Source organism: Pyrgilauda ruficollis, unplaced genomic scaffold (genome assembly GCF_017590135.1).
Source record: "Pyrgilauda ruficollis isolate IOZ18807 unplaced genomic scaffold, ASM1759013v1 scaffold47, whole genome shotgun sequence".
Classification (NCBI taxonomy): domain Eukaryota; kingdom Metazoa; phylum Chordata; class Aves; order Passeriformes; family Passeridae; genus Pyrgilauda; species Pyrgilauda ruficollis.
Genome location: NW_024526266.1, coordinates 5,028,586 through 5,150,481, shown reverse-complemented (window position 1 = coordinate 5,150,481; position 121,896 = coordinate 5,028,586). Strand labels below are relative to the sequence as shown.

General features: G+C 49.3%; 5 protein-coding genes across 14 annotated transcripts in view; 4 read left to right on the top strand and 1 right to left on the bottom strand.

The window, feature by feature from the left end:
• The first annotated feature begins 1,087 nt into the window (after positions 1-1,087).
• On the top strand, positions 1,088-82,793 carry NOTCH2 (notch receptor 2). 3 transcript variants are annotated; one of them, XM_041478871.1, is made up of 33 exons: positions 1,098-1,156; positions 9,675-9,756; positions 19,475-19,734; positions 20,406-20,741; positions 26,521-26,643; positions 39,711-39,944; positions 40,753-40,908; positions 41,969-42,157; positions 43,303-43,416; positions 44,522-44,635; positions 47,889-48,122; positions 48,598-48,708; positions 50,349-50,541; positions 52,023-52,168; positions 52,676-52,795; positions 52,906-53,058; positions 55,821-56,049; positions 58,380-58,581; positions 61,026-61,179; positions 62,089-62,273; positions 63,091-63,223; positions 65,694-65,939; positions 67,861-67,973; positions 68,506-69,035; positions 69,774-70,121; positions 70,351-70,493; positions 71,274-71,484; positions 72,110-72,206; positions 72,708-72,876; positions 77,104-77,405; positions 77,743-77,890; positions 78,141-78,238; positions 79,118-82,793. In XM_041478871.1, exons 2-33 carry the CDS (start codon positions 9,686-9,688, stop codon positions 80,456-80,458), a joined length of 7,203 nt encoding a protein of 2,400 aa, XP_041334805.1. In that variant the 5' UTR covers positions 1,098-1,156; positions 9,675-9,685; the 3' UTR covers positions 80,459-82,793. The 3 variants fall into 3 exon arrangements, 1 of the variants encoding a protein (XP_041334805.1); XR_005956075.1 differs by lacking the exons at positions 52,023-52,168; positions 52,676-52,795; positions 52,906-53,058; ... (15 more) ...; positions 78,141-78,238; positions 79,118-82,793 and adding an exon at positions 49,824-49,987 and having other exon boundaries at positions 1,088-1,156; positions 50,349-50,489; XR_005956076.1 differs by lacking the exons at positions 48,598-48,708; positions 50,349-50,541; positions 52,023-52,168; ... (17 more) ...; positions 78,141-78,238; positions 79,118-82,793 and adding an exon at positions 46,817-46,974 and having other exon boundaries at positions 1,088-1,156; positions 47,889-48,022.
• A 3,715-nt stretch (positions 82,794-86,508) lies between these two features.
• On the top strand, positions 86,509-87,432 carry REG4 (regenerating family member 4). The gene is made up of 5 exons (XM_041479122.1): positions 86,509-86,572; positions 86,695-86,792; positions 86,873-87,010; positions 87,090-87,195; positions 87,359-87,432. The coding sequence occupies exons 1-5, from the start codon at positions 86,509-86,511 to the stop codon at positions 87,430-87,432; spliced, it is 480 nt and encodes a 159-aa protein (XP_041335056.1).
• A 1,072-nt stretch (positions 87,433-88,504) lies between these two features.
• On the top strand, positions 88,505-91,873 carry HMGCS2 (3-hydroxy-3-methylglutaryl-CoA synthase 2). Its single transcript, XM_041479023.1, has 9 exons — positions 88,505-88,644; positions 88,889-89,328; positions 89,588-89,713; positions 89,985-90,149; positions 90,220-90,388; positions 90,473-90,643; positions 91,163-91,269; positions 91,359-91,484; positions 91,565-91,873. The coding sequence occupies exons 1-9, from the start codon at positions 88,532-88,534 to the stop codon at positions 91,669-91,671; spliced, it is 1,524 nt and encodes a 507-aa protein (XP_041334957.1). The 5' UTR covers positions 88,505-88,531; the 3' UTR covers positions 91,672-91,873.
• A 504-nt stretch (positions 91,874-92,377) lies between these two features.
• PHGDH (phosphoglycerate dehydrogenase) lies at positions 92,378-95,864 on the bottom strand. The gene is made up of 12 exons (XM_041479002.1): positions 95,674-95,864; positions 95,295-95,446; positions 95,049-95,114; positions 94,919-94,973; positions 94,744-94,842; positions 94,518-94,650; positions 94,292-94,440; positions 93,936-94,088; positions 93,682-93,814; positions 93,353-93,480; positions 92,934-93,162; positions 92,378-92,680 (listed from the first exon to the last, which is right to left on the bottom strand). The coding sequence occupies exons 1-12, from the start codon at positions 95,809-95,811 to the stop codon at positions 92,523-92,525; spliced, it is 1,593 nt and encodes a 530-aa protein (XP_041334936.1). The 5' UTR covers positions 95,812-95,864; the 3' UTR covers positions 92,378-92,522.
• Positions 95,865-107,024: 11,160 nt separating this feature from the next.
• The window catches only part of LOC121359824 (myomegalin-like), a 28,573-nt gene continuing 13,701 nt past the window's right edge, over positions 107,025-121,896 (top strand). For 2 of the 8 annotated variants that reach the window (XM_041479063.1, XM_041479060.1), the window contains exons 1-12: positions 110,531-111,851; positions 115,377-115,496; positions 117,005-117,124; positions 117,351-117,443; positions 117,557-117,772; positions 118,287-118,445; positions 118,819-118,932; positions 119,146-119,283; positions 119,552-119,731; positions 119,964-120,158; positions 120,481-120,624; positions 121,608-121,686. In XM_041479063.1, the coding sequence (XP_041334997.1) occupies positions 110,703-111,851; positions 115,377-115,496; positions 117,005-117,124; positions 117,351-117,443; positions 117,557-117,772; positions 118,287-118,445; positions 118,819-118,932; positions 119,146-119,283; positions 119,552-119,731; positions 119,964-120,158; positions 120,481-120,624; positions 121,608-121,686 (2,707 nt within the window). In that variant the 5' untranslated portion in view covers positions 110,531-110,702. Of the gene's footprint in view, positions 107,290-107,721; positions 107,799-108,574; positions 108,699-108,774; positions 108,930-109,191; positions 109,310-110,529; positions 111,852-115,376; positions 115,497-117,004; positions 117,125-117,350; positions 117,444-117,556; positions 117,773-118,286; positions 118,446-118,818; positions 118,933-119,145; positions 119,284-119,551; positions 119,732-119,963; positions 120,159-120,480; positions 120,625-121,607; positions 121,687-121,896 lie in introns of those variants that run through there. The other 6 variants (XM_041479062.1, XM_041479057.1, XM_041479065.1 and 3 more) reach the window with 5 other exon arrangements.

The window sequence follows — 121,896 nt, the reverse complement described above, 5'->3', positions numbered from 1 at the left end:
CACTGCCCCCATCACCTGAGTCCCCGGGTCCAGCCCCGCTCCCCCATTTCCCCATCCCCGGGTCCATCGCCGGGTCCATGACCGGATCCATCCCCAGGTGCATCCCCGGGTCCATTGCCGGGTTCATGCCCGGATCCATCCCCGCGCGCTCGCCGCGCTCCTCGCCCTGGTGCTGGCCGTGCTCCGCCGCGCCGAGCCCGCCGCCGGTGAGTGCCGGGGGGCGCGGGGGGGAGGCTGCGGCGGGGCGCCGAGCGAGGGGCGGCGCGGGGGGGACCGACCGCTCTCTGCCGGTCGCCTCCCCCGCGCTCCCGCCGGGGAAGGGCACCCGCGGCCGGGTGACATCGCGCGGGGGGCCCGGGGCCGCCGGCGCTTTGTGCGAGCGGCCCCCGAGGCGGGCGGGGGCGGCGGCGGCTGAGCCCCGTGGGAACGGCGCTCCCGGAGCCGCTGCCCCGCGGGAGCCGCCCCGGGCTGCCCGTGCGAGGGATGCGCTGGTCCCGGGGAGCTGCGGGAAGGGGCATCCGGGAGGGAGGAGAGGGTTTGCGGCGCCCGTCGCTTCGCATACCTGCGCCGCGAACCTTTGTTGGGGACATTCCTGCACACACGGAGGGAATCTCTGCGTCTCCTCCTCCTCCTGCTGCTAATCAGTCCAGGCGCGATAAAGCCATGTGTGCACATCTGAGGGAAGTGCCGCTTTTTGTCACTGTTCCCCCTTGCGCGCTGGCGCTCGCGTTATGTGTGGAGCTTGTCCGGAGCGCTGGTTCACAGCCGTAACCGGGGCGTTCTGGTGCAGATCTCATGGCATTTCCAGCAGCTCCTGCTCCCGGAGGAAAGCTTGTGCAGTCTTGCACCGCGTTAAAGCTATGGAGGACCAGCAGTCATTGATTAGTTGCGTGCCTTCTCATTCCTTCTTTTTACTCTTGGGAGGTTAGATTGGTCTTCAGATGACTTGTGTAGCGATGGGAGAAACTATTAATGCAAGTCGTTTAGGGATGAGCAAGCAAGACACTGGTGTTTCCAGTACTTTTGTTGTTCAGTATGGTTTTGCAGTGGAAATTGTTGAATGCGGAGTTTTGACCCCTTCTTGCTGGTTTGGATGCGGAGTAGTTGGGCCGGCCAGTCGATCTGTTTTGACTTTGAAATGGTCAAATTAAAAATGGTAAGTATTTGTCGCCTGGGAGAAATGTTGTTGGAGTTTTTTCCCCGTAATCCCCTCTGAAAGCCGATTTCATTTTGCTAATATGTTGCAAGAAGGTGGTTGGAGTTTAAAAAAAAAGCTGTTTCACAAATGTGATTTGGCCGGGTTTGTTCAAAAGGAGAATTAAAGGGTCTTTCAGGGGTAGGTGTCTTAGAAATATGCTTTTGTGTTAGCATGGACTTGTGGTGCATAGTAGCACTGTCATTTCTGGAAATGGCTTACACAGTAAAGTAAGATGGCAAAATACTAATTTTGCAGAGACTAAATGTCGCGTCCACTTAGTGAAACTGTACTTTCATACAAACAATTTAGCAGCTTATGGCTGGCCCTTCCCCTGAGGGGCTGAGGCATCACCTGTTGTCACTTGCCTGGGTACGCACACCTGAGGTGGCTGAGGTCCTCCCATGCTGCCGAAATTTTTTGCCTTTGTGGGTGAAATCTCTTCCTGGTGCTGAATGAACAAAGGCTGCTCGGCAGAGGTGACAAATCCAGGCTGAAAGTGACTCCTGTTGTTGTGAGATACTGACCTGCATCTGGTCAGTATCACTCCCTGGGAGTGGGAGCTGTGCCTTGAATTAATGGGAAAGGGAAAGATGAAGTCACCGAAAGGGTATTTTCGGGTGCATATTCAACTGGCTTGATGCTCTTGTGCAAGAGAGGGCAGGTACCTGATGTCAGCCCTCTTGGTCAATAGAAAGGAGGCTCCTGGATGCACGGAGCGCTATGGTTTGGACTACTCAGCCTTGTCTCATCATGCAAGCCCCATGGTGCAGCAACTGGCTTTTCCAGTTTAGTTTTGCAAAGGGCTGCAGTTGGAGGTGCAGTAAGCTGGGGTGGGGCAGCAACACCTGCGCTTTTGGTGAGGATACTTACCTGATAATTGCTGTGAACCATTCCCTTCTCTCCTGGGAGGCAGAGGGATCCCGGCTGTCAAGCCCACCCTAATTACCCGCTGTAGTTAACTCTGGTGCTCTGTTTCACCAGGCGGCTGCTGCTGCCTGCCAGCCCGTGTTTCTAACAGGTTACAATTCACTTTTAATCGGTGCTGTGCTGGCCTGGACTGCAGTTTGAGATCTTCAGTATTCACCCAGTGGAATTTGGAGGACTTCAGATAACGCTGACAGTGCTGCTCTGCTTGATATGGATTTGCTTATGGGAGAGCAAGTTCGACTTGATTTTTTGAAGGTGTTGCCATCTGTCAAATTTGTTCTTATCAAAGATGCTGATTTAGATTTTCAAAAGGGAGCGTTATGAAAATCTGGCTAACTCGCATCACTTCCTGCAGGGCATCACTTAGTCAGATTATAAATATGTGAAGATCCTCCTGCTCCTGTTCTCAGGACTTGAATCCTTGGGAAAGGAGGACTCACGTCTCTGGTGGCATTTGGCATTTGAATCTCTTTTCAGTGGATGGGTTGGGTTTTGTCAACTTCTACAGCTACTTCCCTCTCTATTTTTTTTTTTTAATGATTTGCTGCTGTTGCAATGAGTGTGTGATTGCCTTCAGCAGATCCTGTTTGGGTTCTCCCATTTCCAAAACTGGTGTCTGTGCCATGAGAGAGTATGGGTGGCTGGCCTTTGAAGCCAGGATGAGGAGTAGGTGGAAAAGCAGTAGCAGGACTCTGGCAGCCTGTTTCTTCTGGAAATCTGCCTTAGCATCAAAACCAAGCAGTTATTATAACTGTACAGGTAGTACAGTAACTGTACAGTAGCTCCAGGTGTAACATCATTTCCTTTGAGTTTGTGCTCTTGGCTAATGACTCTTCAGTGGAGCATCGACACAGTGATTATTGTCACCCCTCCTTTGGGACACCTTAGGGAAACATCATCCATGTTGTGGGAAAAAGAGCTTTCTGAAGCACATGTTAAAAAGTAATTTTATGGATTTTTTTTATGTCTTCAGTTTCTCTGAATTCACTTTGAAATCGTCACTCCAACAGAAGTCGAGGGATTGTCTAGGAGAAATAGTGCTTATATCATTCTAAGCAGGGTCATCTGAGAGCTGCAGAAATAATCATTCGTTCTGTTTAGAAAATAGTCTGTTCCTAGGGCACATGTCCTTTTTTTAGACTGCCATGGGGATGAAAAAGGAGCTTTGTATCTCAGAATGGCACGGGCGCCTGCTGTTTGTTCCGTGCAGCAAGCCTTGCCCTCGCTCCCTGCCATCGGCCGCCGCGGCTGCGGAAGCGCTGCCCGGGATAACATTTCTGCACGGGCAGACATGCTCAGCGTTCACATTAATAAAGATTTAGTGCTGCAGAATGACGGAACACTTGGGAGAAGAGGCGAGCATGGCTCCCGCCTGCCAGATTGCCATGGAAACACCAATACCTCTTCAGCTCTTTAATTGCCTTCCCTACATTTTTTTTTTTGTTGAAAACTTTTTTTTTTTCCCCCCTCCTAACTAAGTGCTTTACGTTGCAGTTCTGGATTTTAGGCATTTTGGCTTTGTTTGGAAAGCTGCCAGTGGGGGAAGGCAGAGAACAGTAGCTGAGGAGATGGAGAACATGGCGACTGATAGTCTTTCGAACTGTTACAAGTTTATCCTACATTCAGTATCTATTACAATGTGAGTTTTTATAGATAGTTTTTCAGCAGCAGCAGTGTCACATGAACTGTAGCTGCATCTGATATACATATCAGTGTTCCTGCAGCGTCCTGGGCCTAGACCCCAACGATGAAAGACTTTGACTGTACCTGTGAATCTACAGAATGGTTCCCAGCTCTGTTCTTAGGAGGGTTAATTAGTCGTTTTTGCTGGTCTAGGTGTTTGGAAGAGAGATTTGAACCAGATGATGACACGGCATGGGGTTCTGCATGTCTGAGAGCTTCGTGTAGTCAGATTGGCTGTTGGCATCCTCAAATTAAAAAAAAAAAAAAAAAAACAAAAAAACCCAAAACTGATTAATTTTTTCAGGTTTACAAGCTTGTTCTTCTTAAACAAGTGGATTTCACTTCTTAAACAAGTGGATTTCTCTTTTTCTGAAATCCACTTAAATATTTTGTTTTCAAATTTTTTTGCGCTTGTCTGGAGTGTTAGTGCAGGAAACCAGTTTAGATGTTAAAGTTTTCTCTCCCAAAAGGTGTCGGGTGTTGGTTGCCTGCCTTCACACTTCTCTGAGCTCTGCTTTGCTTCTCAGTTGATGAGTCTTGCATTATCCAATTGATTTCAGGCTTTTGTGTGTAAAAACAGTGGAGATGTCTTAATCTGATTAAAGCAATTCAGTTTACAGACTGTTTCCATGCCCTGTAGACAAGCTTTGTCTTTAACTACTACCCTCAGTGTGTGAAGTGCTAACTGGTCAGCTTGTTTAAATTCCCCAAATGTTAATGGTTTCTAAATCTGAGCTGGGTATAAGGCTTCACTGCTTTTTCACAGTAAGGATTTTTACCAGTTTGCTTCCTTCCCCCTCCTTGTGCCTGCCATAGGATGATCTGTTCTTCAGGAAAAAAAAAAAAAAAAAGAAAAAAAAAGGAAAAAAAAAGCCATTTTCCTATTTTCAGCTAGCTGGTATTTACTGGTGGTTTCTTCCCTGCTATATAATCTCACTGGAGCTGTAATCTCTTGAGGTTAGTGAACAGCATAATTAGTCCTTTGTGGTTTTCCTTCAAAATTTGGTTATCTTTGGGTATTTTCCCCATACGTACAGTGCTGCTTACTCCTTACCAGCTCTTCCAGCAGTTGTGTGTTGTGCTGCTGTGGAAGCATTTTGTCCCTTTCTGCACATGGAGGACCTTCCTGCAGAATGTCCCTCATGTTTCAGCATTAACTGCTTTTTTCACGCTCTGTTTTTCCTGAAGGGAATCAGCAGCTGTCTTTCTCTCCCTTGGAATTTGAGACCCCCTTGATTTGTTGTGTAACTGGTGTTTCTGGCCATGCTGATGGTCGTCCTCTTCAGAGCTGATCCACCTCTGACAAGCAGCCCTGAGCATGGGATTTTCCATGCCTCGTCTTGTGTTGCTGTTGTTTAAGGGCTCCAAATCCTTTTTTCTCCTCTCCCTTCACACATAATGGGTAGCACAGTTGAACTGACAGGCTGATTCTCATGAATCTCAATCGAGACAGAAAATTCACTGGCTGCATAAGGGTTACAGAAACCTATTTTGTGCTCTACTTTCTGTCTAGTCTTAAACGCATTTTTAGCTTGACTTTTTTTCCTGTGTTCAAGTAGGTTGTTTTCCACCCGCTCCCACAAGAAAGCTTTTGAACCTATGGGCAAGCTTTAACCGTGTAGGACAAAGGTCTTGGTTCTGATTCTGAGTTTCTATGAATATAGTGAAACATTTATGGACAGAAAGAGGAGAGAGGCACATGCGGTGTCCTCCCGGGAGAAAGCTGTAGCAGCAGCTCAGCTGTGTTCTCTGCCAGGACATCGCTCTTCCCTTACTTAAAATAAAACCTCTGGTCAGAGCCTGCACCTTCTGAAATGCAGGATAATCAACCACAAAGCTACAGGAAGTCAGCTTTATATTGTCTCTTTCTCACAGCATTAATTGTTTTGGTATTTTTAATATCTGTTTCTGCCTGACTTTCTCTGAACTTGTGGGCAAGGAGTTTATTGGCATTACTTTCCTTTGGGTAGTTAGAACAAAGCCCTTTCAGACTTGCTCTGGTTATGGCTTGAGTTCCCTATAGCAAAGTTCTCTCAAAAGCTGAACTCTGACACAGCTTCTGATCTTAATCCTACACTATTTCTTTTAAATTTATAGCCCAGAAAATATTTGAATTTATAGTAGGCAGATGACGTGTGGAAACCAAATCACAACATCCAGATCATCTTGGCATCGTAAAGAACACTAAGGCAGAAACAAAACTTTTCCCCCTAGATTTTAACTGACTCTTTAGCCAAGAAGAAAAATTAAATCTAGGCATAATTGTGCCCCAGTTGTGAGCTTCAGATTTGGATGTCGAAAATTGCAGCATTCCCTACAGTGTATCTTGTGCTCGTTTTACAGCAGTGGTTATCTGGTTTGCCCCCTGGCCTTGGAAAATAGTCTTGGTAGGATGTGAAATGTCAGGTTTTGAGTTTGCATCTCAGCGCAGGCGAGGATTGGTGTGGACTCCAGGCTGGGTGCTATTGCTCCCAGCGTTGGTCATGCCTGCACTCAGGAGCCCTTTCCTGAGAAGTCCTTCAGCCTTGGCTGCAATGCCTGCTAGAAATTGGGTGCTCCTTCCTGGGATGGCCTCCAGGAGAAACCAGCCTTCTGAAGACAGGGGGTGTCTTACCAATTTCCCTGTAATATGCCTAAAATTCATGAGGCTAACCTACCTTCCGGCAGGCTATGTCAAGCCAGAAAACCACCCAACAATTCACCATTACTGTTTGTGTTAAACACAGAAGAAAACTGTCAAAAGCAGCTGTCAGAGCCTTGACAGTGTGCTGATGCTGTCTATATACGGCCTCTAGAAAAGTGGCTTTATCTCTTCAAGGCAAGGCTGCCTTCTCTCATGCTGTACACGCCAGAGTATTTCCAGTTCACACAATGCATGTAGCAAAACAAACTTTTTGTGCTGGCTGAGGTGGAAGGTAGTTTCTGGCACTTTTGACTCTTGATCTCAACGTGGTAGAGTAGCAGAGAAGTAGCTTTTGAAGTGATTCGTGTTGAAATGCCTTGGTTTTGCATGTATTGTGAAATTTTTATGAAAGATATAGTGAAATACAGGAAGACAGTGCTTTGTGCAAGAAATGCTAATTTTACTGTGAGAACTGTAGTCTTCTATTTCCCTTGTGATTTCTTTTTTTTTCCAAGAGAAGTCACATGACTCTAATACTTATTTTAATATAGAATATGGCTACATTTACATTCACTTCAGCTGTAGTTGCATTTCAAGGTATTTCTATTCATCTAAAGCTGAAAAAGTAGGAACTATTTTTGTGTTTGTTTTCTTAGCTTTTTTCACTTTAGAATTACTATAGACCAAATGTATCCCATTGTTTCTGTGAAAGAGCTCTAAAGGCTGGTAGTAGCTTAATGACCTGCTAAACAGCAGTTCAAGGTGGGAATAATTTGTCAAAAACCCCAGGAAAATTAATCATTACTTTGCTGAAGCCTCTCTGCTGTGTCTGTATTTGCCCTAGCAAACCAAGTTGGAATCCTTGGTTGGGATCCTTGCTGTGACCCCATCAGCCTCTTGTTCCCCTCTGCGTGGCTGTGCTGGAAGGTGTTTTTGGCCAAGTGCTGGTTAAGCTTTTACTACGTGGGTTACAAAATCAACTGGCTGCTCAGTTCTCACTGGGGATGCGGGTACTCGACACGATTACAAAATTGTGTTTGAAAGCACGAGCACAAAGGAAATAATCCTCTGAGTATTTGCTTCACTGGCTCGATTGGTGTGAAAAGAACGGAAATTCAAGGTGGTGAGATGAGAATACCAAGGCTGGTTCCCCTCCTGGCTCTCTGAAACGTGGCAGGGCTCGCTTTAACCCTCCTCCGTCTCCCTGGAGTGGCCTGGGTGGTGGGAGCCCTGGAATCCCGACACTTTCCCTTGGACACAGAGCAGTCTCTCTTGGACACGGTGTAACCGAGCCCTGCTAACTAGAGCTAATCTTTGCTGTGAAAACAAGCTGCTGCAGTGTTAGACAGCAGCAGATGAAGTTTGGAGTCAAAGCCGTGTGGATGTTGCGGTTAAATGAGATAGAAATGGTCGGACAGGTGCAAGTCAGCCCGAGTGTTTCTGCCCGCTGTGGGGGGAAAGCCGTGCACAATCCCTGTTCATATTTCTGTCGCTTGGTAACCCTGACCTCGGGGGTTATCTGAGAGGGGCTCAGAGTGGAATTTTGTTCATTTCCTGAGAGCTCTGCAGAAGCTGCACCATCCAAGTGCCCCTTTTTCAGAAATCAAGTTAACAGCAACAAGCATACTTGTATTGTGGGAAACGCTGATAATTTTCCCAGGGATCTGGGTTGAATTTAACTGTATTCTCTGTAGGGATTGCAAGCGTGAAGCGTTCCTATAGTGCCTCTAAGCGTGTGTGACCTGTTTATGTGCTCCAGGGTTATTGAGAAATAACACTTCAAGCCCTGGACAGCAGAACCAGAGTCTGTTCCAAGCTGCCCAGTTGCTGGACTGAATTTGGTCGGGTTGCAGGGAGAGCTTAGTGGGACTGCTGTGTTAACTCTTCCCAGTCCCATTCCTTATTCACCAGCACATTGACCTCAGTGGTGGTTTGCACCAGTTTTCTCTGATGCCCCTTGCTGAGTTTGTATTGAAAATTTAGTACCACTTGAGGAAAGGAAAACCATCTTTATTAAAAAAAAAAAAAAAAAAGGAGGGGGGGGCCAGTCAACCCTCCAACAGCTGGCTGACAAGTGGGCAGTTTAGGTGGCTGGATATTATTGGTGCCTTTGGGTGCCTTTATTTAAGGTTGGTTAAAGGCTTTCCCAAATGCAAAAAGGTTATGGAAAAAGGGGGTCTGTAAAGGCATGGAAGGGTATGAGTTTGGGGCCAGGAGACGGAACTGGAGGCTGGGAAGAGCTTGTGACTTCTTGGTCTGTGGATAAGCTCAGGACAGGACCCGGCTGATCTGGTTCTGAGAGCTGTATCTGGTGGTTTGGTGCTATTCAAATGGCAGGCAGTGGTCTAGGTGGAATGGCTCAATTTTTGTGGTTCCAAAGTGCCCTTTGCTCCTGCAGAGTTTCCATAGTTCCCACCCTTCTGGTCGCTTTGGAGTGCTGCTTCAGGTCCCTGTGAAGGGAAAAGCACTTGCCAGAGCTGGAGGTTCCATCAGGACAGACCTCACTAGAGCTTCCTGTAGACTTGGATAAAAACTGGCTGGCCCTGAGCTGTGTCATACTTAAAGCCTTTTTAAAAACACAGTAGCAAAAATGTCAAGTGTGAGTTACAGAGGATCTCCTTCGAAATATCAAATTCTTTGCTGAAAGTTGTCAACTGCTCTGGTGTTTTCCACTTATGTGCAAACACGATCCTGTCTGAAGTCAGAGGGCCACAACAGTACATGTTGCAGCAAATTCTGGATTGCTGGTGACACTCACAGGTCAGCTCATGAGGGACAGATGCCCCCGTTTCAGTGCCAGGATCCCCTAGAGACAGTAAAGAAAAGGAAAGGGTTTGAGATGAAATATTCTGGAAGAAGGCTTAGGAGTAGCTGCTTTGTATTGCAGAGAATTTCAGTCCAGAATTTTGATCAGAAAGTAGTAACTGAGGACACTTGACCCCAAGTACGCAGGTGCCGACATGAATGTCTTTGGAGCTTGCTGAAATTACTGCACACTTTGCTTTGAAAACCTACCTTCAAGAAATTCTGGAAAGATTTGGTTGCCTGATGAACAAATCTGTATTTGATTCTTCTTTCAGTCTGGCTCTTTTGATGCTGCCAGAGATGAAATTAAACTATGTGATAGTGTCTTTGTTTTTGTTCCAGTCCTATGAAATTTTCATTCCCCTAAATACGCTAATGAAGCTTTGACCTGACATGTATTGTAGCTATGGGTTTGATGGTTGTTTTCTTTTCTTTCAGCTCTGCAGTGTATGGATGACTCCAAGCCGTGTGTTAATGAGGGAAAGTGCATTCCGTATCAAAATGGTACAGGATATTGCAAGTAAGTTGGTTTCCTTTCTAATCAATTTAATTACCCATTTTCTTTCCTTCAGGACCTTAGCCAGAAAGGAAATGTGAATTTTTAAGCTTTTCTTACAGGGTTCTTTCAGCATAACAGTTTTAGCACAGTTGGTGTTTCTTTATACTGCATTAATTCTTGTGTGCTAGCTTTTTGTAATGCAAGAGATCTGGGATTCTTGTTCAGTATTTGGGTTTGGATCTCATCAGTTGGATTTCTTTGCACTAGGTTGGGAACTGAGGCCAAACCCATCGCAGAGGTAAACTGTACCTTGTTTCCAGACCCACAAGCTAAGTTGAAACTTGCTCTCCATCTTAATAGCTCACCTTACTTTATAGAACTCCAGCCTCAATTTAAATATTTTTGAGGTTTTTCAGAACTATTCTGTACTCTGAAGTGTGCCAATTCCCTTCTACTGCTTGAGAGCAAGTAATTAATGTGAGTTGCTAAAGCACTCTAACAATTCCCCCAACCAAGCATCCACATTTGTTTGCCTCTTGTAAATTGATTTTGGTAAATGCTGACACCCATCTGATGAGCATGGGAAGCTCATCAGCAGGAGCTTTGGCAGGGTGTGTGTTATCTGGAGAACATCATGTCTATTTAAATGCAGTTCACCTTTCAAACTGCAGTACTTAGATTTTTTTTTCTTCTTTTTAAATAAAGTGCTATTTTGCCAAAAGATGAATTCTCTTTGATTGGGTTAATTTATTACATCTGCAGTAACCAGTTTATTTTTCTAGAGGTTTTTTACTTCATCAGTTCAAGTTGTGTCATTTTCTAGCATGCTAAGACATTATCTTAGTGCCACATTCTTTAAATATTAGTGAATTTTCTCCTGTTGATTTGGCTTGGCTATGCTCCTCACACTTCTTTACACTTCCATTTTCCCTAACCACAACTTGAAGTTCTCAATTAATGTGGTACGTAGAGCTCAATGTACTGAAATTGCACCTGTGGCACACAAAGGTGAAATCATAATCTAGCTGGAGGTTCTCCTCAGGTTCAAATCAATACCTGATGTGCCGAAAGGCCACAGAAAAGCAAATATGTAACTTGTTATTCCCTGTAAATTTCTTCTAAAATTTCTAACTCTTGCTGGTTCATAATTTTTCCTTTCCAGGCTTTTATATTGATGTCAGCTTAAAGAAGCTGCCCTTCTGAAAAGAGAGCAGGAACTTTTCCTGGTTCTCACTTGTATTTTAAGACTGAAACAAGAAATAGGTATCTTCTGTAGGTCTTTCTGGTGTGTACTTAGGCATGTCAGTCTGGAGCCAAAGTATGTAGGTCACAATAAAGGTAATAAACAAGACTGGCATTGTTGTTGGTGCTGCTTTTACCTTCCTCAGGACATTTTCTCCAACTTGCATGCTCCTCTTAGCCGTGTCTTAACAATTGTTTTTTACAGCCTCTGTTGGTTCATCTGATTAACTTCTGCACTATTTGTAGTGCAGTGCAGTCCAGATCTTGACGCATTTCCCTAATTACAATGGCAGCTTTGACCAGTGTTACATTTTTTTAGCACACATTTACAATAATAATATTGCCTTCCTCCTTGTTGTGCAAAGTGTTCTTGCTGGTTTTAAACTTACCCCTCATTCAAGAAACAGCTCAGCTCCTTTGCAGGTGCTGTATTAACTGGAAAGGCTAACAAAGAGCTGTATACAGAGATTAGTAAGTGTCTTTTAGTTCTGGCTCGAGAACACATTCTTGCAGAAAGGAAGGAACAAAGTAGCAAAACCCACCTCAGTTGTGGAGTCTCTACCTTTAGCAAGCTAACTCTTAGCATCCTGTTTTGGTTTTAACTTTTTTTTTTTTCTTTCCTGCACTATGAGGAACTTCGAATAGGGGAACTTTCTCTCTGGTTTAGTAAGCTAAATGACTTTCCGAGTTTTTGATGGTTGTGAGAGTAGAAATGTTTTGCTCAGGAAACTGAATTTATTACTAAAGCAAGTGGCTTGGCTTCTAAGTCTGCAGGATCTCTCAATGATTAGCCGCATCTCCACCCCTTCCACTTTCTTAAAGTTATCTGCAGTACTTCCTTTGCTGGGCAATAAGTTATTATAACTGGCTCTCTTCCTCTCTCTGTATCTCCTCTTGGCTGAGCTGTTTGTTGTGTGTGGTCAGGCCATCCCGTCGGTCTTGCCGTCTCCTAGGTGAACTGCTGAGGGATAACCTGCATCAGCAATAACCAAATGTGATAAGATATGAGTAAGCACTGATAACAAAACACCTAGTCTAGATATTTGGCCCAGCAGTGGATGGCAGCATATTGCTGAAGCAGCTTCCTTTGAATATCCTGTAGCATCTACTCCATTAAAAGAGAAAGCTGCTTTTCTGCTGAGAAACCTTCACGGTGGTGTGTCTGGCATCTGTTATGGGAACAGTGATTGTGACCCCTGTAAGGAAGCTGGGGTTGGAGCTTTATCAGATTGCTCCTGTGAGTGCCCTTTAAGCAGCTCTGTTCCCCTGGTGACTTTGCTGGCCCATGGCTGTCCTTCTGTGGCACTGCTCGATAAAGTTACTGACCTCCTCTGACCTTGATTTTATATTTAGAAAATTACACATTCCTATGTTTGCATCTTCCAAAGACAGATTTTTTTTTGTGTGTGGGAGCTCTTTTCTACACGCATTCAGTGACTCTCATGGTGAGGCTGCAGGCCTTGTTCCACAGAATGTGCCTTTATCTGCAGCAGCACTGAAGGGGCCCATCCTTCCAAGCTTTCTTGGTCCTGCTTTGACAAAAGGCAGGTTCAGTTTGGAGCTTGGCTTTGCTTTGCACTGTGATGGGTGTTTTGTTGTTGTGATGGGTGGGTTTTTTTTTCCCTCAAAGCATCTCTAGGCAGCCTTTTGCACACTGCAGTGTCAAACATGAAGGAACCTTCTAGTATCCTCTCATCCAAGGAGAAACAGGGTAACAGGTCCTCGTTGCTTAATGCCAATTGTGACCATCACAGCAGAGTAATTTCTTGTCTCCCTGCTGCTGGATGACTGGGAAGCAGTAGTGGGAAGAGTCCATGGGACAGTGCTGTGAGATTGCAGCATTTCTGCATTGCAGCAGGCTGGGGAGGAAGGTGTGGGCACAGGGAGCTGTTTCAAGGACACGCAGAGCAGAGATTTTGGCATGGCTGCCTGCTGTTTTCTGAGCACAGGGATCTGCTCCGCTGCAGGATGGGGCAGTGCCTCTGCTTGGAGTGGGGCAGGGCCCAAGAGCAGAGAGTCTCTTGACTGATTTCCCCATGTTCCACAGCTATGGCCTCTCCCAGCTTCCCACCCCGGTGGCAGGGAGCAGAAGCAAGGCTGTGCCAGGGAGAGAAGCAGAAGTGGGAAGGGAGTTGACATAGGGGTGCTGCAAGGTTTAGGGAGGAAACTGGGCCTTGCTACTTCTTGTGCTTGGCAGGCTTTGAGGACTGAATCTTTGACCTTAGGACTGTTGCAATTTGTGTATCCAGAAGGGATAGCTGTGTCTCTGTGAAGCCAAGTGCTGCTTTAACACCGAGGTCCTCTGTTACTCCTGATGGTGTGAATAACCTCAGAGCTGTGCCCAGTCAAATGGGGATGCTGGAGTGCCAAAAGGACAGTCTCCTGCAGCATATCCTTTCCTGCCCCAAGCTGCCAGGGTTTGTACGGGTTTGTGTGCCTCTGTGTCTTCAGTGAGCAGTGTTTCTCTCGCTGTGTGCTGAAGTTTGTGCACCTTTTCCGTAGCATAATACAGTTTATGTGTAGACTGGCAACAGGCAGACCTCCAAAAAATGCTGAACTCAAAGCAGCAATGGCATGGCAGCAACCCCTCTTATCTTAATTCTAGCTGCCAGTAGCTTCAACTCCCTTGTAAGGTTTTTGACCTACCTTTTCTTCAAGATGGACCTTCATAAATGAATTTTAACTTGGATTTAAGAGGACTTCTGGGGCTGAAGGCAAGATCCAAGACCGCGGAACTGCTTCTGAGACTGCATCTGATATCTGCTTAGGATCTGTCTCGAGAGACTAATCACTCCTAGGCTAGTGAATGGGGAATACCCATAGGAGACCTTGTAGCAGGATGAGGTCTGAGAGTTTTCCAGAAGAGGCTAAATGCAGAAGTTGAGAAGTTGTCCCTTTCTGAGAATGGTCTGCCCTTTTCTGTTTCCTTCTGTCTCCTCTCAGAAGTTAAAGGAGACCCTTGAGACCAAGGCAAAGGAAAAAGGGCAGAGTACATGCACTGCTAGCTTAGATTCTGGGAACCAAGTAGTGATTTTCAGTCACAATTTTTTATTACCTGTGCACACCAAAAGCTCTTCAGCACTCTGATGGGCCAAAATAGCTGAATTAAACAGTGTCTGTTCAGACTGTGGCTGCTGTTGCTGCACTGTGGAGTGGCTCTCTGCAGAGGCACTTTCTGTGGGCTGGGAACAATAGCTGTGTGCTGCTCTAAAGGCAGGGCAGGGAGGCCGTCCCATCCCATCGCTCGCATTCAAAGTATGACGCATAAATGGGCGCCTTGAGACATGGGAAGGAGCGTTAGTAAAGCTAACCAGAGAATCCTGTTCTCCCTCCTCAGAGGAGGTGTAGGTGTGGGAGTCAGAACCCGGGAGCCAGAGAGAAGTCTGGTTAAAATCTGTAACAGAATAGCTGGGACCCTTCTCGCCTCAGTCATCAGAGGGAATTTTTTACCCTCTTCAATGAAACCTCTTCCAATCAAAGTGGAGGGAGAGTTGGGTTGGCGGGGGGAGAGGCAGGACTACGAGGAAATGCTTCCCTTTGCTTTTTAAATTAAAGCCATCTGCTTTCTTCTGTGCATCTCCAGATGATATCATGGGCCTGAGTAGAAAACTCCCATGAAAATCAAACATCTGGAAGTCTGGTTAAAATTGTCTATAAGGTGCATTTGAAGAGACTGTCTCATGAATATGCCCAGGCAGACGTAGCACAGAGATGAGGAAGTTTTTCCAACAGACCAGACATATTTTCCAGAAGTCTATTGAGAGCAGGAGAGAACTAAGTTTTGGAAGGTAACTTTGGTGTAGCTCTGTCACAGAAGAACCAAAAGCACAGCTTTTGTGAGTCTCCTGCTTTGATCTGCAGCATTAGGTTGTTAGAGTGAATGCAACTCTCTGGATTTGTGGATACTTCAAATTTGGATAAATACCTTTGTTTTGTTTCTACGTCTCTTGTTTAGCTCCATGAGAGCCTGAGCTAAGGCAAATGCAGGCTGGAGCTGAAAAGGAGGAGGGGAAAAGAAAAAAAAAAAGGCTGAGCTCTAAAGTATTTGTGCTGGAAAGTAGCCCAGAGAGAGTAAAGGAGAAGCTTTAATTAGAAGCAGCTGCATAGCTGATGCAGCCCACAGGACATTTTCCCATTTCAAACTCTCTAGCTTTCAGAAATCATGATTTGAATTAAGTTGTATGTGAAATTTGTTCTTAAAAGATTAAATTCCTGTTGAAGTAGGGTAAGAGACCTCATGTGCTTCCAGAAAGTGCCAGAACAAACTTCATCTTCCTGTTTCTTTTTCTGAGTGTTAAATGGAAAACTGAGGAGAAACAGTGGCTTTTATTTGGAAAAGATTTGGTTTCCTGTTCTGATCATGTCATTTGGAGCTGACACAAGTTGCTACAATTTTAAGCTGCTCTGTAGACAAGTGGGGTTTTTTTCCTCTCCTAAAGAGAACTTAAAAGAGTAGGTTGGGATGAGAGCAAAGCAGGGGTGCTGGGAAGCTGGAGCTGCTGTTGAGTTTAATCATATCCTATAAAAAAGTCTGGACTTAGACTGCACGCTTTCAGTGTTTGCCTCTGTTCTTAGAGAAACGCTGTGGTGCCCAGCATGAATCAGGAGCAAATACTTGCAGTTTAGTCTACACCCACATTTAGAACTAAATTACTAGTATTTGTGCCTAGAAGTGTTTTTGACAGGAGACATGGTTGAAAATCTGGACTGTAGGTTTTTTCTTCTTTAGCGTTCAGAAAGGATTGCACTGAATTGCTGGAGGGCAAAATTGCATCACTCTGTGACCGAGCACTTCTCCAGGAGGAGAACAAAATGGTCGGTACAAGGGCCATGGATACCTGACCTGCCACCTTTCCACAGGCAGGCATGTTCCTCCTTCCAAATAAAAAGAGCTGACGTTAAAAGAGCTTTTGCTGTTCCCTGTCGGGAGCACTCCCCCATGTTTTTCTGATTAACTTCAGAAGATACCAGAACAAGCCTGGTCTTGGAGTGCTCTTCAACTTTGTACCAGAACATTTGTGTACAAAATGCTGGGCTGTTTGTGGGTGATGGTTGTCTCAGAGCACATATCTCAGCTTTCCTTTTAATTCATACCAGCAATACTCTTAATCAGTATTTAGGCTCCCTTCTCCCTCTTGTCTGGGGGCAGCAGCCAAATGCACCTTCCAGTGTCCCTGAGTGTTAGGAGTTGGGGAGAAGACATATTTTGGGGGTTTATTTACTTGTGGACAAAACATGAGCTTCCTCTAGACTTTCTGGTTTTCTTTACAGCCTTTCAATGAAAAAGCACTTCAGCACTTAAATTCTAGGTGTGTTTTGGTTTATTTTGTGCTTGCTGGTGGAGTTGGAGGAGCTGTGATGAGATGGCCTAGGTGGGTTCTGTGAAGCTCTGGTTTGTTGCTCTTTCCTTTGTGGCAAAGAGAGGTACAGGTGCCTGTGCTGTGCTGTCTGAGGAGCTCAGTGCGGTGATGCCACTGGGAGAAATCCCTGTAACCAAGGCTCGTGAGGCTCTGAGGCTGGAGTTCAGCTTGTCTTGACACAACCATGGGCTGCACAGCGATGTCCAGAGACGTGGCTTGGCTGTGGCTGCCCAGCCAGCCCCTGAGCAGCGGCAGAGCTGTGTGTGCAGGCTCTGGTGCCGTGGGAGCTGAGCCGTGCTCCAGCTCCTGGCACAGCTGTCCCTGCTGGCTGCCAGGTCTTGGTGGGATCCAGCTCCTACAAAGCTGTGCTGTAGCCCGCTGGCGTTTGGACTGCTTTCCAGCCTAAGCAAGGAGAGGTTTTGGATGTTAAAGGAAGCCTACAGCCTGCGTGGTTTAGGCCCAGAATAGCCTCTCGTGTGATGTGGCTGCGGCTCACGCTGACCCACAGCCTTGGGCTGCTGCACCGAGCGTGGCACAGGAGGCAGAGGATATTCTGTATTGCCACTGTCTCAGGATTTGCTTTCTGTGACTTTATTAATCCTGCCATGCCCTGCAAAATCTCTCCTTTCATGTCTGCTCTTGGGTATGAAGTTGAAAGTATTAAGGTATGGTGAAAGGAGCCTAATTTGGGTGTGGGCAATGGTAAATTACAATTGTGCACATATGACTTTCCTGCTTTAGACAGATGGCTAAAGCTAGTTAATAAATTTTAACATGAGAAAAAACAGTTGTGGTCATCTAGTAATGACCCCTTGCATAACTTGGATAATAACCTCTCTGAATAGCTTTGTTTGAACTAGCGTGCATACTCTCCCTGAAACAGCCAATCCTGGTGTTCTTTTAAACAAGCATGAGTGATGGAGAAATTCCACTACAACCTTAAATGCGTTGTTCCAGTTGTTTCTCTCCACTGCTGAGAGACTGTGTACAAGTCTGTCTCTGAAAATAAAGACACTACCCTATTTCTAATTTCAATTCATCTAGCTTCAAGTTTTAGATGCTCAGTTCTGTTATCCCAGATCTTGTAGATTGGGAATTATTGTTAAATCCATGGATTTCGTAGTGGACACTTTTGATCAACTGTCTTGTTCCCTTTTCCCATTGCTGAATAGGCTGAGCCACCTGAGCTTTTTATTGTGGCCAGAGTTTTCTATTAATCATTACTGTTGGCTTCTTTGAATTTATTTGAGCTCTTCCCTCTTAAAGAGCAAACACCAGAACTGATGCAGTGGCTGTACCAAGCATTTATCAGGTGTAGCCTAATCTCATTTATTCCTTCTTGATATTTGCTGTTTGTACATGTAAAGTATCCCTGGCCAAACTGTCACACTAGAAATTCACATTTGTCTGGCTGTTAGGAATCCCCAGAGTAAGTGTGTTGTTCCCAGCTCATTTCCTGTTTTGGGGGGGATGTCCTGTGTGTTTTGTTTCTAGGTGTATAACTTTGCAGTGCTAAAGCGCATTTTGGGTGCTGACTGCCTTGTTAAGCATGTTGCTACTCTCTATCGACAACTTGTCTTCTCTCCTACCTACATGTTTGACCAGCATTGTTAATAATCAATAGATGTGTTGAATAGCATGGGAACAAAGGCAGATTCCTGTAGGATTCTGTTAAACACAACTTCATGTCCATTCTTTGATTTTTCAGCTGATTTTTAGAGCCTGTCTGGGTAGGTGTGTGGTTTTGTTGTAATGTTTTTTTGTTTGGTTTTTTTTTTTTTTTTGAGGGTTTTTTTTTTTTTTTTTGATGGTGGTGGTTGTTGTTGTTGTTGATGTGGTTTTGCTTTTTTCTTCCTCCAATCTACCATACACTTTTAAGTGCATAAGGAAAAAAGCAGTCTCTTTACTGTTACATTCCTGCTTGAGGACTAGAGACTTTGTGTGTTCCTCGCAGTTGGAATCTCCTCCCTTCAGATATGAGTAACTCACTGATTTAATAATTACCCCTTTCCTGATCTGGAACAAGGCATATCTGATGTTCATCTCAGGTTTTTTTTCACAATGACATACGTGTTCTCTTGGGTTACTCACCAGTTAGGGCAGGCAGCTGTGCACTACAGAAAGAGATGCCAGGGCACAGTCCTGTGTGTTGGGTGTTATTTTTATCCAGTATGTACTCTTTCTGCTACCTGAGAGAAGCCAGTGGACCTGGGGGGGCCACGGAGGTGGGCTTTGCAGGCTTGCTCGCCTGGATCCTGTGTCTTTGGAAGTCTCTGGAAGTTAAATGGTAAATCTGTAGTACAAAGGCCAGTTAAAAGATGGATTACAGCTGACAAGCCTAGTCAGACTGTATTGACATAAGTTTAGGTTAGAGAGAAGTAACTGCAATTATTCTGCAGTTGGAGATCTTTGTATAAAATACTGCCCTGGCTGTAGATAGTGTGTGTGTACTCGTTTTTCTGTGGGAGACAGAGGAACAATGACCTTGTCGTTAGGGTGCTCGCCAGGGGCGTGGGAGACCTGACTGCAGTGCTCGTGTTGCTGTTGGAGTGCAGGCTGCAGCCAGTCCCAGTCCCAGATGCACTTATCAGCATGAGGATAACAGCGTATTCCTGTCTCACGGGAGCCTTGTGGAGAAAGAGCTGCTGCACATCTCCAGGTCCCCAGACACTGCATTTATACAGTGTTTATAAATATTCTTGGAAGATGGATAATACCTGGCGTTAATGCCTTATTAAACAGCTTGGTTTTCTTCTAAAAAAGGGTGCTTGTTAGAATGGGAGTAGGTGCAAGGAATTGTTACTCAGCGGTTCTTTAACACTTAGGCTTTTCCTGAAGCTTTGAAGGGAAGTGCAAAAACGAGGTTCTGCATTTGATACAGCCCTGATTGAATGTGGTATTTATTTCGCAATGAGTGATTTCACCATTTGCACTGAAGTTTTCAGTGGTCTCATTTGAGACAGTCCCACAGGAAGTCCCTGTTACACGTGTGACGTCAGCCTTTAGGTTTGTTAGTGTCACCATCAATTATGGCAAACTTCAAGACTTTTGGTGGTCGTGGGACTTCATTCCTGGGATCTTCCAGAACAGCAGGGCTTCAGGTGGGATGGCTGCACTTCATTTCTCCTCTCTTGCAGGTGTCGAGAAGGCTTTCTGGGAGACTACTGTCAGTACAGAAACCCCTGTGAGAGCAACACCTGTAAGAACGGGGGAACCTGTGAAGCTGCATCCCTGATAGGAAAACCAACCTGCAAGTGTGCTCCGGGATTCACAGGGGAGGAATGTCAGTACTCGGAATCTCACCTCTGCTACGTGTCCCAGCCCTGCCTGAACGGAGGCACTTGTCACCCCCATGGCCAGGACACGTACGAGTGCGTCTGCCTTCCAGGTTTCACAGGTGGGTTTCTGCAGCTGTGCCTCCAGACCCCCTCCTTTGGGAACAGCTTCACCCTGGAATGTTCTGGGGCAGTTGTAATATGCTCTCAAGTTTTCTAGCTCCAGCACAGGAAATGAGAGGAAGTCTAAATGACTTCATGACCAAAAAAAGCAAAGGGGAATAGGGAATCAGACTCCCTACCCTTTACACGTAAGCAGAAAAATATTTGGATCTTGTGGGGTTGTCCACATGAGAAAACTGAATGCAGAAACTACTCTGGAGAGGCTGTTAGACTTTGAATTCAGAGTCCAGTTTCTAGAAAAAAAAAAAAAGGCAAATATGGCTAGCAAAATCTTTCTGTGGGAAAACAATATTTTGATGCTTGAGGGGAAGCATGGAGATTTATTCCTTTCACTCTTGAAGGGGAGGTAGAAGAAGAGTGACTGTCAGTGTGTGTAGTATGACTTCAGGTCATTTTTATAAATCACAACATTCTATATCTTCCTGCAACCCAGTAAATGGCTTCATGCTGTAACCACAGATTCATTTCCATTTCAGATATAATAGGGTAAAATGCAGGTTTTCCGGTGGTAATGTAAGGATTTAATTCAGTAAAAATTTTGAGACAGTGTAAAAGAGGTATTGTTTTCTACAGAAATAACTTTTTGTTAATCTGCTTTGATTTCCTAAAGGAAAGGAATGCCAGTGGATTGATGCCTGCACATCTCAGCCTTGTGCCAATGGAAGCACATGCACTGTGTCTGGAAATAAGTTCTCCTGCGCCTGCCTGGCGGGCTACACCGGCCAGAGGTGTGAGACGGACGTGAACGAGTGTGCCACGCCGGGCCTGTGCCAGCACGGTGGCACCTGTGCCAACCTGCCCGGCTCCTTCCGCTGCCACTGCAGGCCGGGCTACACGGGCCAGCGCTGCGAGAGCGTCTACGTGCCCTGCTCGCCATCCCCCTGCCTCAACGGGGGCACCTGCCACCAGACCAGTGACTTCACCTTCGAGTGCAACTGCCTGCCAGGTGGGGCTCCAGAGAGCGCGGGGCTGTAGCCTTGTTCGTGTCTGCCCTTCCAAAGAGCTCCTCTGAGGTCTCTGTGTGGTGTCACCTGAAAGAGAATTTCTGAGACAAATCTCAGCAAGGTGGGGAGCGCTGCAGGAGGTTCATTTCTGAGTGCTGGGATTTCAGGACACAGAAAGGAAGGAAGGAAGGGGAAGATGGTTAGGAATTACAAATTTCTTTGGAACCCAGTTAGAGTGAGAGAATCGTGGGTAAAGACTACTAGGTAGATTCAAGGAGATTAGGGTGGTATCTCATAACACCCATTAGAATGTGAAATTCTATGTACATAAGCATCTACAAGTACATAGTTTTGTGTCAGTGAAGGTCTCAGTTAACTTCAGTGTTTGAAAAATGCACATGTGTCTTTTCCCTTCTCCACCTATAGCCCTAAGACACACTAAGTTCTATTCTTTTCTGTTTTTTCCTTCTCCAGTTCCTCCAAATCTAACAGGATATCAGTTCCAACTCACCACACCCTTTTTGTCTCCAGATAAATTTTGATTGCTTGTTTTCTGATGCTGTTAGCTGCCCTGAGTTCATGCACAGCAGGGGTGACATGCTAGCTCAGGATCAGGGGTTGCACTGGTTTTGTCACCTCTGCAAGTGGCCATGAGTCACCTGGTTGGGATGCTGGTTTCATCCTGTCCTCCTCCCTATCCACTTGTCAGTCTTGACCACAGGGCCCTACTAGTTGTCTTTGTATATTGAGAGTATTTTTAGGCTGATATTTTTTTTACTGAGTAATTCAACTCCATGGGAAACTGACTGTTTGGAAATGCTTTTGACTAGACTTCCTACTTGAGTGTATTGCAGTTTGGCACACACAGACTCGGTGTGTGGTAATCTAGAAAAGTAAACTCTCTTCCTTTAAGCATGTCTCTGTTGTTATTGGTGTGAAAGATTCAGCTGCCCTATGCTGTTTGGGATGAATATAGAGTGGCTGTGTTCTCATGAGGATCATCTGGAGTCACAGGTCTGTGTGGAAAGGGCATTTAGAACTTATGAAAACTCTTCTCTTTTTGGAGACCCTTGTCTTGAGGTGTTGGCTCAAATGGCCTTAAATGTACATTACCAACCTTAGTGTCTGCACAACGACTTTCTGGGTTGTCTGAGCAAGCATGTGACTTTGAAGAATTTAGCAAAGTCAGTCTAAAAGTAGAAGGATGGATCATTATTTTTGAAAGCAATTATTCAAATTATGCTTGGAGGGAGAGTGCTTTGAAAGAGTCTTTGAAAATGCAGTATCTAAACTAACCATTGCCCTGGAGGAATTTATTGCTTCTTTGCTTTGCATCTTTTTTTAAATGAAATTATAAACCAAGTATCTCTGGATTAACAGTCTTGTCCAGAAATTCAGAATTTCCTTTAAAGTCAGATCTGTTTAGCCAGTTCAAGGACTTAAGGCCTCATGCAGGGGCAGTGTGGTGGGAGGAAGAAGAGAAAGATGAAGTTGGAAGGACTTGATCTTGTCAAGCTGATGAGACAGTTTGCTTTAGAGATTCTCTTACAGGGGCACGAGACTGAGTAGGAGCAGATTTTCCCTTAGACAAGTGTGTGGGCTGGCTGAAATACGGTCAGGAAATGGAAATGAGATTGCTATAGTAACAGTTACACACCTACACTCCTCACACGTTTTGGATTATTAGCTGTCTTTTTTGACTTGTTACACAGTCTGTATAGTGGGGGTGAGTTAATGTGGCTCTGAGAGCCTTTACTTTTCTATTTCCTGTATTTGTTTAAGTTGGCCATGCTGTTTTGCTAGCTTGATTTTTTTTTTTTTTAAACCAGTCATTTGAAAAACAGCAAAAAAGGGAGCTGTTGGAGAGGCCCAAATGCTTGCACTAAAATCTCTGATAAAGGCAGGGCATCCAGCCATTTCTTTCCCCTCTTAGTGCAGAGCATGCAGAGCAGAATTTCTGAAGTGTTGGAAAAGGTTCTGTCTGGGAAGGAAAGGTCAACAGAAAGAGAAGAGAAATGGTGGCTTGTCACGCCTAGGGAGGATGTGAACAAGGCCTGCTCCTCTGGAAGACAGTGCCAAGATTATGGACAAGAAATTCCACTTCAGACTCCCTCTCCGAATTGGAGCAATGCCCAGGATACTGTGACTATAAATGGAATTGCTCTGGCCCTTCTGGACTGCCTTAAGATGCTGCCATCACTGAGTGTTCTGGCCACAGAGGCAAGGGGCAGTTACATCTCAAACTGCTGGAGTGGTTCTTGATAGGATTTTGCATCTTGTGACCTGTAAAAGTACTTTGAAGAAACTGTGCCCCAGCAGCAGTTTAGGCATAATTAGGCTACTACTGCACTGGCCTTGAAATGGGTTCTTGTTTCCTGAAGATGTTTCCTTCTTAGCCTTTTCAGTGAGTTTAATTTATTTGTAAATACAAATAGGTGAGAATGAGAGCTTGAAAAAGTAGGAAGAACCTAGGACCCAGAGCTGTGTGTCACAGCTACTTTTTCTGCTGTCACACGAGTACTGTTTATGTACAGTGTAGTCCAGCTGCTATTTAAAATTCCCAGGTTCCCATGTCACTTGTGGATGTACACAAACAAATCCTGCATTAGGTAATCCATGAAGTCATGTGTGTTAAGTCAGCATTTGGTGGCAAGCATCAAATGAAGTTACATATATGCACTACTGGTATTGCATCTGTCTGGAAGGTATCCTCATTTTTTATCCGTTTGGCTTAATAATTTTTCCTCTGGGCTTTGTTGATTTAGGTAGGAGCAGGATTGTAGGAAAGTGAGCATGTTAGGTCAATCATAACAGTGTAGTAGTGAAAAAAAAATTCCTTGTAGGAGATGTAACCTGAAGCATTACCAACTCCTTTGAATATAAGAATGAGCTAGTAGTTATAAATATTTGACAAAAAAGGACTTCATTTGGCAACTAACCTTTAATGGAATGTTAAACAAGTCAATAGAGGAAGTTCTTAGCTGGGAAAGTGATTATTCATTGTTATCCATCAAAATAATTACCCATTAACTAAGATAAGGACCCTAGGGAATTCCAAGGGCTTGTTCAGGAAGCGATCTGTCAGGCTGCAGGAGCTGTTTGTGAGAGCTGCAGCGCTTCCTGGCAAGGGGAAGTCACCTCGCGCCGGTTCCTGGCCAAGCGTCACGCCGTGCCACCACCGGGACCGGCGTGCACGGAGCTCCCCGTGCTGGGCTTTGGGCACGAGCACCTTCCCCTGAGCTCTGAGCCTCTCCATGGCTGAGCCCTGGCGTTCCAGCCGAGGTGGGTGCCCCTCTGCTCCAGGTGAGCAGCCCAGGTGCTGCCTTGAGTAACCCAGCTTAGTTTTTAGCTCTCTGCATCCCTGATTTCCTGTCAGCAGGCGCTAAGTCTGGAAATAACATGACATTTGTCAGGCATGATTTCCTGTCCCCAGTACTAACTGGCCCTAAAACCGGCCTAGAAAGTGTGGGGTGTAATTGATAGGTTGAAGTAAGGCTAAAGGACTAAGGTTTGGAGGGAATTGGATCAGATGGTCTGCAACAGGGTGGAGATTTCAGATGACATAGGACTAAAGTTATCTGCTTGTGTCAGTCTGTATACTAGGGGAAGAACAACATGCTGTTAGCAGTGGGAACACTTTTCCCCTTGAGGTTCTCATTCCTTAGTTTGATGTGCTTTGAGATACGGAGCAAAAGTCAGGATATGGGTTGCAAAGTGCTCTCGTGCAGGGAGAAAACACAGGACAACATGTGAGTCTCAGCACAGGGGGGAGCAGGAAACGGTGTCAGGTGTCCAAATACATTAAAACAGTGAACTCAGTGGCTTTCTGGAGGAGAGTCAGGTTATATAACTGCAAAATTAGATCCTGGGACCCAGCTAGAGAATAGCTCACATATCTCAGAGCAGCTCCTTTGTAGTGTAACTGGTTAAAATGTGAAAATATAGAATGGCTTGGTGAGATTTTAGTAGTGGGGTGACTTCCATGCTTTATTCTGCAAATAATTGAGTCTTTTTAAAATTTGTGTGAAGTACAGTGAGAGAGTTTAAATGCCTGCTGTCAGAAATTTGTTTACTAGAAAGTAGGGCTGGTCTTTGTATTATACAAACCGAAGAGATAAGAACTTAAACCTTTTGTCTTTGTGGTTGTGGGTGTATTTCCATGCTGATCACGTGGTGGCATGAGTGCAATATGTGGTCAGTGGGATGATTCCTCCCAAGTTGAAACACAAGCTGATAGGACACCCCTGTGTTTTACAGCTGAGCCTTTGCTCAAGCTTGGTAGCTTTGTACACTTTTAAACATAGGGATCTAAAGCTAATTGTTCTCCCTGGTGGTTGTTCCTCAGCAGCTTTTGCCAGGAATGTGCTGCTGTAATGACTGGGACTCTGGGAAAGCATGTTGTATTTCCTATTTGTTTTAAACTTCCCTACTGTCATGAAATTTCTAGGATCTTGGGTGGAGGTTGGAAGAGCTTTGAAAGGATGGAGTAGTATTGAAGGTCTTGTAGTCTTGGGGTTTTTTTTTGTTTTGTTTGTTTGTTTTGTAATGTTGAGTGTTGTTCCCTGCTGATGCTAATGCTCTTGATACAGCTTGGGACTTCCTAGTTCTTCTGTAGAGCTGGAGGAGTTCAAGAGATGGGCATGCACATGAATCACCTCGAGTCTCCTGAGAGCAGCAGCGGTCTGGAGAACCTGGCTCAGACCTTTATAGTCTCCATCTCATCTGCCACACAGCACGATCTGTGTTGGACCAGATGTTACTGAGAGGGTCTGTGTGACTTGACACAGATGTTATGGAAGCATCTGGAACAGGGCATCAAAAGTAGTGGGGTTAAAGCATGATTTTGGATGAGAGAACTGTGTCATGTTAATATTGCATTCCAAAGCAGTGAAGAGGCAGGGCTGGTGTTTTAAATTAACATGGGTGTTCTGGAATCATTTACTTCATCCACATTAGCATGCATTCCACTTGTGCTTTGATAAATAGCTTTCTCATCCAGCAGAAATGGCAGGTTTATTTAATGAAGCATGAAATAAATCAGCAGGGGAAATCAAGGGGAAGACACATCACTGACAGCTCCCTTCCCTAATGTCCCCACTTCTCCTTCTTTGAAAAGGAGAGGGAGCTCTATCAAGAATATTTTGTCAGTGTGTTCTTTAGGAGCCTGGATTTTCGTTGGGGAAGGGTATCTGATTTCTTCTGCTTTTCAGGCAGGGCTTAGTATGTTAGCATCACTTGGGGTGGTGGCTGATTTGTTGATTGACTGACTTGTCTAACACTGAAGAGAGCCAGATCAGGACTTTAGAAACTCCTTTTCAAAGGAAAGACTTTTCTTTGACGTATCCAAGGCAGACTGTGCTGAGGTATCCATGAAATGCATGCCAGCACTTTTTTTTACCATGGGAAAAATTTGCCCTGGCTGATGCTTGGTGGGCATTGACAAGTTTATCTCATGGTAATTGAAATGTCTTGGTCTTTGCTTTGTTTGCTTTGAATGACAGTGCTCCTTAGTCACTGAAAGAGAAACTCCTCATGTCCTTTGGGTTGTGAAAGCACAGTTGGCCATCTACCCATGGTGGAAGTGTTTTAACTGTGTCACCTGACCGGTGTGTATTGGCAAAGGCATTCAGCAAAGTCCTGCTAGGTGGGGATTCATCAGGATTAGGTGAACAGGGCAAACGTTTAAGCAAAGAAAAGGAGGGGAAGCTGCGTGAAGGGTGAATTCCTCTCAGAAGAGGTTGGGAGCCGTTTTCAGCCCGCTGTTGTTTGTGCTCTGTCCAGGTTTCGAGGGGAGCGTCTGCGGACACAACGTGGACGACTGCCCGAACCACAAGTGCCTGAACGGGGGCGTCTGCGTGGACGGGGTGAACACCTACAACTGCCGCTGCCCGCCCCAGTGGACAGGTACGTCCTGGGGGCACCCGGGGGTGCTGGCCCCGGCCCCCTGCCCACAGCTGGGGCAGATGCCAGCGCAGCCCTTAAAAGAAAAGCTGTCAGCATCAGAAGCACCGCAACAAGGGAGAGTTTTCCCATGAGTTGCGCTTCTCGGGTGGATTTGCACTTTGTAAATGGAGAAGTGTTTTCCAACAGCAGAAAACAGCTTTGCTGTTACAGCTGTGGGCATTTGCTGATACATGTAGGGGTATTTCTAAGTTGGGATAATGTTCGTGTTGATTATAGTAGTGCTGCTGAGAAACAGGACAAATCTGAAAGGTAGGGGGAAAAGGAGGGACGAGCAGTGTATATATGGGAAGCTTATGGTTTTGCTACTGTTATTTTCCTGCTTGAGTTATTTTTATCTAGTGTTTTCTGACTAGCAAAGCTCTTTTTCTTTCATAAATGAGTCTGGTTTTACTCAGAGTCTGAAGGGGAAAAAAGCATGAATTTCAAGAAAGTGTTATGCGCAATATAAGGAAGCAGCTTACAGGAAACTCAGTGTCGTATTTAGTTGCAAAATGTGTCCATACCTCAAAAATAAACAAACACCTCCGGTTATGTGCTGAGTTTTTTGAGTCATACTAGTCTTTCTTAGCTGATGCACTTTTTCAGCTGAGTATGGTTTTGCCCTTATTTGAAAACCATGGGAGAAACAAAAGACCTAAAACCAGTTTTTTAAGTGCCTTTTTCCTCAGAGAACATTAATTCTGGTTGTAAAAAGTTTGTCATTAAATGCAAAGGAGGCTGCCAGGTAAGAGCCCTCATTAACCTAAAACAATTGTACATTATTAAATGAAGTGAAAACCACATAAGAGTGAAGTGCACCACAGCTTGCATAGCTCTTTGAAACTATGTGCAAATAGGAGAAAATGAGTCCTCCCCTCAATGAGCAAGTGTCCTTGCTTCTGTACTACTTCTCCATGTCCTGAAAGCCTGCAGAAAGTGAAACCTGTAGAGGAAAACATGAGAGCTTGGGTGTGGAGACAACAAACCCTCAGTGACCCCTATAGTCTTGCTCCATCCCACAGAAATTATAACCCTTGTTATGATTTCTGGCGCCTGTCAGTAGCAAATTAATCTGTCTTGCTCCCAAGCACAGAGGGTGTAATGATCATGAGCATAGAGTCTCCAAGGGATTATTCTGGCATCATAAATTTAGCTTGGCTTACAGGATTTAGGTGGATGTCTGCTGTCAGCTAGGGATGATTTCTGCAACTCTCCTGGAAGAGACCTTGGTCTCTCTATCACAAGCAATAGGCTGTGATTCTGTTTGGTTTTGTGGTAGATTGTCTCCCCAGTCAATTCTTTGCAGTGCAGTTGTGGTGGTTCCCTCTCTGAACCTCTCATGGATTCTGAGTAGCAATGGAAAAAGTTGTGACAGTGTTGTGGCCTTTCTTGTGCCATCTTTCTCCTCTGTGGATGGCACTTTCAGAAAACCTTGTGTGTGTGAAGGATGCTTCCTTCCAGGGAAACCCTGGAAAGAGAGAGGAGCTCCCCCAGCATGAGGTTCCTGTGGCTCTCTAGCACAGTTTAATGGAATGGGCTTTCTGAGAATTCCTTGTTTATGGTGCAGCTGAGGTTATCAGTGCAGCAGTCGTTTTAGGTGATGGCTTCTCAAGGCTGTTGTCTTTCTAGGATTAGGTCAGTGTGGAAATAAAAATGATCTCACAATTTAGAAAGCAGCAGCTTGGCTGTTTGAATAATGAAGGTTATGGAACTGTCCTGTCTGAAATGCACAGTGCAAGTTTCTATGACATCTCAGTAACAATTTTTGTGAAAGAGGTGTTTGTTTTGTTTTGTTTTGTGGTTTTTTGTTTTTTTTTTCCTTCTGAATGGACTCAAATCCCTTCCCTGCATCTTCAATTAGAGATCAAGGAGGTAAGGAAAACACTACACATCCAGCTTGGAGACATGAGAGGTGACACTGAGGCAGGGCACAAACCGGGGAGGATGGATAGGGGACTTGTGCAATAGTTTGGAGAGAAAGATGATGTTTTTTTAAAGGTTGAACTGCAGTTGGTGCTGACAGGAGTATACAATGAAACATCAGTTATTCAGCAGTAAGGAAATGCACAACTGCAGGTCCATCCTTTAGACACAGGGCGTTTATAACATTTTAAATCATCTCTAAGGTAAGTAAAGAGGGGAGAGCTGAGCAGGCAGCTCTTTTGGAGTCTGTCCTGATAAATGTTATAGCTCAGCAGGGCTAAGCTGTGAGAATGAGCACTTCGGAAAAACAAAAGCTTCCAATGAGATCATGAGGTTAGAGGACATTCTGTAGTAGTTTTAAAAAAAATCCCAAATACTCATATCGTAAGGAAACATCAGCCAAAAATGAAAGATGTTAAATTTTCTAAGAATACCTGACAGTGTAGATGTGCTGTCTTTGTAACAGTCTCTGCTTTCAAATACTTGTCAATTCTTATTGGGGAATATTTGTTTGCAGTTTTAGTCTTAATCTTTGTGCTGTAGGTGACGTTCTCTAGTGTTTGTTAATGTGGTTTGTGCTTCTTGGCACAGAGAAGCAGTCCCATTCCTTGCTACAAAAATCAAGAAGTTGTACTGTATCTGATCAAGACAAGTTTTATGTAAAGTAGGACCGAAGCAACCTTTACTGAAACAGAATCTGTCCCAGTTCCTTTTGGTAACCATCTGCCTCTTGTAATTCCCTGACAGGTGGTAGGCTGGGCTACATAACTATGCATTTTTTTAAAAAAACACTCTTTTTCTGCTTGCTCCTACCTTTTGTGATGCTGTTTGCCTTCAGTCTTACTTCCTGCTCCTCAAACAGAGCTCACTGCTCCTTTTCTGTTGAAGTGCCTGCCTTCTCATTCTCATTTTGCTGTTTTTTCCGGAAAGATAAAATCTTGCCTTTCAAAAACAATGATGTGAAATTCCTGCTGTCACCAGTGGTTTTGTCACCTTCAAAGTTCTCGTATTTCATATGTTTACAGTGATTATCAGTCTCATAAATTTCTAACTGGCAGGGCAGTCTCGGGTGTGCTTGGGTGAGACTGCCCCAGATCTTTCCTGTTGCTGAATGCTGACTGATTGTTGGTTTGATTGAAGATGGCTTTATCTTGTCCCAGGATAGGGCCTTTGTTAGAACCTGTGTGTGTTGGGTCCTTTCAAAGCACAGTGGTGCAGATGTGTGATGAAGCTCCTCCTTTCCTTGGAGACAGTCCTGGGTGCTTTTATGAAAGTGTGAAGTCTATTCCCTGTGCATGACAGGCCAGAGAATTTGGTGTAAGTGTGCTTTGAGTCAGTTACCCAAAAATCCTGGCTAATATCAGGATAAAGTGCCATGTGAGGACTGTTTTATGCTGCTGTTCTTCAGCCTCATTGTGGTCTGAGGAGGAAGGTCATTACCTTCTCTCCCAGCTCACAGACATCACAGACACTCTTCCCTTTCCCTTGAGCTGGCTCTGGGATTTGTTGGAGTGTGCCACTTTCTCACTAATCTAGTAAAAAATCCTTTCCAGCTGCCTTTCCCCCCACCCCTTTCTTGCCTTTTTTTTTTTTTTTTTTTTTTTTTTTTTCCCTGGGATCAGGAATTCAAATTCACAGGGCAGTCTCACAGTGAGTGGGTGCAGAGGGAAGTGATGGCAGTCCAGGGCTGAAAGTCATATGGAAGATTAGGGTGTCCCTCTGCACACATGGGGAAACAATCTGAGAATTTAAAGGCTACTCAGTCATTCTAGCTACAATTCACCTAAAGAAACAAACACCTGTTGATTCTGTTGACCTAACCTGTGCAGCTTTGGGTCTAGAAAGATGTCTTGGGTGCCTAAGTGATTATCAATACTAAATGCTATGAATGCTTATGTTTTTCTTGTGTGTCTAAGAAAGACTCCTGCTCCCCTGGAAAGTCTGCAGTGTTTTAGAGGCTCACCATGCATCTGGTTTTGGCCCAAATCATGTTTCAGAAGCAGTGCACAGCACAGATAAAGATTTGTGCCCTCCGTGGAGTTAAGTCTTTTGCACAGTTTGCTGCATCAGAAGCTGTGGGATGAGTCTCTGGCTTTGGGGGACTCTGTGCCACTCTCAGGTGGGTTTTGGAAGATCTGCATTGTAGTGCTTCAGATGCAGGCTTGGCCTGCTTACTCCCTTTCATTATTTCTACCCTGTGGCTGGGAAGGCAAGACTCCCATGGCAGTTGTATTTATTTAGGCTTTGTTTTCCCCTGAAAAGAGGGCTCCAGTGAACTGTATATTTTCAAATCTAGGCGACCTTTGTCTCTAAGGGAAGCACAGTGTGCTAACAGCTGACTCCACCAAAGAACTCCAGCTTAAGCAGCAAATGTTTGTCTTGAGCAGAAAAGCTCTTCAGGCAGCAGGGCTGTGCTTTTTAATTAAAATAGCTGTTAGCTTGGTCATATGCTCTTAAACACTAGCACAAGGGTTACTTTTTCTGCAGAGCTTTAGGCAGGAATTTTCAAAGTGGGGTGTTAAGGGTTCGATTCCTATTTAATTAGAGTAATATTTGCTCCCTGCCTTGGTTTTCTTTGAAAGTCCCAGTCTTAAACTCTGGGCAGACATGACTTTTCTAAGAAGGGGGATAAACATCAAAAGGCTAATATGTAACATTTTAGTGTAAGAGCATATGCTCTGGCATTTTGTTTCTTAAAACTTTCTTTGCCAAGTACCACTTTCCTCAGCTTCTGTGTCACCAAAGTACACAGTGACAAGTCATGTTAGTTTAGTGTTCCAAAAACGCTGCCTTCTTGGAGTACTTAAATGTAGAGGAACTGACTCTGACAACAGGTGACATGGATGATAAATATTGAACATGCCAGTCTCCTAAATCATTAAATATACATCCTTGCTATTTTACAGAGAGTGTTGATGGTTATGTGCCAGAGGGCCCTGTCAGGGCTGTTCTCTTGTCCTTCCTGGTGATCCTAGATGACGTCCCCAGACCTTTGTGTGAGCTCAGGGCGGCTGGGTCGCGCTCCCACGAGAAGCGCAGTCATCTTCCCCAGCAGAGCAGCAGTGATCAGCTTTCTGGTGCCTTCCAAGCTTTATTAAATGGCAGAGTGGCCTCTTTGGTACTGGCTGGGATCTGTCTATGCCGAGCTTGATGAGTTGGCTGGTGTCACTGCAGTGGTATCTCCCAGAGACAGCTCTGACAGAGGCCAAGAGGGATCACGATTCGCTTTCTTCTGTCATGTTTGAACTGGCAGACACAAAGGGAGCAGGGAGCACGTGGCAGCCTCCAGAGCTGGCAGCTCCAAGCTTGAGTGTACAAATGATTCGAAGTGCTGGACACAAACAGACTTGATCCTTTATGTTGTTGTTTCTCTTGTGGCCCTTGATCTCGGTGTCATGCGGAGGGGATGGATTCCAGAGGCATTAAAAGTTACACCCTTAGTCCTTTATCCGGTATGGATTCTGGAACACCTACCACAACCTCCTGTTTGCTCGGTGCTGCTTTTCATTCCCAGGCCTTGGGTGGGAGGCAGCAGCAATAAAACACCTGAGGTGTGAACAGCTGAGCTGATCTGATGACAGAGTGGCAGCGTCCAGCGCTGCCGCCTCTTCCCTCCCGCCTTTGGTGCCTTTCCAGCTGGGGAAATACTCTCAGCAGTCAGATGTGCCAGATGATCGCTTGTGGAGATGTCCTTGGGTTTTCAGTACCTCTTTTATGTGCTTGGCACTAAAACAACGTGGGCCAGACCCCTCTGGTGAGGCTGGGTTGGTGGATGTCTGCTGTGAGACCAGACTAGTAGGTAACAGTTGTTACATCTCCAGCTGACTTGTTTCTGGCAGTTTCTGTCCCTTCCCTTGTACTTAAAATGAGGTGATTTGTCTTTGGGTAATTACTGAAGATGGGTTGCTGAGATAGCTTGAGAATATGAAGCTTTCATTGTAAGTTTTGGCTCCTGCTGTCATATTTTTTTGCCTTGCAGATCTTTTCACTTGTTTGGTATTTCCCTGATTCACTGGATTTTCCAGAGAAGGTAAAGAGAAGGACAGAGCAGAGAGTAGCTTGGTGATGTGTATTTTCTGTGGGTTACTTCTCTGTCCTGCTGCTGTCACTTCACCTGCCACCACCATACTAAACCAGTCTGTCATTAGTGCATCAGTTTTAATGAATTTTTAATGACCTGTGTTCTGATCATTTGTATTGCTGCCTCTGAAGAGCTTGTTCAGGACTGCTCTCTCTCTACCCAGTAGTCTGTGGGGAGTGATTTAGGGCAGTATTTAATGGATCAGGCCGTGCATAAGTCTCTTAAAGCCCAGAGTTTTGTATTTGGGGCTTGTAAAATCCCTTGTAAAAGCCCATTAGTTCCACTGCATGCTTCCCAGTGTGGTTATGAAATTAAACTCTTTTCTCTACCATATTAGCCTAAAATAAACACAGATGCTTGCTCTGCTCATTACAATTATAGATTTGTCTTCAAGTGTCCAAATTCTATATTAAGCTATTAAATTTTATGGTTTCTTTGATGGTATTTGACATCTATTTGAGATCAAATGAAAGCAAAACCAAAACCCCAGCACCTGAGGTTTGGGAATGGCTGCTACTGCTTTGCTGCTCTGGAAGAAATATGCTGTGAGATCCTGGGGAAGGAGCATATTTTTGAGAGCTGAGTTGCTTGTTCTTTTAGAAAACTCATGAAAGGGGAAAATAGTTGACTTCAGTCCTTTTTTCTGGAGGAACGACTGTAAAACTTAAGCAGGAAAGACCTTTACTAAACACACATGCAACTCTGGCAGGTGCAAACAGTGCAGTCCATGGAATGCTGTGTGCCTCTAAAGCCATCCTTGGAACTGAAAGTATCAGTCTCATTTGTTGGATTGCCTGCAGGGAGGTGTGGAGGTGGCTTTGTTGAAGGGTCTAGAATTTGGATGTGATCTGGGCATCACATTTGAGATCCCTTTCAGTATTGCCTGTTTATTGGGACATTTTGGTCTGGATAAAGACTCTCTCCTTCAGAGATGTTTGCAGTTCTCTGCTTTGAGATATCTAGTGTCAATAAAGCAAATTATGTAAACAGTCAAATATTTTCTTTTGTAGACTGCCATGTGCTGCATCTTCCCTGCAACAACTGATATATTGCACTCTTTATTAGCTCTCTTTCTCCCTTTGTGGGTAGCAATTCCTTTATAAGTCTCCTAGGAAGTTCTTGTCTCCAGTGGTCTGTCAGGCTATGAACTCTACCTCTTTTTTATTCAGAGGTGGTGGCTCCAGTACTGCAAAATGTATTCCTGACAGAGGCTGTGCCATCCCCATTGCACAACCAGTGTTTGCATTAGTTATTGTTCCTTGCAGTCAAATGTCTGCTCAGCGGTGTTTATTTTGCTGATTAAAGCTGTGATTGAGCAGAGGTCCCTGCTGAGCTCTTCTAGGGAAGCTGGTGTTTCCTCAAGGAGTGCCTAACCCAAACCTTCTGCAGCAAGTCTGTTTGCCTTTGTATTTTGCTTGGTGTTTGTGCCTCCAGCCTTGCCTGCACTTGGTTGAATCTGCCTGAAATCCCTGGCTTCCTCTTGGAAAAGAGAAATGTTATTTTGTTAAAGCCACCACTGCCTACTGTTTCATCACTTCTGGGTCATTAATTAGACACTCCAGTGCCTGTGTGCATTAAATGTTGCTGAACTGTTTCAAGGAGTATGGATAATTCTGTGGGTTAAAGATTGAACTGAATGCTTTTACAAATACACAATTCAGAAACATGGGAGCTAGAGTATTTTTCATAGATACCATTTTCCTGGAAGGCTCAATGGTTCCATGCAATTTTTTCCCTTTCTGTTTGCCAAGAAGGCTCACACAGGAGCGTGAAGGAAACTGAGCTTTGAGCTGCTGGATGCATGTTGGGTTACACTGTCAATGCAGGCATTTTTCTTGCCTTGCAAGAGAGAACTGGACAGAGGAGTGTCCTTCTCCAGCCAGCAGAGGCCTGCCAGCTGGCATCCTGAATGTGCACACGTGTGGTTGGAGAGGGGAAGAAACTGCATGGTCCTTTGGAGTGTAGCACTGATGACCTTCTGCCACGATTAGATTTGGTCATGTACACAAATACTGTTCCTTATCTCTTAGCCCCTTCTTGAGTCTTGATAAGATGCCGTTCACTTTCTCACTTAGTAGTCCTTTGAAACTTGGATTAAAAATGCAAACAGTTCTAATGAGCCATGCTTTTTTGAGCTACACTGGTTGTATTCAAAACCCATACAGCAATCTTTGGAATACTTCATGAATTAAACTACTCTTTCAAAGAGTTTTTGTCTAGATGTGGTTTATAGTTCCCAGGTAACCCTTTCAGGAGAACTAATGACCTCCCCGCTGTGTGCTGTGTCTGAGATAAGTGACAAACTTCTTGAGCTACTGAGTGGATGAAGGCATAAAAGCTTCTTGAAACCTGATGCTCCCTTTCCAGTGGGTCTCTTAAGACCTCAAGGACCAGGTTTGTGATTCTCAGCAAGTTACCTTTCCACTATCACTAAACTTGTAAGATATTCTGACTTCTAGTTCAGTCTGAGCCCAGTACTGGGATGGTTGTGATTTTGAGAGAAATGGGATATTGCCATCTCCTCCCAGCTGAGTTTTCAAGGAGCTGTTTTTTTTTTTGGTTTTTTTTTTTTCCAAGGCACAGGAAAGTATTTGCACCCTTTGCCCTACAAAATGTTTTTAGTGATTAAACTGTATTAGATCTGCTGTCAGGAGTTTTAGCCTCTGATATTCCAGCTGTGCATCAGCAGACTTTCCTGCTGTTAAGAGGCCAAGAAAATGTTCTCCTTTTTGGAAAGGGTTCTGCCAAAGATGAAGTCCTCTGCTTGAATTGTCTGAGGGTCCTGCATTAGGCTACAGGATCAATGCAGGTGGAATTGACGTTAATGCAAGCCCTCTAAGGTTTGGTAGGATCAGCTTTTTGGAGATGTCTGGTGCTGCTTTCCAGGGTGGCTGTTTCACTGACTGCTTTGTTCAAGCTAATGCTCCTCACTTTCGGTGTAGCATTGCTCTAATGTTGTCTGCTGCTTTACCTGTATAAATCAGGCTTTGTTTTCTTTCCAACATAAAGAAGGAGAAGGGCTGGCTGTTTCTCATCAGTGAGATCTGGTACAACTACTTGAGGGAGGCCTTGAACCCTGTGTCTGCCAAAAGACAAGCTCCTGGAGTTCCTTGCAGTTCCTGAGCTCTGAAAATGGGAGCAATCAAAGCAGCAAACATGTCTGACTTACTCCACATGGCTTTTCTGAGGGGAAATATGCAGGAAGTAACTTAGTTTCATAGTGGGCAAAAAGTGCTAAGAGTTGAATGCTGTTCCCTTTTTCTACTTCTAGTTTTCAATTTTGAAATACCACATGGACTTGCTGTTTACTTTGTACAAGGTCACTTAGAACCTGAGTCGGCATTTTACTGATTTCCCAGGCTCTGCAAATGCCAAGGTCAGGCTAGGTTTTCATTACCTTCTTGGAGTAAGTTGTGTTTCCTTTCTTTTTGTCTTTTATGTCTGTTTCCCCATTTCCCCATCAAAATATTGTACTGTAAGTATATTCACACTTCAGTAGTTCAGCCTGTGTTTACTGTGTGTCCTTAGAAAAGTAATTGAAACTAGTGAGAGCACAAGGAAAGAAATACCTACACAAACATGCAGCTAGATGAATTAACATTCAGTGGTTGTAGCATTCAGAAGTGACTTGGGCTATTACACTGTGCATTACACTGTGCAGTTTGTACAATCCATAATGGACTTTGCCCTTGGAAGCTGAATTTCTGTTCTGTGAATGAAAGACTTGATCCTTCCTAAAACTCTTAACAAGCAGAAAACAAGCTTGCCAACTACATGGCTACAAATAAATATATTTATTTTGTTACAGTTAAGTCAAAGCAGCATGTCTTAAGTAAATTGTTTCAGAAATGAGAACTCTTTCCACTTTATTTTAAATCTAACTAACCTGGTAGGAGAAGTCTTCAATTAGGAACAAGATCTTTTCATTAAAATATTCAATAGTAAAATGCAATAGCTAATTGTTCATTTATGCCTCTTAATATATTGAATTGGATTTCCTTTGTTTTTAAAACAAATTGCATTAAGGTGCAGCTCTGATTCCTATTCATAATTAAACACAGATACAATTGTATTGCAAGAGGGGCATTAGAAATTGGAGAAGCCAAGTGAGGACCAGGTTCAAGGAGCTCAAATCTGGCATATCTTTAAAATACAGTTCAAGTGCTTGTAGAAGTTTAAGCTGTGTGTTCTTCTCTTGTGGAGGCATTGATGGACCTTTTAAAAGTTTGTTTTAGTTTAGGACTGCAGAAAAATAGAATAGCCAAGAACATAGGGTTATTGCAAGGACATCAATGATGTCACTTGGTGCTGTCCTTTCTAGAAGTGGAGAGTAAGTACTAGTAAAAAAAAATACTAAAAATACTACTAGGTGTTGGTATTACCAATGACACTCGAAATGGGAAGTCAGAACCAAGCCCTGATAGTTTATATGGGTGATTATTCAGCCCATCTTTGCTTAAAAAAATCACAAACAACAATAAAAAACATCCCCCAACACCAAAAAAGGTACAAATTTACAGCACGTACTCCCATGCTCAATCGCCCTTGCCGACAGCCCAGAGAATGCTATATTTTGTATACGGAGTTATGTGACATTTTGTGTATTTAGTTCTGTTCAGCCAGTCGAAAGGCAAATGATTTTTTGAGGCACCACCCTGTGGAGTGCTGTGGCCGAAAACCTCTTGGTGCTTTGGTGGCAGCAGCTCAGGCTGGCTGACCCAAAATGATGTGAGCGCTGCGAGGGTTCCTCAGAGAGGGAGTGCTTTGATCTGGGCTGGGCCCCCTCCAAGAACAGAAGGAAAATCACTTTTATAATAAGCAAATAAGGTCTTGATTATTTTTTCCTGAAGGGAGTGGAGTGTGTTGAGCTGCGAGATACGCGTGACTGCTCAGAGGCAGCCCCAGCTCTGACTCTTTCCAGGGTGGCCACTGACAAGGCAGCACTGAGAGCTCCTGAACAAGCCACTTCTAGTGTGACAAACGCATGGTTGGTTTGTTCATAATGCACAGAGGTGTTTCACAGATGACAATAGCAAGGGATCAAGTTCTCCCCAACTCTTTCACTGAGCAAACTGGGAATTGAAGATTAATTCTGAAAACTCTACTGTAATTATCATGGCTGTCAAAATTTTGTTACGGTTTTCCAAGTGATAAAATTATTGTTGTGAAGTAGTCCTACCAAAGAATGGAACATATGCACAGAACACAATTGTGCAACTTATTCAACTTATTCTTTTAATAAATTTATTTCTTTGCCCCTAAGTGGGGAAAAAAATATCCAAGTCTCACAGGATCAAAGGCTAGGATTTATCTAAGTACTTTGAAAACAAAAGGAATCATGAGTATAGTAGGTGGAGATGGTTACATTTGGATGCTTTTGGATTCCTGCTCAGGATAAATGTTTCAGTTTGGTGTATTGGAGGAGGGTGTGTCTGTGCTCTTGCATCATTATTTCTGTGCCATTAATAAACAATGTGACTTACCAACATCTGATAAGTATTTTTAATTTGGAAAGCCTGAATAAACTGGTGCCCAGGTGCATTGGCAGAGAAGACTTGTGGCCTGCTCTTGAATTTCTTACTCTTGGAATACCAGGGGACTTCCATGCAAACGTAAATGTGCAGCAGATAGAATAGCTGGGGAAGAGAAATCTTGTGGTAGGAGCACATTTGCTGAAGAGCCTTGACCCAAATAACAGAAAGCCAGTGAGAGATGGTGTCAGCTGGGCAAGAGGGGAAGGTCACATCAAACAAATCAAATCTCACTCTCTGATAAAGGGCTATCTTCTGATGCTGTGTGCATCCTATCAATGTTTTCGGAAGGGTGGCAAAAGCAAGTTACCAAGAAGTGTTAAAAAAAAAAAAAAAAAAAAAAAAAAAGGGCAAACTTACAGTGCTTAGAGAGTTTTTAATGTAACTGAAAGGAGAGAAATAGTTTATCAAGAAGAAGATTGTGGACTGTGACCAGTACTCTGTGGTTGCACATGTGTACCCATATGCCAGCCTGGGAAGAAATGGGCTGGTGCTCGTGAGGTTTTATCTGCTCAGGAAACTCAAAATTACTTGAAATTTTGGCTAAACAATTTTGGCTTAAAAGTAAACTATGCAACTTTAATGGGGAAGATGAATAACTGTTGAAGCAAAATATTATTGCAAGTGGTAGGTTCTCCAGATTTTCATGTCAAAGCAAGATGGATTTCAGAAAAAAAAAATCTTCACTAAATGTGAATTGCAGAGCTTTCTGTAGATGTGACTGTAAAGTTCAGCATCCTCTGAAAATTATTTCATTCTTACTGGTCCTTTGGTCCTTTTCCTTAAGTCTCCCTGAGAGTGTACATTTGTTTTCTTCTCTCTAATATCTCTGGTCGTAAGAACATTTCTAGACTACTTATTTTGTTACTAAAGAAAAATAAAATAATGTTTCAACAACCAAGAAACCCCCAAGTATTTGTGGTTGTCTGTACAATACCTGGGGCAAGCAAAAATTAATATTTCAGGTGGAAGAGTTTTAAGAATTCTATTCTTCCTCACTGAGTAATCATCATTGAATAATTATACAGGAAAGAATTTAGTTCTCCTGACAGGTGTAACCTTGCTGCTGACCTGTTGATACTCCTTTGGCCAAGATTTTCTTGTCATGCCTTCTTTTCTCTTAGTTCCTCTGGCTGCCCTGCAGGCAGCCCTTCGTTCTTTCTGCTCCTCACCTCCTCTCAGATGTATCTCCAATGAGCTGCAGGCTGCCTGCTGGCTCTTGCACTGTGCATGTTTAAAGTCATTATTTTGAAAGTCATTCTTTTAAAGTCATTTGCAGCCCAGCTCCTGCTTTGGGGTCATTTAGGGATGCTGGTTGTCTTTGCCTGATTTGATGACAGTGCTGTGGAAGTTCTGGCACTGGAGGGTGCTGGAATTGAGGAGCAGCAATCGGGGGAACTACAGCATTCCCTTTGGTCATATTGTCTGTGCAGGAGCCTCCTTGAGTCCCAGCACCTGAGGTGCCATTAAACCCGCTTGTTTCTGTGCCCCAGGCCAGTTTTGCACCGAGGATGTGGATGAATGCCAGCTCCAGCCCAATGCCTGCCAGAACGGGGGCACCTGCACCAACCACAACGGGGGCTATGCCTGCGTCTGTGTCAACGGCTGGAGCGGGGATGACTGCAGCAAGAACATCGACGACTGCTTCACTGCCTCCTGTGCCAACGGCTCCACCTGCATCGACAGGGTGGCTTCCTTCTCCTGCATCTGTCCAGAGGGGAAGGCAGGTGAGGGCACATGACTTGCACGAGTCTGGCACTTCCACGGAAGGTGCTTCTTGGCGTTTATGCGCTTGTTTGAAGCAGCGTGTTTATTTTACGCACTTTGCCACCAGGAGGAAAGGCACTGTCTGTGAGCAAAGAGCTGTTAAACCCCTCTAGCCTGGGACAAAGAAATATTTGTGCCAGACTAGAAGGCAACCTTAGTAGTTTAGGTTGCGAGGAAAGATCTCTTTCTAGCCCTTAGCAGAATCTGTATTTGCTTGAGAAGTTGCACATGAGTGTGACTTGCTCTATGACCTTTATAATAATTGTCTGAATCCAGAAAGCAAATTTAGATATTTTTACATGATTGTGTTTAGGACCTGGGCATCCTCACTGGTATAGTGGAAAATTTTCTGGTTTAGGTTAGGTGAAAGTGTATCTCCTAACTACGTGGAAATAAAAGTGATCTGCATATCTGAATTAAAGTGAGCTTCATGTGCACCTTTTCAGATGTCAAAAAGATTATCATGCTGGATTGAGAGAAGAATTAGTTAACTGCTCCAAGGCTGAGAGTTTGATAATGGTCAGCCATTTTCCTGCTTCAGAAGTGCTGGAGACACCTCTAAAGTAACAGAATTTGTATTTAAATATGGTGTTCTATAAGTGTGTGATGAATTCCCTATGGTGGTTCATGGGTTCAAGCCTGTAAGATATTACTCAAGTTTCTCGCTGTGGCAGTCTCTGTCTGAAATATCAGGACACAGAATTTATGTAAAATACAGTCTGACTGCTGCATCTCTCTGTTTTAATAAACTCTTGGATGCTTCTTTAGGTCTTCTGTGCCACTTGGATGATGCCTGTGTTAGCAATCCGTGCCAGAAAGGTGCTCTCTGTGACACCAACCCTGTGAATGGAAACTACATCTGCACCTGTCCCCAGGGCCATAAGGGAGCAGACTGCACTGAGGATGTGGATGAATGTGCAATGGGTGAGTTCCTGTTTCCTCTCTGTCAGTGAAAGAATACACATTTTGTCATAGCTTCTCCATATACTTGGGACTCCTTTTGTGCCCTCCCCCTTCCATTTCAGTGCCTTCAGATGCATTTTAAACCTTGTGTGAGACCTGGGGCAAAGGGCTGAGCTGGAGTAGCTGTCCATGTTTGAGCTGGAATATGAAAAGCAGGGGGATGCTTAACCATTCTTCCTTGAGCAAGAGGGCTTTAGCACTGTGTGGGGAGTGCCTGCAAACAGATGTGATAATTAAGCTGTCCCTTAGAACTGCAGGGTGCAATGAAAGTGCCGCAGTTCGTGTGGGAGCTGTTGCAGCTACGGCTTGGGTAGGAATATATCAAGGCTGTTTGACAGCCAGAATATGGCTGGATCTTTTGAGTGCCTTCCAAGACTGGTGACCACGTGGGCTTTTAAAGCTGTAGTTCTCTGATAGCATGCTGTTGTGTTGTTTTGGGGATTAACTGGACCCTTAGAGACTTACTTACAGTTTTGTGAGTGCTCGTTCATGCTTCTAGAGAGTGATGCGTGAAGGTACTGCCTAACCAGCACATGGAAGGGCTGGAAAGAAGCACTTCTTTGAATTTCCTTCCTCAGTCTGCCTTGGACAAGAGTGCTGTTCCTTTTTGAGAGCACAAGAAGGACAAGTTTGGCTGTTTTGTGGCTGTGGCGGCATCTTGTCGGCCTCAGGAATGAAGTAAATGTAAAATGTGATCTGGAAATAAAGCCTTGAAACCATTATTAGTTCTCTAATCCCTGCTGGCTGATACTTTTCTCTTGAGAACTGTCGCTAGTAATATGGAGCAGAGTTACTCCTCTGGTCCCTGATGGTGACAGCAATCCTTCTTTTTGCCCCTGACAGACAGGAAATTGCCACTGTTTTCTTCAGTGGCCTTTCCCCAGCAGGATGAACAATCTTTCCCCAACATTACTTGCCAGAAAGGAATGCCCATGAAAAGACCACGACTAATAAAGAATGCTGTGGCTTTCCTGCTCTGGGGAGAGGTTTTGACACACACCCGTCTTTCCTTTCCTTGCAGCAAACAGCAATCCGTGTGAGCACGCCGGGAAATGCGTCAACACCGAGGGCTCTTTCCACTGTGAGTGTCTGAAGGGCTACACAGGCCCTCGCTGTGAGATGGACATCAACGAGTGCCACTCAAACCCGTGCCAGAACGATGCCACCTGCCTGGATAAAATTGGAGGATTCACGTGTCTCTGTATGCCAGGTGAGGGCAGTTCTGACAAAGACGGGACTTGCAGCACAGGAGGAGAGCAGGAGGCAGAGCTCAGGGAGGGCTGCCAGCTCTGCTCGCGCGGAGCACCAAGCTGCAGAGGGCTGAGGCTAAACGGTGACAGAGAGCCCGCTGTGGTGGCACCAGCCAGGTGGACCTGGCATCTGTGTGTGGGAGGGAGAAAGCAATTAGAGGGCTGAGAAAGAAACCAGTCTCTGCATCAGCAAGGAAGTTATCCTTCTGAGCTGAGTATGGGTGAAAGTATTTGGTACTGCATCTGGTAAAGTGCGTGTGAGAGTCTTCTCTTCGGGAAAGCAAAGCAGGTGCGACCTTTAAAAGAGTGACTGTGTTTTGAGGTATGCATACGATGATTTTGGATAATGATGTTCGGGGTTTTTCTTTGCTTAAAATACCCCAAATAATGCGAGCTCCCATTGAACTGAGGAAGTCATTGTAAAAAAAGCTACTCGTTGAAATTGTTCTTGTAAAATTTGCATGGCCAATGTAACCAATGACCAATGTTAGTCTTCTATTTTGCACTCTGATAGAAATGGGTGAAAAAAGAAAAGGACGCAAGTTGGCAATTGCACAGACTCATGAAGTACTAAAAACATAAATATAAATAAAGAATTGTGACCCCTGCAGGAGATCAGATGATACCCTGACAACTACAATGAGTTTTTATTAACATAGTATTTATTAATATATAGTATATTTTGAAAGGTGGAACAGGAAAGGCTAGTTCCAAGTATTTCACCCTTCTTAATGTTTTTCTTGTACTCTTCCATTAGCTAAAAGCCCTTGAGCTAAAACTATCTGTCGTATTTGTTTATATACCTTTTACAAAGTAATTAACATAACCCCTTCTCAAGTGGAAGAAAACATTAGGTGTGAATTCAGCATTGACTTCTGCTATTGCTGGTTAGGTGAGCATCTTCAGCAACAGTGAAATCTACACAACCAACATCCCTTTTTAGCCTCTGATGTATATTCTTACCTCATAGTTTCTGTCCAGACTGCAAACTTGCAATCGAGCTCAGCTTAGACTTTCAGCACTGGTATGAGAGGCAGTTACACTCTCAAGGGCACTTTCTACAGCCTTTAGTCACCTCTTCTTATTTATTTTTATTTTTTAACAGGTTTTAAAGGAGTTCACTGTGAAGAGGATATTGATGAATGCCTAAGTAATCCCTGTGTGAACAATGGAGTGTGTCTTGATAAAGTCAACCGCTTCCTCTGTGTCTGTCCTCCTGGTGAGTTCTTATTTCTGGAAGCTTTTCCTGCTTCACCCTACCAAGAACTGCACAGATGTTGTGGGTGAAATGTTTCTTGTGAGTTTCTGTTGTTCTTAGGGCAGTGAGTGAATGAGTTGCAATCACTATTAAATCAGAATAGTTCCATGTTGGTTGCAGTAATATTGTTCCTGTAACTGGGTAAGCACTGACAAACACACAGTTGGACAACTCATCTAAAAGGGCAGCTGGCAACACGAGCTTCTGTTGTTGTGGAAACTGTAGTGAGATTCTCAGCACATTTTAAAGATTAGACCCTCTGCACATTTTTTTGTCTTTTTCTGAGGTTTTTAGGCAGAAGCTGGTTTTGCATCAGTATAGTTTATGGTGCTTGCATGAAGAGTGAGATGAATTGGGGTCCACTGGAAAAGAAAAAGAGCCGAGCTGAGGGATCAATGTTAGCTGTAGAGTGAACATCACCCGTTTTCTTCATGGCTTACAAGAAATTTTGAGTTCAGAATTTACATGACAAAAGCCTACTCTGCATCCCTTCTTACTGAACTAATGATGTTCAGGCTCTTGCTTTGGTTCCTTCCTCCATGAAGAATTCCTCATGCTTTTTTTCCCTCAAACTGCCCACGGATCTGCATCACCTGACATCACCTGTCAATACTTTGGTTATTTCGATAACTGTTTTGAAAGTTCCAGTGCTATTTTGCAGCACATTACATACTGCTGTAGTAATTCTAGTCTGAAGGCCCTAGTGATGTATGCACTGTTATTTTATTTTTAGCCACTTGCTTTGATTGCCTTAAAGATTTTTATTAGTGGGATCTCAGGTTTACAGGCAGGCATACTGTCCAGTATGAGCTCCATCTGCTTTATTTCTCTTTGGCTTGGCCATCTCAGTTTTCAAGCTGACCTGGAGGACAGAACCTTTGGAGGGTGGGTTGCAGGAGGAGCCAGTGCACGCGGGGCGTGGTGCCTGTGCTTCGTGATGCCACTGAATGTGGATTGGCTGAGCTTCTCTTTGGGTGGGCTTGAGAGGTAATTCCTGACAGTGCAGCTGTCTAGATGAGCTCCTTCCAGTGACTTCTGGGTTTCCACGTGTTTGTGTTCCTTTCAGGGTTCAGTGGGGCCGTGTGCCAGATTGACATAGACGACTGTTCCAGCACGCCGTGTCTCAATGGAGCCAAATGCATTGACCGCCCCAACGGCTACGACTGCCAGTGTGCCACAGGTCAGTCTGCTGTTCAGAGCCCCTGGGTGGAGAGAACTTGGAACATAAACACATGAAAGGCTGGTCTCAAAGATGTCACTGTTTTTTCTTTCTTTCTCTGAAACGCTGCTTGTTTGTTGCAGAGCTTTGTCCACTCCTTTGTGCAGGGAATAGTATTTAAGTAGAGGAAGCCTTTCACTTGTGGCTGTTAAGTTCACAGTTGATGGGAGTTCTGGCCTCCCCCTTTCAGCACCATCTTTTGCTTCCCAGAAGATGACAGCTGCTTCTCTTCTAGCTATGGAATACACATATGGGAAAACATCAGTGTGAAAGCTCTTTTCTGGAGTTTTCCTCCCTCTCTCCCAAGTCAGATTATATCGTGTGCACTTGAAAAACAAGAGATGGACAGAGCGGTGCTGCTGTGCATTCTGATTTCTGTTGCATCTGGCTATTTTATGTCAAAAGGCTAAGACTGAAATGCAGTAACAGTCATGGAAGAAATGCCACTGAAAATTTGAGTGGAAATTATTTTAAATGATTTGTCAGGTACCACACAGAAATTTTGGCAGAGCTGTGGCCAGAAGTCAGGTGGTTTTTTAATGCCTGGTGAATTACATATTCAGAAGCGTCAGGTTTAATTACAGGATTTTCTTATCTTCAGACCTCCAGGGGTGGTGTAGATATGTTTTTATCTTCATTTTTACATCTGGTCAAATAAGAGGGTTCAGAGCTGTTATATTCTGATTCTCAGTGAGGAGCTACACTTGCTTGCTTTCAGGTCCCTGATTCACTGCTCATGATACAGATTCAGATATGAAATGCCTTGGCTTTAGCTCTTCCATTAGGGAAAAAGCTGAACAATTCCTGGAGCTGTCTTAGTCCCAGTAATGTGCAGTGAGGTTGGTTAGCTTTATGTGCAAATTTTCTCATTTTGAATCATTCCAATAATCAAATTATTAAGGCAAATTTGACTTCACTGCACAAAATGTAACAGAGTTTAGCCTAAAAATAGCCTGTTTTTTCTCACATGTGGTCTCCACCATTCCCAAAGTTTCTGAAGAGGCATTGAATTTGTTGGAAGAAGGAGAATGCAGTAGTTCTGACCAGGAGAGGAATAATTGCTGTGGTCAGAATTTTCCTTTTGACTATTTCATGTGACAAACCAAGCAGACACTTGCAAAAAGAAGGAAAAGCTCAAATCTTCTCCAAACTTGGAAGTAGTTTTAGTCTTTCTCAGGCTGGGGTGTGTTCTGGTTGCTTTTGTTCACTGAAACTGCAGAGCTTATCAGGCCTGGGGTGGGTTTGGGTAGTGTAGAGGAGGACAGTGTGGAGAGCTGTGCCTTGAAAAGCAAGTTCTGACTTTGGCACCAAAACTGCATAAATCACCTCAATACAGAAATTGTAGGTACTATCCCACCTGAGGAGGGAAGGCAATTGCTTCCATGAAGGTAAATGATGTAATGGAGCATTTTCAGGCTGAAAGCAACCAAATGCATGTTACTGAAGCAGCAGTTCTTAGTAAAATCTGTGGTTAAATATTTGACTGAAAATGGAAGAGGGATGCCATATTAGGGCTGTTTTCCATCCTGTCTGAAGGATTCTCATATTCTATATTAAAATGTTTTTTTTTCTAGTCTAACTCTTGTCTGCAAAGAGGGAAATCATGTTTTGGTGAGGTATGTTCAGTTAAGAGATCCAGAAACATTCCTGATCTCTGAGTGGCTCAGTTGAGCTATAATAGCAGGCAAGGTAATGACTTTTGAATGAACGTGTGCTAAGTATTACATTTAATATTGACAGCCTTCTGTAAGACTGAAATGTGGAATTCTTCCTGGGGCAGGAAGTTACTGGACAATAATGTTTGAGTATGTTCTTGCTCTGCTGATCTCATGGTCTGAGTGATGTGATGTTCCCGTAATCGCCAGCTGCCAACGTGATTGAAAACTGCAAAATGTTTGGCCAAATGCTGTACAGATAGCTCTATTTACTGCTTGCTTTTTGTCTTTTCTTTCCCTTCTGGCATTATTCCACTTCTCCTTCCCAGTGGTAGATCATGGCTTTTCTTTTCTTGGGTTGTTTCAGGTCTTTCCTCTTTTATTTGTCTCTGCCCTCTTTTTTTTCCCCCTCTGCCACCATTTGTCCCCTTATCAGTTTGTTTTTTCTCCTTCCCTAACATCTTTTTATATCCATCTTTCTAACTAGCTTCCCTTCCCTCTCCCCACCCACTTCCACACCCATTCATCCAAGCATACGTTCGCAGAACTTGGAAATGTTAGCCGTCACCTGGTATGTTTGACCACAGAAATAACCACAAACCTGTATGAAAAATGGGGAGCCTCTTATCCACTTGTAATACTCAGGTGAGAACCACTCTTCAGCTGTTGAAATTCCCTGCAGCTTGGTTTGTATCAGTCTCCAGTTGGTGTCTTGAAATTTCAAGTTCTGTCTTCCTGATCTTCACCTGCTGGAAGGCAGTATTTTGCTCCAAAACCTCAGCTCTGAAAAAAAATTATTTGAACTCTTCCCTGTCTTACATAGCTCTGCTCCATCATGGAGAGCAGGGCTCTTGAGGGACTTGTTTGCTGCCCTTAGCTTCCTGAACCCTCTAGCCCTTTTTGTGCCTAGGTTCTGTCCCTCTCTGTTGCTCAGGATGTTTCCCAGCTGAAGCAGAATGAAACAGGCCAAATTGCTGCTTGTTTCATTGCTCCTAACCAAGAGGTTGCATGCAGCCTGCAATAAGTTTGCAGTTTGTGCTTGATTGCAGTTACTGAAAAGTTTCCCAGTGAAGGAGGCAAGAAACTTTCTAATAAGCTGAGCTGCAGAAGCTTTGACATGAGCCAAGGGAGTTCCCTTGGGAAGGTTTCAGCAATCTTTGCAGTAATTTCTTATCCTAACAAGGTCAGCCCCACTCTGTTCCCCTGTTACTGTTACAGTGTGCAGAAGAAATAATGGCAGGAGTGTGCCTTCAGACAGTTTATACTGATGCAAGTAAATATTTCTGGAGATTTACATGTTTCCTCTCGTGGCTACTGTTCCAAATAAACTGAAGGTGACCACTTCCAGTGTCAGGGTTCTCTGTGCATGCTGCTGTTCTGTAATGCTGTGAACAGTGGAGAGTGTTGTGTTCCAGGGCTGGAAGTGCAGTTGAGGTGCCCAGTTACCCTTTGTGCTCTCTGCCACTTTGCTGATTCTTGATACAATTCTTTCTATACCTGCATTATATTCACTGCAGCATCCTACCTAAGTGAACTCCTTACTTCTGCCTTTTCCTCAGGTTTTACTGGCTTTCTGTGCGAGGAGAACATCAACAACTGTCATCCTGATCCCTGCCACCACGGGGAATGCCAGGATGGCATTGATTCCTACAGATGCATCTGCAACCCTGGCTACACGGGTGTCATATGCAGTGAGCAGATCGACGAGTGCCACAGCAATCCCTGCCTCCATCAAGGGCGCTGCATTGACCTCGTCAATGGCTACCAGTGCAACTGCTTGCTGGGCACCTCGGGTAGGTAAAACACGAGTGGAAGGCTTGGATTCAAGCAGATAATTGTTTCTTACCTGTGCTCTGGGTGTGTGCTAAGTTGAGAGTATCGTTTTCACATTGCTTTTCCATGCTGAACTTTGGTGTGTTTGTGTGGATTGCCTAACCCTCACTGGTGCTGCAACTGATCTTGGGAGAATTTGCTTCCTCTTTACTCCAAAAAAATCAGATCTGCAGAAAAGTTAGGCATAGTGTTCAAAATGTTTATTCCTCTGTTTAAATATTTAGTACAAGTTCAGGGTCATATTTAGTCAGCACCCAGTGGCTTGGGTGACATTCCTTGGTGTTGCTTCTGCATCATCACCTTGTTTAAGTTGCCCCCAGCATGACTTTGAAGCAGGTGGGATTCTTAATTTGGCTATTTTGGGAAAACAGTTGTGTTGCCTTCTTTGTAAAATTTACCCTCCTTATTCCTCTAACTCTTTTATTTTTAATCCAGGAGTAAACTGTGAGAATAACTTTGACGACTGTGCCAGTAACCCGTGCATTCATGGAGACTGTATCGATGGCATTAATCGCTACAACTGTGCCTGCAAACCTGGATTTACAGGTAAAGTCAGCTACCCAAGGGCTCTGAATTGTTTTGAAGATGGTTATCCGAGTAGCCAGGGAAGTGTTCTTTGCATACTGACTGCAAAGGATTCAGTTAATCCTTCTAATCTTTGGATCTTAGCATCTTACATTACAGCCAGTTCTACCAAAAAGAAAAATGGCCTAATCTGTGCTGTGAAATGCCATTCTTGTTAGGTAATTAAGTCCAATTCATGGTTCTTGGGTTTATAACAAATAAACCCATGTGACTTTGGTTTATTATTTACAGCCTCTTTCCAGGGACCGAGAGATTGTGGACAATATGGAGAGGTGTTTGATTAGACTCTGCCTTGGGCTTTGACCATGAGCAGTATTTCTATTTCTGTGAAATCAGAACATTAACTTGGTGTTCTCATGAGTTGCTTCCCACTCTGAAGTCTTTAGATGAATAATCTGATTTTTTCAGTACTTCTCTGTTGTAGCATGGTCTGTTCTGTTTTCTTTTTAAACTACAAAATTTCTCTGGTACGATCAAAGTGGGGCTGAAAAAAGAAGTGGTTAAACACCTCTGGATCCATGTTTAGAGCTCTGAGCCAACATCAGGACTATTTCTGATGACTCAAGCACATCTCACCACTGTTTGTAAGGGCATCTGTGTTTTGAGCCATACAAACATACGAAATAATCATTGTGAGGCGGTTGGTACTGTTTATTATAGCTTTCTCATCACGTTTGTTACTGTTTATTACTGAATGATTCTAGTTAGAATAGATCTGAAATGCATTAGAGCACTAAAATATTTCATGTGTCTTGTGCTTTTCTCTTGGGGTCTTTCTAAATTCCCGATGCTCCTTCCTTCCCTCGTATGGCTCTGGCATGATGGAACTCTCTAGTTCCCAGAATAAGATGAGGGATGATGCTGATCACTCATGCCTACCACTCTACTAGGTTGCTGGCATTCCATATTTGTTGTCGTGCTGGATCTCTTACTGTTACACTGTTAAAATAATGCAGTAATGTGATGAATTGGCATATTCCAGTCTTTACGGAGCTGGCTTGCATGGGGTCTTGGTACTTTGTAATTTCCTTCTGTTAAAAATGCTTTCAGCTTACTGCATCATTCACTCTGTTTAGCTTTCCAGCCTTACAAGTCCTTTTGGTCACTGCTTCAAGGATCTTGCAGTCGTAATCAGAGGCAGGCAAAACAGGAAACGGTGTTTTTTAGAGCCCCTTTTGCGCAATAAACCACAAGAACTGTATTTACTGCAGACATTTGGGCACTATTGGTTGTTCAAAGGGTAGGTACTTCAAAGCAGAGGAGCAGGGCTACGACAAGTGGAGCTCAAGAGGTTTGTTGCAAGCATGATACAGCTGAGTGGTTTTTGCTTTCCTAATCAATATTAACTGGTGATTTTGGTGGAGATTCTGGAATAGTTTGTAAATACTTGCTGAGTGTAAGTGCTGTTTTCCAAGCACAGTAAAGTGCTGCATCTCTCAGAAACGCTTCTCTTGGCTTGAGTTAAAGCACGGAGGCATGTGAGCTCCGTGCTGCTGCCTTGGCTTCCCTGAGCTGTGTCTCGGTGTGTGCTCTTGCAGAGGTGCAAAGGAAGCAATGTTCTAAGAAGTGCAGCTCAGGAAGTGTTGATTTTTTCCCTCTAGGCCCCCGCTGCAACGTGGACATCGACGAGTGCACGTCCAGCCCGTGCCACAACGGCGGCACGTGTATCAACGAGGTGAACGGCTTTCGGTGTGTGTGCCCCGAGGGCTTCCACCACCCCCACTGCCAGTCCCAGGCCGATGGCTGCCTCAGCAACCCCTGTGTGCATGGCAACTGCACACACATTGCCACTGGGTGAGGACTCGCTGAACCCACCTGCTGTCTTCTGGGTTGTTGTCTTCCTCTGTCCAGACTTCCAGCTCTAGATTTTTCTCTAGTTTCTCAGATTAGGATCCCAATTTGTCTGATGCCTATGACACAATCACAGTAAGGTGTAGACCTTCGTTCACCAGCTGGTGTGTCAACGTAGGTTTTTCTGTCCTGCCTTGTGTTGTTTGCTGGTTTTGCATGGCCGAGGGGTGCAGGGTGTACTGCCACCATCTAGAGGGAGGGTTTGCTGATTCTAGTGAGCTGAGTGAATGCAATTAAAATAAAGAAATGGTTCCAAATTAAATCTTTGGGGAGCAGCAGCAATCTATTGCATCAAAACTTAAAGCATTGAGCATGGGGACTGTCTTTATTGGCTAGTACTGTTCTTCCTATCCAAACACTGTATCAAGGAACAGGCTGACAACTTTTGCTCTAGGGATGGGTATTTCACCCTGGACACTTTGTGCACTGCTGAGATCTTGTCAGCTTTACTCTTATTGTTGCATGTCTGAGAAAAGAAAGGAAAATTCTCTCGGGGTCTTTTGATGGCAGTAGTTGCTTCTAAATCTTCCCATCCAGGAAGACAAAATGCTGATTTTGGGAGCCCTAAATCAGATTTCTTTTTGGTAATGGTGAGTGTGGGGTTGTTTTGTTTGTGCAAGTTCCCAACTGTACATGGAATAGCCTCCCAAATATGTGTTATCTCCTGGGAAGCGTTGTCAGCACTTGGGCAAGGAAGTGATTTGCTGCTGCAGGTAGCTCTCTAGGGCAGGATGCAGCACTTTCCCCGGAGCTGACAGGAAAGCTGCTTTTATTGCTAATTCAGCCTCCTTGAAAGCGTGGAAAACAGGTTTTTGTTCATCTTGTCTGTTGTGTGTCACTTTGCATTTGTACCCACGTACACCTGACACGGTGCCAGGTGAAAGGAGCCGTGTTTGCAGGGCAGGGACAGAGGCCAGCGTGTGCTGCGTGCCCTCAGTCCAGGCTGGTTCACCAAATCCTTGCTTCTATGTCATGTGGGTGGGGTGTGCTCTACTGCAGAGTTTGAAACGTGATGGAGAAGATTGCTCCTGCTCCCAGCCAGCTGTTTTCATTTGAAACCACTATTTGGTATTAAATCAGTCTAGTTATCTTTGGAACCTATTGTTCTCCTCCACTTTTTTTCCCAATCTTTTTTTTTTGTTTCTGTCTTTGTTTGAATATGTTGAGATGGTCTTATCAAAGCAGAAACATACTGCTGGTTGACTGAGCACTTTGTGAAAACTGTAATGAGGGAAGAGTGGTTTTAAGGGAGGGTTTATTTTCAGTATTTTCAAAACTATACAGCAGGGGTAAGCAATCCAAAGTAACTTAGGGCTCTTCTCAAGAGGGTTCCTCTGGTTTTCTCTCTAAAACTAATCTGCAGGAGAAACTGGTAGAGGAGTTACTTCAAAATGTCCTAAATTAATGCTGGTTTGCCTTTCAAGGTACAAGTGTGTCTGCGACCCAGGCTGGGTAGGAGATTACTGTTCAACAGAAGGGAACGAATGTAAATCAAACCCGTGCCAGAATGGAGGAACCTGTGAGGATCTGTTGAATGGATACAGATGCACCTGTAGGAAGGGATTCAAAGGTGACAATTCAGAGAAAGTTTGTTATCTTTTCCCTTTTTACTTCATTTCACCTTTAGGGTAATTTCTTTTCATTAAACTTTGTGGAAATAGTAATCAAGGTGGGAAATGCCATGGCTCTATGAAGTTAAATTAGTCAGTTCCTGTAGACATGATACAGTAATAGAATACTTGGCAAGGGCTTGTCTAAGCCTTGCTTGGAATCATTAAAAAATGCCCCGTTGGAAGCTTATCTTCATTTTCTTTGTAAATGACGAAATTTACGTAAATGCCCTGGAAATTGGAGGGGCATTAAACTCAAAATGACCATGGCTGCTTCTACACTGAGCTCATGAGGAGTGCTCTGCTCTCCTTTTCCTTCTGCTGAGATTTTTCAAAATGTGGCAGTGCTGTCCACTGCAGTGTGGGATAATCACACAATGTGAGTTACAACCTCTTTGTTCATTCTTCCAAGCAGCACCAAGCTCTTAGCAGCACATTCTTCTGCTTTTTCCCATTCTGTTCTCCAGGTGTGAACTGCCAGGTAGTGGTTTCTCCTTGTTCCCCTAATCCTTGTGAGAACTCGGGAATCTGCCAAGAATCTCCTGACTCTGAAGGCTACACCTGCCAGTGTGCCCCTGGCTGGGAAGGTGAGGTGGATGGGGAGCGTGCTGTGCTTCCAGTGCCGAGCAGTGCTGCCTCTGAGCCTTGTGGCCAATGCTTTGGGAGGGGTCTCACCCTTGGGCTCTGCACCTTTCAGGGGAAAGATGCACCGTGGATATTGATGAGTGTCTCTCCAAGCCCTGCAAGAACCATGCCCTGTGCCACAACATCCAGGGCAGTTACCTGTGCGAGTGCCGGCCGGGCTTCACCGGAGGGGACTGTGACAGCAACATCGACGACTGCCTGGCAAGTGGGTATCAGCACTTTGCCCTGTGTTTCCCAGTCTTTCCCAAAAATAAATTTGCTGACTGCTGTTTGACAGATTCGGAAGGGTCTTTTATGATCTCTTGCCAAAGGGAAAAAAAACCCCAAACTTCAGCTTTGGAATGTTTGAGGCAGTCAAAATCCATCGTGTTCGGCTGCTAGAAATGGACCACGGTGTCCTAACTGGTGGTAGCTCTTGTTCCCAGATCCTTAACTTGAAAAGGCCCTTAGAGTTTACATACCTTAATAAGAAGCACTGTTAAATGCAAAGTTATATTTGCCTGAAATTTTAATCCATTAAGTTGAAGCGCCACTGCAGGGCTTACCTGTATTTCAACGTTCGGTTTGATTGAGGTGTGGTGGGAATCTGGGGTGTAGCAGTCCTTCCTGAAATGTCTGTATGACATTAATATTCTGGGAAGAGTGGGTCCTGTTGCAGTTCCAGTTAATCCATATTTGAAAACAAATTAAGAGCAGGAAGGCCCTCTGTTCTGGAATAGGTATCAGTTGCAGGAGGGTAGCCCATACACTGATGAGTACTGGAACAGCTCAAATTGCAAGAAAACAAGTATTAATTTCATGTCCTTGACACTGCTGTTTATAAAGGAAACCAAATGCATAGTAGCTTCTTTTTCTTACTGGGCATATTTTATATCACCATCAGATAAAACCAGAGTCTCCTGAGAAATACCACGTGTTTAAAAGTTCATCTGTTACTATTTGAAAAGTGCTTTATCAAACCTTGGAACAGTTCACAATGCTGTAATTCTTAGATTGGCCAGGTCTTTAAAAAAACCCAACCAAATGAACAGAATAATCCAAAACAACCACCCTGAAACAAAATTAAAAAAACCCAACAAACCCAATCCCCTGTTTTTTACTATCAGCTTGAAACCAAAATGGAGTTTTGAAGACTTTAGGCGTGAATTTAGCAAATTGTGTTTTGCATTGGAAAAAAAATGTAAATTCACGACTGCTGTAGAGAAGGATCCAAACAAGTCTATTAGCAAAAGTTACCATGGGAGCCCCCAGAGCAGCATTCAAAGAACTTCTGAGGTGTCTGGCTCAGGCTGAGCTTTTAATTCCTTCTTTCTGAGCAGACAGGTACAGCACAAAAAGTGTCACGGTGCAGTGACCCAGAGCTTTGCTTACTGAAGCCAACAAAATCATTGCCTGTCCTGTTAGTTTTTGTGTGGGTGCCTGAAGATAAAAACGTTCTCCAAGTGTTCATCTTTCCCTCTGGAACAGCTGGGACATCTCTCTCCCTCCTCCTAAGTGTTCTGAGAGCTGTGGGATTCACCCCGTGTTGTCTTATGCAGCACACCCATGAGGCTGAAGAAGCATTTCACATTACTGCCACAGCTGATTTCATTTAGCATAACAAAAACCTTCCATGCCTTGAGCCAAATGTCTTTAATCTATGAAGCAAACAAACCCTCCAACAACAGGAACTTATTGAAAAGTTGATACCCGAGTCTCCTTCTTCTGTCAGTAAATGTGTGGCACAGAGAATTAATGCACAGCTTTTGGCTTCACTCATACATGGCTGACTGCCACAGACACAACATTTTATAGCTGCCAGGGGTCTTGCTTTGAAGGTGCTTTTTCTCTGCAGTAGTCAAATGACCTTTAAATGGATGCAGGTGTGTCTCATAATACAAATTCTTAACATGTGAGCATATTTCTGAGTCAATAAATGAGCTTTAATTACCTTTCACATTGCTTTTCTTCATTTCCCAGTAAGCAGAATTAGCTTATGATACTTATGATAAACTGCAAATTTTTGGTGGAGTCTATTTGCATTTTCAAGTTCATATTTTAGTAGTACTTAAAGGTAGTCCTAAATCCAAAAAATTTGGTAACCTATTTTTCAACCCCTTTGCTTTCTCCTTTTTTCCTCCCCCCTCCCAGTTTCCCTCTCTGCCTTCATATAGTAAGCTTTTGCTCAGTGGAATGCAGAGTAGAAAAGGAATCTGGCTTCAGGAATGTGGGTCTTAAATCCAAAAGTGGAAGGAAAAAAGCAGGAAGAAATTACTGAACGGCAGAAATCTTTCAGGCAGATTGGTACTTGTGGAAGCAGAAGGAATACAGAAGTAGGAGGCTTAGACCAAAAAACAGTGGTATGCAAGTAGCAAGAGCATGGTAGGGATAAGGAAAATATAAAGAAATGCAGTGATTGAGGAGAATCCTTGGTGGTGTAGGAGTTTGTGGGCTTTTCTGCCAGCCTTTCCCCAGTCAGTCTGTGATGCTGGGAAAAATGTCAAGTGCTCAGTAGTGCATAAATGCTCATATGTGTGCTAATATACACTTACAGGTTTGATTTGATGGGACTGCTTTCATGCTGAAAATTAATCACACAAGTTCTCTCTTGTGTTAAGCAGAGTCTGTGCTGAGTTCTCTGATAAATAAAACTTGGTAAGGAAGAAGAAACAGTTGCTGCTCTGTTTTTATTGTATCAGTAGGCATCTGTCACAAAAGCAGCATTTGAATTTTAAACCAAGAGGCTTTGGGTTTTGGTTGAACAAATTCCAGCAGAGAAACCTTTAGGCCCTGAAGGTCGGCATTGATCCACACGTCCTTGGAAATTTCTAATTGATAATGCTTTGCAATTACCTGTTCCATAAAGTGGCTGAGAAAAACCTGTCAGTGCTCTGTCCCACTCTGGGCTGTGTGAGCCCTTTTTTTTCCCTCTAGGCCTGGCCCTTCACTGTCCCCATTTTAACCCTGGCTGTGGTGCTTCTGTCCTAGATCCCTGCCAGAACGGAGGCTCGTGCGTGGATGAGATCAACTCCTTCTCGTGCATCTGCCTGCCCGGATTTCAAGGGGAGAGGTGTCAGACAGACACCAACGAGTGTCTGAGCGAGCCCTGCAGGAACGGGGGCACCTGCACCCACTACGTCAACAGCTACACCTGCAGGTGCCCGCCGGGCTTCCAGGGCACCAACTGCGAGAGCAACATCGACGAGTGCACTGACAGGTGAGGCACCTGCTCCTGCCCTCAGCCAGTCCTGCTCAGGAGCAGCTTCTCACCAGGGCAGTTCTCCTTTCCTGCCGTTTGTCGCAGCCATACTTGTGATTCTGGCAAGGAAAGCTGGCTTAGCTGAAACACGGTTGCCTGGTCCTCGGTTTCTTCTAGCGTTCTTCCATTACAGCGTAAATGTGATAGCGTTTAACAAAATTTGAAACAGGGATGCTAGCTTATTGAAATACAAATAATTCATATTTTTATAAGACCACTATCACATAGGGGAGGGGAAATAATTGGTTATGAATGGTTACTCTGTTGAGAAATACAAAAGCTGCAAAAATGGAAGCAATGGCCAACTTAGAAAAGCAGCAAAAATAAATTAGTCCTGAGTTGCTGACAACAAATAACATGAAGAAGAAACCAGGAGAAACACTAAATTCTGTATTGGAAAGATTTAATCATCAGAGATCTTTTAATGCTCACAAAAATAAAAAATTGGATGTGGTTTAGCAGTGTTGAGATAAAACCTGAGGTCATTGTAAAGGGGGTGATATGGAACTGAGTTAAAATGCTCAACAGCTGGTCCTCATAGAAATGGTTCATGTGGTAGTTTTAAGAGCTCTTTGAGAGTTAAACATGTGATTCCATCATCTGCCTGCATATTTATTTTAAGCTTTGTTCGGATTGATGTGACTTCAGATTCTCAAATGGGAAAAAATTCTAGCAATTTCTTTAAAACTTGCAGTGGTTAAAAATAATTAGAAGTACTCTGTTCTAGTCTAGTTACCAGAGACAAATCATGCAAAACTCTTGGTTTTCTCAAGTATTTTCTGCACAAATAGAAAAGATCTTTCCTGCCTTTCATAAAATTGCGTTTGAGGAGGAGGAGGTATTTTAATATCTTTTTCTTAAGAGCAGGATTGTGTCACCGATGAGGGTGTGTTTCATTTGCACAACAGTTGTTGAATCGAGTGGAGTATGCTGGGTGTTTTAGCAGAACTCCTGGCTCTTCCTTGAGGTTCATCCTGTTTTTGTTTTTGTTATCAGTCAGGACAGGAACCAGTCTTGCAGGTATGAATTAAGGATGTAGCAATTTTCAACGCTCTGCCAAGCTAAACCAGTCACACCTTCTCAACCAAAATTACCGAGCTGTGCTTAAGAGCACTGTGGTGGTTGGCTAATTTGAATTTGGGTCAAATGATTCTTCCGTGTGTTGTGTGAGAAGCTGCCTGTGGGAGAGTGCCCTCTCCTTTTGGTACCTGGTTGCAGTGAAGCACACCAGGTGATTGGCAGTTCCTCTGTCTCCCCTGCTTTGCTATGAGTGGAAACAGCAGTTTGCTCTCCCTCTAAAACAGAATTCAGCCCCCAAGACAGAGGAACTTCTCTGATGAGCAGTTCAGTGTTTGATAAGTAGGTTAATGCTGGCATCTCTACCGTCATCGCAGTTGGAATTTCAATATTTAACACTTGCTTCCCTGCACTGGGAGTTCAGGGAGGTGAGTCAGGGGCTCCTCTCGTGGAAATACCCTTTGACAGGGCACAAAGCAGATAGCAGGCATGAATTTGGTTTGTGTACTTTATCAAACTGATTATCTCAGGTCTGATCTAGCATTAGTCTCAGAGGAGCAGGAGTTCCTTTACAAGGAAAACTGAGTCAATTTTGCATGAGTCAATTCCCCAAACTTTCCCAGTCCCTTCTCCCTAGGACACCTAATCTGGCAGAATTTCATATGATCAGAAGATTTGGGGGGAGGGGGATAATTCCTTTGATCTGAATTCTGCCAGGGCATGTATGAGTAGTTTTACAAATCAGGATTTAAGATTCTCATGAGAAGAGAAGGAAGGGATTTAGCAATACCAATACATTCACATAGTTTCAGTGAAGAACATGCTTGTATTTTGCATGTTGTATGAACGTTTTCCTTGAGAAACCATATCCCTGATTCCTTTGAAGATTTTTAAAAAAGGCAAATTGTTTTGTTTCTCATAATTTGTAATACAACTGTAATTTGTAATAAAATGTATCAGTTTGAGCAAGCCACACGAGGTCGTGTTTGTGGTCACATTGAAGCTGGGAAGATTTCATTAAATTAGTCTCATCCATCACTAATGACTCATTAAAACCCTGCTTTACTTTCTTGGTCTGCTGAGGTAAAAGTGAACTGGAATTCCCTAGGATTGCTGTTTTCTGCTTGATGCTTCTTCAGCCAGAAGTTAGCAGCGATCAAAAGATCCTGTTATCTGCTTTTCTCCCTTATTTCATTCATGTTTATGTTCCTTTTTGTCTGTGAGCTAATTGCATTTTGTCTCAGCTTACCTTTCTTCCTCCTCCCTTGCAGCTCCTGTTTCAATGGAGGCACTTGTGTGGATGGAATCAATTCCTTCACCTGCCAGTGCCCGCTGGGGTTCACGGGCCCCTTCTGCCTGACCGAAATCAACGAGTGTGACTCCCATCCCTGCCTCAACAGGGGCACCTGTGTGGACAGCCTGGGCACGTACAGGTGTATCTGTCCCTTGGGCTACACTGGCAAGAACTGCAAGGTGGGTGACTTCTTGTGGCATTGTTGTTGCAGCTGTCCAGCAGCAGAGGTGACACTGGAGAGCTGTGAGGTGGCTGAGCTCTTGTTCCTTCAGTCCTGGTGAGGGCTGGTTGTTCAAAACTGGAAATCGTAGAATGGGCTGGAAGAAACCTTAAAGATCATCTAGGTCTAGACCTCCCTGTCTGTTTGCAAGGAGGAGAAAAGTGGTTATTTATGAGAACAGGTGCCACTGGAACTTTCTAGATTAGTTTTTTTAAATGAAAACCAGCTGTTACCCTGGAAAAAGGCTCCATTTCATTCCAAGCATAAAATTGTCCTGATTGAAGGCAGTCCTGTATTTTAAAAAAAACCAAAAAAACAACTAAACAAACCAGCAAACAAGCACAAAGCAAAAACAGAATACCAGCAGGATTTAGATTTAACTGGTTCATTTCTTACAGGGAGGTAAATTTTAATCAGGGTTGATTGTAAATTTTTTTTTCATGAAAAGTAAGAAAATGTTTTGGGGCAGTAAATGACGTGCCTATTCACAACCTCAATAAAAATCTCCAGCCTTACTTGCACACTGAAGTTCAGGCAGTTTCCAGTTTTCCACAGGAGCTGCAAACCCTGTATGCTGTAAATGACTGACTAGTGCCTATTAAAAACTCTAACTTGGCATGGCACAGTGGAAACAGAATGATGTTTTTCAAATCTGAATTATTTTTTATTCTGTTCTTATCAAAACAGCAAGAATGATTTGAGGCTATTTTTGTTTTTGGAATGGTAAACTCTGTATTGGCTTCCTTTACCAGCAGTCCTGAGTGCTGCCATTTAAAAAAAAAAAATGGTGAATTTTTATAAATTGCTGGAAAACACTACAATTTTGTAAGAATTTTGCAGCTCTCTTTCGTGCCAGCATGTCTTTGTAAAGCAGTGAATGTTGGAAAGAAGCATTTTAGTGGCAGTGGGGGAGGTGCTTTTTCAGAAGTATGTTGCTAGACATTAAATTGTCAGGTCTGCTTCTAGGTATTGCTAATGGAGGAAGTGAATGCAAAGTAATGAAGTGATAGAAAAAAAGCAGCCCCTCTGCTACCCTCATTATGCATTCTGGGCACACCACTTAAACCTCATTGGGAGAATTAGCATTGAGAGGGATCGTGAAGTACTGTGAAGTTCAGTAGTTCCTCTTCTGTTATGTTTGCTTTGTTTTTACTTCAGAAAAGGATTAATGTTCCTTTCCCCAAATTAAATGCTGTGGATTCTCAGAAAGTCTGCTTTATGTTCAGAGAAGCTTGATTGTAATGTATTACCCATTTTATACAAGGAACCAGAACTTTCTAAATTTAGATAAGTAGTACTCAAAGCTGTACTGGGGAGATTTATAGATTACAGCTACACTGTAGTTCTTGTCTTAGTGGTAAACTGGCTTGACCTAATTAGCAAAGCTAAATAAGCAGGACAAAATCAGACAATGATTCATAAGTTTTAGAATTTGCATGTAAAACAGTCAGCTACTCATTACAAATGCACAAGCAAGAGGCTCGGTGTTTTTTCTTCTTCACGCTCAACTACATGTGATAAAACTTAATTCCAAGTTTCCTTTTGGTTGCCTGTGAAAGCACAGATTTTTTTTTTTTTTACTTTAATCTTTGTGAAGAGACAGTTTGCATCTGAAAAGCAGAACTTTCTTCAATTGAAATTGCATTTTACAGCCAAAATTTGGTGCTACTCACTTTAAAAACCTCACCCTTCCTCAAGTCAGCTTGAAATCAATCAAGTAGCTGTATTAATTTGAAGATGAAATGCTTAAAAAGGAAATTAGGGTTAGTGGCCGGTTTATATTACATCAGACAGTTATTTTGGGTCTTCACTTACATATGGTGATTTCCTGAGTTTTAGACTCTTTGTTTCTGTATGAGAAATCAAGAAAAGCAATATACTTTGCTACATCTTCAGTTCATAAAACTGTTGTGGGGTTTCAGTTGAATCTTGGAAGACACAAAAAGTCAGAGTGCAGCAAGTGGGGCCAGAAGGAGGTATGGTGAGCTAATGATAGAAAGGAAAAGTATGGATCAAAATGTGGAACACATCTGTCATCCTCAGAAAGCAGTGAAGATGGGGGGAGTTAGGGAGAATAGCTGGAAGCCTCCTGCTACCATGGAACTGAGACAAAACCCTATTTTCTCAAACTGAGCCAGTAAAAGATCCAACTTGATGGTGAGGTGTGAGGATTTTGAAATAATGCTGCCATCTGGGGTTTATTCCTCTATTCACTTGCACTCTCCCAGGCACATGAGACTGTCAGTACAGTACCTGGCTTGGCTTGGGAAGGACTGTCCTGCTCTTTCCAGTGCCATGCGGAGCCTCTATTGCAGAGCTCCCTTTCCTTGCATCTTGAGCTTGCTCTCTGAGTGCTGTTTGTCCTGCATTTGCCATGTTTCACGTGGGTTGTTTGCCCTGCAGTCTCTCGTGGATCTGTGCAGCAAGTCTCCCTGTAAGAACAAGGGCACGTGTGTGCAGACTCTGGCCCAGACGCGCTGCGTGTGCCCGCCCGGCTGGACCGGCGCCTACTGCGACGTGCCCAACGTCTCGTGCCAGGTGGCAGCTTCACAGAGAGGTAAATCTGCATCCTCTGAGCTTCAGCATCTCTGGGCCCAGGCGTCTCCTTCCCCCCTGCACCTGTGCACAGCCCACAGAGCTTTGCCTCTAGGTGGTCGCTTCTCAAGTAAAAATACTCTCTGCAATGAGTCAAGACTTCCTTGGTTCTCCCCATTACAAAAATGGCAGAAAGGAAAAATTAAATATTTCATGGGGTCTCAGTTTCAGTAGTACTGTTTTACATGGACTGCCTTTTTGGAAAATACATCTGCTCTTCATGCTAAACACCAGGTTTCTGCTAATACCCAGGCAGGCCAGGGGTTAAGGCCATGCCCTTCAAGAAAGGCATCTTGGAACTAATGATAAGTATTTTTGCAGAGAATACTGATTACTGAGTAGACTATTCAGCCTTATAGGTTATACCATGGCCCCTCAAAGTAGTAATTTTCTACTTCAGATGATGTATATGTAAAAGATTTGGTTTTTAAGTGAATTTTGTCTGGCAATATGGCTTGTAGCCCAGGCAGATGGACACTGTCATGCCACTTTTGTCCAGGAAATGCAGACAAGCAGATTCTGTGTCAAAGAAAGGTGTCAAGCTCCCGTACTTTTTGGGGACATTCTAGGTACAAGCACTGAACCTTTGTAGAGCAGCAGTAATACTTCAGATACGTATTCACCAGCCAGTGCTAAAGTAACAGCAGTACAAATACTTCATGCCACTGTTGAATCCAGCGGTCCAAAGAGGACAGAACAGGACTTTGTTTGTAAGCCTGTTTTGGTTCTGATCCACTGTAATTTAAGGAGTAACTCTTCAGTTTTAAAGTTGCAACTGTTCAATTTGTTGGGCCTACCCATATCCATTCCTGTCTGAGCTGCCAGCACTGGCAGCAAGCGTGTTTGCTCACTTGATTTAACTCTGCTTCAGGAGTCCCCGTGGACCAGCTGTGCCAGCACTCTGGTCACTGCCTCAACGTGGGCAACACCCACCACTGCCAGTGCCAGGTGGGCTACACGGGCAGCTACTGCGAGGTGCAGCTGGACGAGTGTGACTCCAGCCCCTGCCAGAACGGAGCCACCTGCCGGGACCACCTGGGCGGGTACCAGTGCGAGGTGAGCTGGGCTTTGCCGGGAGCAGGGGTGAATGCTGAGGGCACACTGAAACAAAGGCATCAGAAGCAGTCAGAAACACCTGCAAGTGCTAAAGTACCTTCAAATAGGGGATAAAAGCAGCCTGCACCTGGAAGGAATTTTTAATTTGGCTGTAGTAAAAACAGTGCTCCTGAGAGGTTTTTAATGAATTAAGAGGTATGGTTGGAAGGAGCTGTGGTTGATGAGATTTGAACTCTTTGTGTCATTGGAGAGGGGGTTCTTATCTGGAAAGGCTTTTTGCCTGAGGTGTGGTTTATATTAAAATATTTGTAAAATGTATTAAAGGAATATTATATTTTCCCTGTTGGTTGGGCAAAGTATCCCTTGCCTCCCAGGGTAGGAAATGCTTTCCACTGCTTTCTGTTTCCTAATGCTGATACAGAGAGCAGTGTAGGCCATGAGACTGTTGTCTATCAACCTCTCTAAGCTTTTTGGAATGGGAGAACACCTTGGAAGCCCATGTCCAGAGGGGAAAGGATGAGTTCTATGTAAACCTTAAGCCAAAAACTACTAAGCCAGTTTCGGTGCTGGAGGGTATCAGGATTTGATCTGTTGTGTTTGGCAGCAATCTAATCACTTGAATTCAAATTTGCAGCGCCCTGTTACGTGTCACATGGTGAGCTGTGTGCTTAAGCTGCTGGCTGTGCAGCTCTTGCAGTCACTTGCAGTTGTTCAGCTACAAAGGCAGTCCTAATCTGCCCCACCGAGGGCTCCTGTGTCGCTGTTAGCTCTCTGAGATGTCTGCTAAGACTGCTGACACTTTTTTCTGTGCCGGCAGTGTGTGGCTGGATACCAGGGTGTCAACTGCGAGTACGAGGTGGATGAGTGCCAGTTCCAGCCCTGCCAGAACGGAGGAACCTGCATCGACCTGGTCAATCACTTCAAGTGCTCCTGCCCACCAGGAACTCGGGGTAGGAAGCTCAGCAATGAAGTGAATGTTACAAGGGGAAATTTTCCTCTCTGACTGCTGGTTTCACGAGACACAGTTTAAAGGGAATGCATTCCGTTCTTTGAAGAATGTTCCCAAAGTACACTGGGTCCCATGGGATACATATTTTCTCTTTAAAAATAAATGCTGGTTTTTTCCCTTCCTTTTAATTTTTTTTCTTTTAAAGGAATAGGTCGTGGCAGTGTCCCTTGGGAATGTGTGAGCCATCTTTGGCAATGTGGATGCATGAGATTGCTGTTAAGGTCTCTCTCAAACCTATTTGTTTTGAAACAGTAAATCCAAGGTTTCTTTTTGGCTAAGGTGCTATGAAATAAGTAGGAAACTTTCTTAGTTCTTGCTTCCAATGTCCTCCACTTGCCTAAATTTTCCCCTTTATTGTCCTCTGTTCTGGAGTCTTTTGTGGAAAAGGAGTTGAGTGACTCTAGGCTACCCTAAATTATTTCAGCATATAGTTTATATCAGTAGTTTTCAGTAAGCATGATTCCACAGCCTGTTTATTGTCAGGTTTCTTAAAACATAGCCTTCCCTTTTATATCTTACCTATGAACCTGGCTTCTATCTTTGAAAATATTCAGAATTTAGTATTTTAACTCATCAGTAAATGCTTTCTCACTTTATGTTCTTTATTGAGCTTATTTCTCAAATTAAAAATTTTACATTGCTCTGAACTTCTCTCTGAAGTGTGTCACCTCAGTGTTGGCAAAATCTTCAGATGTCAGATAGAACTAAATTCTTGTTTCATAAAGCAAATTAAAGTGCAATTATAAAATAATATATTTGCCTCTTGCCCATGCATATCACCAGTGCATCCACTTCAGTGTGGCTCTCAGCACATCTCCCCACTCTGGATAAGGGTTTGTTTCATTGTAAATCGTTGCACTACCAATTCTTCATGTATTGGTCTTAATAATATTCTTCAATTATTAAAAAAATAGGGCAAAAAAGTGCAATAAAACAAAAGCAGAAATGAACCTGCTTTTTAGATCTCTACATCCAAGAGTGTATTTAGGTACCAGTACCTGCATTGCCAGAATTTCTGTATTCCACTAAATCCCCCACCATCCTCTGAGAGGTTCTGAGTGTACTGCTTTTAATCCTTCAGTCTTTCTTTGTTGAGATTAATTACTTTCTAAATGTGACAGTTTTGTTGGGTTTTTTGGTCTTTTTGTTTGGTTTTTGGTGTGTTTTTTTTTTTTGTTTTGTTTTTTGTTTGTTTGTTTTTTTGTAAATGAAGGGAATTGGAGGAGATTTGCTACAGTTATTTAGGATAGTAAAACTTAGCTTTTGTCCCTGGCCCAGTTTGTAATTAGTACTTTATTGATGCCAGTATAAGCATCCACCATATTTAGGTGAAGGATTTTACTTGCTGTGGGTGGAGCAACAGCAATAAACTTGCCCAGCTTCCCCTCTCTGCCCTTGTGCAGTGAAAGCAGAACCAGCACCAGACCTTGTCCCTTGAAAGGAAATCCCACAGGGAGGAGAAGAAATTGCCCTTCCTGGCTGCTAATGGGGGTTTGCTGTAAGTCCCAGAAGCCAGACTGGAGGAATCAGTGTTTTATCACAGCTGCTTTTCTTGTTGGTGTGCTGTTGCTTGTTTTAGTGCTCTTTGCCCAGTTCCAGGGTAGCCTGGTGGCAGCTTGTGGCCTGTCAAGGCCAGCATGGGGCTCCCAGGCTCTGCTCAGTCTCTGGGCTAAATCAAGTGCATCCTTTTTGGGCTTGGTTTGGTTTTGTGTTTTTAATTATGCCCTTAAATTAAGTCAAGTATGAAAGCTGCCAAATACCAGGAGAGCCTAGCACTGAGGACAGCCTGGATGTAAAACACGTGTACCCTAAGCTTGCTCTGAAGCTGGCTGTCTGCAGAGAGTGTGTAATGTGTTAAACTGGGATCTTTACCTGCTTATTTCAGGGACTGTGTGTGACATGGCCTTAAAACTTGATGGGCAGTGTAAGTGATGCCTGAAGAGGCTCCCTGGAACAGAGGCTGGGCAGAGCTAAAGGAAGAAAGTAGGGGTTTATTAAAGGCCTTCAGAGGATGCACCTTGGGCAGTACAAGAGCTGTGACTCCACCCAAGGTGGACCCTGGGTCATGAGTTCTCACACTTTTATAAGTTTTGTTCCATTTCCATATTGGGTTCATTGTCCAGTTCCAGCTCCAGGTGATGCAGTCCCACCCTCCCAGTCTGCTCTCCTCCATTCCCTGCTGTTTGCACTTTTTGGGTCTGAAGCTGCAGCGGTGTCCTTGGTTCTGGGGCTGGAAAAGGATTGGTTTGTGTGACTGAGCTGTGGGGAGAACCTGCCAACACTTTATATGAAATTCAGAGCTATAAACTAATGTAGCACAGAATCTGGAAAATACGAAAGCTCAAGCTTAAGGCATCGTAGGAAAGGCAGCCACGACACTGTGTCCCCAAGCTGTCCCTCCTGCCTTGCAGGCCGCCTCTGTGAGGAGAACGTGGATGACTGCGTGTCGGAGTCGGGAGCTCCGCGCTGCTTCAATGGGGGGCAGTGCATTGACCAGATCGGGGGCTACAGCTGCCTCTGTCCCCAGGGCTTCGCAGGAGAGCGCTGCGAGGGCGACATCAACGAGTGCCTCTCCAACCCCTGCAACCCCCGAGGGAGCCTGGACTGTGTCCAGCTGACAAATGATTACAGGTGCATCTGCCGCAGTGCTTTCACTGGTGAGTAGTCAGAAACGTGCTTCTGATGTCATGGCGCTATCTTGAGAAATGGTGGTTCTGTCCCTTCCTGGCAGTGCTGTTATCTACCCACTTCTCTTCACGATTTCTGATTGTTTCCCTGCAATGTGTTTCAAATTTTAAACTGGTCTTTCTTTTAAAACTTCTAAGAAATTTGGCTTCCAGAGCAGTGTCAGATGAAGGAATCTCCTGAGACGCTTGGCTTCCAGGACTTCTCTTTCCTTGTGGTACCTTTCTTGCCTTCATAATTTCACATTTCTAATATTGAAAGTGTAACAGTTCATGTGTCAGCTTATCTGTGACGACTTCTTTTGCAAAGCAGCCATGTGCATTTTCTCTATAAATCAATGTCATGGTATCATAATTAGCTTTTGGCCTCCTTTTCTACTCCTCGCTGCCTTTCCTCCTTGCATTGGTGATGTGGTCAGGATGGAGTATTCTATGCATAAACAGGCTGTACATTTCTAGCTTGGTGATCCTTCCACAATCCGACTTTGAATCACAACTTTGCAAGAATTTCATACTGTGCAGACTTATGTCTCACTCTCCCTAGACCTCCTCTTTGTTAGTATTACTGCTATTCTGCTTTCTGCCTCCCACTGGGCTTAAGTTTGGTCTAATAGTCTCCAGATGTGTCTTAACTTTCAGCTTTCCATTTTCCATGTCAGTTTAACTTCTTATGCATTCAGTTTTCCTCCATTAAAACCTTTCACTTTCCCTGCTTACCAGTCACCTTTCCTGCATGCTTTACCAGCAGTTTTTACTCTTTAAAGATGCAATGATTTTCCACTAAATTTGTGAGTTTCAGATGCAAAGAAATCACAAAGATATATGTTCAAAGAATTCATGTATTAGCTTTTGAATGCATTACTTATCCTGCCAAAAGAAGTTCCTGAATGAGTGATGTATGAGGGAAGTGGAGCTGGTGGGACACTGGTGCAGGCCACCAGATGGGTTTATTTTAAGCCTGTCTGTTAAGGTTGCTTTTATGAATTATGCCTCATGTGGCTTCTGACCCTCCTGGAAGGGTTGCTGGATCTTGTGCTGTGGGAAGTGCAGGCCTGCTGCACCCCAGGAGGAGCAGGGAGAGCTGCTGTGTCTCAGACATGAAGTCTGTCTGGAAATGTTAGGCACAAAGGGGGAACATGCTTCCTCCTCTAGCTGTCTGTCTTCTGCACATTCCCCACTGACCCTTCTGCCTGGGAGGGGACGGGGTGGCTTTGCTGTGGTCTGTGACTGGTGGGATGCCAGAACTCTGTGGGCCATCCTGCCCTGTCTGCAAAGTCTTGGCTGCACATGTCTGGAGACTTCTATTAATGTTTTCCTAGGGGGTCCAAGTCATGCTTAAATCATGCCCAACTTTTAGAAGTTTGGTGTCAGCTTGACTCTGGGAGCTGCTGCAAAGCTGGTCAGTGCAGTAAGATCTCTGGCTGATCAGCCTGAGGAGACTCTGTTTGGTTCTCCTGTTCACTTGGGGTACAGCTGGTCCTGAGGGTTGTTCATTCATGTTACCGTGTGAGTTGCCATTGGACTCACTGAGCAGCTCCCAAAAAGTAAAGAAGTCTTAGGAACCCCCAAACTGGTGTGGTACATCACTTTCATCCTCTGTGCCTGGCTGACCTGGGGATGACAGCAGCACACTCTGTCTCTGTGCCGTGTTGTGTGTGTTTTTGAGGAGGCAGGCACGGTCAGCTGTCTCCAAATGCACCTTGTAGATTCTGGGGCTGTGCCTCCCTCTTTACTGCCTAGGCAGCCACATGGAGACCACACCTTATCCAAAGGGATGCTCCCTCCTAAAAGAGCGCTCAGCTCGCTGGTTATTGGCAGGAGTGTTCTGTGTGGTGATGGCTTTTGGATGATCACACACCCATTTCTCTGCTCTCTCTCGCTGTGCTCGTGCCAGGCCGTCACTGTGAGAGTGTCATCGACGTGTGTCCCCGCAAGCCGTGCCAGAACGGCGGCACCTGCGCTGTGGCCAGCAACATGCCCGATGGCTTCATCTGCCAGTGCCCCCCGGTAAGCACCCCATGCCCACACCGCCCTGCCTGCCCCAGCTCCAGGGTCCTCTGCCAGGCTCTCACTGCTTGCTGCAGGTGAGCACTGGACACTCTTTACCCACATCCCTTAGTTCATCTGCTCAGCAGTGAAACCCAGGGCTTCCAGCTGCCCCAGGAGAGTGATGCTGCCTGTTGCTACCCCAAACAAGTATAGTCTTCAAGTATCACAGCTGGCTTTTTTGTCTGAAATCTACCATTAAATTACATTAGCTCATTTAAATTAACTTTTTTTTGCAGTCCTGTGTTTTCTGTGCTTGCTGCAAGCTTCCCCTTGTTTGTGGCTCTTCTAGGCTGTTTTCAAAATGTAACAGAGTCTTGTGATTTCCTAGTTTATCCATGAGATTAGGTCCAGAAAGTCATGGCTCCTGCAGTGAGGCTAGAGGAGTTACAGGGGAGAAAGGATTTGCACATGACACCCTGCCTCCAGCCCTTAGAGTGCTGAAGAATAGGTTTGTGACACTGGTTGTTTTCCCTTTTTTTCCACCCCACAGGGTTATTCTGGAGCAAAATGCGAGTTCAACAGCCACAGTACCTGTGGACAAGTGAAATGCAAGAAGGGGGAGCAGTGCATCCAAACGTCTTCTGGTCCACGGTGCTATTGCCCCAAGCTGTCTGTGGGAGAGGAATGCCAGACACACCCAGGCTGTGCCAGTGCCCCCTGCCAGAATGGGGGCAGCTGCCACCCTCATTCTCAGCCTCCTTACTATTACTGCCAGTGCCCTGTTCACACCCAGGGCAGCCACTGTGAGCAGCCTGTGACTTTCAGCCCGGAGCCCCGAAGATGCCTGGATTCCCAGTGTGCAGAAAAAGCCAGGGATGGCTATTGTGATGAAGACTGTAACACCCATGCGTGCCAGTGGGATGGAGGCGACTGCTCCCTTACTGTGGAGGATCCTTGGGCCAACTGCTCCTCCTCCCTGCCCTGCTGGATGCTTTTCAATGGACAGTGTGACGAGTTCTGCAACACGCCCGAGTGCCTGTTTGACAACTTTGAGTGTCAGCAAAATAGCAGGACATGCAAGTAAGGCTCGACGCTGAGAACATTTTCTCTGTGTGACTAACATAGCTCCTGCCTGTTGCTCCCTTCTCTCCCATTGTTTCTCTTGCTGTCCTTGCTGAAAGCTTGGCATCCAGCAGTTTCTGCTGCTTTGTGTACTTCTCGTCTATTTTTCGAATTTGTGTACTGTGCACTGAGTTTATAACCTGAACAATGCTAATGCATTAACCTGCTTGATGGATGTGCCCTGCTTTCCCTGGAAATGTAAACAGAAGGCATTTTGCCTTGTACTAGGTTTTAAGTGTGCTGCCTGCTATCCTGAATTTTGTTCCATACCAGCAATACCTGTATTTTAATCCCAGCTGTGTTTGCTGCCTCTGAACGTGTTTTCTGGCTTGTTTGTAGTGGCGCTTTCTCTTCAGTTATTTTTGACAAATGCTACAGCTTTGCAGTGCGGATTCTCCCTCAGTGAGGCAGGAGGTGTTAGACATCTTAGTAAACAGAATAAGCAGTTCTCTCATACTGTTACCAGAATTAGATAACAGGTTCTTGGGGTGTGCTGTGCTTCCTATTTTCACCCTCTCAGGCTGCAAGCTTACAGGATAAAGCTGGGTTGTATTTCTTCTCCTGCTACCCTGATGATGAGTGTCGTTTTACCTCCAATGATGCTGAAGAGTGTACGACCCGGGCCCCTAAAGCGCAGATGTGCTGTGCAGAGCACATCAGTGCCGTGTGCTGCCCCTGAGCCTCTCCCTGCTGCAGGTATGACAAGTACTGTGCGGATCACTACGCGGACGGGCGCTGCGACCAGGGCTGCAACAGCGAGGAGTGCGGCTGGGACGGCCTGGACTGCGCCGGCGACAAGGCCGAGAAGCTGGCAGAGGGCACCCTGATCATCGTGGTCCTGATGCCCCCTGACGAGCTGCTGGAGGACGTCCGCAGCTTCCTGCGCACCCTGGGGACGCTCCTGCACACCAATCTGAGGATTAAGCTGGACTCCCAGGGAAACCCCATGGTGTTCCCGTACTACGGGGAGAAATCGGCAGCGCGGAGCCGTCGGTCGCTCGTGGTGGTTCGCAAGCACAGAGAGCTGGAGCAGGAGGTCATTGGGTGAGCGGATCCCTCTGTCTCCCTCTGGCCTTGTTGTGCTTGTAGCTGTGTTTCTAGACTTTCTAGGGCCGTAGGCTGTTTTTTAAATGGGAAAATGCAACACTATTGCAGCTGCCCAGTTCAGCATTGGGGTAGGAAGATTCACGTAGAACGCTGCTGCAGTTTAACCTACGGCTTTGGCATAAGTTTCTGTCACTGACTGCTGTGCCCTCTTACTGTGTCTCTGCAGCACCAAGGTGTTCCTGGAGATCGACAACCGCCAGTGTGCAGAGGACTCGGAGCAATGCTTTCACAACACAGAAGCTGCTGCAGCTCTCTTAGCTGCTCAGGCCATCAAGGGCATGCTGCCCTATCCTTTTGTGTCTGTCCAAAGTGAGTAATTGGAGAGGAAAAATTGCTTATTGAGGGAGGCAGTTATTGAACCTGAGCTTGCAAAATACTCAGATTATTGATCATCATCCTCTTGTGTCTCACTGTTCAGTATGGTTTCTGGCAGGTAACTTGTTTGATCCCAGTTATAGGGGTATGTTTGTGCAAAGTGCACAGAGGGGACATCTGGTTAGTAAGGCAGGACATTTAATTTAGAGCCCAGTCACTTTTAATACTTGTAGAATCAGTAATCTCTCATGCTACAGCACTGCAGTGGTGATCTCCACACTAAAACCGTGTGCTTTAAGCCATGAATTCAATGGAAAAGGTGCTATTTTAGAGAGAAAGGCTGGGAGGCATTCCTCAGTCCAGTCTACTAGATGTTTTCTCCTCTGGCAATATGTAATCTCTTTGATTTCTGCTCCATCTCCCTCAGTCTGAGGCTCAGCTGCAAACCTGTTCTAGGTTGGCATTGTTGCTTTTCCTAGTTGGGTCGTGCTTGTATCTTCATGTAGATCTGTTCTCTCAATGTTGAGTGAGCGTGGCTGGAGGAAGGAGCAAGATCCTTGGTTCAGCAGCCACGTACTCTGAAAAATACATTGAGAAACCAGACCAAAGGAAGTAAAAAAGAAGTGATATGTACAGCAGTTTCAGTGGAGCCTAAACTCTCTAGAGACAATATGCTCCCTGTGGGAAGGACTGTGCTGAGGAAAGAGAGTCTGTAGGTTGAAGGTTGTTGTCTCCACTTTGTTAATCACACTGTGTTTTATCTGGAATTTTTAGGTGAGCCCTTGTTACCACCAAAGACCCAGCTGCTTTACCTGCTTGCTGTGGCAGCTTTGATCATCCTGCTGATCCTTCTCCTGGGGGTGATGATGGCCAAGCGCAAGCGCAAGCACGGCTCCCTGTGGCTCCCAGAGGGCTTCATCCTGCGCAGGGATCCCAGCAACCACAAACGCAGAGAGCCCGTTGGGGAGGACGCTGTTGGACTCAAGTGAGTTTGCATTTAGACCACTGACACTCTGTTTATTAGTGGCTTGAGGATTTTGAGCATACGGCTGAAATATGTTTCATCAAAGGCACTTAACTCCTTAGAAAAAGCTTCCTTTTAAACTAGAACTTCTTAGGCTATTCCTCTAAATTTAAAAACATCTGGTTTGGACAGAAGAATTTTAATTAACTATAATGTATAAAATGCCAGCAAGGAATCTGATCTCCTGGCTTTGTTTGGTTTTCTGACACTGAGCAGTATAGATCAGCAGCCGGGCACTGTTTGCCTAATTTTCTCCTGGAATAGGTGAGATGTTTTTAGGTTGATAGATGACAACAAGCTTCTAATACCTCTAGCTCCATGCATCAAAAATGTGACTCAGAAGTAATGGCAAGTTTCAAAAGTTTTATGCAGTTTTGGCTTTCCACTGAATTAAACTACTTTGCAATTCTAAGTGCATTTAATGCCATTATTGACTGCCTGAAATTTGTGATTTCTTGGTTCCTCTGTTTGCAAGCTACCAAACTTACAAGCATTCCTTTGTTAGTCTCTGCAGGGTAGTGTAAGTAGCAGCAGTAGCACTTGCTCAGTGCTTGCTGCAAAGTGATATCTTCTCCTTGTTTGTCAGAAATCTGTCAGTCCAGATACCAGAGGGTAACCTGGCCGACCCTGGGACGACAGAGCACTGGGCAGGTGATGGTGGACCTCAGCCAAAGAGAGCTAAGGTAAGGAGCTCCAAGACTTAAACACCATCTGAAACTGCTGGTGAGACAAGCATCTGCGTTACCTTCCCTTGCTCAAAACCTTCCTTGGCCTAGGGATTGGTAATATATTATTAATAGTATCTGAGGAGCAAATCCTCAGGCTAGCACTGCCACCACAGGCTGCTGGAGAAAGCAGAGAAAGCCAGTACCTCCTCTTTCAGTGTCCCCTCCCCACAGCAGCAAAAGGGACAAGAAGGTTAATGTCATGTCTTGCAGTTCAGGCCTGACAATGTATGGTGAGAGTATGAAAGCTGAGAATGCCAGGCAGAAGTAAATGCAGACCACCATTAGCTTAAAAGAAAACAAACCCCCCCTAAAACAACAAGAAAGCAAAGAGAAAACCAAACCGCAACAAAAATCCCCACCCAAACCCCACCTAAACTAAGAACACCCCAAGAACTTTTGAGTGTCTTTGGCCACTTGCTGGGTGTTTTGAAGCAGCTGCTTGTGTGCTGTGCTCAGGCTGAGGACCAGGCCCTGCTGCCAGAAGGGGACGAGCAGATTGACCAGCGCCAGTGGACGCAGCAGCACCTGGAGGCAGCGGACGTCTGCGGCAGCACCTCCCTGGCGCTCACACCCCCTCAGGCCGATCAAGAAGTGGATGTTCTGGATGTCAACGTCAGAGGGCCAGGTCAGTACTTGGAGTGTCTGTGTGTCCTGCCAGCCTGCCCTGTGTGCCATGGCTGGGGTTGCTAGTGTTATGAATTAAATGGAGTATGCAGGAACACCAGCAGGGATTTTATGGTGCTCAAGGAAAGCACAGTGTGCACTTCTGAAAAGAAAAGCTGGAAAGGTTAAACCGTGGTTTGTGTCACATGGAATATCATGGAGCCAAGAAGAAAAGTTCACTTAGCAAGCACCTGTAAAATCTCATTTATAACAGTGTGTGCCTAAGTGATATTGTCAGAAATTTTGAATGCATAATTGTGCTGGAAATAACCCCCAGTTTCTCCAGGTGGTTCACTGCAGATGTCTGTGCTAGACTTTTCTAAGGACCAACTTAGCAGATTTTATACCTGAGGTGTCTGTTGTCAGTTGAGGAAGCACGGATGGCCTTTTCCTGAATAAGATGACTTTTTGGCAGACAGTCTGCCCTCGTTAGCAGTGTGTGAGGTGTCTGTCCTGAGCAGAGCAGCGATGCAGCAAGATTGTGTATGATTTTTTTTTTATTCCCTGATTTATATATTCAGCTTGTGATGATCCAAGTCACTGAATTCATAACAGAACTGTGGACTTGGAAGGTTTCTTTAACACGCAGGCAGGTTTGCTCCTCTCAGTCCCAAATGACTAGATGCCCTGGAAACCCTCTCCTGCTTTTTATGAGTGTAGTACTAAAGCTGAATAAGCTGGTAAGGGGCTGAGTGGGTCACCTGGTAATAACTGATCTCTGGGCTCTGAGAGGAGACAGTTGACCAAGGACTTTATTCTGGTTGGAAGAGCTGCAAACATGGCTCTTGTTTATATGCAGAGAGGTGATGCTGATGATATTGCTGCAATTCCTTTTTCTACTGCGTTTTGTGGGAATATTTCCATGCAATTTAAGGATGACTGGATCCATTCTCTCAGTTCCTTTCTATTGTCTTTTGTGCTCATTGACCCATTAGCTCTCCTAATGCAAAGGGAAGGAGGGATTTTTGTGTAACGAGTGTGAGAACATAAACCATCACTTTCTGCCAAATTTAAGCTTTTCTTTATTTCCCCTATTGAAACTTCTAGTTGTGTGGCAGGGTAGAAGCTTTCCAAGTGCAGGCAATAATGTTCTTAAGACTCCAGTTTATTTTCACATTCATCCAAAGCTTTGTCCAACAACAGCAATGAAATAATACTGACCTGTGAGTTGTTTTCCTGCCAACCAGATACAATTGTAAAGCTTGCAGCAAGCTGCTCTTAAGTTATTTCTCGCTGTGGCATCAGAAGCAAGCAGCTGTCAGGAGCAGAAATAATTCTAAAAGTCTGAGAGATGTTGGAATAATGGGTTAGTAAGGAGGGGTAGGATTCCTCACATTTAAATGTGGCTCTTTCTCTGCCCTGGCCACCCTCACTTTTGCAGGCAGTTGGAAAAAATGGGCCCTTCTGAGAGGTAGTTGCCCTCTGTCCTAAGAAGTCTGAAAATTGGATTTCACATCCCAGTAATGCTTTGCTGCCCCTAATTAATTACAAAGGGTGTTCAGGCTGACTGACTTAAGTGCAGGTGTCTGGGCTGGAGCCACCTGAGGCTGGGTGAGTTAGATCCTGGCTGCAGGTGCAGGTTGAACAGCAGAGATCTCTTCTTGAGAGGGGAGAAATATCTCGGTGCACCAAGGGTTTGTGCCCTCTCTTAACCCACCACCTTCTGCAGTCTCTCAAATCTAGGGGGATCCAAGATCTCCAGTGTCCTCCAGAAGCATTGCCTAGAGATTTTTCCTGTGGGTTCCTTATATCCCAGCTTTCAGTACCTTGTGCCTGACCTTCAGGAGTAGCTGTCTGGTGAACTCCTGACTTTACTACCTCACTCTGCATTTTACATGTACTCAGGGGCTGTCCTACTGAAAGACAGCAAACAGAAGAGTTTTTATAAAATGCTGCCACCACCTTTGTCTCCCCATGCTATTCTTTTGCTGTGTCCCCCAGAGCAGTGAGGACATTCTTTTCACTGGAGTTATTGTGAGTGTGTAACCAGGGTAATGCAATTATAGGCATAACTGGTAACACCACCTATAATTAAAATTGATGAACTGTCTCTATTATATGCCCCTCTTTTTTTCAGTTACTAAAACTTCAGTGGTTTAGACTGGAATTTTCCATGCTGGATGTCTGCCTCTAGCTGGATGCTTTTGGGTTCTTTTCCAGCTCTTTGAGAGAACAAGCTGGAAGGAGGAAAAAAGACATTGTGTCCACATTTGGGGTTTTTTTTCTTCTAGTAGTCCATCAAGCACTTAATTGTGACTGTCTAGCTGGATGTGCTTTTGCTAGCCTCATAAAACCAACTGTGTGTGGCCAACTTGCAAGGCTCTGAGAAGAGCTGCACGTACCTGAGAAACCCTGTGGAGGGTGGCAGCTAATTATTCCAGGGATTTAATGCTGTGCTGTCCCTGTGGAGAAGCTAGGCACGAACATCCAGGATAACTGCAGTGATTGAGCAAGCCAGACCTATCCTGTGAGTGGTTTTTCCCAGAGCTGTGGTGCTGGGGGAAAGGAAAGCTCCTTTCTGTGCTCTGTCTCTCTGCTCTTTGTGTTGTGGCAGTAGGAAGGAGACCACAACCTGACTGGAATACTGAGGAGTGTTCATTTGGGACAAGGGAGCAGAGCCAGCAGCGAGAGGGAGAAGCACAAAGGGAGATATAGCTTTGGAGAGCAGGAGAGAGGGTCTGCAGACAGGGCTGGATCTTGGAACTGAACCTGTGCCCATACCTCAGCAGCACTTGGCTGCTGTCTGTCCAAATCCTGGGAGAGGAGCGGGCTGGAAGGGAGGCTGTGTGTCCTGTGGTGGGGAGCCACTAGGAGGAGCGTGCAGGCTGTGGAGCCCGGGCAGAGCCTGCTCCTCCAGTGCCCCCGCTGGAACTGGAGATTTCTAGAAAGTTTTGGAGCTGTCTTAAAGCAGAGAGCCAGGAAGGCTCAGTGATCAGAAGCTGGAAATGGGAGCAGGGCGTTAGAGCTGTGTGTGCTACTTCTAGCAGGAGGTATCACCTTGTTTATGTGCACAGGACCCCAGGGTGGCTTTGTGCTCTGTGACTGAGAGCTGTGCAGGCAGAGAAGCTGCTGTTTGTCCCCTGCTTGCCCATGGGATAAATCAGGTACTTGCTGAAAAAATTGTCTTGTATTTCTGCTGGTGGGCTCCAGTGGAGCGATCAGCAGAGTGAGGTTCCCCTCTGCTGCCATCTTAGTCCCTCTTGCTTTCCAGGTGCCTCTGAAGGATGTGCAGGAAAGCATTAAATTAGCAAGGAAGCATCAGTGTCTACAGCTGCAGTTTTGGGGCTTTAGGGAATGTCATGTAATGTTCAGAGGCTGCTGGAACTGAAGCACTCAGCATTTTTATGGGTTGCTGAAAATATATGATGTTTTAAATCTTAATTATCCTGCATCAAGGAGGGTATAACAAGGGTGAAAAATCAGCAGTATGTGATGGTCTTCCTGCACTGTCCTCTCTGATTGGCAGAGAGGGAGATTCATCAGAGGAAGCTAAATTAAATTAGAGGTTTGGAGGAGCCTTTCTCCTTCCACTGACAATGCAGGGATCCTGGTTGGATGAGTGTGACTTTAGCCTTTGTGGGCATCCCATCACTGGAGGCTTGAGGAGAGTAAGACCAGTATTTCCCAAAGTACTCAGACTGTGTGAGAGTATTCATCCTGGGGCTTTTGAGTGCTCGACTGTCACAACTTCAGGATCCTTCTCGTGATAACCTTGCTGTAGATTTGAAGGCTTTTGCCTGCATTTCACTTCAGGTTAATATCTGAAGTGAATGTCACCAATAATCAGTGGCTAGTTGTTGAATAATTTTTCCTTCAACTGTTTCTTTTCCCCAGGGGTGTGATTAGAACATCTGTATGAACAGTTACACTGAGTGATCAAAATTACTTTGATTTTTATAGCCCTTGCTTCTCTCAGCTAGCCTTTACTTTTTGTGGAAGTTTTACACTTCAGCAGCAAAGTTTTTTTGTTTTATGATGATCTTAGTCTTTAGAGGAATATCTTAATTTCTGTTGGGTTTGCAGTAGGTTACTCATGCTTGGAAGGAAGACAACTCACTAACTGTGGGGCTTTAAGAAGAGGCCTGTGTTAAAGCAACAGGAGGGACTGTCTGTAGCTCAGGAGAGAATGGTTGTAGGAAGGTTTCCATGCCTTTGCCAGGTTACTGTATCCTCATCTCCCCCTCTGCAGATGGCTGCACTCCGCTGATGTTGGCATCTCTGCGTGCGGGCGGCTCCGACATCAGCGAGGATGACGAGGACGGGGAAGACTCCTCAGCAAACATCATCACGGATCTGATCTACCAGGGAGCCAACCTGCAGGCGCAGACAGACCGCACCGGGGAGATGGCTCTGCACCTGGCAGCCCGCTACTCCCGAGCCGACGCTGCCAAACGGCTCCTGGATGCCGGGGCGGATGCCAACGCCCGGGACAACATGGGACGGACCCCTCTGCACGCAGCCGTGGCTGCTGACGCCCAGGGGGTCTTCCAGGTATGGCCACTGGAGAGCTCTGTGTTTATATGAGCCTGTGCAAGCTGTGCTCTGTTCACTCACAGCCCTGCTCTCGTGCCTTCCACAGTGTGGTGGTGAGGCAGAGCTGTTTTACATCCAGTTTCCTCGGGTATTCACAGCTTGAAGAACTCAGTGTGCATAAATCATCTGGCGTGTATTTATTTGGTCTGTTTTTCCCTGTCATCTGCTTTCTGGGTCCTTGCATTTCAGTGCTCAGGCTGCTTTGCCATTGCAAAATTTCTCTTGAGATTCTGCCAAATCCTCGGTTTTGGTCTGTAGTGGTATTGAAAACAATCCATCTTCTCCTGTTGTCCAGATCCTGATCCGTAACAGAGTGACAGACTTGGATGCTCGGATGAATGATGGGACGACCCCGTTAATTCTGGCTGCACGTCTGGCTGTGGAAGGGATGGTGGCTGAGCTCATTAACTGCCAGGCTGATGTGAACGCCGTGGATGACCACGGTAATGTGAACACCATGTGCCAGGCTGGACAAATATTTGCCGTGGTGTGAGCAGGGAGGGGTGGGTTCTGCTCTCCCAAAGTGGGAGCTCTTCATAAATTCTGTGGCTAAATCACACACTGGACTCTCCTGTGAAGTTCCCCAGTGGTAATAAACTACAGGCTGCTGCACAGTGGCTTGGTTAAACAATCCTGGAGGAGAAGCAAAATAGCTCCTTGGTTTGTTACTGACATTGTTGTGTTTCCCTGCAGGTAAATCTGCTCTTCACTGGGCTGCTGCTGTCAACAATGTGGAAGCAACACTAGTACTGCTGAAAAATGGGGCCAACAGAGACATGCAAGATAACAAGGTACAGTGTGGTGGTGCTCAGCAAGCCTGTGCTTCCTATCTCAAAGCATCTCTTCACTATTGGTAGTGAGCTAAGTTCAGATTTTCTGAACTGGATGCTCAGTGCAGGTCTTCCAAACCCAGGCTGTGACTGGAGCTCTCCCCAGGTGCTGGGTGTCTTACAGGGTTCCTGATACGGAAGAGCAATACTCTTCCTTGTTTGGCCAAGTGCTGGGCATCAATGCAGTCCTGCTTTCCTTGCAGGGAAGGAATGCAAGACGCAGTCAGTGGTGTGTGAGAGCAGCAGGTGAAGTGCTGCTGGTGTCAAACAGCTGGATTACAGTTAGCAGTTATAAAAATACCTGGTGGCACAGTAGCAGTGGCATCCTGTGACATTCCAGGGATCAGTGCAGGGTGGAGATGAGGGACAAGCTCCTCTGTTTGACAGACTGCACTGTTCTGTAGCTTCACTGTGTCTTAGTCCTTGATTTATGTCCTCTGCCTAAAGCATCTTTTTTTGATTATTATATATCACTCAGTGGATTTTAGAGCTACCAACAAGCTATTGTTCCTTACTGGGCTGTTTACCCTTTTGTACCTTTGCCTCATAAGAGGCAATAGGAGGAAGGCACCAGGTGCTTTCGTGGTTCCTCCAAGGATCTACAGCACAATAGTGCCCTTCCTGGTGGGAAAGTTCAGCCTGTGCTCCACTGCTGTGTATGAAATTATTTGTAATCTGCCTTTTTCAGTGTGCAGCTCTCAGGGTGAGGGGCTCTTGGAGGCTGTTATTGTGACACTGCATTATACAGTGCTTGCCAGGCTGCCACACCATAAGGGATGATGAGTTGTAAGTCACTCTCCCTACCCTGAAGCTCCTAAAACATTCACTCTGTGTTTCCAGGAGGAGACTCCACTCTTCCTCGCTGCTCGGGAAGGCAGCTTTGAAGCGGCAAAAATCTTGCTGGACCATTTTGCCAACCGAGACATCACGGACCACATGGACCGGCTGCCGCGGGACGTGGCCCAGGACCGGATGCACCACGACATCGTGCAGCTCCTCAACGAGTACAACGTGGCCCACAGCCCTGCCGGGCACCCCGGGGCCATGCTGAACTCTGCCCTCTCCCCAGTCATCTGTGGCCCCAACAGGTCCTTCCTCAACCTGAAACACGCGTCACTAAGCAAGAAGTCACGAAAACCGAATGCCAAAGGCATGCCCACCAGCCTCACCAAAGATGCAAAGAGGAGAAGGAAGAAGTCCCTCAGCGAAGGCAAAGGGCAGTTTTCAGAGAGCTCCGTGACCCTGTCACCGGTGGATTCCCTGGAGTCTCCGCATGCTTTTGCATCTGAACCAACCTCCTCTCCTGTGATGCCGTCACCGGGGGTGCTGCACTCGTCACCCAGCTCGCTGCTGGCGGCTCCATCGGTGCAGGCTGCGCACACCATGTCCTTCTCCAACCTCCACGAGATGCAGCCCCTGGGCCGTGGGTCCAGCACGGTGCTCCCGTCCGTCAGCCAGCTGCTCTCGCAGCACAGAACCACCCCTCCCAACAGTGGGCTCGGCAGGCTGCGGCCAGGCAACGTCTCCACCGAGTGGATGAACCGCATGGAGGTGAATGAGTCCCAGTACAACGAGATGTTTGGCATGGTGCCCCAGGTGATGCATTCCCACCCCAGCGTTTCTCAGCAGAGCGGCTTGGTTCAAGCGGACGCGAAGCACCTGGGGGTGTCCAGGGAGTCTTTGCCCCCCATCATGACTTTCCAGCTGGTTCCCAAGGGCAGCATAAACCAGCAAGCACTGCCGCAGCAGGCCCAGTCAAACTGCGCTCAGAACATGGCTGGCCCTCTTAGCTCCATGTACCAGATCCCAGATCTAGCCCAGCTGCCCAGCGCCTCGTTCTCCATGGCTGCCATCCCTCAGCAGGACGGCCAGGTGGCTCAGACAGTCCTCCCGGCCTACCACCAGTTCCAGAGCTCGATGGGGAAGTACCCCACGCCTCCCTCCCAGCACAGCTGCTACTCCTCGGCCACAGAACGGACTCCTAGCCACAACCGGCACTTACAAGGGGAGCACCCGTACCTGACTCCGTCGCCCGAATCTCCGGACCAGTGGTCAAGCTCTTCCCCACACTCTGCCTCTGACTGGTCTGACGTGGCAACCAGTCCCAGTAACAACCAGCGCGGGCCAGCAGCCGCCCACATGACGGAGCAGCAGCGGAACAACATGCAGGTGTACGCCTGAAGGCTGCCCACGGTGCAGCCCCACTGAAGCGGACTCCAGAACTCATGAAGGTCTTCCAGGATGGAAATGAAGAACCATTTTAGTATCCAAGAGTCTTAATGAGCCTAGGATGTTCTTTCGTTGGAGGGACTGTGGTTGCTGTAGACTTGTATGCTTTCATGCTAAATGGAGAACTGTAGAAGCTGGTGATGGAGAAGACCAGCTGGGTCATTTCTGACCAACTGTACATGACTGCTGTCTGCACTGGATTCTCCAGTCTGCTTTTAAACACGTTCCACCATTGCTTTGGGGAGACAGCTCTTCAGCTTAATACATCTTGTGGTCATTTCTCCAGAAATTTAGCCAAAACCAGCTTTGTATCCTTATTTTGTTACTCCTCCTGTTACCCACGTAACCTCTCTCTGAAGCACCTTCTACTAGTTCTCCTCGAGTTCAAGTTGCCTTGTCTTGACACAGCTCAGAGCTGCACCCACATTCCTAGCCCCGCTCCTTCCCTCGTCCACTCTTGCTCAGCAAGCGAGCCGGACCTCCCAAAACACCTGCAGGTCAAGTGACGCCTCCTGTCACGCAGCTTCACCCGTTCTTCTTCAGGAGTCTTTGCCTTGTAGAGACCCACTAACACCCCTTAGCGTTCTCACTGCCTGCTCCCCAGGTATTATGAGATTATATATACATATAGTCTTTTTAGGTTGTTTGTTTTGTTGTTTTCCCTCCCAAAAACGCTGGTCTGACCTGGTCTTCCCACCATGGTGGCCCATGGGCCCATCTCTTCCCTGAGACACCCCTGACCATTTTGACACACTACCCTCTCCGTGCCCCCATCCTGCCAGGAGTGTCCATGACTGCCTCCGTGGGCTCCCATGCCAGAAGAGATGCACTGCAACTGATACAGGCCTTTTGGGATGAGCACGAGTGTTTCAAAAACTGGTAACACAAGCTCCCAGCGTTCTTGCACAGTAGTCTCCTCCCCTTCATTCAAGGGTAGCTGTGTGTCCTGTCCTCCAGATACCATATGCTGCCTCTTTATGGTGTTATCAACAAGTGTCAAACATGTGGTTGACATGTTTGCGGTGTGTGTCCTTCTGCGTCAGGAACGACATCCAGCCCTTTGAAAAGTGTCCCTTTTGCTGCAGCCCTGGGTCACAGCTGCCTCGTCTTCCCCTCGCGGCGCGCGGAGGCCGCAGCACTGACTGCCCAGCAGGCCTCCAGCAGCACGAGCGGCGTGCCAGGAGCTGGGCTGTGGCAGCAGACCAAATAGCTCAGAAACCATTGCCTCCTGCAGCTTGGTGCACAGCTCTGGGGCTGTCCTCTGCCCTCGGCTTCAGCCTGAGCGGAGATCTCCCAGGCGAGGTGGCCCGTGTGCTCTGTGGGACAGTAGGGCCGCTCGTGCTGCAGCTGCCCCCGTAGTTTTGGAGCTGTGGAAGCCAGCTGTCACCGACCTTAGGCAAACAGCTCTTTCTGCTTCGTCTGCAAGAGGAAAGGGCTCCAGACCGGCCAGCAGCTGAAGTGAACATTGTGGGGATGGTTTGCTCCTACCTCTTCAGGGGAGTGCTGCAGACACGTCTTCCAAAGAGCTCGGGGTGCCGGCTGCTGCCAAAGGACTGAAGGCCGCTCCCCTGCGAGCAGGCCATCCAATGCCCTACCGTGTACAGTATTGTCTCTGGTGTTCCTTTCCATTCTAATCAAGAGTCAAAGTTGCTTTTCTTTTTTTTTTTGTTTTGTTTTGTTTTCCAATTCCACTCAATGGTACATGAAGGCAAGGCCTCAGGAGGAGCTGGTTCCCGGGGCCGTCGCTTTGGGCTGAAGTTTTTAGTTGTGTGTGAAGTTCTGCTTTTCACGGCGCACACAGTGTTCCCCGGCACGCTTGCTGCAGCGTGGCCGCCGGAGTGCAGCTGACTCAGACCTCCAGGGGGTCTGTCCAGGTACACCTTTCACTGCGAATAATGAAGTGTTGCTACATCGATGCTAAAGAAACAAAGGGCTTTTTGCTCGTTAGCTCCAAATAACCAAGTGCCTTTTTATATATGTGGCTACCTTTTACAAGATGAGTGCTTTCTGTGGAATGAAGCCGGTTCCGTGCCTGGCTGTTAATATGATGGCCCTCTGCCTTTCTTCTCTATTTTTTTTTTTAACTACTTGTAAAGATAATATCTCCTTAAGGTGGTATTTTATCTCTTTAAGTTGTAGAGTAACCATTCACACAGCAGCATTTTCCTATATTAATAATGGAAAATATTTGCTTATTTTTACATTTTTTATAAAAGTCTTTTATGAAAATAGTTGCTGCCAAATGTATAAGCAATTTTTATCCCCAGAATAAAAAGTATGTGCCCAGTGTCTGTGTGCCGCTGTTTTCATTTTGTTTTCCTGGCTACTGTGACACAGCCACCGGCTTATAAATGAATCAGGGGTGCTCTGACTCAGCACCACATGAACCCCACCACTTAGCTCCTCCCAAGGGAGCTGGAAGCAGCCTGGTGTGGGTGTAGCAGGTGGATTTTGGGTCTCTTGGTTAGCTGAGAAGGGGGCAGTAAAGTGGCAGCCAAGCAGCTGGGCACGCTGGGAAGGATGGGGAGGGACTGGAATGGGTCCTTTCCTGGGCACTTTGGGTGAGAGCTCGCTGCCTGTGGGAGCCAGGGAAGGTTTTTAGGAAGGTGGTGAGCGAGTGTGGGCTGGGCAGTGGGGCTGTGGATTCACTCACTCTCTCGGGTCCTGCTTGCTTCCCTGTCCTTCCAGTAGGGAAGAGGACCCTCATCCCTGGAGCTGGGGCTGCCTCCCTGGCTTTGTCTCAGGGGTGGATGCATGGAATCCTTAAGGTTGGAACAGCCCCCTAAAATCATCGAGTCCAACCTTTAACCTGGCACTGCTGTGTTCACCCCTTAACCATGTCCCCAAATGCCACATACAGATGTTTTTGGAACATTCCAGGGATGGTGATTCCACCTCTTTCTGGGCAGCCTGATCCAATGCCTGACTGCCCTGTCATTGACAAAATTTGCCCTCGCATCCTATCTAAACCTCCCCTGGTGCAACTTGAAACCATTTCCTTTCATCCTGTTCCTTCTTACCTGGGAGAAGAGACCAACCCCCACCTGTCTACTGCCTCCTTTCAGATTGTAGAGAGTGATAAAGTCCCCCCTGAGCCTCCGTTTTTCCAGACTAAGAGCATGAAGACGTGTGATTCTCCAGCCTCTGAAACAGGGAATCACCACTCCTCTGTGCTGGTCTCAGGCTTGAAGAGTTTGACTTGAGCAATTAGAAAATACACTGTCAATAGCTGCTGAGCTCTGTTTGGAGCACAGAGGTGCCTCTGAAGCTTTGGGCTCCACTGGTGCTCACCTGGCTGTTCTCCAGCTCTTGCTGTGACTCTCATGGAGCCAGTAGCTGAGTTACGATGCTGAGCTGGTGTAAAGTTGCTGGAGGCATTTTAAGGGTTTAATATTCAAACAGTGCAGCTCCTTTATCTCCTGGTAGAGCCAGCTGGGTGAGTCCAAATCTCCGGGAGGCATTAGTCCACGTTCTCCCACAGCTTGCACATCTGTGCCAAAGTTTAGCGAGCTCTGCCGAGCCCCTGGCATAGCAGCATCGAGCTCCCTGGTGCTCAGGCTGAGACTTGAAGCTGTCTCCTGGGGCTGCTCATGCCTCCTCCCCAGCCCAGGATGGCCAGGGGCTTGTGGAAACTTGTGTTGCATCCAAACTGAACCATTCAGGCAGGGAGCAGCCACATCCCTTATCTGAGGAGTAGTGGAGGAGCCTCAGGCTCTATGGGGGAGCTTTTTCACTGTTTTTCCATAAATCAAGGGTGGAGTCCTGTTTTCTGGGGAGTTGCTGTGTTTGCAGGGTTTTGCCATTGATCAGGGCAGCTGATGTGTGGCGGGTTGTTTCTTTCAGAAGCGATAGCAGGCAGCAGCTGTGTTTGGACACGAGAAGGTTTCACCCCCGAGGATGCCTAGCAAGCAGCAGCAGTTCTATCCTGCTGTGTGGGTGAAGGAGAGGGGTCTGATCCACCTCTCGTCCCGGGGCAGAAGGCAGACCTGCCTCTGCACGCCGCAGGGAGCTGCTCCCTGTGGGTGTAGCAGCGTTCACGGCTGCGTGTTTCAGCAAATGCTGCCGCGGAGGAGAGCCCATGGCAGTCCCTGGGTTGTGCGTGGCTTGAGCCTGACACAAAGCTACACGTGTGGGGGGAAGCAGGGCTCAGCCCTGGGTCTGAATCCTCTGCAGGTCACACAGCACCAGGCCCTCAAGGGCAGCTCCCCTCCTTCCCACCAGCCTCCACCAAGGCTTTTGGGGAGGGAGAGCCCGGCGTTGGCCGGAGCTGGCGGCAGCAGGATGATCTTTCAAAGCCGCTCTGGTCCCTCAGGAGGCAGCGAAGCGACGCCGCAGAGCAGCGTGTGGCAGCAGGAACGGGGAGAACTCCAGCTGCCTCCCACAGGTGCGGAGGACACCCTGGGGCGAGGAGCAAGGACCATGGCAGAGAAGGCTGTGCCAGACCTTGCCGAAGGGTTCCAGCTGCTGGGGCCGGGAGCTCATCGCTGTGGCTCCATGCCGGCAGCAACCTCCTCGGGCTGGGGCTGCAGGGAGCCGCCTGGGAAAGGGGCAGTGAGGGGCTGCTGCTGCGGGAGCTGCCCCTTCCTCCCGGAGGGACACAGAGTGACGAAGTCTTGCGTCACGGCCGGGCCCGAGGGCTGGGCATCCTCCCCGCTACCTGATGGCATCGCCAGCCCCCGGCTGCAGGCTGTTCCCACATCCCGGCCTCCCATCCTGCTCGCAAACATCCCCCGGCAGTTCAAACAAGGGCGGTGTGTGGGTGACGCATGGCAGAGGGGGGCAGGGCGCGGGGCCCGGCCGGGTGCCATCCCTTGGTTGGGGACAGGGACAGTGCCAGGGGGTCGGACCCACGGCCCGGCCGCTGGTGGCAGGGATGTCCTGGCCGGGATCGGGGATCACCCCCGAGGCTCACGCCCGCCAGCCCCCGCCTGGCCCAGCGGGCATCCCTGCCAGGTGCCAGGCTGCTCTGGGCTGGAAGATTGTATCTGTATCGCGGGAGCAATTAATCATGATTGCAGGGGTTTATTGACCAACTAGGACGGGTTCTTCCTGTCTGTTTCTGAAGATATGTTAAATGCAAACAGACTGGAGATCTGGGCAATTTTCCAACGAAGTGGGGGGGGGATGGAGGGGGGTCAGCGTAAGATTTTTATGGTGAGAATCACCTGAGTAGGGCAAACAGATACTGGTGAGCACCAGGCTATAAAGGGCAGCTCCTCTCCTCTCCTGTCCCGGTGACCCGCGACAAGCCGCTATTCCTCATCATCTCCGGACAACAGGTGAGGAAGAGGACCCTCACAAGGCAGCTGGGGCCTCGGGATGCTCAGAGCTGGCTCACGGGCAAACAGGAGCTGGTCCCTCTCCCTGGCTGTTCCCGCGGGAGCCGAGCTCTGCCCTCGCTGGATGGGGCAGGCTGTGATGCTGCATTTTTCAGCCCTGCGTTGACTTTTGTCGCTGCTTCTTTGAGGGGAAGACGAGCTGAATCTGCAAATCGGCCCCGGTGCCCAGGGATTAGCCCAGATAAAGGGGAACTGCGCTGATGGGGCCAATTTGCCTTCCCAGCCTGGGCAGTGCTGCGAGCTCGGGGTGTGAGAACGCCGCCGTGCACGCAGTGCCTGCAGCCCCAGCTGTGCCATTGCCTGGTTGGGGTGCCCCGACCCGTGTCCGCGACAGCGCCCTCCCCTTGTCCCCAGACAGCAGCTTGGCTCTCCCGGATGCCTCCTGCCGAGCCTGGGGCTGGTGGGGCCAGGACAATCTGCTGCCAGTGTGGGCTGGGTACTCCAAGCCGTGCCTGGGGCACGGGGTGCAGGCATGGATGGGACAGTGACCTGTGCCGGGGGCAGAGAGGGAGCCACAGCCTATCTCCTCCAGGCGGCTCAAAGGGGCCAGGCTCGGCCCACAGCGGGGCAGGTTTGCACTCTCTGGGCACAGGTAGTAGGGACCTCCTCTGTCCCCGAGGGACCTTGTGTGACCCTCCCGAGCCTTTACAGGGAGCAAGGAGGATGGCGGCTGCGGCCAGACTCGCCCTCCTGCTGCTGGGCTGCGTGGGGCTGCTGCGGCCAGTCGGTGAGTGCCACGGCTCGGGGGGCCGCTGCTTTTGCAGCTGGGCCAGGAGGGAGCCCCGCTCCTCTCCAGGCAGTGATGCCGGCTGTCCTCATCCCCGTCCTCATCCCGCTCTCCCCAAACAGACGGCAGGTACATAAGCTACTGTCCCGACGGCTGGTCCTACTACAAGCTCAGCTGCTTCAAATACTTCTCTGAGCCCCGGACCTGGGACGAGGCTGAGGTAAGCCCAGTGGGGTACACAGGGGAACAGGGACCCCCAGTCTCCCTGAGGCGCCCTGGCACTGACACCTCTCCCTGCAGAGTCAGTGCCAGGACGTCAAGAAAGGCGCCCACCTGGCCTGGGTGGAGGACCCCCTCGAGGAAGTCACCCTGCGGAGAACCATCTCCTACCACCAGCGTGTGCAGCCCGTCTGGATTGGACTCCAAAAGAATAAAGAGGTGAGGTGTGGGCGGCAGGGGTGATGGGGGGCTAGAGGACAGCAGAGCCATGCCTCTGAAATCCCCTCGCCCTGTACAGAGCCAGGCCTGGAAGTGGACGAATGGGAAGGACTACAGTGCCACCAGGGATATGCCTGGGAACGGTGCCGGCGGGGAGAGCTGCGCCGCGCTGACCCATCACAGCGGTGAGTGCCCGGCCCCGCACCCACCTCCAGCGCCTGGGCTCGGCCGGCACTGCCCCGCCTCGGTCCCCCTGCAGGTCCCCTCCCCCTGCAGGGCTGCGGTGGGCACAGCTGGGGCCCGTCCTCGCCGTGGCCCCCGCCAGCCCCCTCCCTGTCACTCCCGCAGGCTTCTCTGTGTGGTCCAGTGCCGACTGCTCCCGGAAGCATCACTACATCTGCAAGTTCTACCCCCTGAACTGAGCGCAGCCCTGGCCCCGCGCCGGCGACGTTCCTCCCGTGCCACCTCCGTGTCTCTCCCCGCAACTCCTATAAATACATTTATCTTATAAAAAAAAAAAAAAGCATGCAAGTGCTGTGTGAGCTTGGTGCTGGTCCGTGAGAGAGAGAGAGACGGGCTCTGCCTCGGCTCCCCGAGCTTCCCGGCTTCCAGAGGCTTCTGCGCTGCCGGTGGGGCAGAGCTGTTCGGGGATGAGTCCCCAGGAACTGCGGGGACCGGCGCTCTCCTGGCTGAGCACTCGGGCTTGCTCATACCAGCCCTCGGTGCCAAACACCACAGGCGCCCCCGGGGAACAGGTCGGGGGACAGGAGTGTCACCAGAGCACAGACACGGAGACCTGGGACACAGATGTGGATGGGGACGGGAGCTGTCGTGGGTGTGCAGACATGGGGGCAGGTGGTCCCCCAGGTGCAGACAGCTCCACAGGGGTCCTGGGCCTGCAACTCGGCCCCATGGCCATGTTGACAGCAGCACCGGGACCAAAGGTCCCTTTTGTGCCACTGTTATCTTGCCACAGGCATCACGTGGCTGTTTGCTCTGCTGCTTTGAAGATGGCTCTACCCCCACCCCGCTCATGGGGTTTTTACCCCCACCAGAGCTGCGGCACGTGTCAGGCGTGGACTGCGGCCCGGGCAGCGCGGATGGTGCCGGCACCAAAGCCCGGCCGCCCTCTGCTCCCTGCCCGGGCCCGCGGGGGCTGCCCCCGCAGCGACCACAGCCGTGCCGGCGAGCCTGGCACCGGAGCTGCCACTGCCCCCGGGCAGCCGGCGCTGCGGGACAGCCCGTCCCGCTGCTCAGCCCCCGCTCCGGCTCCGTGTCCCCGGGTTTTGGGGCACGCAAGACGAGGACACCTCGCAAGCTCCCCCCTCCGAAGCTGCGTTGCCCCTGCTGTGTTGGCTGGCGCTCGGTGACCTTTGAGCACCAGGGTCCGGCAGGCTGATAAAGGCCGGGAGGGCTGTGCCGAGCTGCCCACGCAGTTTATAAAAGCACTACGCAAGGCACATTCCGCTGTCCACCTGTCCGGCCGGCCGTCCCTCCGTCCGCACAGCGGCCGGGGCGAAGATGCTGCGCTTGGTGGGGCGCGCTGCGCGCTGCTGGGGGGCGAGGTGGGCACCGCCGGGGCCGGAGCAGGCACCCCGGGGCACCCAGCACCCCGCGGCTTGGCAGAGGGCATGGTGAGCACCCACATGGATCGGGGGGCTGGAGACATAACCAGGGTAGGGCTGGGGAGCTGGCTGAGCTCTTAAACCTTGCTGGGGAAGGGGAGCCTCTCCCTCTTCCCTGCAGCACTGCAGGCACAAGGAGCTACCAGGGATCTGGCGTGCTCCCAGCCTGGCTGCTCGCTGGTGGCGTCTCTGCAGGGCCACCCTCTGTGCCCAAGGCTGCCATAGGATTGTTGCCACTTGCTCTGTCCCATAGCCTCTCCAGTGCTGCTGGGACAGGTGCCTGGCCCAAGGACGTGGGCATCCTGGCCCTGGAGGTGTACTTCCCTGCCCAGTACGTGGATCAGGAGGAGCTGGAGCGGTTTGATGGCGTGGAGGCTGGCAAATACACGCGGGGCCTGGGCCAGAAGCAGATGGGCTTCTGTGCCGCCCACGAGGACATCAACTCCCTGTGCCTGACCGTGGTGCAGCGGCTGGTGGAGCGCGGGCGCCTCTCCTGGGACGCCATCGGCCGCCTGGAGGTGGGCACTGAGACCGTCATCGACAAATCCAAGGCCGTCAAGACCGTCCTCATGCAACTTTTCCATGACTCTGGCAACACTGATGTGGAGGGTATTGACACCACCAACGCCTGCTATGGGGGCACGGCCTCACTCTTCAATGCAGCCGCCTGGGTGGAGTCCAGTGCCTGGGATGGTGAGTACAGGCAGGGACCATGCCGTGGGGCTGGACGCTGGGTGGGTGCCATGAGACAGGGGAAGGAGGCAGGAGGTGGCCTGAAACCCAAAGATGCTCCAACTGCAAAGGGAGCCACTGCACCTCCAGGCTCTCCATCATCCCTGTTTCTTGCCCATCTTGGTGTGACACCTGGCAGCATGGAGATGGGAACATCCACATCAGTGGATGGAAGCTTCCACCCACTGATGGCCCTGCCAGTCCCTCTGTCCTCGCTCAGGTCGCTACGCCGTGGTGGTGTGTGGGGACATCGCTGTCTACGCCACGGGGAACGCGCGGCCCACGGGAGGTGCCGGTGCCATTGCCATGCTGGTGGGACCCAACGCCCCGCTGGTGCTGGAGAGAGGTCGGTGCCACGAGGCCCTGGGGGTGGCAAGTTGATGGGTGCTGTCCCTGGGGGCTATGCATCCATGTCCCAGCCCTGGGCAGAGCTGCTCAGCCAGACCCTGCTGGGTACTCCAGGATGCTGGCTAGCCACATCCCTGTGGGCACTATGGAGTGACTCAGGGAGGCTGCTGGATTTCAGGGGTGCAATGGCAGGCAGCACCCCTGGGTGTTTGCCACCGGGCTGGGACCTCCCGGTGCTCTCTGACAGCTGGCTCTCCCCGTGCCCCCAGGCCTGCGTGGAACCCACATGGAGCACGCCTACGACTTCTACAAGCCAAATCTGTCCTCTGAGTACCCGGTGGTGGACGGGCAGCTCTCCATCCAGTGCTACCTGCGGGCGCTGGACCGCTGCTACGCCGTGTACCGACGGAAGGCGCAGAGCCAGTGGCAGCAGGGTGAGTGACAGCACCCCTGAGGTGCCCAGTGCAGCCCCCTGGGTACTGATGGCCCTGTGTTGCCTCCCAGCTGGCATCCAGAGGCCCTTCACCCTCGATGACTTCAAGTACATCATCTTCCACTCGCCCTTCTGCAAGCTGGTGCAGAAGTCGGTGGGGCGGCTGCTGCTGAACGACTTCTTGGCCTCCCCCAACCCCGACACAGCCTCCGGCCTCTACAAGGGGCTGCAGTCCTTCCGGTGGGTCCCTGTGCTGTGTCCCCATCCCTCAGCCCAGCCAGGAATATGCTGGTCTGGGGTTTCAGCTGGTCTCTCTCTGGGCAGCGGTGTGAAGCTGGAGGACACCTACACCAGCAAGGAGGTGGAGAAGGCGTTCCAGGCTGCCAGCCAGGACATCTTCAACCAGAAGACCAAGCCCTCCCTCCTCCTCTCTTCCCGCAACGGCAACATGTACACACCATCCATGTATGGCTGCCTGGCCTCCCTCCTGTCCCAGTGAGTCCCCCCAAACGCTGGCTTGGGGAGAGGGAGGAGGTCATTTTGGGGAGAGCACTCCCCAGATGGATAGAGGGGCAGAACTCATCTCCCAGCCCTCATCTCCCCCTGCCTCAACAGGACCTGATCCTTTCATTGCACACAACCCCCAGTGTGGATGCCTCTTGCTCCAGGCCATCTCCCTGCCAGACTTTTCATCCCAGCTTGTTGGAGCTGGGCCAGTGCATAAAGCCCTTCTGTCATCACCAGGAGGATGAAAACCCTTGTTGTCATGCCCAGTAGAATGAGTGACCCCCTGGGAAAGGAGTCATGGGAACAGACAGGCTCTGAGGGGAACAAAAGCCTTGTCCTGGGGCTCCCTGGCACCACCGCACTCCAGGGCTACGCTCCCTCAGAAATGTGGCCCCAAGGATCTGCCTGCCTACAACAGAGGCAGCCCCCTACAACGCCCCCACAGCCCTGTATCCCCATCTCCCCCCCATCCCAAATGTCCTGTAACCCCCTCACCTCTTGCTTCAGGTGCTCAGCACGGGACCTGGCCGGCTCCCGGATCGGTGCCTTCTCCTACGGCTCAGGACTGGCGGCCAGCATGTTCTCCTTCCGTGTCTCGCAGGATGCAGCCCCAGGTGGGCCCCAGGGCAGAGAGGGACTGGGAAGGGAGGGCGGCGTGGGGCTGTCAGCACTGCCATCTCACACGTGGGGTGCCCCTTGCCAGGCTCACCCCTGGACAAGCTGGTCTCCAGCCTGGCTGACCTGCCCGCTCGCCTGGACTCCCGCAAGCGCGTGGCCCCACAGGACTTCGCCGAGATCATGAAGCGACGGGAGGAAACCCATCACTTGGGTGAGTGGGGCTGGGAGGATGTGAGCCTGCCCTGTTGGGACCCCACAGCACCCCTGAACATCACTGCCCTCTCCCCACAGCCGACCACGCTCCCCATGGCTCCCAGGCGGATCTCTTCCCCGGAACCTGGTACCTGACCCGGGTGGATTCCAAGTACCGCCGCGAATATGCCAGGAAGCCCATCTAGAGTGGGATCACCAGAGTGGTGAGCCCTGGGGAGGGGGATGCTCTCTTTCCCCCTGTTCATTCCCTGCATCCGGGGCTGGCCTGTGTGGGAAAGTTCCCTTTGTATGGGTGGGGAATGGCCAGCAGTGGCTTGGGCCCCAGAGCTGCTGGAGATGGAAGCGTCTTCTGCAAACACCTGGGCAGTGCAGGGGAATAAAGGTGCGGATGGGAGGGGGCAGCAGCCCGGCTCTGGCTCCTGGTCTTGAATGGTCTCCTCCCGTCCCTGGTCACTCCCAGTTAACAGCCACCAGTCTGGATCACAGCTGCTTACGGGATTTATTCCATGGCCACCTGCCCTACTACATGGCCACCTGACATGGGAGTTTGCCCTGACAGTCTGGGGGACCCAAGTAAGCCCCAGCCTCCCACTCATCAGTTTATGGGGGCAAGATGGCATTTTCCCATGATGTCATTAAACTGAAACATCCTCATGATAAAACCTGTGGGCAGGAGGGCACAGGCGACGAAGTGGCACACGGCGGGGCTCGTGCCCCTTGCAGTGCTGCTCTTTGGGCCATGTCCCATCACGGGACTGTGGCCAGACAGGACCTCGGCAGCCACAGGAACCTTTGCACCCTTCAGCAAACAGCAGCAGAGCCAAGGAACAGCAGGGGCAGGAGGGAGGGGGTTTGGGGTTGAGGACAAAGGACTGCACAAGGCACCACATGCTCTCTCCTTCTAGACCCTTTATTGAACATGGGGCCACCTCAACCCCAGTGTGGGGCTCAGGGATGGCCATGTGCAATGCTTCCCCATCTGGGGGAGGGCCCAGATGCTGTGGCCGTGGGGAGAGTCCTTGTCGGCAGTCGGGGTCTACGGCAGGTGGAGCTGGAAGATTTCCGTGACACGTGGCTTTAGCTCACCGAGGCTGGGCAGGGGGGCTGAGAGCCCCACAACGCTCCACTGCTCCCCTGCCACCGTGCTGGAGCTGTGGTAGGACAGGAGCTGGGCCCCTGCCTTGCTCAGCAGCCCTGGAGAGGAGCACAGGAATTAGGGACCACAGGCTGCCCACTGCCCCAGGACCCAGCAGGGAGCTGAGCCTCTGCTTGCCTCAATCCCCTGCTCAGAGGCCCATGATGCCATTTCTTCCTCCAGCCCAAGTCCTTTGCTCAACATCACACAACCCCCTGCCCAAACCTCCCATCCATCCATCCATCCATCCATCTCTCCATGTGAGGGTTCCCCAGGCTGTCCCTGCAGCTCAGGGCTGGCACAGGGACTCACCGGTCAGTGTGGCCAGAGCACTGGTGTCAGAGGCTTTGGCTCTGTAGATGAGGAGAGGGCCAGACAGCGGGGCTGGCAGCTTGAAGGTGGCCCCATTGATCTGCCGCAGGACCGGGGTGCTGCCCTGCACTGTCCCCGTCACCTGGTGGGGGGTGCCCTGCAGGGACACCTGCACCAGACCAGTGCTGCTGTCGGGCTCGGGGGCCACATCACTGTGGGTGGTTGTGACCTGCCAGAGAGACACGGCTACTCAGTGCCCAGGTCCTGTGTGAGGCTGGGGTGGGGATGTCCTCAGAAGCGCCCCAGGGAACACCCAGCGTCAATGCTGCATTAGCAGCCCAGTAGGGTGTCCCCAGGCTCATACTGCTTGGTGGGGAAGGCACTCCAGGCTGGGCTGCAGAGCCCGGGTGTCCACGCACCTTCAGCCCAGCCTCTTGGGCCAGCAGCGTGGCATTCACCAGGGTCACCTCCTTGTGTGTCCCTCCAGCCAGCATGCCCGCGGCCACAGCAGGTGTCAGGTAGCTCCCAGCCTCCTTCAGGGGTGTCCCTGGGGTGCAGGGAGGAGGTGTGCATGAGCCAGCAGCAGAGAGATCAGGCCCGCAGTGGAGTGGCCAGCCTGGGGTTAGTCCTTCCACCCACCCAATCCATCCACCCACCCATCCCTGCACACTCTAGGGCTCCAATCCCACTGTTAATCACCTTCCTGTCTATCTGTTCTCCTGCCTGCCCATTGGGGGCCCAGGCTCACCTAGGGTGCAGACCTGCACGCTGCCCTGCACTTGCTTGCCCGCCGTGCACAGCACCGTGCCCAGGGCCCTGGCCAGGGCGATCCAGGGCTTGGTCTGGGGTGAAAATGCCTTGCTGAGAGCCTGCCCATTAACCTGCAGGACAGAGTGAGCAGTGAGAGCCTGCCAGGGATCCCCCATGGAGCAACGCTCCCAATGCACCCATGGGTTCCAGCTGGGGTAACTGAGGCATGGAGGTCAGGTGCTGTAGACTCACTACGCCGGTCAGCCCCTTCCCCGTGGCCATGTCCACGATCTGCATGGCGATTTCCTTGCCACAGCGGCTCTGTGCCTCCCGTGTGCTGGCACCCAGGTGTGGGCAGGAGATGACATTGGGGTGGTTCACCAGGTCACGGTCCTTTGGAGGTTCCTGCAGACACAGTTCCATCATGCCATCAGCTCCCAGCACCTACCTGGGAGCTCGGAGCAGGGGGCATTTACCTCCTTTGCAAGGAGACAAGCTGAGGGCTGTTCCTGGTCCCAGCCCCACAAGGTTTGCTAGGCCGGTTTGGGCAAAATTAAGGTGGTGCTGAGAGAAAGCCAAGCTCAGGGGGTCCCCACAGCCCCATTCACCTGTGTGAAGACATCGAGGGCGGCCCCACCACACTGCCCCGACTGCAGCGCCCGCAGTAGCGCGCCCTCGTCCACGATGCCACCGCGGGCACAGTTCACCACCTGCACGCCACGGCGGCACTTGGCAAAAGTGCTGTCATTCAGGAGCCCTGTGGAAGGAGGGCTGTGAGCAGAAGGGGGCTGCCCCAGCTCTCTCCAAACCTCCCTGACCGTGCCCGCTCCATACCTGTGGTGGAGGGCAGCAGCGGCGTGTGCACCGTGATGAAGTCGCAGCGGGGCCAGATCTGCTCCAGCGGCAGCTGCTCCACACCAAAGGTGGCTGAGACATCGGGGGTGATGATGGGATCGTAGCCGATGGTCTGAGGCAGAGCAGGTGCTCACTCTTACAGCCTGGCACTGGCCAGGTCAGGAAGGTCGATGCACCCATCATTCCTCCCTGCCCATCTCCTCACCTTCATGCCAAAAGCCTGCATGCGAGTGGCCACCTCCCTGCCGATGCGTCCCAGCCCCAGCACGGCCAGTGTCTTCCCGTTCAGCTCCATGCCCATGTACTGGGGAGTACAGGGACAGTCAGCAAGCACACCCCACATGGATACCCCCACCCAGAGGTGCTCCACTGCCTCCTACCTTCTTACGGTCCCACTTGCCCTCCTTCATGGAGGCAGCTGCCTGCGGGATCTGCCTAAAAAGGAGGCTGTGGTCAGCGTGGGGTAGGGGGCTGTAGGGCACACCTGTCCTCACCCTGCCTTGTGCTCACCTGGCCAGGCACAGGATCATCCCACAGGTGAGCTCGGCGGCACTGAGGCTGTTCCCAGTGGGAGTGCTGGGGATGGAGAGTGGTGTCACTGGTGTGTGTCCCCCGGGCTGACAGGGATCTATGCCCTGTGAGGACGGAGGCACACGGGGTGGTGCCAAGGGTGCCATGGGTGGGGAGGGCACTATTGATGTCTCCCCGGCCTCCCCAGGTTCATGGGCACAGATGTCCTCACACTCCTGCTCTTACTTCATGACCAGGACGCCCTTCCTGGTGGCTGCCTCCACGTCCACATTGTCCACGCCGGTGCCAGCTCTGCCCACCACCTGCAGCCTCTCTGCCGCCTCCAGCACCTCGGCCGTGACTTTGGTGGCCGAGCGGACGATGAGCCCATCGCAGTCCTAAGGGGTGACAGACACGGCGAATGGGACCAGGGTCGGGGCCGGTGGCCCGGGTGGGTGACGGGACGGGGACAGCCGCTGCCGGGGTCCGGGATCTGCCGGGCGAAACCGGCCCGGCTCTTGCATCAGACGGGAGGCGGGGACCGGTCAAAGGGGTCCGCTGACACCCGGGACCGCCGGCCTGCAACTGTGCCCACCCACCCACGCGTGGTGCAGCCCTGCCTCACCCGGATCTCCCGCAGCAGCTCCTCCTTGCTCAGCCCGGGCTTCTCCTGCACCCGGAGCCCGCCGGCCTGCAGGATCTCCCGGCAGCAGGGGTCCAGGCTTTCGCTGATCAGCACTTTCTGCAACTTGCCCAGTGCCATGGCGGGAGCGGGCCCGGCGGGGCGGGGAGGGACTGGACGGGACGGGGGTGCCGGCTCTCTCCGCACGCCGCCGAGAGGCTGCTGCTGCCCCTCCGCCGCGCTAAAAGGGCTGCGAGCGGTGCACGTTTTTCGGGCTCATTGGGTCCCGTCTCCATAATCCCACCTCCTTCCCTTCCCCTCCCCGCCCCAGCCCGCCCGGTCCCCCCTTCATCCCCCCCGCCCCCGGGGGGAGGGAGGGAGGAGGCGAGGGGTGCGGGGCCGGGTCTGGGCCGGGCGCCCCAGAGAAAAGCAAAAAGGTGCCCTGCCAGGACCCCGTGGGTCGGTGAGCCACGAAAACCGGGGCCAGCGTGTCCCGACCCTGCGCACCCCGTCCGTGCCTCAGTTTCTCCCTCCCGCATATCACAGCTCTGTAAGGCAGGAGGGGGACGGCAGTGGCGGCCACGATGGCGCGGGTGGCTCCCCACAAAGCTGGGGGTGCCGCTGGCAGGGAGCAGCCCAGCCCATGGCGAGCCCAGACATGCCCTCCCCAGGTCGCCCAGGAATGGGGGTTCCCCAGACCCCAGAAGTGAGGCAGTGACGCGGCCCCTGCCCACCCCCGACTTCGTGCCTGCTGTTGAGCAATGCCCCTGATAAGGTGCCGGGGACACGGGCCAGCCCTGGCCACTGGCTCCCAATGCCGTGGGATGCATGGGAGCCACCCAGCAAACGCCCTCCATGCAGCAAGAGCCAGGTGGCTGCGTCAGTGACCTCGCCGTGGGAAGTGCTGGCCCAGAGACACGATGGTGAGGGGGCCGGAGACCGGGCATGTGGATGGCAAGGGATGCGGCCAGACCTTCACCGCGCACCTGGACCAGACACACCCCAGATCCTGCCCATGGGGAGCAGGGACTGACCCTGCCTTCCACTACTTTCCACGGATGGGGTGTGGGCAGAACCCACTCAGTGCTGCCAAGCCAGGTCCTAATAGGAGTGGGCCCGTCCCCAGGCTCTGCGTGCCCCGGGCAGCAGGTCTGGACCAAACTGCCCTGTGTGAGACCTGGGCGGGAGGCTGTTAAACCGAGCAGAGCCCAAGTGACGGACCTGTCCTAGCAGACAGGAGGTGGCCAGAGTAGGATGACTGTCCTCGCCACAGGCAGCTCCGCCGAGGTGGGAGAGACGATAGCTGTGTACAGCCTGGAGCTGTGCGCAGCCTGGCACCACCCACAGCCGGAGCTGCCGTGCAGCCACGGCCAGGGAACAACCGTGACGCCAGAGCGGGGAAAGTCCAGGGCGGCCGGCACGGGGTGAGAGATGCGGTCAAGGGCAGCGGCTGGTGAAATCTGCAGCGATCCCGAAACGGCCCCTCGGCAGGGAATGTGACCCGGGCACCGCGACAGGGCAGCCTCGCCACGGCCTCCTGCGTGGCGTGGGCTGGGGGCACAGGCCCTGCGGGAGCTGCTGCGGCTGGGACACGGCCCCACAGCCCTTGGCACAGCCGGGCGCCGGCCTCTGTTTTAGCCATCAGGACCTTGCTCCGGGTGCCCGGAGGACACACCAGGACCTGCCATCCCGGCGTCCTGCTTCCCCTGCCGGCATCACCCGGGCTTGTCCAGGTTCTCGGTGGCTCCTCTCTCCCGCCCGCGGCATGTTTGTGCGGAGGACACGCGTGGCCAAGCCGTCGCTGCCTGCGCCAGCGCATTTGCGGCTTTTCCCGGCCGGCTGGTGCCCTCTCCTGGGGATCGTGGCCAGAGGCACAGCCCCACGGCACCACGGGCCTCGCCGCGGGCCTGCTGGGACACTGGCGGTGCTGGCGGCGTGGCTGTGCCAGCAGGCATGTCCCCCCACTCCCAGACCCCGAAAAGAACCGGCTGGAGGGGACCCAAAGGCTGGAGGGGACCCAAAGGGGCAGGGCCAGCGGGATGGGTGCCAGGGGACTGGGGCTGTGGTGGCTGATGAGTCACAACGGGGATAAAGTGGGAGGTTAGGGGGGCACAGCACCCCTCTGCTGACCCCACTTGTACCAGGTGTTGCGTTTAGAGTAAGAAATTTGGCAGAAAATAAATGCACCTGTGTTCCAGCTGCTCTTCACAGATCAGAGGGCTGGGGACAGCTGAGCTGAATTTCTGAGTATAACCAATTTGGCACTATAGGTCTGGTCGTGTTCAGTAGGAAATTCCATGAGTGCAGCTTCACAAATAGTGCAGCTTATTAATTCAACACCATAGGTTAGGTCACATTCCATAAAAACCTTCCTAATCACAGATTCATGAATAGTGCAGTAGAAATAGAGATACAGAATTGCTGGTGATAAATGCACCAGCTGCAATAGAGTTTTACCAGTAATGTTGTGTGGTGATAATAACAACTGTATGCAGAAACTTACCACGAAGGTGTCCCCACTAGGGAGGAGGGAGAGGAGAGTAGCCCATTCTGTCTCCCATGTATTTTTGAGCCTTCCTCCTAATCAGGTAAAATTCCTACCCTTCCTGTATCCAGCCCAAACTTCTCCCCCTACTCCTATGTTATGTAGAGCACAACCTAAGTGGAGAGTATGGAGCTATAGACGTGGTACCATGTATCATTAAGCTTGTTAGCACATGCAGGGGGTGTGTGTTAATATTTAAATGGTCCTTAATCAGACAAAAGTTACTTTTTTTGGCCACCATGTACTCCAAATTTCTGGTCATATGACTTTGATCCATTTGTCAGAGCCAAAGCAGAATCACCCCATCACCACAGGACCTCCTCCTTCTTTCTTGCCGCCAGCTCTGTGGTTCTCCATCCACACAGGTAACACAGAGGGTATGGAGAGGAACCCTGAGCCCTCACCTGGCTCCTTGGTCATCATTCCACACAAGGACAGACTCTGCTTGCTGGCAGGTAGGTGGCCATGGGGACAGTAGAAGGGCTGTGGCGGTGCAGGACAGAGGAGAATGGGGCCAAGCAGCAGGGAATTAGAGAGAGGGTCCCTGCTCCCCAGGGGCTGGGGGAGCAGTCAGGGGCAGTGCTGGTATGGGGGTGTCCAGCAGGTAAAGGAGTTGGGGGTGTCAAAGGGGACTGGGGTTATTGGAGCTGGGATGGGAGTGGCAAAGAAGAGGAAAGGGGTGGGGAAGTTTGGGGGTGTTTTGTTGGGATGGTGGGTGTTCAAGGGGATCTATGGGGATCAAGGGCTGTAGGAATGTCCCAGTGGAGGACTGAGAAGTCATGGACAATTAGAAAGCAAGTGAGGGTGTTGAGGGACTGGAACAGTACCCGGAGACTGATGGGGCTGTGGGGTGGCAAAGGGAATTTGTGATGTCACGTTTGGATGGAGGCACCCAAGGACAATTGGGCAGGTAATTGGGGTGTCAGGATGGATGTCTGAGGGTGCCATGGGGGATCCTGGCTAATTGGGTGTCTTTTGGGGAGACCGTGAAGTTGAAGAAGGATTGAGAGGGGAGAGGAAGGGATCATGGATTGTTCCTGGGGGACTGAAGTGTGAGGAAGGGTTGGGGCTCAGTCCAGAGGGACTGGGCTCAGTCCAGTGGGGAATTGGGGTGGGGGGGTGGATGTGTCAGCTGGGACAGGATGGTGCCTGGGTGGGGGGCGGCTGGAGAGATTAAGGGTAGATGGACAGAGGGATCAGGGAGAGGGCAGAGGGAGGGAGAGAGGAAGGAAAGATGGGGGTGTCAGAGGAAGGGATGGAGGGAGGGAAGGAAGGATGCGGGGTCAGAAGGAGGGAGGGAGGGAAGGATGCTGGGAGGCAGGGAAAGATGAAGGATGGAGGCAGGGAGAACGAGGAGGAGGGGAAGCAGAAGCGGGCGGAGCCGGCCGGTGCCGCAGAGCCGCCTCCCCGGCGCACGCTGGGCCGGCTCGGCAGCGCCTGCGGGGACCCGGCGGCCCGGCCCGGTGCCCCCGGTGGCCGGCCCGGTGCCGCCGGTGCGTGGCCCGGTGCCAGCCGGCCCGGTGCGGCGGAGCCCGGCGGGGCAGGATGCGAGCCCCGAGGCGGAGGTGAGGAGCGTGTCCGTGCCGCGGGTGACACCCGCGGGTGCGCGTGTCCGGGGTGATGCGGTCGGGATGTCCCGGGCTCGCGGGGGCTGCGTGTGCCCACGCTGGGCTGTGGCGATGCCGCGACAGGTTGAGGCCCAGGAACCCCCCGGCATCGGTGCCGCCGGGATGCGGGGAGGATCAGGGTGCTCCCTCGGGGCGTGCAGGGCCGGACGGCCCCTGTCCCAAACCCCATTCCCTTGGGCCGTGGGTGTCCCTTCCTGCTGCTGGGGTCCCTGTTGGGGCGGATGGCGGGGCTTTGGGACCCCGGGTTGGGGGCTCTCTGGGCCCTGCGCCAGGCAAGCCCAAGAGAACTCGGGAGCCGCTGGTGTGCACGAAAGGGACCAGGAGTCTCTTGTCCAGCACCGGGGCACACTGGTGTTCGCTGCCCTGTACCATGGAGACCTGTGGCAATGTGTGTGTGCCAGATGAGAGGGCAGGAACTGTAGGGTGCTGTAGGATCCTGGGTTGGTGCCTGCACCATCACTAAGCTCTCCTCGGTGCGCTGAGCACGTGAGGTTTGCTGGGAGGTGCTGGCCAAGCACAGCCCTGAAGGAAAGGATTCAGGGTGCTGGTGTTGATGCGGGGAGCTTGGCTTGCCCCATCTCTCCAGCCCCGTTTTCATCGCCCCTGCTCTTCCCCGGTTGTGCCCATCCCCGATTCCGCTCCGAGCCGCTGGCCTGGCCGTTTGTGCCGGTAACTCTCCGGGGCCGCTGGGCCCCGGGAGCTGCGCCGGCTGCCACGCCTGCGGTGCCGCGCCGGGAGCCGCCCAGCCCGGGGCGCGGGGAGCGCCAGCCGCAGCTCCCCCCGGCCGGCCGCGCTCAATGAACACCTTGTTGCCCTGCTGGCCGTGCCGTGCGCTCCGTGCTGTGCTCGCACACTCAGGCAGCCACCGGGTTTGGGGACGGCTGTGCCCGCTCCACCTCCTCCGTGGTGGCACTCCGCCCCTGCTGAGACATTTGTGCCACCGAGTCAGCGGGGAGCTGGATGTGCCACGCTCGGCATCTGAGCCGCCACACTCTCCTTGGCCTTGCCTGGCCCTTGCCACAGCCCCTCTTGCCAGCCTGGGGCCGCTGGCACACAGTGGCTGCTGCTGAGCACGGGGCTGGGGCCTGCCGTCCATCCCTCCTTCCATCCCTCCATCCATCCCTCTGTCCATCTGTCTCCCTGCAGGAGGTGATCCAGCAGCAGGAGGAGGTGAGTTGCTGTTGCTGGGTTCTAGTGCCCGGTGCTTTGGGGATGCTTTACCACAGGATGCTTTCCCCATGGGCAGCAGCCACTCTCACAGAGCCCGTGTACCCTGGCCCTGGCTGCCAGCCCTGCGTTGTTCTGTCTCCCGATGGCACCCCGGGGTGCCAGTGCTGAGGAGTGGCTGCAGTGGCCCTGGTGTGATGCCATGGAGATGCTGTGAGTCAGTGAGTGTTCTGAGTCAGGGCCTCGTGGTGCCCCTCCTGCCAGGGCTTGGAGGTGCATGGGGGTGGGGGGGCAGTGGTGCCCAGTGAGTGGGGGGCCCCAGGGCTGAGCCCCCCCTCATTCTGTGCTGTGCCAGCAGCTCTGCTCCATGCTCCAGGCTGGCATGAAAGGGCTCTTGTCCTTCTGCAGCCCCAGCAGCACTGCAGCAGCCTCCCCTTCGCAGCAAACAAATTCCCAGCGTTGGGCACAGGGGCAGGGAGGGGGGAGCTCCAGTCAGCCCAGCCTGCCATGGCTGTGGCAGAGCCCTGGGCTCCTGCTGGCCCAGCATTGCCGTGCCCAGGCATGGGGCTGCCACTCTAGCCGTGTTGGGGGGCTGGCAGGGCAGCTGCACTTTGGGAAAGCGGGTGTTTGGCTCATTCGCCCCAGATCCTGCAGGCAGCCTGCCCTGGGATGGCCCCGCCTCAGGGTGGCCCTGAGCAGTGACATTTTGTTTCCCAGGCATAAGGTTATTTTTGGGTTGTTAAGACCACTGTCAGGGTCCCAGTCTGAAGCATTGTAACCAGCACAGGATGGCCTGGTATCAGTCATTGGGTATTCCCCCGAATATTCTCACTCTGTCCTTCCCTTTGTTCTTTCCTTATCTGTTCTGCTTGTGTCACTGCCCCACCAGGGACAGCAAGCCCTTCTCTAGATAGGAATATCTTGTTCCAGTATCATTGAAAGAGTGGCAGCTAATGCCTAGTGCTCTCTCTGGCTCTTCCAGCCCCTTTTGACACAGATTAAAAAGGGAACCTTGTACACTGAACCCCCATTCCCCATAAATATACATAGTATATATTTATGGTATATGATACCACAGGTATATGGGATCAAGCTGATAGAACAACCTCAGCTGTCTTAACAATAATTCTAAATTTCCCAGAGCTTGCTGTCACTCCTTTATGTTAGGTAGATTCTGTCCATATTCTGTTTTTTTTCTGGGGTTTGCAGGAGTACAGAAGTGGCTTCTTTAATCCAAAAGACTCACAGGAATTTAACCACCTGCTTGGGCCCCCTGATGCTGGGATGTAGGACTGCTCAAGGCTCACATTTTTCCTTGTGGGCAAAACCACTAAAGGGCATTCTCCAACCAAATTGATTAGAGGGATGGAGCACCTCTATAAGGGAATTTGAGAGAATTCTCTATGAGACAATTTGCTTCTTCAGCCTGGAAGAGAAGGCTTCAGGGGCATGGAATTGTGGCCTTGCAATACCTGAAGTTTTCCTACATCTTTCTTGATGAAGAAAGATGGAGGGAGACATTTTGCAAGAGCATGTAGTGGCAGGACAAGGGGAATGGCTTCAAACTGACAGGAGGTAGGTTTGAATTGGATAGTAGAAACAAGTTCTTTACTGTGAGGGTGATGAGACCTGGCCCGGGTTGCCCAGAGAAGCTGTGGAGGTCCCGTTGCCAGAAGTGTTCAAGGTCAGGCTCAATGGGACCCTGAGCAATGTTGGCTGGTGGGAAGATGTCCCTTGCCATGGCAGGGGGGTTGGAAGGAGATGATCTTTAAGATTCCATCCAAACCAGGCCATTCTGGGATGGTTCAATGATGATGATATTATAGATCTACTGATATATTGTAATGTTTGGTGGGTCACAGCTGTGGCTAAGATTTTGCCAGGGCTTTATGAGCAACAGTGGGAGAGTGTTTATATCCCTGGAGCAGCCTATTAAAAACATGCTGCACTCCCTTCCAGGTGAAGTGAATGAAGCCTTGTTGTGTTCTTGGAATGGAATCACCAAAAACATATATTTTGCATCCAGGTTTGCCATCCATGAATGGGGTGCTCCCTGAAGGTGGCTTACCAGTTCCTTGATATTTGGCACAGCAGTGGTTAAAGGCTTAGCATTGGCATTGGCATCTCTCTTTTCTCCAAATCTGGTCCCACTCTGTCTATGTGCCAGTAATCAACAGGTAATTGCCACCTCCATTCCAGTTTTTAGCCAAACTAGTGAATTGCATGGGGTGAAAGTTTGGCGAATTACCAGTCGGTGAATTACATGGGGAGTGGGCTCTGGAGCTGATTTGTAAATTTCCAAACCAGGTGTAACTTCAGGAGTTCAATTTAATGCTGCAGCAGAGAATTGTATTGTGGTAAGTTGGCAGCTTCTGAATGAGGGAGGGTGAGTGCCCTGTGGCGTGAATGCACTGTGGGATCTGGATTTCTTTTAGGGTCAGGGTTGAATGGGAGAGCCAAACGTTGCTCTGCATCAGCTGCCAGGTTTGACCGCTCAGAACATTGAAACCCAAAATGTTTTCATTGTGATCTTTTGCTGCAAAGTGAGGGGAGGACATGTGTTTATCGCCTGGGAGCCATAAATTAGCCTTGGTGGTTTGGCACGTAGCACTTGCACTGTTCACTCCAGTGATTTCAACTCTGTCCAGTTTTTCAGTGTCCTGCTCTGTTAATACTGGAATTTGTGTTCCCTTATCTATTAGAAATGTCATTAATACTTGAGGAGGCCCACCTGGAATCAGAATGTGTGGGCTGTTATTATGTGTGCACTGGTAGGATTCCTCCTGCTGAATTTCAGTCCAGCCTGGCTTATGGCCACAGCACTTTTCAAGCTGAATCAGATTGAATGGGATTGTTTTTCAGCTATGATTCCCCACGATTCACCAAGGTTCAGTTGTCTCTTCTGTTTCTATAATGCATCTGCCTACATACTCAGGGGGATTTGAAGGAGACAAAGAATCATCTTCCCCTGGTTTTCTGTCATTCGGGTCACCCCATATGTCTCCATCCTGTTCCTCAGGGAATATGATTAGTTTTCTAATCTGTATGATGTCAGGGGGAATCAGGAGCTCACACAAGCATCATCTCTACCTTTTTTTCCAAAATTATTTTTTCTCCTTCTCTTCCTCTAAATGTTTTTTCAGTTGCTTTTCCCTATTTTCAGCTGTGGCCAAGTACATTTTAAGTTGCTCCTTTTCTGATTTCAAAGCAGTATATTCTATGTCTGCCGTTTTTTAGGAGAGAGGGTGCTCTGATTTCCTTTTGCACACAAGATCAGCAAGCCCACAATACTGCACCAACAATTACTTTATTGTTGTTTTTCTAACATTTTTGGGCCCATTCTATTCCCTCTCAGGATGGTGCACACTTGTGTTAAGCCAAGTAATAACAACAATAATATGCAGAAACTTAGCAAGGTGTCCCTGGCTTGGGACAAGGGAGAGAGGTGTAGCCCATTGACTGTATCCAAGACATTTTTGGATCTTCCTCCTAACCAGGTGAAATTCTTATCCTCCTTATGTATAGCCCAATCTTATCCCCCTCCTCCTATGTTACATGTGGCATGAACTAGGTGGAGAGTTGAGTAACAGAGTAATTTATGTGGCAGCATGTCTTTCATTAAGCTTATTTTCCTGTGCAGTGTTGTGTGTTCCATGATTTAAATAATCCTTAATCAGGAAAAAGTTACTTTTTTGGCCATGGTGTCCTTCAAAGTTCCAGTCACAGGACTTTGTTCCGCTCTGTGCAGTTTTTCAGAGCCAGGGAAGGATGATCCTGTCTCACAGGACCTCCTTCTCCGACCAGCTCATCTTTTCTTTCTGTCAACTGTGCACATCTCCCTCTGCAAAGTTAACAGTGCATATGTAGATGGTAAGCCTTAGCCCTTGCCTGGCTCCTTGGTCATCACCCCGCAGCATCCCCAGGATTTGGGGTGATGTGCTGCCTCGATGGATATTGTGCCTCCTTGTGCATCAAGTACTTGGCGGTGATCCCTCCTTGCTTGTTGTGCCTCTGGGTATTGCCCTTCTGGGTGTCAAGCCTGGCATATTATGTCACTGGTTAATGTGCCTTTTCGGGTATTTTGCCTCCAGGGATACCATGCCTTGGGATATCATGCCCCTGAGTACTATACTTCCTTAAGTGTTGTGCATCCTTGTGCATCTTGAGTGTTGGATGTTTTGCCTCTGGGTGTCACACCTGGGGCACTGCTCCTCCGGGGGTGTCATGCCTCCAGAGGTCACACCTCCCTGGATATTGTGCCTCTTGATCTCCTCAGGTGTCACACTTCTGGTTATTGAAATTTGGGTGCCTCTGGGGTTCCACGCTTCTGGGTAAGATGCCCCTGGGCACTGCACCTCTGGGTGCTGTGCCTGCAGGTACAACACCTCTGGGTCCTTTTTCTCTGGGTTTCACACTGGTTGTGGTATCTGGCAGGGCACACAGCCATGCCTGACCATTGCTGGTGTGTTTAAAGTCATCGTGCCTCAGTTTCCCCCCATGACAGGTTGTTGCTGCAGGGTCTGTGGCACCCTGTGTCTATCTCTCCTGCTCCCTGCCAGGCTGGCAGTGCTGTCCCTTGCTGCAAGGTGCTGGTGTGGTGTGCAAGGCTCCGGGGACATGGTCCCGGGGTCCCTACCATGCCTTGTGTCACAGGAACGTGCTGGCCCTCCTTGGCTCTTGGGGCTCAGCCTTGTGTATGTGGGCAGGGCACTGTGCCCACACTGATGCTGGGACAAGTGCCCACCTCTCTGGGACCCCACCAAAAAGCTGTCAGGCTGAGATTAGAAAATAAACATTCTCATTTCTTTAAAAGGAGAAAAACCCTCAACAATCCAGGTGGATTTTTTTATTTGTCGGGTTTCTCTTTCTTTCTTTTAAATCATGAAATGACTCACACTTCTGCGCCAAAAATAAACCCGATTTCGAGCTGGTGAGCCATGACAGCACGGAGGCACAGGGTCCCTGCGAGAGTAGCCAGGGCCAGCCGTGCCTCGTGGCCCCAGATCCTCCCCTGGGGGCTGTGGGCTCTGCTCCGGGGGCTCAGGTGGCCCTGACAGGGCTGCTAATGGAGCTCAAGTGCTGCTGAGGGGACACGCCATCTGCACAGCCCCCAGGGCCTCGTGTCTTTGCACTCAGAGCCTCTGCCCAGCGGCTCTGGGGACACGCACGTGTGTCCCCACGTGTGCGCAGACACCGGTGGCACCCCGGTCACGCTCCCCGGTCCCTGCGGCACAGCGCGGGGTGGCACAGGGGGGCCCGGCCTGGACCCCCGGTGCTGTGCGTGACACGGCCGTGTGCTGCTCTCTGCAGGGACCCCTGCAGCAGTGACACTGTGCCAGCCGTGGTCCCCGGAGCCAGACGCATGGCGGGTAAGGCACCCCGAGAGCCCCCGGTACCCTGCATGCCCCGTTCCCGTGCTCCGCATCGCCCGGGGATGGCGAGGGGCTCTCTGGGCCCCGAGGCGTCCCCTTGTCTCTGCTCTCCTCCGAGGCACACGAGGTGTGGAGCAGCCACTTTGCTCCTCTGACTGCTGCTCGCCCTTGCTCCCTGCCAGCTTCCCAAGAAGGGCTGTGGGGTGACGGTGATGAGGACCCTGTGCCAGCCGAGCCGAGGGGGTCCAGCGGCCCCCCGGGTGCTCAGCCCCAGCCCGACCCCTTGGCGCAGACGTGTCTCCTCCGGGATCTGGAGATGGGTCCCCTCGCCCACACACAGACCCTGCGGGACTTTGAGCAGGTGAGACCGCGGTGCGCTGGGACCCCGCATGGCACCGCCAGGGCCCTCCCGGCACTGCCGGGTGCTTGCAGGATTCGTGCCCTGGTCACACCAGCGGGTGTGGAGCGCAGGAGGGGCGGCGGGGCAGGTGGCGGTGGCAGAGGGGGCCGAGCCCGGCCGGGCGCCACGCTCCCCTCACCGCCCTCACGGCTGCGGCGCGTGGGGGCCTCCGGGGCTCGGGTTTCACCAACCCGCTGTCCCCGCTCCAGCGATTCCTCAAATAGCTCTGGGAGGCGGAAAAAAAAAAGAGGAAAGGGAGAGCAGCGGGGCCAGCGACGGGAGCTGCGGGCGGGCAGGGAGCCTAGGCTGTGTCCCGGCGGCGCCATGTGAGGGGTGCCGGGATGCCCGCCTCATGGAGCGCCGGCCATGGCTAACGGGTACCGCACGCTCTCGCAGCACCTCAATGACCTCAAAAAGGAGAATTTCAGCCTCAAGCTCCGCATCTACTTTCTGGAGGAACGCGTCCAGCAGAAGGGCGAGGACAGCCGGGACGATGTCTACCGGCGGGTGAGTGCCTGTAGGGGACGGGGTGAGCGGGTTTCCTCTCTTTTCTGGGAGGGAATTGGGGTAGGGGGAGTGTAGCCGGGGGGGATGACAGGGAGGGCTGCGGGCACTGGGGCTGGGGGAGCTGCTGTTGGGAGTTTGCTCCTCGTTTCCTTTGACAGGAGTGGGGAGAGGGTTGGGGAGGGCATCCCCAGCCTGGTGGGGTGCCCGGGGTGGGTGACAGTGCAAGTCTGGGGGCACACAGATGGAGTGGGTACACCCCATCCCGGTGCCGACGGGCTAAAATACCACCTGTGCCACTCACTGACAGGAGCACCCAAAACCCTGCCATGGCATGGGGATCCCCCATGCCACTTCTTCATTCCTGTGGGTAGTGGGGCTGGGGTGTCCAGGTGAGCGTGAGGGCATCCTACCCACCTCCTTCCTGCTCCATAGAACATTGAGCTGAAGGTGGAGGTGGAGAGCCTGAAGCGGGAGCTGCAGGAGAAGCAACAAGCCCTAGACAACACATGGTGAGTGGGGCTGGCCAAGCCCCTCAACCCGGGCAGACATGGTGCCCATGCCCCGCCTATGGTGGCTTTGTGGGCACGGGCACGGGGGATGTCTGCCTGCACCCTGCCCATAGCAGGCAGTAGAGGGGCCTGCAATGGGGCTGGAGGGGTTTGCAATGGGGCTGGGCACCCACAGGGGCTCCTCTTACAGCCCTGGCGTCAGCCAAAAATAAAGGACAGCACCTGTTTGGTGGGGGAGGGCAGTGCCGTGGCAGGGGCCATGGCATGGGTGTCTCACCGTGGGGCACCGATGGCAAGGGGGCCAGTGGCACAGCAGCTGGGGAGGCCCTGATTTTGGGAGTGTGTGAGGAGTGCTCTCATGGGTCAGAGCCTAAACATGGCATGGTGCTGCCAGAGGAGCGGTGTCCCCAGGGCAGGACGTGGGGGAAGCCAGGCTGAGGGCACCTGGAGTGGTACAGATCACCCAGCCCAGCTGGTTTGGGGTGGAGGCTGTCAAAAAGGCTGTGCTATGCTGTGCCATGCTGCACACTGCCAAGCCACGCTGTACTGCGCCAGGCCATGCCATGCCATGCCATGGGAGATGCCATGCCGTAGCAGGCTGTGGCACACTGTGCTGTACCAGGAGATGCCATGCTGTAGCAGGCTGTAGCACGCCGTGCTGTGGCAGGAGATGCCATGCCATGGCAGCTGTGGCACTCTGTGCTGTGCCAGGCCATGCCATGCCATGGGAGATGCCATGCCATGGCAGCTGTGGCACTCTGTGCTGTGCCCGGCAGGGTGGCTGCGGAGAACCAGACGAGCCGCAGCCAGGCTGCGCTCCGGCAGCAGTATGAGGAGCGGCAGCGGGAGTCGGAGCACGTCTATGAGCTCCTGGAGAACAAGATCCAGCTCCTGCAGGAGGTGAGTATCAAGGGATGGTGGGGGCCAGGGAGGAGCCAGGGGCTGCTGCCTGGGGACTCACCCTGGTGCCATGCAGGAGGCCAGGCTGGCACGGAGTGAGGCCGAGCAGGCCACGGCTCTGGCCAGAGCTGAGGCGGAGAGATGCCGGGAGCTGACAGGGAAGCTGAAGGAAGCAGCGAGGACAAAGCAGGAGGACAGGGGCGAAAATGGCTGTGGCTCCATGGCCCAGAGGTAGGTGTCCCTTACATGTCTCCTCTATGCTGCCAGCCTGTGTGCTGTGCCAGTTCTTGGGGACTACCGAGGGGCTTATGATGTGCATGACTGAGGGGCTGTGCATATCTGGTGGGATGCAGAGGTCCCCCTATGGAGAAGGGGGGAGCAGTCCTGAGGCTGCTCTGCTTTGCCCCAGAGATTGACCTCTGTCAGCTGTCCCCAGTGTCATCCCAGGGCCATCCCAGTCCCTGAGCATTCCATGCCCTTTTGTCACTTTCAGGAGAATCGAAGAGCTGACCCAAGAGCTGGCTGCCAGCAACCAGCTCGTGGAAATGCTGTCAGCAGAGAAGCGTGACCTGCAGCAATGCCTGGAGGGGTCTCCGGTCATGGAGGGGCAGGTAAGTGGGCAAGGGTGGGGAGGCCCCAGGGAGGAGTACATTCATCCAGGGCTTGGCTTGTTGTCATCCCCGTCCCCTTCTGGGGCTGTGGCCAGGGCTGTGCTGTGTTCAGCCTGGCAGGGTTGGGTGATTGCCAGGAACTGGGAGAAGCAGGGGGGCTCAGAGAACACGGTGTGAGCTGTCAAGGGACAGGCCACCAGCCTGTGCAGTCCTTCTGAGGGTGTTGGTGCCGCTTGCTCCCGTCTGCCATTTAAATCCCAAGTCTTAAAATACTCCTGGCAGCCTGGCATGGTGCCAGGCAGGATTTCGGGGCTGTGAGAGATCAGAGCGGCATGTTCCTGGCAGCTGCACAGCTCTGGCCACGCTGGATGTTGGTGGCGCGGCGCTGTCCCCAGCAGCCGCGGGCTGTCAGTGCGTGAGCTGCCTGTGCGGTGCTCCTGCAGGGACCCTGCTGTTCGCCCACCGGGCGGCACGGGCTGCCGTGCAGGTGCTGCTGGCACTGCCCACCCACACTGCCTGCTGCGGCTGCGGACTGGGGCACGGCACTGGCACTGGCACTGGGGGGGCTCCTGGCGCTGGGACAGGCACTGGGACAGGTGCTGGCAGTGGGACGGGGACGTGGCACAGGCACTAGGGTGGGGACCTGGCACTGGGACAGGTGCTGGCAGTGGGACGGGGACGTGGCACAGGCACTGGTGTAGAGACGTGGCATTGGGACAGGCACTTGCATTGGAGCCAAGCACTAGTGTGTGTGTATGTGTGTGTGGCTCTGGCACTGAGACTGGATCCCTGCGCTGTCGCGTCCTCATCCATCACTGTCGTCTCTGTCGCGACACCCGGCGGTGCCCGTGTGCCCGGGCGTGGCGCAACCCTCCATTACGCATGCGTAAGCGGGCGTGGCAACTACATATCCCGGCCGGCGTTGCGGGCCCTGCGCATGCGCGGGAGGCTGGGCTTGGCCGCCATCTTGAAATCTGAGCCAGAAGCCGGGCGCCGCCGTGGCAGGAGCATCTTCGGCCCGGGGCGGTGGGGCCGGGGCGGGACGGGCAGGGGCAGCCCGCGGTGAGGGGCAGCCCCGGGGACGGGGACTGTAAGGAGAGAGGGGCAGCATCGGGGGCTCGAGCTGTGAGGCGAGGGAGCAGCATCGGAGGGGCGGGGGGGCCAGCCTAGACTAAGGGGGCAGCCCAGGTGTGGCTGTGAAGATGTGAAGGAGGTGGTGTAGGGTGGGATGTTTCTGTTGCATCAAGAATCCCGGCGTGTGACCACCCTAAAAAGAGGGGATTGGTGCGGTGAGACGTGCCGCCGGGCTCAGGGATTGAGGGAGATGTGCTGACCTCGGGAAGGTCTCCTGAGAGCCCTTAGGAGTGGGTTTGGGTGCCGGGAGGGAGGGAGGATGAAGGAAAACTGCCGGATCTGCGGCCGGGAGCTGTGCGGCAACCAGCGGCGATGGATCTTTCACACGGCGGCCAAGCTGAATCTCCAGGTGCTGCTCTCCCACGTCCTGGGCAGGGAGCTGTGCCGGGACGGCAGGTCCGAGTTCGCCTGCAGCAAGTGTGCCTTCATGCTGGACCGCATCTACAGGTTCGACACCGTCATCGCCCGCATCGAGGCCCTCTCCATCGAGCGCCTGCAGAAGCTGCTGCTGGAGAAGGACCGTCTCAAGTTCTGCATCGCAAGCATGTACCGCAGGAACAACGACGACTCCAGCACAGAGGACAGGGCTGGGGAGGGGACCGTGGACCTTTCCAACCTGCCTGATGCACGGTACGCTGCCCTCCTCCAGGAGGACTTCACTTACTCTGGGTTTGAGTACTGGATGGATCAGGAGGAGCATGGCCTGGAGCCGCACAGCTGCCACGGCTCCGAGGGGGCAGGGAGCCGCCCGCGGCGCTGCCGGGGCTGCGCTGCCCTGCGCGTGGCCGACGCCGACTATGAAGCCATCTGCAAGGTGCCCCGAAAGGTGGCCAGGAGCATCTCCTGCGGGCTGTCCAGCCGCTGGTCAGCCAGCATGGGCAACGAGGAGTCGTCTGTGTGTGATGTGGCCGAGTCCACCAGCTCCAGGGTGGCTGTGGATGGGGACAGCATGGAGGAAGGCACACCTGCATCCTCTCTTGAGTCTCTGGACACCACCGTGGAGGCCAGCCCTCCGCAGCAGAAGGATGAAGATGCAGATAAGGGAGTGAAAGGGAATGGGAAATGTGATGATTTCTCCGATGATCGCATGACCCCGAGCTCTTCACTGAGCGGGAACAGGCTGGAGCTGGCCCTCAATTTGATCAAGACTTTGGACTACAAACCCCTTCAGAGCCCCCGAGGCAGCCGACTACCTATTCCTGTGAAGTCCAGCTTGCCCCCTCCCAAGCTCAGCCACGACTTGGCAGATGGCAGTGCTTCTGCTGGCTTAGCATGTGCTAGTTCTGCCTTCCTGAACACAGACAGAAAATCGTTTTCCAGAGCTCCTTTGGGCCTTCCCCTGGAAATTTCAGAGCTGCAGGAGCTGTGGGATGACCTCTGTGAGGATTATATGCCGCTGCGGGTACAGGTAGAGGTCACAGTGCCGCCCTTCCATTGAGCATTGTCCTCGTGGTCCAGTGCTGAGCCCTCTGGGGATTCTTCAGTGCTGAGATAATGCAGACAGCCACATGTGGCTGATCAGGGGCTAAGAATAGGCAACTCGGTCCTTTTTAGGTGTGCTGCCTCTCTCCTCAGTCATTCTCTTGTCTCCTGTTTCCTCCCAGCGTTCTGGGAAATGAACCTCCCCCCCTCCGTCAGCCCTCCCTGACAAAGCAGCCTCCTAGGTGGGTCTAAGGTCTTTGTCATTTTCCTGCTGAGAAAACACCAGTTTCACTTCATCTTTAAGCTTAAAGTCAGCGTGGCTTTTATCCACAACTAAAGGGAGTATTTTAAGCTTCTGGGCATGTGTTTTCCAGCAGGTGTGTTTTCTTTGTGCCTGAGTAATGGTTGGAGTGTGGGGAACGCCTGCCTCCAGCCCTGCCTGTGCAGGTCAGGCCTCAGACCTGCCGAACGTGCAGAGCCACCCAGGCATCTGTGGCGTGTGCCCTGAGGAAAAGGTGTTTTCCTTGCACATGGATTTGTGCCAGAGGATGACTTTAGGGTTGGTATTCAAGATAATTGGTTTATTTTCTGATCCTTTGAAAAGATCTGTCAATTGGTGGCAGGTGTTGCTGAGAGGGGATGAAAGCTCCTGCTTTTGGGATGCTGTTATCTCTTGATAACAGTCCTAGCTCCAGGTTGCCTCTGTTTCGCTGGCTTTAATGAAATGTCCTTTAGTATGCAGTCAAAAAGCCAAACTCACTTCTTTACCACATCCAGTAATGAATAGGAGGCTTCAGTCAGGTTCAATTCTGGAACATCCGTGTCAGCCTAATTGCATTCCCATTAGCAGCCTTAGTGCTGCCTAATGCTGTGGGTAGCCCGGGGGATTAGGAAAATGCTGTTTATTACTATGGCAACTGTGGCAGTGCTGAATTGCTTTTGCTCTTTAGCCGGCGGCTTGCTGTCCCATCTGCTCGGGCGTTTCCCGGAGCTGTGTGCTTTTTTCCATAAAAGCCTGCTCGAAAAACGATGCTAGGGAGGAACGTAGGAAAACTAGTTTTCATCTGGAGCACAAAGGCATCGCGCTGGCAGCCGGCAGCTGAGGATGTGAACCAGGGCATCGTGTCTCATTTGCCAATGGTTCTCACTGCTTGGGGTGTGTTTGCAGGGTAAAAATGGGCTTTCTTTGAGCAGCGTGGTGTGTTTGCAGGTTGGCTTTGTGTCACACATGGCCATCCTCTTCTAGGAACTGTGTTTTGAGGAGTTTCTTCAGCCTCTGCCATCCGACCGGCCCTGCCAGGATTTTATCCTGCGGGATTTTTTACTGCCGTGACAGCAGCCGGTCTTCAGCACAGGGTCTGGCTGAAGGGGGAAGGGCTTAATCCTTCGGATGGCTTTAAGAACAAAAATGGGAAGGCAGATGCAGCTAGTAGGCTGAATACTTCTTGCACAAATGATTTTTCTTTCGGTTTGTAAAAGAACATCCTTCCTGTAAGTCAGGTGCTGCTGCTGTCCAGCGATTCCTGTGCATAAATGTGAAAGGAATATCTAGAATATATAGGATCACAGTTCTCTTACTGCTTTTGCAGTTCTTTAAATTTATGGAGCATTCTGGTGTCAGGGCATGTGACCTTTGTAGGTACCATCTTCCCGGGTGTTTTCTTGAGCAAGCAACACAGTTCTCTTACTGCTTTTGCAGTTCTTTAAATTTATGGAGCATTCTGGTGTCAGGGCATGTGACCTTGTAGGTACCATCTTCCGGGGCGTTTTCTTGAGCAAGCAGTTCCTCCCCTTCCCTACCACAGCCCCAGGGAGGTGGCACCAAGCGGAGCCTTTGTGAGACACTGCCGCAGCTGCCTGCAGTGCCCTCCTGACAGCCAGGCTCTTCTGCACTGTGCTGGGCAGTCTGAGCTTGGCAGGCTCAGAGAGTGCCGTGATTATTATTTTTTAAAGTGTTCTGTTGGGGTCAGTGTGTGCTGGGGCTGCTGTGGCTGTGCTGAGGAGAGATTGGCAGTAAAATGCTGATGTTGTAGAAGTTGACATGGCTGCAGGGAGGCACAAGGGAGGCAGCTTGGGCTTTGGAACTTTGGACTCTAGAGCTGACTCTGCGTTTCCTCTCCGTGCTCTTAGCTCTTTCCAGGTTTTCAGCCCTTTTTCTTTCTTTTTTTTTTTCTTTTTTTTTATGTGAAAATTGAGGAAATGTGTTTTCCTTTTTCCCCCCTCTGTTTTAATCAACCTTATTTCAAAATAGCTGCTGTGACAGATTCCAGCAGCTCTCCCTGTCTCATCTAGAGCCTTCTGGCAGAGAAAATTTGTAATCACCACGACTGTAAGCGTTCATTGAAATTCTAACAAAACATCAGGGTAAAGGGAAGTGTTCCTTCTGTCTGTGAGAGGCAGTGCACAGATCTGAGGGAGCTCCCCTGTGCTGATGGCTTCCCCACAGACAGCATTTCTGTGGCCACTGAGGATGAGGATTCAGCCTGACAGGGCTAATTGGAACTGACTGTTCTGGCTGTGCTGCTCTGCCTGGAGCTGGTGCTCATGTGTGTGCTCCAAAAAGCCCTGCCATGTTTCCACAGCCTCTGTGCTGCATCCCTGCAGCCCTTTCCAGGGCTCCCACCTAGAGCAGGCACCAGTGCAGTCAGTCTTGTGTGACTGATAATATTCAGGAATACTGAAGGAGCCCTGTGAGGGCTGCAGAGGGTGGCTGTGGGATGGAGTGCTGCCCTAAGGAGTTAACTCACTGGGCGGGGGACAGCAAAATTGTAAGGAGGGATGACAAGGGATTAGTGTTGTGCTCAGCCAGCCGGCTCTGGCAAGCCACGTGTCACAAAGTAGGCTGTTTACATTCCCAATAAATGGGTATGTATCATGAAAAAAAAATCTCAGCTGTGGCGCTGAATTTGCTTCTGTTTGAGGATTTGCAAGGAATTATACACGGTGTGGGTGCTGGAGCATGGGAAGTGGTGAAGGAGAGCCCAGAAAATCACAAGTGGAGGGGTTCAGAGCAGGGGTGATTGCCAGCTGGTGGGAAGGATTGAAGGTTGTAGGCTTGATAAAGACACAGGAGCTCAGCAGAACATGGGAACCATTTCAGTGTGGGTTTTGAAGCTTTTTTAAAATGCCACCAGGGCACACGGGAAGGAGAGCAGGTTTCAGGAGTATGGCTTGGGTGTGGGGAGAAGATCCATCATTAGCTCACAGACAGTGGTTAGAGCTAAACAAGCTGCTGGGCTCGTGGTGCAGCAGTGAGGAGAGACAGGGAGCCCAATCAGAGCCTTGGGGCACCAGGGCCTTGTGGCAGCTGAGGCAGAGAGCTGCCAGGTGCCAGCCTGCCACCCTGGTGAAGGGACACACAAGCAGAGTGATGTCTCAGAGCCAGTTAGAAAAGCACACGGGGCGTGTTTAAACCCGTGCTGCAGGGTCTGTGACGGCTGAGAGCTGAAGAGAAGAAGGCAGTGCAGGAGTTGAGCCATTCTCTCATTTCTCACTGTTTTTCTCCTTTCAGAATTTGCAGGATGAACGGCAGCAGGCAGCTCCAGGTAGCGCTGCAGCAGGGGAGCACGTGGCCGATGTGCGTGCAGCAGAGCTGCAGGGCAAACTCCAGCACTTTGAAGCTGCCAACAAGGTATTTCTTCATGAAGAGCACATCCAGTGCTGTGAGTCTGATGTGGTTAGTGTCAGAGGGTGCCTCCTGGCCTGGCTGGAGGCAGGTACCTGCACCTCTCTCCCAGCAAGGGTGTGTGATTCTCGGTGCTATTGTCTGTCGGATTCAGTTAAAAGCATTTGCTTTTTTTTTTTTTTTTTTTTTTTTTTTTCTGTGGCTGAGCTGCATAAATTTTCCATATTTAATTTTTCAAATCATTATTTTGAAGGAACTTTCCACTTGCCTGGTGAGCCTTCCAAGAGCTGGTGAAGGAGATGCACAGGGCTGTTTCCCTGTCTCTTGGATTTGCATGGGCTGAGGCTGGTGTAGGAGGGAGGGAGTCCTGGTTTCATTTTTGTGTAAATGCTTGGGAAAGAAACATGTATCTGAGTTCTCTTGAGGCAGGTCAATAGTAATACATGTTGAGAAAGGTATATGTTCTTAATTATGCTCTTGAACTCTAAGGTAAATTATATCCTCTGGAAAAACAGGTTAAATGTGGAAAAAAAATTGTGATGGAATATTTATTTAAATCTGGGGATGGCCATAAGGTGCTGCAGCTGCCTGGACTGCAGAGTTTGATGGAAATAGAGACCCAGGGCCCAGTAAATGCAGTTAGAAGTGCTTAAACAGGTTAGGGGGAGTGTCTCAGGGAAGAGATAACAGGGCAGGTGTGTCAACAGATGAACAACAGGAGGAAATTATGTGGCAGCGCCAGCTCCAACTGCAGAAGTTGAGTCCTGAGTAAGTTCATAGGAAGAGGTGGAGGAAGAGGTGTATCATCCAACTTTGAGAATGCCAACAGGCAGCATGTTTAAAAATGCTAATAAGCACTTGTTTAACTGCACAGCATATCCTGTGTCGTGAGCTTTATGGTGAAAGCAGCAAACTGTCCTGAAACTGAGTGGGTAGTGTTCTCTTTAGGGTGAGAGTGTCAGAGGGAAAGATTTCTCAGGTTGTAAACCAGCCATGGAGACTGGTGAGAGGTTGCTGGCAGTGGCCAGGGTCTTTTGTGCTGAAGCCAGAGCTTAATGCTGAATAAGCCAAACCACTGATTTGATCAGTGAATGTGTAGCTTCTTCATGTTGATATTTTTCTTTCAGATTTCTGGGAGGATTTTGGGCTGAAGCAGCCCCTTTCCTTTTGAGTGAAGAGAAACAAATGATAGAAACTGGGAGGGAGGGCTGTGGGGCAGCCTGAATGAGACTCTCCCGGGGCATGTGGGAGGCCGTATGGTCTGTGAACCCAAGCCTGGAACCTCTGCCCTGCACCTGAGGGAGCAGCAGCACTGCTATAAGTGAAGGGCCTTTGTATTTACTCACCGGTCTCCACCCAGCTCCAACAGTGTTTACAAACTCTAGAGGGAGCCACGTTGATCTCGATGTGGTCAACACCACGGCTGTATGGAGTAAGGAGTGGAGGGAGTCTTAAGGGTGTTTACATAGAGCATTAAGCAGGATTAAATAAACCCAACCTATTTCTGTCTTCAGTTGTTACAGGAAAAGCTGAATGAATTGAATTTCGAATTAAAATCTGTTCAAGAAACATCCCAAAGGCAAGATCGTACCATCCAGAGTCTGAACGAGGTCCTGAAGAGCAAAGAGAGTAAGGTAATAGTTCAGGGTGGGCAGGGTGGTGCTCACAAAAACAGGGAACTGTGCTCTAGCCCTGAAGAGGAATGCTTGAGCCATTGCTTGGCATCCTGCATCTCAGTAAATTATTTCTTGCAAAGCCTCTTTCATGTGGTGCTGAGGTGTCATAATCCAGGCTGGAGGCTTGGGATGGGACAGCTGGGCTTGGTTTGCCACTGACTGGGCTTCCTGTGCTTGGGCTCAGACAGAGGAGCTGTACCACATCATTGAAGGGCAGAATGAGACCATGGCCAAGCTGCGGGACATGTTACACAGAAACCGCCTGGGACAGCTGCAGGTATGTCCTGGAAAGCCTCAGATACATCAGGTTTCATTCTGCAGGGATCCTGGTTTTTAATCCCTCATGTGAAGAGAATCTCTTGAGTTTCTCTGAATCCTGCTTTTTGGTAGGTGTCAGAGAGCCCACTGTCACCCCAGGAGCAGCAAATGTCACCGCTCGACCTTCAGAATGCACTTTTCTGCACCAAACTGGAGGTGCAGAAACTGAAGAGAGCTCAGCGCCAGAAAGAGCATCAGCTGGCTGAAGCCAAGAGAGCAACCCAGCTCCTGGAGACCACGGTCCATGAGGAAGAGCAGCAGAAAGAGGCAACCTGGAAACACAATCAGGTATGACAGGCACTTAGCCTGGAAGTTTCTGGGTTGACACGACTAAGAAGCACTGAGAGGTGGTCAGTGCTCTGCTCTCATTCATAATTTCTGCTGACAGCAGACTGGGCACTCTTGCCTAACCCCTTGTCACATGTGGCAGGGAGAATTCTCCAACCTCCTCAGTGTCATAGCTGAGGATTAAGAATCAGCAAAGCCCCTTGATAGTGGGTATGTTGTCACTTGTATGTCACTGGCTGGCGCAAATGTCCCATCTCTTTTTGTGATGTTCATGTTCCCTGCTGCACAACTTAGCTGTGATTGACTAAAGCTCTGCCTGTGGCCAGACCAAAGGGTTTAGATGGATGGATACCCTGGGCAATGAAATAAATTCAAGCATCATGGCAGTGTGTTTTGAGATGTGAAAGCTGTAGCATTGCAGATAGCTGTTCCCACAGCCCTTCCTCAGACTGGCCTACTGTTCATGGCTTTGTTGAAGACTGAATTCCAATAGGTATTTGCCTTTTCCTTGCAGGAGCTGCGTTCTGTGGTACAACAGCTGCAGGCAGAGCTTCAGGACAAGGCTCAGCAGCTCCAGACTTTGGAGTGGGAGAAAAGCCGTGAGCTGCAGGCCCAGGAGCAGAGAGTTCAGCGTTTGACTCAGCAGATGGCTCACAAGGAGCAGCTTCTGCAGGTGAGATCAGCAGAAAGATCTGACTTGAGCATAATTCAGTGGAGTGCCTGATCCTGCTTTGGTATTTGGCCGTGCAAAAGTCTGTCTGTAGCTTTCATGCATGTCCTTTGAAGAAAAGAAGGAAGGAGAGGCTTCTGGGCCCCCAAGGTGAGGAATAAGGCACAGGCATCCATGTACCTCAGCCCACAGCAGTGCCTGGTGAGAGCCCTGGCAGGGCTAGTCAGCCATCCCCAGGTGCTGGGACTATCACCCTTTAATGTGAAGGCTAGAGCAAGCATTGGGTGGAGGTAGTTATCCCTGTATGCTGCTCTGGGGGTGGGGGAAGTTTCTGTACTGTCACTTGTACTAGGCAGTGTGTGTGTGTGATCTCTAGGAGTCCAGGGAGCTTCTGCAATGCCAGCAAAGCTTGGAGAAGAGCCCTGCAGCCATGAATGCCATGTTGGAGAAACTGCAGCAGCGTGTCAGTGACAGGGATGCTGCTCTGGAGGTGAGCACATGTTGTAGTCAATGTTTCCGTTGTCCCTGAGGCTGAGCCTTTGGGTTACCATCAGCCCCAAGCTGACCCTATCTTCTGCATGCTCTTCATGGCTCATCCTTTGAGAGGAGTCCCCCTGGCAGGGGGAGCTAAAGTCCAACATACAGAGAGTGTTGGCTGCAGAGCCCCATCACCCCGTTCTGAATGCTCCCCTCTGTCACACAGCGAGCAGTAGATGAGAAGTTCTGTGCCCTGGAGAAGAAGGAGCAGGAGCTGCAGCAGCTGCGTGTGTCCATGCGGGAGCGCGGCAGTGACCTGGAGAGGCTGCGCAGTGTCCTCTGCAGCAACGAGGCCACCATCCACGTGAGTGCTGGGACTGGGCACAGCCCAGCATGGCTGTGGGGATGTGGTGTTAGACACACCTTCCTGTGAATGCTCTGGTGTTTGGCTTTCTCTGGCCTTGTGTGTGGGGCGAGTTCCTCAGGCACTCTTGTTTCTGGGCTCGGCATAGAGGCCACCTGGAGCAGATGGGTGAATCTGTGTGACTCTGCTAGCAGTAAAGAGAATACTTCCAGTTTTGCTTAATTCAGAATTGTGTCCCTGCTTGAGCTCCTTCTATTGTAATACTCAGAGCCTGGAGAGCCTCCTGAAAGCCAAATCCCTGGAACTGGAGCAGGTCTCAGCAACCTGCCAAAACCTCCGCTGGCTCAAAGAGGAGATTGAGGCCAAATCTGGCAGCAGGCAGAAGGAGCAGGAGGGGATCATTCAACAGCTGCAGACCTGCCTGCATGACAGGAACAAGGAAGTGGAGGTAAGGCCTTAGCTTGGCTTCCTGAGCCTTCAGCCAGTTTGTCCATAGAGAGAGTGGTCCCAAAGCAGAGGCTGCTGCCTGCCTCACCTGAAGCTGTGCTCAGCGTTTGAAGGCTGGCTGCTTCTGGCACTTGAACATACCTGTGCCTGCTGACACTGCTCCCTCAGCTACACCCAGGCTGGAGAGTCCTTGAACAACTTCCAGTCTCACTCCTTTCCTCCCCCTTGCTCAGGAGCTTACAGCAACTCTGCTGTGCAAGCTGGGTCCCGGGCAGAGTGAGGTAGCAGAGGAGCTGTGCCTGCGTCTCCAGCACAAGGAGAAGATGCTGCAGGATCTTCTCAGTGACCGGAACCGTCAAACCATGGAGCATGATGCTGAAATTCGGGAGCTGCTGCAGGCTCTGAGCACCAAGGAGCAGCAGAGCAGAGTGAGTTTTGTGCAGTGCCACAGCGGGAGGCTGAGGTGGGTGGCAGTGACTTCTGTTAAGCAAAGAGAAGCCCTGGAGTGGACTGAGAGAAACGGAGGAGTTTGTTCCTCTGTACGTGAGAGGCTGGTGAGCAGAGAGGGGAGGGCTGCACTGGAGTGGGTGTGCGGGGCCAGGAGCAGTAACTGCCAAGCTGGTTTACAGAGCACTTGGAGTCTCCAGTGACAGATGAATATTAAGATGGTTTCCCTTAGTCTCCAAGGAAGAAGAGGGACCAGGACCCTACCCTATCATGGCCCTATCCCTAATTTTCCCCTTCAATCAGGTGACTGCAGAGAAGATGGCAGAGGCTTTGGCTGAAAGGAGCCGTGAGCTACAACTGCTGCGCCAGCACGTGTTGGGGAAGGACCCTGTTGGGACCCAGTCAGCTGGTGCCAGGCCATTGAAGCAGGACAAACAACCCATACAAGTAAGAGTCATGCACTGTGTTTCTCTGCCTGTGGCCTTGGGGCTTCAGAAAGAACTGATTGTCAGAGAAAGAAATAGGAGGGAGAAGAGTACCACAGAGAATGATAGAAATGGAAGTGGTATTACCAAAAAGACTTCCTATAGGAGGAGAAGAAACTGAGGAGCAGGAATGCTGCCTGAATGTTCTGATATTGATTTCACCAGCCTTTGTCACTCAGTGTCTCTTTTTGTTTTGATGGAGCAGTAATTGAATCCCTGGGGCACACGAGAGTATGAACCCTTTGACCTTGTAGCATTGACCCACTCCTTCCTTGGGCTGGGCTGCCTTGCTGTAGTGTAATCCCCTCCCTGACATTGTCACATTCTGGAGGGGACAAGAGAGCTAAATTTAGGTCTCACTAATTCTTGGCAGAGCCTGCTGGCTGTTTGCTGTCTCTTCCACAATTGGAGTTGATATTTTTAAAGCAGCTTTGCTAAAACCCCCCTTGAGGCTGAACACAGCTCCAAGGCTGCATATGCCATGGCTCCTACTTGAGCAGCTGTTAATGGTTTATTGGTAAGCTGACGTGTTGGATGTTTTTAAGCAGCTGTAAACAGGTTTCTATTCCCAGCTCTAGAAACTTCCAGGGATGTGTTTTCCTTCCTGCATGGTTTCTTTGGGCCACATCTGAGATAAAGATGAGTCTCAGTTTAAAGAGGGTCTTGCTGCAATTGAGTGAAACCTGTTTAATCTTTACTGTGAAGACACTTGCTGCCAGCAGCTTCCCAGTGCCGAATAAAACAAGGCCAGTGCCCTCTTCCCCACAAGTACAACTTCTGGGTGCAATTCACTTTTTCCTGCTGCCAGGCTACATCCCCTTCATTGTTTTTTCACATTTTAGAGGTGTCAACAGAGCAGCCAGCAGCTTTGCTGCAGTCCTGGAATTCTGGGGAAGCTGTGTGTTCCCCATGAAAATGCAAACCTGCAGACTTTTATGTTTTCAGGAGATACTGCGAAGAGCTTATGGAGCTACAGTCATTGCTGGATCCCCCCAGGAAGACAGCAGCTGCAGGACAGAGGGAGGTGAGTGTGGGACAGCTTCTTTTGAGGTCCCCAAATATGACCAGGGCTTTCTGCTGTAGGGGAAACATGATTACATAAAACTGTGGAAGAGTCGAGAACTTTGAACAAGAGAATTTTGAAATAAAGCTCTGCCTCTCTTCTGGGTGATGTCTGAGAATGGGAGTAAGGGGAAAAGAAACGCTGCTGTTGGGTTTGAGGAGAGGTGTTTCT

Excerpts from the sequence above, each read along its gene's own strand:
- NOTCH2 (XM_041478871.1), top strand. The coding sequence starts at position 9,686 with ATGGATGACTCCAAGCCGTGTGTTAATGAGGGAAAGTGCATTCCGTAT. Across the intron at positions 71,485-72,109 it reads GAGGACGCTGTTGGACTCAA|AAATCTGTCAGTCCAGATAC; the intron begins GTGAGTTTGCAT and ends CTTGTTTGTCAG. Across the intron at positions 72,207-72,707 it reads CTCAGCCAAAGAGAGCTAAG|GCTGAGGACCAGGCCCTGCT; the intron begins GTAAGGAGCTCC and ends TGCTGTGCTCAG.
- REG4 (XM_041479122.1), top strand. The coding sequence starts at position 86,509 with ATGGCGGCTGCGGCCAGACTCGCCCTCCTGCTGCTGGGCTGCGTGGGG. Across the intron at positions 86,573-86,694 it reads GGGGCTGCTGCGGCCAGTCG|ACGGCAGGTACATAAGCTAC; the intron begins GTGAGTGCCACG and ends CTCCCCAAACAG. Across the intron at positions 87,011-87,089 it reads GACTCCAAAAGAATAAAGAG|AGCCAGGCCTGGAAGTGGAC; the intron begins GTGAGGTGTGGG and ends CGCCCTGTACAG.
- HMGCS2 (XM_041479023.1), top strand. The coding sequence starts at position 88,532 with ATGCTGCGCTTGGTGGGGCGCGCTGCGCGCTGCTGGGGGGCGAGGTGG. Across the intron at positions 89,714-89,984 it reads CCCGCTGGTGCTGGAGAGAG|GCCTGCGTGGAACCCACATG; the intron begins GTCGGTGCCACG and ends CCGTGCCCCCAG. Across the intron at positions 91,270-91,358 it reads CTCGCAGGATGCAGCCCCAG|GCTCACCCCTGGACAAGCTG; the intron begins GTGGGCCCCAGG and ends GCCCCTTGCCAG.
- PHGDH (XM_041479002.1), bottom strand. The coding sequence starts at position 95,811 with ATGGCACTGGGCAAGTTGCAGAAAGTGCTGATCAGCGAAAGCCTGGAC. Across the intron at positions 94,441-94,517 it reads GCTGCTGCCCTCCACCACAG|GGCTCCTGAATGACAGCACT; the intron begins GTATGGAGCGGG and ends CTCCTTCCACAG. Across the intron at positions 94,089-94,291 it reads CCCTCGATGTCTTCACACAG|GAACCTCCAAAGGACCGTGA; the intron begins GTGAATGGGGCT and ends CTGTGTCTGCAG.